This window comes from Syzygium oleosum, unplaced genomic scaffold (genome assembly GCF_021117445.2).
Source record: "Syzygium oleosum isolate NSW1041296 unplaced genomic scaffold, Sole_v2.1 Sole_v2.29, whole genome shotgun sequence".
Classification (NCBI taxonomy): domain Eukaryota; kingdom Viridiplantae; phylum Streptophyta; class Magnoliopsida; order Myrtales; family Myrtaceae; genus Syzygium; species Syzygium oleosum.
In genome coordinates this window covers 1539689-1661584 of record NW_026607513.1, presented here as the reverse complement: position 1 = coordinate 1661584, position 121896 = coordinate 1539689, and the positions used below count along the sequence as shown (strand labels likewise).

Genomic DNA, 121896 nt, shown 5'->3' with positions numbered 1-121896 from the left:
ATTATGGGTGAATGGTTCGTAATTTGGCAAAAGCATAATACGATAAGCATTTTCCATAAAAACACATCAGTTATTTCTACTCCTACTTTGAGCAATTTGAATAAGTAAGGATATCTATTCCTACTTTTATACCTTTATTTAAAGAAAAATCCTTACTTTTAACCATAAATTTCACTTCCTACATTATATATTTTTTTTCTTGGATATGAAATATTGTGAATGAAATAAAAAAAAAAGTACGTCATATGCGAAACGAGGCAGCAAATGGCCGGTTTGAGCGACACCGTACCTGAGTTGGGCAAGCCACCTAGAAGAAGAAGCATTGACTTATGAAAATTCTTCGAGATTAGAGAATTACAAGACATTTGTGGAGGCACAAAGACAACAATCTCCACAATTTGAAATCATGAATCAACTCAAAAAAAAAAAAAGGCCAGACATAATGTGCCCGGCCTCGGCACATGGGCCGGCACGGGCAATTCCCATGCCTGGTGTGGCCTATTCGCCTGATCTAGTCTAACATTATTCCTACGATAATCTTTTCGAATGTTAAGGTTGGAGGAGATGACATGTACATGTATATAGTAATCGACATAGATGCAGAACTGGAAAGTGAATAACAAAAGAGCATTGTAAGCTGGAATTTTCGAATAACGAGAATATATTCGAAAGCTTATTAAACCATTTACCATTGCTGTAAAAAATCCTTTAGACCCTATCTAGCATATCCCTATTATGTGAGAGGAAAGAGGGTGCTCCTATGTGTATCAATGGGTTTTATTTGTTTTGTCATTGTCGTTTAGACAATAACCCACACAACCGCTAAAGCATTAGGTGAACATGGAAGAGTTTCAAGACAATTGGCTAACATGCATTTCTTTGTGGAAAAAATGTCAAACATGCATTATTTCAAGGATACTTTTAATCTTGGGGTAAATGATAACGCAAATATATGATCGTTCACCCATTTTACAAATCGAGCACCTGAACTTTTGAATTGTTCAATTAAGTACCTCAACTTTTCAAATTTGACTCAATGTGAGGATTCCGTTAAACAAATTATCATGTTAGGTGATTTTGCCGTTGTGCTCGCTTACTCGAAAAAAGTTAAGTACCACTGGGTGACGTGGCTTGCTTGCTCAGTAAAAATTATTCCAAATCTATTTAAGTGTTGGGTGATGAGGAGAGACAGAAAGAGTGCCAACTTAGACAATTTTATTAGTCCAATAAGTCTTTGCTGATGTGATATAATATCAAGAGGCCACATCGGATGCCAATATGGACAAGTAATGGCTATTTAATGGCACTAAAGTCCACATTGGCATTTTCCGTCACGATTCTAACAAATGCCTCACATTGACTCATTTTTGAAAAGTTAAAGTATTTTATTGAACAAAAAAAAGTTAGGTACTTGATTGTAAAAATGAACAAAAATTTCAGATATTTGCGATGTCAAACATGGGCTTATTTATTTACATTTAAAGATATGTAAGAAGTATTTACATTTCCTTTAAAATTTGAAATATCATCCAAATTTCAAAGTATCGTGAAAAATTATATGCGAAATTATGTCTCGGCATTTATATGTTAAAAAAGTTTTAGATGTTTCGAGTAAAAATGGAACACGCCCCTGAGGTGGCCTCAAATGAGCGCCAAATTAGCAAAAGACAAACTGAAAAGAAAAACTTAATTTGATAATGTTAGTTACAATGGGTAAATGAAGCATTGGATTGCACAAATCAAGAACGTTAAGAGGACTTGAATGAACAAAATAAAAGTTAGAGGATCAATTCGCACAAATAAAAAACAATGCAGGACTTGATTACATAAAATAAAAGTTAGAAAACCAAATTACACATACACTGAAACTTAGAGGACTAAAACTTGAATTAACCCAAAAATAAATTATCTGACCATTATAGCTTCACCATGAATGTTCTATATTTCAATCAAATTTTGGTAATAAAGTAAAGAGTCATAGTTGAATTGACACAAGCAAATAAAGTTGATCATTCCAACCATTAACCTATATGAACATGGTAATCTATGATTTTTTTTATCCAAAGAAAGATTCCATTCATTTCTCAGAATAATGCTTGAGAGATACATAGAAGGATTTTAAGCCTAGCAAATTCTAGATAACTGCAGAACAAAACAAATGCTATAATGCAAATAACAAAGCATAGTCTGCAGCTAAAAGAATACTCTCATCCATCAAGAACATATTTGCTACCGTAGACGTTCGTTGGCCGATCACCAGATTCAGTGATGAGCATACACCGAGATCTCCCACTTTGTTTGCAACAGCAGTGCTCGTCTAGGTTCAATGTTCTTATCATCATCATCGTGGGGAGACACCAACATCAATATATTGAAAGAATACATATCAAATACCTGTAAGAAACTCCTATATCTATATCTAGATCTAGTTCGTGAGAGTAAAACCCCTAGATCTAGATCTAAATCTAAATCAAGAGAGGAGAGCGGCCTAATCTCGGAGAGGTTATGGAGCCACGTCACGAGCACCCTCCTCGGTAGCTGTCGACTAGACGAATGGATGAATGGCCGAATTGGTCTCCATGTTCACCCAAGATCAGCTGCAGAGATTTATTCACACACACAAACTCCCAAAATAGATCGGGAGAGAAAAGAATGAGCTTACGTGAGAGCTTCAAAAGAGGGAAGAGTTTTTGGGAGATGAGCTTGTCTGTCGACAAAGAGAGAAAAAATGGTATCTGTGATTGAATAATTTAAAACTTAAGACTGTTGAAATATCAACTTCAAGATAGATATGAGGATCTTTTCCTGTTTCAGATTACTAAGTTTCAATGGGATAAGAGACTAACAGGCGAGATTAGCCAAGTGATTTAAGATGTTTGAACCTCCAAATGTCAATAAAGAGCCAAATGGAGATCATGCACTATTTCAAGGACACTTTATCTTTCAATGCTCTTTCCTTTGACCAATGTTTAACATTAAAATTCTTTATGTAAAAGTTGAAGGTGCCTTTAATGTTGATTGACGTATAAACTTTCTGAGTTTGTAAGTGGAGAAACTTCTTGTTTCCGATTACTAAGTTTCAATGGGATAAGAGACTGACAGGCGAGATTAGCCAAGTGATTTAAGATGTTTTTTTTTTTTGGTAAGGTAAGATGTGATTTAAGATGTTTGAACCTCCAAATGTCAATAAAGAGCCAAATGGAGATCATGCACTATTTCAAGGACACTTTGTCTTTCAATGCTCTTTCCTTTGACTAGTGGTTAACATTAAAATTCTTTATGTAAAAGTTGAAGGTGCCTTTAATGTTGATTGACGTATAAACTTTCTGAGTTTGTAAGTGGAGAATCTTCCTGTTTCAGATTACTAAGTTTCAATGGGATAAGAGACTGACAGGCGAGATTAGCCAAGTGATTTAAGATGTTTGAACCTCCAAATGTCAATAAAGAGCCAAATGGAGATCATGCACTATTTCAAGGACACTTTGTCTTTCAATGCTCTTTCCTTTGACCAGTGTTTAACACTAAAATTCTCTATGTAAAAGTTGAAGGTGCCTTTAATATTGATTAACGTATAAACTTTCTGAGTTTGTAAGTGGAAGCAGTGCTAGGTGTACTGATATTAATTTACAAAAGAGATAAAGTTAAGTGATGTGGCTGATTGTATATGAGAATTTAGGCAAGCAAGCAGTATTCAATACCTAATAATAGTCTAGCACATCACTTAGCATACCAATTTTATAAAGTAGTCTTAATGGATTTAGCATCTTTAGATATAACCAGAGGAATGAGCAGTATTGGAGAAAATAGCTCTCGACACCCAAGCAATGCCAAAATTTGTTCTCAATCAAATTAAGAACAGTCAAGCAATTATTGTATTCTTGGCAAGGGAAACAAGAGTTCCAAGTTGAAACTCATATTCATCTTTCTTTTGTACGTGAGACTTTATCTTTCCTTGTGTGGAGGCTGTAACTTAGGAAAGTTATTTTCTGCATTTATCTTACTTTATGTCTTTCAATAAGTCATTAGTTATATTGTACTTTAAATACATGCCACAAATAACAGTAATTAAATCATGACTAGTCCAGCAAGACTAGTCAAGCAATTATAATATTCTGGGCAAGTGCGGCAAAAGTATCCAAAGTTGATAAACTCATTTGATCTTTTCTTGAATATAGGATTTCATCTTTCCTCGTGCGGAGGCTGTAGCTTAGGAGAGTTATTTTATTATATTTATTCTAGTTAATGTTTTTCCATAAATTATTAGCTATCTTGTATTTTAAATACATGTGAGAAATAATACTGTAGTGGTTCATTGTCCAGATCCTTAAGCAGCACAATCATCAAGTTCCCTTTATCAGCATGCAATGAAAATGAAACGTTTGGCCTTGTTATTCATACTTTTCAGTGTTTCCATGTGTGAAATCGCTGTTTGAGAAGAGGATGACAGGGAGTTGGAAAGAAAGCATCGATCAAGACAACTTTGGTAATTATTTCTCAATCACCGTGGGGATCTTTTGATTTATGTTGTCATGTTATTATGCGATTTATCTCGTCAAGTTTCATACAAGCATGTTTATTCAATTGGTCGTGTCATGATATATTTATGAAAAACAAGGAAAGAGATATCAATGATTGATTTGATATCGACAAACAACTGTCAGTCAAACATTTTCTGTTGAAGGGACATAGAGCTCAGTAAAGATTTTTCGATTTTCTTATTGATCAACTTAAAAAACATGTTAGTTAACATAGAATTGCTCTCACATATTGTCCTACTTGATAGTTTTACAATTGATTTTCCTTTTTTCTTTTTTTGTAGAAAGAACTGAACTTACATTTTAAAAGATTTCATAAAGCTCCTGCAATATGAAATCTGTACAATTTGAAGTTGATGCTTAACTTTATATATTTATGACTTTATCGAGGTTCATGAACAATACATGACTTAATTTAAAATTATTTATTTAGATATTTATGATTTTTTTTTCTAATTTCAGATTTTTTTAAACATTCTGTGTCGGTTCGGGCCAATTTGAGCCGAAGCATCTTAGGCTCGCAACTAGGAGCAGCCCAAATGAAAATTTTCAAACCTACTCAAAGACTAGCTCGGTCTTACTCGAGCCAAAATATTCAGCCGGTTCGGCTTTCGGGCCTTCTGGTCATATTTGGCATCCCTACTATTGTAAACTACTTTAAAAGAAGAAGAAGCTAGCAATGCATCAGTTTAGTTTATTACTCGATGTCATTTGCAGGTGGTCTCTTTGGTGGACAACATGATAAAAAAATATTAACTATGGAGTTACGGTAGAACTTCCATATGGAATCTAACTATTGCTCATGATTAGTTTAGTTCACATAATGTATGGATTCAAACTGGTCGTACCGATCATGTTAGCATGATTGTAGCTGGCTGGCAGGTAACTAAATTTTTGGATATCTAGAAGATGATTATGAGTATGACTAAAAATCTAAGAAAAATCTAACATCTCTTATTTTTTCCAAGGTTTTTCCACAACTTTACGGTGATATTTGTTCTCGATTGTTCATATGTTGTATGTTAGTTGAAAAATGGTATATTCTTTCTCCCTTTACTTTTTGAAAATCAAAGACGGGAATCAGAGGTAAGTTTGCTTATTTAATCTTGTGGGGCGATGGGTACTGCTATGGATGCTTCAACATGTTATGTCCCGGTTTGTCCAGGTTGATAGGACAATAACCCTCGGTCATGCGTTCCGTTGTTCTTCTACTTATGGTGGACATCTTTATGACCTTGTAATTCATATAGAACAGGTGGGCCTTACCTTTTTTTTTTCCTGTTCTAAAGGTAGGCTTTACCTTTTAAGGTATTGAATATAAGTAATTTTTTTTTAACATTATGCTGTATTATCTGATGAAAAACAAATCTAACTCTGATAACATTTGATACAGAACGTATACTGCTATGATACCAATTGAGATAGAGTGGCTGTGAAGTATTAGAAGCTATAGAAGAATTTGAAAATTTGATTACTTCATGGGGGAATGGTTTGTAATTTTGAAAGATCAATCACGATAAGCCACACTCATATAAAAACTCAATCAATAGTTTCTTCTGTCTAATAAGGACCAAACAACTCGAAATTGGTGGGAAAAAGCGGAAAAAAAGAGGAAAAAAAGGAAAAAAAAAAAAAAGATTTTTGATTTTGGTTCCAATTTTTGTTAGGTTAGATTACTTTTTTTTTTTTTTTTTTTTTTTTTTTTTTTTTTTTTATTAATTTTTTAAAAATAAAAAAAAAATAAAAAAAAAAAAAAATGTTAGCTGTTAGTGATCCACCAGTAAAAGTGAATTACTGTCCCAAGGAGTTATTCTTAAATATGCGCAATGGTTCGCTACACACAGCTTGGGATGAATTGGTCTAGCAGGAGGCAATGGAGTCCGTCCTCCGATGGGAAGTGGCCACATGCCTGATGACATTATTAGAGATTCCACGTACTTTCGACAGCTCCAGTGGATTGATGCGCATGGTGATTGCTCACCTCCTCCATCGACAGATATGAGAGAGTGGGTGGATAAGTCCAAGGTTAAGGATATGAAGAATCATCATTCTGTCGAAGATCCAGATATGGCCTACCTGATTAGCTATGGAGGTCCGGGAGGTTATTGTGAGAGGATAGCAACTTAAACAAGAAGCTGCTTTGAACAACTTACATGAATAAGGGATGTGTGTTCCTAATTTTTCACTGATAACTCTATAAAAGTAGAGTATTTAGCAAAAAAAAAAAAACTCTATAAAAGTAGAGTTATTTTACCTATTTTAAGCAATAAATAATGCAATATTTGTGAGAAAATATTTGGATTTCCTTCTATTTACTTAAATTTTCTTTCTTTATGCAGCATAATGAGACATTGAGAAATAAGGAAAATATGGCAAAAAGAATGAAAGGAATATCGTACCCAAAGAAGAGTTAGAAGGTGGATATCACATTGGGAATTTTGCGATTTATTCCCTAATTTTATGCGAAAAAGAAGCAATTACCTTATGAGAGGAGTCTTGGATGTTATCCTATAAATAAGATAACTTTGGGGTATAGCTAGTTTTTCTTTTAGATAGTTTTTTTTATTGTTCTGAGAATTTTTCAAGTACTTTAAAGAGGAGACAAAAGTGGTGACATAATTCTTGTCTTTGATTTAAGATGTTGGGTTTAATTTATATTTTCGTTTCTTCTTTTATTATGTTCTAATTTTCTTTTGTTAGAGCTACAATGTAGCCTAATCATGATGATATGAGTTTCATGCTTTTTATGTTTTGCAAATGATTTCATTCATGTGAGTTATATATTATTGTGCTTAATGCCTTTAAGTGACTGGTCACCACTTGAATGATCTGATGTGCATGTTTGAGACTGAGAAGCGATAATATGCAATTGCTCCTTATAATATATAACCGTGAATTAAATGTGGATAGAGATATGCCATGTTATTTGTGTGGCTTTCGGTAATAAGGTGGTCCCAAAGATTCATTGTAAACCGGGAATATTCACAGATTTTAATGCACTTATGTTTATTTAAATTCACATAGACATATATAGTGGATTGATAAACTGAGTAGGTTTGCTATACCTAGAGATAGGATAGTAAATAGACTAGGAAATTACGCTATCACGTGTTTGATATTATTCTATATGCATAGTGATATGAAATTCATATCTAGTGGTGATGGTGAAATCGGATGCTCTAACATATTTTATCTAATTGATTATTTGCCTTTAGTTTCTAAAATTTTGTTTCTAAAATTGTCAACTTTTATTTATTCTCAATTCTATTTTGATCTATTAGATAAATTTTAGAATTAGTCTATTTTTAATATTTAATTGGTTTATTAATCATCAATCTCTGTGGGATGATACTCTTCTTATCATTATATTACTTGTTCATTGACACGTTCAGAATTTTACGAACATTCACCTTTATTTGCAAACAGATCCTTATTTATATTTAGTTCCGTACTGTTGTTCTCTTTTTGTTCTTGAGACTGAGATTGCCATTACTATGAGTAACAGGCCATAGCCCTAAATTTTACTACATGCGTTGTCAAATTGTCTAAAAAATGTCACTCGATGTTAAGGTGGCGCCAAATTAGCGAAAAACAAATTGTGAAAAGCAAGAAAAAAGAAACCCTAATTTGATAATGTTAGTTACGGCGAGTAAAGGAAGTAATGAATTGCACGAGTCAAGAATGTCAAAGGACTTGAACGAACAAAATAAGACTTAGAGAACTAAACTGCACAAATCGAGAATGATAGATGATTTGATTGCATAAAACGAAAGTGAGAGGACCAAATCGTACGTACAATGAAACTTAGAGGACTAAACTGTAGTTCACCCAAAAAGAAACTATCTGACCTTTATGGCTTCATCATAAAAGTCTTCTCCATTTCAACAAAAATTTGGGGAAAAAAAGAGAAATGTAAAGAGTCATAATTAAATTGACACTAGGAAATGAAGTTGATCATCCCAACCTTTAATCTATATATGAACATGGTAACCTGTGATTGAATAATTCAACAATTAAGATGTTTGAACCTCAAAATGTCAAGAAAGAGTCCTTAAATTTCTCTACCGTTAGAAAATAACTGAGGCCCTCCCAATCGTAATGCATGTGGTCAACGTGGAAGAATTTCGAGACAAGTGGAGATCATGCATTTTTTGGTGGTAAAATGGCAGACATGCATTTTTTCAAGGACACTTTTACAATAATTTTACGTTAAAGGCGCCTGTAATATTAATTGGCGTAGATGCAAAATTGGAAAGTGATTACAAATGTATTTTCACAAGAACATATATCTTAGAAATTAATAGCTTTTTTTCTTCAAAATTTTGGAATTAGTCATTCTAGGAGCTGTATTGACAAGTTTCCCAAAACATGTTTTTTTTGGCTATTCTCATGAATATATGTGCAAGGAAAACTTCCTTGGAACCCCCAAATTATTTAGTGAAATTCAAAGAATGAGGGGCAATATTAATACAAATACGAAATAAAGATAAGTGATGGGACATACTGTAGATGGGCATTTAGATAAGTGGGCGATATTCAATACTTAATAATAATGTGGCACATCACTTATTGTACCAATTTTGTCAAGTATTATTAGTAGACTTAATATTTCTCTATAAATAGGCATAGCCAGAGGAATGTGCAGCACAATCTTCAAGTTCCATTTCTCAGCATGAAATTGATGAAAATGAAACTTTTGCCTTTGTTATTCATATTCTTGGGTGCTTCCATTTGTGAAATCGCTGTTTCAGATAATGATGACACAGAGTTGGAAAGACAGATTAAATTTATGGTTAAGGCATCGATCAAGACAATTTCGGTAATCGTTTTGCAATCTATTTGGGAATCTTGTTATTTCTATTATCATGTTTTGCTGCTTTTTATCTTGTTGAGTTTCATACCAGCATTGTTTATTTGATGAAAGATTGATTGTGTCATGATTTTTTTATGAAGACTGCGGAAAGAGATGTCTATGACTGTTTTGATATTGACAAACAACCGGCGCTTGAACATCCTCTATTGAAGGGACATAAAGTTCAGGTAAAGATTTTTTATGATGTTCTCGTTGATCAACTTTAAATCAAGTTTGGTCAACATCATATTGCTCTCATAAATTGTTCTACTTGATAGTTCTATAATTGGTTTTCTTTTCCTTTTTAGAAAGAACCAAACTTACATTTCAAAAGATTTCATAAAGCTCCTGCAAATGTGAACGCTGCACAATTGGGGTTGAAAGAACCTTGTCCAGTTGGAACAGTCCCGATTCTTCGAGCAACGAAGGAAGTTTTGAATAAGGAAAAGTCCTTGCTCAAGATTCCATCCTTAGCTGCTATGAAGCAAAATGCTCCTTCTAGTCAACATGTACACCTCTCTCTCTCTTCTTAGGTCGTGCTTGACATATGTTCTCTTGGATAATGCAGTTAATTTAACCACGAAAGTTTTTGAATCAAGAAAAAACAAGTCAAGTATAGGTTGAAATCATCTTTATGTTTTTGAAGCAAGAGAAGACAAGTCACGTATGGATTGAAATCATCTTTTATAAGCTACATGTAAAAAATTCCAATACAGTCTCTATAAATGGCCAAGAGTTGGTTGCCTTCTAAAATATTGATCACGTATTTTTGGGCATGTTCGATTCAGGCTGGTTTGGGTAGGCGTTCTAAATTTAGTTATATTGTCTTTTCTAATTAGTCAGTATCAAATTTCAAAACTATAACATACCATTCTCAAATAACTAACATGAATTTATTAAAGGTCATAAATACCATTAACAGAACGGAAGTCGCACATGTCAACTTTAACATGGCTAAACTTCTTATGGCTGATTTGAGGTCGAAAGTTAATTTTCATATTTTTAAGATTTTATTGAGGTTCATAAATAATTAATGATGTCAATCAAATTTCCTATATATATTTTTCAAAAATTTCAGATTTTTTTGAACATTCCGTGCCGGTCTAGGCCAATTTATGCCCAAGGATCTTATGCTTGAGACTAGGACTGGCACGAAAGAAAACTTTCAAATCTACTCGAAGGCCAGCCCGGTGTTACTCAAGCCTGAAAATTCTTGGAATTTCGGGCCTTTTGGGCTTTTTTTGGCACCCTTACCATTGTGAACTACTTCCAAGGATACCTGGCGGTGCATGAAGAAAACATGACTAGGTGAACAAAAAAGATATTTCCATTTTGCCCATTCAAGTAATATCATTACTTGATGTCATTTGCAGGTGGTCTCTTTGGTAGACAACAAGATAAGAAATGTTAAATTCGGTATTTACGCCAGTTTGTCCATATATAATCTAACTGTTGCTCATGATCAGTTTAGTTCACATAATGTATGGATTGAAACTGGTCCCGCCGATCATATTAGCATGATAGCAGCTGGCTGGCAGGTAATTATACCTATGAGTATCAAGAAGATGATTATGCGTATGAGTAAAAATCTGAGAACAATCTAATATCTCTTATATTTTACTAGGTTTTTCCGCAACTCTATGGTGATACTAGTTCTCGATTGTTCATATATTGGACGGTTAGTTGAAAAATAATACGTTCTTTCTCCCTTTACTTTTCAAAATCAAGGATGGAAATCGGAGATAGGTTTTCTTATTTATTGACTAAAGCATCAACTTTAGGGCGATGGCTACCGTAATGGATGCTACAACACATTATGTCCAGGTTTTGTCCAAGTTGACAGGAGAATAACCACCGGTCTTCCCTTTAGTCATTCTTCTACATATGGTGGAGATCAATATGAGTTTTCAATCCTTATACAGCAGGTAGGCTTTACTTTTTAAGTTAATGAAGAATGGATCTAACTCCGATAGCATTTGATAAAGAACAGATATTGCAATCATACCAGTTGAGGCAGAAAACTCATCAGCAGTTCTTTCTGTCTAACCAGGACCGAGCAACCGGAAATTGGTGGTTAGTAGTCGTCAGCGATCCACCGGTTAAAGTGGGTTACTGGCCCAACGAGTTGTTCTTGTATCTACGCAATGGTTCACGGCATACAGCTTGGGGAGGAGTTGGCCTTGCCGGAGGCGATGGAGTCTGTCCGCCGATGGGAAGTGGCCACATGCCCGGTCGTGACTTTAAACATGCCGCATACTTTCGACAGCTTTTTTGGATTAATGGGCATGGTGACTATTCATATCTTCCTGGTTCAAAGGACATGAGAGAGTGGGTGGATAAGTCCAAGGTTTATGGTCTGAAGAACCGTCAATATGTCGGACAAGAGATGGACTACATGATCAGCTATGGAGGTCCCGGAGGTTACTGCAGAGGATAGCAACTTCAGAAGAAGCTACTGATAAAATAACGTATTCCTAGTTTTACACCTTTGTTCGCAAACTGATCCTTATTTTTTATTTTGTTCTTGAGACTGAGATTGCCATTACTACGAGTAACAATCCAAAACCCTAATTTTTATTGCGCGCAGAGGCAACTTGGTAGAATGACATTTTTGTTGGGTATGTGATGATTGTGGATGAAATCAGAAGAAAAATATGTAAAATGCGAAAAACAAGCTGATGCATCGTCATTCACGATGTGAACCTAAACAAATATGAAGGATTTTTTTCACTTGCTGAACAAATTTATCTTGTGGCAGATAGTTAAATATTGAATCATTGGGTTAAAAAATCAAGTAAATACCGTACGAGAATTACGATAGTTGTAATGTCCTTATTTTCTTGTTGTGCTATTATTCTTCCCTCTTGTTGTGGAATATGCACCACTTTTTCTTACACAATGAGATGTGCTCGGTACGTCCCTTTATCTTCCGATCAAAATAAAGAAGCGGTTTTCTGGGCATTCAATGACTTTTTCGCTTTATCGAATAATGTGACATGTACTTGTTCAATTGCATCATCAAACCACGAGTTTTGCTTTAAAGCATTTGTTTTGTTTTTGGCTTTTGTTCATGAATGCCTTCGGCAAATTTTTGACGTGTTATCACAATTTCAAATAGAACAACATTTGTTCCTCCATATCGGACATTCTGCCACTTCCTGTGGTATCACGACCCTTTTCTTGCATTTGTTACCTGCTCTATTCCGCGGCCCGCTCTCTTTTTCAATGGTGAGAAGTCTTACCTTAAGATAATAGTGCAAGTTCTGCATATACAAAATGACAACCTATTGTTCATAGAAGAAATTTGTTTCTATAAAATTGCAAAAAATTGAGACAAATTTTGAGATATACCTAAAATCGAAAATCAAATGTTGTTAGACGTCTTCAATTTGCATACGCTTATTGTTGAGAATATGTCTTGAGTTTGAGCCGGTAAAGGAAACCCAATTTAAATAGCTTTTTTAATTTGAGTACGTTTTTTTTTTATTTTTTATTTAAATTTCGGATACAAATATTGTGTATGTATAAGAGATGGAGTTTTACTCTGTTATTAACTTGAGAGCACAAGAGAAGTGCTAAGAGTTTTCCTACTTGAGAAACACTTTTGGGGTGTACTTTGGTTGTACTCTAAGGCTGGAAAACACTCGAGCGAGTAGATATCGATACTTAGATCGAACCACACAAATCTCTCATTTTCCTTATTGTTTCTCGTTAGTTTCTGTAGTAATTTTCTTTTTTTCACGTTTGACTTGAATTGTAAGTTAACTTTTACGTTATTTCCACGACACTCATCATTCGCAAGAGATGTCGGTTTCTTGTCAACTAAAGAAGATTCCATTTTATTGATCATGGGCACCTCCAATCATAGGCTTGTCTCCAACACTCAGAAAAAATTGCTGAAATTTGGATTGCAATGTGCCCTCATATATATTCTATGGCAGAGCAGTATGGGCACCAGGTAAGATAGATGCAGCAACACCAGATGCAGTATAGTAGCTGCAACTGCAATGTCTTCGTTCTCTGATTGTAGACAGAAACACTCGACCCAAGAAAGAGTTGGACATGATAGTTGCATATTGTAAAAGCAAGCGTAACATTCCTGGCACAAATAAATCGAAACCGAAAACATGATTACCTTACATGTTAACAAGGCATTTATAAATTTGATAATAAGAAATTAGGGGCTGAACAATCGACCGGTAATACGCGATAAAGATTTCAATGGTAGACAATGCAAATGCGAGCATGGAAGGGCGAAGAAGGAAAGCGGCGAAAGGGCATTTCTCGAGTGTCAATGGCAAGGAGGAACGGAATTATCGGGAACAGTAACACAGCGATTCCCTGTAGCCAATGGAACAATGATCGTAGGCAAAGAAGAAATCTTTAGAGCTGAGATCGAAAACTGCTCGATAAAAGCCTCCAAATCACGAAGAAGACCATTAGGATCCGTCAAAGGATCAGGACAAGGAAGGTCACGATCAAAGACGACGAAAGTTACATCGACCACCGACTTAAATCTATCATCTCAACCGTTCAAAGATGGATTACCGACTTAGGGACGAGAGGGTTCATAAACATGCACTATCTTGTATAGGTTAAGACCTAGAAAGATCATATATAGAGGAATCGAATCCGAGTTCCGTTTTCTGGGGTTTTACAATCTTAATCGTTCCGGCACGATGCGAACGGAGAGTAGTTATCAATGCAAGTGCTCGGGGAGCTCACTCTCATGATAATTGATCACATGAGAATAAACCCCCTAAAAATATAGTAGGTGCTCTGTACATGAGAATTGATTACGTTTTCCTCACAAGGAACGTATGCTGTGAAAGGTCTCTGTCCACGTAAATGCCTCCGCATGATAATTCTGGTAATGTTTTCGGTCGTGCACAGAGAAATGTAAATGAGACTAACCATGTTTTGATAACTTGGTTGTTCGCAGAAGTTAATGTTACTGTTGGTCACCAATAGAAGGAAATGAAGAAGGAATCGATGTTGCTGCATCTCTCTGTCTTTATTGCCCACCTCAAGTCCTTTTCTTTTTACTGGACAAAAATTCTTTATCTAAAATCATTGGATTATACTAAACCAAAATCACAATGAGACTCGAGACTAATGAAAATAATCACAGTTTTTCTGATTTTTTTTCTTTTATTTTTAAATTTAAAAATATGTGAAAATTGTCTACGTCAGTGCCGGTTGTATCACATAGGTTGGTCGGTGACCACGCCAATGGTTTCTGACCAAAATTGACGGATGACTAAATTAGCAAATCGTCAAAAGGGTTAGGACTAAATTGACCAAATTAAAAGGTTTAGAACTAAATTGATATCCATTATGGCTTTTTTGGTAATTTTTCTTTGAAATAGATTTACTGGACCTATACAGTAATGGCATTTAGGCTGTGCATGGTAACCATTCTGTGCCCGGGAACATATTCTACTCAGAAATGATTTTTTTTGATTCCGTACTCGGGAACAATTTCTAAGCATTTGAAGGCGTTTGGTAACTGCCTAAAATTTCTATTCTTAGAATAGAAAAAGAACAGAAATGCGTTTGGTAATTACACAAAATTTCTTTTTATTAATAATATTTTGAATTTTTAAATATTTCGTTCTCTTTTTTTTCTTTTTTTTTCCTTCCCTTCCTTGGCCATGGCCGGCGAGGGCGTCGCAGCCCTCACCGCCGCCCTCGCCGTCACCAGATCTGGGCGAGGTCGAGCCTCGCCCAGCCATGGTGAGGCCTCGTCGTCGCAGCCGCGAGCCGTGCTTGCCCAGGCGGCGAGGGGGACCCTTGTTGGCCATCGGCGAGGGTCGCGACGCCCTCGCCGACCTTGGCCTGTGGCCGGCAGCAGGCGGCGGCAGGCAGCGGCAAGTGGGCGGCAGGCGGGGGTAGGCCGGGAAGAAGAAGAAGAACAAACCAAGAAAAAAGAAGAATACCAAGAAGAATCAGAAATGAAAAAATTGTTCCAGAATCAAGAAGCTACTTTTTTTTGCTTCTTGATTCTATTTTAAAACTGATTCTGGGGACAATTTTTTGCAAAATTATGCCCGGGCACAAAAAATTTAAGAAACGGATTTCTGTTCCCAAACTGATTCTGGGAACAAAAGAACAAAAAATTTTATTATTTGGCAAGTTGCCAAATGGGCCCTTACTGATTTTTAGTGCTGAACGTGGAAAGTTCTGGTAACCTACGTTTAGCTTGAAACTAGCCATTGATGTGTTACTAATTAGAAAGTGATTTAGGAAAGAGAAGTGTGCATTTATCGTTCAAAGCTTAGGAGGAGATTTGGCGGTGGCGAAGTTGGGACATGGGGTATGAGGTGTTGCAAAAATGTCCTAACAAATAAAAGATCCAAAATCGAATTGCAAATGCAAACAAACAAGTAAGGAATGATGAATTTCTCGTAGGTATTATTCCGAAAGAGACAAAGAAATGTTCGTGTTGGTTAACACTGCTGACATAGTGTGACCGACCAATCACATTGTCTGCGTGCTATAGATTACGACATCACTCTCTCTTCTTTGACTTAATGTACCACATGTCACAATCATGTATTGTATCCATCGTATGATGCCTAACAAGAGAGAAAAATGTTATTTATGTTTAGTATTGATTTGCCTACTCAAGTGAAGAAACAAAAAGTAGATGCAAGGCATTCATGTTTAGCGGGTGCATCAACACGCATAGTATTAGTATGTATATTAAGAGCAATTCATGAATTGATTGATTTACTAAGTGATTGATGTGAAATATGCTAATTGGAAGATAAATTTGTTTTAACATCAGGCTATCATTACTTTCTATACCATGAAAAGATATCATAAAAATTACCAAAAAAATTTCAAACTTATTATGCAGATGCCAATTTAGTCAATTTTTTAATTTGATTAATTTAGTCCTATGCCAGTGTAGTCCTTTCAGCCAAAATCGCTTACAGGGACGTTGGCCGTCCTTGCAGTAAGCTTTTCATTTTGGAGAAATTTGATGAACTGAAACTCAAGAAGCTTGTAGATCTGTGTGGTGAATGTTCAGAGAAAATAATTATAAGTATGCCCAAAAGATAGAATGATTATTAAAACCTTAAAATGTTCTTCAGAAACTGAAGACAGCATATAGTAGTTGCTCGCACTACTTCCAAACATCTATGTCGATGTCTATCATCCTTTAATAGACCCATCACACGAGACCTAGTTCAAGCATAACATAATGAACTACATCAAACTAAACATTAAGAGGGTCCTTAATTACTCAATAGTTCCCCCAAGGCTACTCTTTTCTTGTCTGGGCAACATAATTGCCTTGAGAGGGTTCTTCATCACCACGGTAAAGGCGAAAGTCTCGGTCGGGTCGGGCGGGTCGTTCGGAACGGGGATCCATCGATATGCATGGACCATCCTCGCCAACAACAAATTCACATGCAACATGCCCAAGGTCATCGCCGGGCAAATCCTCCTCCCTGCGCCAAATGGCGCCATCCGGACGCCCTTCGTCCCCGTCACGTCCACGCCGATGCCATCGCCATCCAGGAACCGCTCAGGCCGGAACTTGTCTGGGTCCGCCCACAGGTTTGGGTCCTGGGTCACCCATGCAGTGTAGAACTCCACGGTGGCCTGCGCCGGGATCACATAGCCGCCGAGCTCTGTCTCCTCCGTTGGCGCGTGGGACAGGAGGAAGTGGCTCGGCGGGTGTCGCCGGAGCGTTTCTTTGACCACGGCACCGAGATACGTCATCTTCTCGACGTCGTTCTCGTTGACCAGTGCATCTTTCCCGACATGCTGGACGATTTCATCGTATATCTTTTGTTGTGTGTCTTGGTCTTGCACTAGATGGAGCAACGCCCATTCCACTGCGGTTGCACTAGTATCAGTACCTGAAGAAATAAACAGTTAGGTCACTGTAGGAATTGAACAAGAAAATAACAAATGACACAAAAAAGATCCGGACAAGGTCATAATATTCTTTAAGCTTAGAAGAATTAAGTGTTCCTTTCGTACAGCTCCGTGTCAAAATATATGGTCGGACGGATGACATAGGCGAAATTAAATTGTCGCATAACTAATGAACTTGAACGCAATATATGAAAAATGGACATGCCTCTAGCAAAGAAAAAAAGTAGAAAAATAAAAAAAAAGGACCAAAATTCTTGCAAAGATATCATATGATTCGTATGTAAGGGGAAGATCAGCATGCATCAGCTTCCGGTGCAATATCAATGGTACGGACCAAATCGTTACTGAAGAGAAAGGAATGTTCTTGTACCAGCGCTAATAACTTCGGAGCAAAGCGTGACCAGCTCTTCATCTCCGAGCTCTCTTCCCGCTGGCTCGAGCCCGAGCAGCGAGTCAACATATGCTGCGCCTACTGGACTCAGCATTTCGAAGCGAGACTCGCTTCTCAACCCCCCATTCTCGCTCACTTTGCCTCCGCCCTCGACGAAAGCTTTCCTCTCTCTGATGAGCGGAACCAGGCACTCCATTTGCCTCTTCCTCAGCTCCCTCGCCGCCTTCAGTTGCCGGCGGAAGAGCGGCGTGAGGACCGGCAAGAAGTCCGGCAGCTTTGGCGTTGTCATCATCATCACTTCCTTGAGCACGCCCTCGATGTGCTTGATCTTCTCTTCGGAGATCCTCGCGCCGAAGCATAGGCATATCAAAATGCTACAAATGGTGAGCCTACAGTTGCTCATCACCTCCACGTAGCCCTTCTCTAAGCTCTCGCTCTCGAGCCTCTTGAAATGATCCTTGATCGCCCACTTCCGAATCCAAGAGCATTGCCGGATCCGCGCCGGGTTTATGAGCTCGGAGACGAAGTTCCGCCGGAGGGTCCGCCAGAGTGGGCCGTACTCGGCTGAGTTGATAGCGCACTTGCCGACACTGAAGACCAGGCGGGTCGGCGAGTCAGGCGGGCGGGTGGCAAAGAGCGGGCCGCGCTGGACGAGGGCCTCGTGGATGAGCTGCGAGCTCGTGACGATGACAAGCGTGCGTTGGCCCATCTTCATGGTGAAGATCGGGCCATACTTCACACGTAAATCGCGTATAACATAGATGAAAGGGCGGTTTTGGAGGATGACCTGGAGCAAGTTGCCTACCAAGGGCCAGCCGGGTGGCCCGGGAGGGAGCCGCTGCTTCGACCTATGAGCGACGGTGGAGATGGGGAAGGGAGAGTATCGCCACCACAGGCAGAGGAGGACGGCGGCAAGACCAAATATGAGGATGTCCGAAAGCTCCATTGTTTGTTGAGTGAAGAGAAGCTTGCAAATAATGAGACAGTCCAAGGAAATTTATAAGTCGAAGTTGGGTAGCATGCGAAAACGATATCGAACAAATGATGAGGTGGAAAGAAGCAATTCAATGCGCCGAGTATGTTCGACGATATGTTTTATGGTTCATATTTGAGTTTAATCCCAACCAGCAAAACGAGTATCGATATCAAATTCCAGGAAGAATGTGTATGTTACCGGTCATGAAGGGGGGTGAATAAATGTGGCTCGTACCGGGTAAGTGACGGTATTGATTATCTTTACCAGAGATATTGAAGATGCATGAGTACGAACGACGTAGATAGTAGATCACTACTTATATGCCTGATGATGTCTATCCTTTTTCGTCAATTTTATATTTATTCCCCATGGGTAATGGACTGTCAATCGACGGGAGATGAACTTTTCTTCACTGTTCAAGCTCTTGATGAAGACATGCGAAGGGTGAAGTTAAAGCTAGTGCTTGAACGGCAATTAATTGGAGATGGCCAACAAAGGAAAGTGTGCTGGTAAAGGTAGTTGAGACGGTAGCAACCGCTATTCAATTACGTTTACTGCAGTTAGCGAAAGATATCGAGCTCGGGTGGGCCTAAGTTGATCGAGTCGGGGTCTCTCAAAAGAGAGAGAATACCTCCTGTTAGGTTCCACCCGTGAATTGTGTTAGAAAGTCCCATATCGAAAAATTGATTAAGTATGGAGTTGTTAATATATCATAGTTCACTCATAATTACCTTAAACTTTTAACTAAATGTGGATCCAACTTGATATGTTGATGGGCTAAAATTGGGGCCTCCACTTAGAGACTTCTTCTGATGAAGGTATCGACCTTGATGATTCGGTCTAGTGGAAGAGACCTAGAGTGAAGGTGGGCATTGTGGTGTAGTAACGTGGTTCCAATTATAGCCTCCATAGTTCGAAGATGTTTGGTTCATGGACTACATTATACATTGGGCCAAAGTTCAGGTATCATTTGCGTCATTTTCCCTTAATATTTCTGAAGATGTTGGGTTCTCTACCTGATTGCTTTGGTTCCTCAACACTTCATTCTTTTTAGTTTAGTTCCTTTGATTTAGTTTCAACATATTCTCGTACCTCCACTATTGGTGCTAATATACGTCTCGAGTTTTTTCACCCGATCAAAACCTGACCCGAATTAAAGCATGCGAAAACCCGAAGAGGAAAACACTGGATTTCTTGGACGCCCGGATTTGGCGTCATTTCCTGGTCCAAATTGGACTCTTGTCCATGTGCCAGATATCTTGATGGAGACTGGTTTCAATGTTCATGGCATATGTATACTTCAAGTTCAAGAGGTGAACTTTGTTTTTAGTTGTTCTGTAGCCGCACAAAAAAAGTCTACATCGTTCGAAGATGTTTCGTTCTCCAACCGAATTATTCTATCCATTGATTAGGTTCGTGTGCAGTCCATCCTCCTTAATTTTTTTGTCAAAGAAGATGGCATCCGACCCGCACCTAAACTGACGTGGGTTAAGGGTCAACACTCTCATTTCTGCATATGTGTGTGTATGCTTTAGAATTTATAACTGAATCTTTGGCTCCTTTCGTTTCACGGAAAATAACTTCCGGGAAAACGTTTTCCGGGTTTTCCGGTGTTCGTTTCACAGAAAATAAACTAGTCATGGAAAAAACATTTTCGCCTTCCTTCTTTCATCATGCATTATAATTATTTTTATTTTATTTTTTAAAATTCTAATTCTTTTTATTTTTATTATTTTATTATTTTATTTTTTCCTCCTTCTTCTTCCTTGGCCGGTTGCCGTGGGTGAGCTCGGCCTCGCCGGATCTGGCGAGGCCCGAGCTCGCCTAACCGGCCTTGGGCGAGCTCGGCCTCACCGGCCTGTGGCGAGGCTCGAGCTTGCCCGTGGCCGGTCGCCGGCCGCCGCCTTGGCCGGCGACCGGCCAAGGAAGAAAAAGAAAAAGAAAAAGAAGAAAAAGAAGAAAATAAAAAATATTTTGAAAAAAATAAAAAAAACTATTAAAATTATTGCAAGGAGGAAAATATTTTTCGAGACTTTCTTAGATTTCAGCCGAATACTGGAAAATTGTGCCACCCAAGAAAATGGCTTCTTGGAGAATATTTTCCAGAAACATAATATTTTTCGCGAAACGAATGGAGCCTTTAAAGAAAAGATGATCGATCTTAGATCAAGGATAGAACTTATAGGTGTGCACTGAGTTCTTGATGGTCCATATGTTATTAATTATCTGATGTGAGACTCTATTTGATCTGCGCCTTCACATATGGACTTAAGAAATTTGCTTGGCAGGTGTGAGCCTTCATGTCTGGCGAATTCTCCCTCAGCCTAAAGTCAGGTATGATCAGCCATCTGCACCAGTATATAATCGATTGAGCACCAAAGCAACCTTCAACCATGGCCTCTATTATTGCTAGACCGAATTATGACGGCATTCTTTGGCTGACATCCTCAAGGACTCCGTTACTACATGAGACCCTTCTTCCATCAATAGTAGTAGAGATCTCTTCCGTCATCTGTAATTTTGATACAGTCCTAGCTTCCTACATTACAGCACTTGTTTTTTTGGCTTTCTGCACCCATGGCCTCATTCGCAATATATTGCAATACCTTTCTTTGAAATATTTCTCAAATGCGTTGGGGCACATTATTAGGAGCCACCCAATCACAAGTTTATTCTGATGCCACTTGTTAGAAAACTGCTGCTACTGAAATCCAATACCTTCGACATCGAAGATCACCTAGAGAAGCTTACAAGTGAGCTCAATAGCATACCTAGCTAGTTAGAGCCCATCAACAGCAGTCCTTGCATTGTTACAATCGGATCTTAATTCTACAGAAGAACCACATAAATAAAGAGCAGGTTTCTCTAGTCTTCTGAATTTTAAGTTTCCTTAGGCTTAGTCGAAGATGAGGAGAGGAGGTCCGGAGGTAGCAACTGGCAAGCCTCACTGTTTCTGGCATGCTAATTGTTAGCCATCAAAGAGACTTACTCCGTTGAAAGAACTCACGTTGAGATTCTAGACACTGTGAAAGGGATGTAATTAAGACTAGCGTTGCAAAGAAGACATAACATTGGCAAATTTTTTGATGGGATAGGTCGTCTCATCTCTCCTTCAGACAACGGCATGTACGACCAAACTATGTAAATCTTTGTGCTAATTCATGTCCGTTCTGATTTTATGCTTTCCATAAGGCGATGCTCGAGTTCGCTTACCGATGCCATATTTGGTGATGCAGTCTACCAGAAACGGCTCAAATTGTATGCCTCGAAACTAGGCATAAGACGAGTCATGCACAATATTTTTCCCCTAGGCCAAAGGCAAGAGCGATTTTGGTACTAAACGTGGCTAAGCTTCCTGCGCTTTAACGGTGAACCTATTAAAACCATATCCTTGCTTGATCTTATCGTCATTAGGTACATTTATTCCACCCTATATTACCAAGGAAGACAGTCAGTGATACTGCTCCACAAAAGTTACCTGCATGATGTGCAACTTGTTTGGCGTTTAACGCAGATATTTGATGAAAAAGGGAATGCCATGGGTCGAAGGGAAACGAGAGAGTTAGAACCATAATCAATGTGCACTTTGGTATGCTTTAATCTGACTCCCTGCATCGGAAGAAAGTCATGAGATGCTAATGAAGCCGAAAGAAGCAAATGATTAAGGGTCAATGTTATTTGATTTAGGGTTAAGGAGGGAAAAGACTTCCTGACTCTTGTTTAGCCTACAATGACGTTTCTTAATTCGAGATTCACTGTTCTTGTCGGGAAACTAGATATCCGGAAGTGTATTTCCCTGTTACGCATTCCTTTCACGCCAAAATACACGAGGTCTTTTTTTTACCTAACTTATGTCGAGTCATTGTGATGATATTTTGAGTGATTACCTCAATTATCATGACTAGCATCTGGTGCTTTTTGCATCATATACGATCTGAGTTCAGCGGCAATATCGAAACTAATGACAAACACGGAACTCAATGACAAACTGTCCAAATTTAAAGAGACATGAGTTTCTGAAGGTTAGAATTGCAATGGAGTACAGATAAAGCAATCACAAATATGTCAACACTTAATTCAGAGGATTTTTAGTCCCAAGGTTTGTCTATATATACCACCAAAGAGACTTGCTCTCTAACCCATAAAAATCACAGCATCTCCATCCTCCTTTCCATCACCTTATTGAAGGTCTTCCACCACACTTTCCCAGAAAAAAAAGTCTCCATGGAGGTTATTGTCACACAGCCTAAGCCCAAACAAGATTTGAGAGATAACCAAAATTCTCGAGAGAGGCCATGGGTCGACTACTCTCCAAGAGCGCTGTGGCTGCGCGCCATCGTCTTGGGAGGCCACGAAGGCCTAACAGCGATGGCCCTCGTGCTGATAGGAGTGGGAATGGTGACCCCAAAGGATCATCATCATGATATCAAGCCCTTGCTTCTCACTTGCTTCGCCACCCTCGTCGCTGGCGCACTGAGCTTGGCCAATGCCGAGTACGTGTCGGTGTACATGCAATACGACATCATGAATTAAGTTCCAAGAGAAGAGGGAAATGAGGATGGGGTTTGGGGAGAGGCATTGGTTGGTCCCAAGCCCAAGTGTTGTGGCTGCTTGTGCTGCTGTGACTTATATAATCGGAGGGTCAGTGCCTTTGCTAGCTGCAGTCTTCATACAAGGTCACAAATTGAGAACTGTGGCTGCCTCAGTCATGGCCTCTTTGTCCATGATTGCGGTGGGAATTGCCGGAGCTGCACTTGGGAATAGCCCCATTGCCAGGTCTTGTGCAAGGTGCATCCTTGGTGGGTGGCTTGCCATATGATTGATTTGGGGCAAGAGTGAATTTCTCAAGTACATGGGCATATGAGGGAGAAGTAGCGTCGGTCCTGCGTGTCATCGGGGCGATGTTGAGTTATGGTAGATTCTAAGTAGAAATCAAGGCTCCCGTTTGTTTCATCAGAAATGAATGATTAAGAAAATATTTTTTTGAAATATAATTGCTTGTATTACTTGAAATAATTAGTAAATGAGAATTTTTTTTCTCGTCTACAAAAATGTTTAGGTATAAATTGTTGTCGACAATGAAAAAAATTCCCAAATAATACAAGTGATCATTTTTAGGAATATATTTTATAAATCATTCGTATTTCGCGAAATAAACAGAGCCTTAATCCGATGGATTAGGTACAAACGACTCAGTATGAGACCATCACACCATTTCATGGTAAAGAAAATTGCTTTAATGTGGCATTTCCGCTGATGTAAGGATTTGATGTTCCATGTAGATAGGTACGTTATAAGAGGTTTCATTATTGGACTATCACATGGAGACATACTGATGTATGATTATTGTGTATACCTCTGATATCAAATATACTAGGCTGTAACCTGCGTTTCGCTGCGGAATTAGTTTTTACTTATGTACAAATCGTGTTTATATTCATGTTATACAACAAAAGAATAACTAACTAAAAATGATGAATACATTATTATATATGTTGCAAGAAAACAAATCTAAATACACCATAAGAAGTTTAGCATAAAATTTACGTCAGAATATCGAATGGGATAATATAAAATTGAACTGTATGGAACCTAAACTCTTGGAAACATAAATATAAATGTCCAATTTTTTGTATCTCACGTTTCTAGAAGCTTTCCCAACGTTTTTTAGCTAAGGTTAGATATGATAAGTTTCTAATGATCAAGTATATTTACTATTGCTCTTTGTTATCTTAATAAATTGGAAACTTAATCTTGCATATCGGGAAATTTGTACATATCACCTAAGTTGAAACTTTGTCCTGCATATCAAGGAATTGTAGTAGTTTGACTATACAAATATACCCCAAACTAATTTGTTGATAACCAAAAACCCCTAAACTGATAAAAATTTACCTTATGTTAGTTTCCGTTAAATTGAATTGATACCATGAAAATTAGAAACTACTACACTTGTGATAACCCCAAACCGGTGCACCCGTGAACTGTCACGTGTCATCCAACTTAGTAATTTGACAGTAAAATTTAATGAAAATTAGCGGAGGGTAAATTTGTCATGGTGTATCAATTTGAGATTTTTGATGGTCAAATAATTAGTTTGGGGTAAATTCGTCATATGTGTACCAGTTTGGAGTTTTGGGTATTATTAACCCTATTAACTATGTCCAATGAACTAACATGGTTTTATATTGAAATCATCGATATAAATATAAATAATTAGTCAGAATATTATTTTTTCTTCTATTTCACAAAGATGAACTTCCAGCGAAATAATTCAAATCCATATCACAATTTGATTTGCATCCAATAGCTCCATGTAATTTCAATTTGTGCATAATTAAGATAATTTTAAAATATACAACTTTGACGTTGCATTCGATTCCATGTTTTTCCACACAACGGGTACGCTATATAGGGTATTTATCAACATTAATTTATTCGTAATCACGAATATAAATAAGATAAAAATATATGTAATCACAGATAAGCTATATAGGTTATTTATTAATACTTAAATAAAGAAAAAAGAAAAGAAAAGAAAAGATAAAAATGGGTTAGAGCAGGAATATAAAAGATTGATGCGCACAGAAATTCAAACAAACAATCTGAACAAGGTTCAATTAGTTTTATAAGATATATGTCATATTAAATCTGCTACCTCATTTTTCTTTCCCTTCAATGAAAATACATTAACTTCATACAAGCGCTATAATATTAGACTTTGACTCATGCGCTAAGTCTTGTATAGAAAACACAGAAAATCTCCACTATGAGCAATTGGGATGACTTTTGCATGGTCAATGTCTGATTTATAATGTCTAACTTGCCATTATGTGCAATTTCTTGTGCGTTTGATGCAAACATATGATGAAAAAGGCAATGCCATGGGCCCTAGGGAAACGAGAGAGTTCGCACCATAGATTTTGCACTTTTGGTATGCTTTAATCTTACTTCGGTTCCTATTTGTGTTATTGCATTGGAAGAGAGTCATGAGCTGGTAATGAAGCTGAAAGAAGTAAATGATAAAGGAAAATGTTGCTTGATTTGAGCTTGAGGAGGGAAAAAGGCTTCATGATACTTGTTTAGCCTATAATGATGTTTCCGAATTCGATATTTGTGGTCGTTTCGTGAAACTAAAAATATCCTAAAAATATCCGGAGGTGTTTTTTAGTGTTGCGCATTCTTTTCGCGCCAAAATGTCACTAAGTTCTTCTTTTTACCTAACTTATGACGCGTTATCGTGATGATATTTTGAGCGATAACCTCAATTACGACGACTAGCATATGGTGCTTTTTACATCAAATAGGATCTGAGTTTAGCGGCAACATTGAAACTAATCACAAAAGTAGAACTCAATGACAAACATGTCCAAATTTAACGAGACATGAGTCTCTCAAGGTTAGAATTGCAATAGAGTGCAGACGAAGCAATCACAAATATGTCAACACTTAATTCAGAGGATTTTTAGTCCCAAGGTTTGTCTATATATACCACCAAAGAGACTTGCTCTCTAACCCATAAAAAACATAGCATCTCCCTCCTCCTTTCCATCACCTTATTCAAGGTCTTCCACTATACTTTCCCAAAGAAAAGTCTCCATGGAGATTATTGTTACATTGCCTAAGCCCAAACATCATTTGTGAGATAACCAATACTCTCGAGAGAGACCATGCGTCGACTACTCTGCAAGAGCACTGTGGCTGCCCGCCATCGTCTTGGCCACGGAGGCCTAATGTCGATGGCCATCACGATGATAGGAGTGGGAATGGCGACCCCAAAAGATTATCATGGTGACACCAAATCCGTACTTCTCCCATGCTTCACCATCCTCGTTGCCAGCGCACTGAGCTTAGCTAACGCCGACTACGTGTCGGTGTACATGCGATATGACATCATGAAGTTCCAAGAGAAGAGGGAAATGAGCGTGGGGCTTGGGAAGAGAAATTGGTTGGTCCCAAGCCCTAGTGTTGTGGCTGCTTGTGCTGCTGTGACATATTTGTGATTGCTTTGTCTGCACTCTATTGCAATTCTAACCTTTAGAGACTCATGTCTTGTTAAATTTGGACATGTTTGTCCTTGAGTTCTATTTTTGTGATTAGTTTCAATGTTGCTGCTAAATCGGATCGTATTTGATGTGAAAAGCATCATGCTAGTCGTCATAATTAAGGTTCTCACTCAAAATAGCATCACGATCACGCAGCATAAACTAAGTGAAAGGAAGACTTTGTCCATTTTGGCGCGAAAAGAATATGCAACACGAAAATGCACCTCCGGACATTTTTAGTTTCGCCAAACAACCGCAAATATCGGATTCGGAAACATCATTATGGGCTAAACAAGAGTCATGAAGTCTTTTCCCTCCTCAACCCTAAATCAAATAACATTGCCCTTAAGCCAGCCCATAACCCATCATGAGGGCTATCTCAAGTAACTGCTCCGAGCGGTTACTTGCGAATCGTATAATTACCCTTAGCAGTTCAAAAACAAAAGGGAAAAGGTCGTAATATAGAGAAGAGTGTGGTTTTTAAGAAAAGAGATACGAAAACAACGTTTCGCTCTCTTCCCTAACGTACAATCCAACGATGAACTCTCACTCTTACAATTGACAGCATTTAATCTGTGAAAACAATGTATGTTCGTTGTGTGATATACCTATTCGATTAGCATTTGTAGATTTTCTTGGGCATATTTTTTGATTGTTCGAGTTTCGGTATTTAGAAACTGTTTATCGACTGTTTGAGTTTCTTTTTATTTAGGAATCCGTTTCCTTCCAAAAGTATTGCAAAAGTCATCCAAAAGTATTTTATCTTTAATATCTATAAAATATGATGAATTAAAGGTTTTTTAGACCCTCCTTGGAGAGGGTAGAGTGCAATCTTTACTCTCAATCACTCTCAAACTTTCTTTTCTTCTTTTTTTTTTCTTTCCTTTTTTTTAGAACTTTTTATTTGACGAAATCTCTCTACAATTTATTTTGCACTCCATTCATCTCTCTCCTTTTTACTTTTGATTTTACCCTTTTTCTCTTTTTCTCTATACTTTTTTCTTTCCTTAATGCATATTGCATGTAGTTTTATTTTGATTTTTTTTTTTCTCTTTTTCCTTCTTTTTAAATTTGTTTATTCCTTTTCAATATGTTACTTTTTTCAATACTAATTCCTATGTGCTACGTTTGGTAGACCGGATATAACTTTGGATAGGATAATCAAATTATCTTATCCGACGTTTGGGTGACTTGAGTTCCGGATTTCTCCGGATATAGCCCGGATATAATCCGGATAAAATAATCCTACCTAGGAGGTGGGATAAAGCTGGATAAGATAAGTAGTATAAAAAAGAAAAAAAAAACATAGGAGAAGAAGGCCTTTTCTGCTTTTGCTAAATGAAAACGCCAGAGATCCATAAATGGAGGAGAGATTGAGTGAGAGTGCATCAAGTCCATGGCAGTTTGATCATAACGTCAATTCCACAATCAAAGACCAGCTCGCAAACTCCACCATTGTTCAACGTTGGAGCGCGGCCTAGCCATCGCTCCTCTCTCTCTCTCTCTCTAGACCCGTCGGATATGAGGCTGGCGAACTTGGATCCAAGGTTGCCGGCCTCGGAACCCTAGAGCTGGGGTTGCCTGAGGGTGGGGCTCATGCTTGGCGTTGGCCGCAGCCAAAGGTAGAGGTTGCAACCACGAGCTCGCGTTCGTAGAAACTAGAGTTTGTGGCCAACGCTTGGAGGTCAGCTGAGGCCACCCTCGTCCTCACATTAGTCATGGTCTCTACGTCTCATTCGGTGGCCTTTACGATGTTCACATTGTTGAGAAACGCTAGAAAACGTTGCTCCGGTTAGCATAGAGTAAAGATAACTAAAACAACAAGGTCTGAGAAAGTGATGATTTTGGGAAGAATGCAAACAAGGGAGAGGATTGTGATTGAGCGAAAAGATTGAGATTTGATTCGGGCACGTCTATATCCGTGTTATATCCGGTATCTACGAAACATTGTATAAGATATCATAAATCCCATCATTAATCTATCCGATCTTTATCCTATCCGACAAAAAAATTTGGACAACCAAACGCAGGCATGGAGATTTTCTGTGTTTCCTATGCAAGACTTAGCACATGAGTCAAAGTCTGATATTCTAGCAGTTGTACGAAGTTAATGTATCCTCAATGAAGGGAAACAAAAATGAGGTAGCAGATTTAATATGACATATATCTTATACAATTAATTGAACCTTGTTCATATTATTTTGAATTTCTACTTGCATGCATCAATCTTTTGTATTCCTGCTCTAAGCTATTTCTTCTATCTTTTCTTTTCTTTTTTTAATTAATTATTATCAAATAATCTATATAGCGTATCTGTGATTACATATATTTTTATCTTATTTATATTCGTGACTACGAATAAATTAATGTTGATAAATACCCTATATAGTCTATGTGCGATTTTGTATAAACGATACCCTAAATAGTGTACCCGTTATGTGGAACATACGGAATGGAATGCAATGGCAAATTCGTATATTTTATAATTATCTTAATCAGGAAAAAAATTTAAATTACATGGAGCTGTTGGACGCAAATCAAATTGTGATATGGATTTGAATTATTTCACTGGAAGCTCAATAGAAGAAAAAACAATATTCATACTAGCTATTTATATTTACACCAATGGTTTCGATATAAAAATGCATTAGTTCATTGGACATAGTTAACAAAAATATCATATCCAGAGTACTCAGTTCACTCGTGTTTAATTCGTGTAGCTATCTATATCTAATCAATTGATGATCTTCTATTTGAAAAGATATACTAAAGATGGGTTTTGGGGAGGACATGTGTCACCCCCGCAAGCTTTCATTATAATGTTTTTATTTTGTTTTATATTCACCCAACTAACCTAACCATTTCCTTTTACTTAATTTTCGATTAAAATTAGCAAGGTGGGTCGCGCTTTTTCCACTCCTTCTTATGCTAAAACACTCGTCAATACAGGATTCTGACTATTTTACTCTTCATGGGTCTCTCCTTTGTAATCATGTGTTTGGTCGTCCGGATTTCTAAACAGGATAGGACTAGATAGGATAGGATAAGAAATCCTAGGATTTCTTCATATCCTATCTACTGTTTGGTGGACTACAGATTTAAAGTCGGATAGGATAATTTTTTTTTTGTTGCTATTCACGGGTTCGGAGGAGTCAGTGAAGAAAAAAAAGCCGAGAAATTTTTTTGGTGAAAGCGCACAAGGTGTGGGGATGAAGATGACGGCGAGTGAAGCGTAGGGTTTCTGGAAAAATAGGCATTAGAAATCCTATCCGGGTCTATCCCACCCCCTCCCCCCGGATTTTTTTATCCGGTCTATATCCGACCTTATCCTATCCTGGACCATCACCAAACACAGGATAGGATAAAACATATCTTATCCTGGCTTTTATACGGTCGATCAAACGCAGCCAAATTTGTGGTTTTCTTCTTTTCTTTTCTTATGGGTCCCACTTTCTTTCATCTTCTTCCCCTCTCTTTCTCTCTTTTTAGGCAATTATCTTCCTTCCTAATACCCTTCACAGAGTTGAGGAAGATGTAGAGCGCAAGAGTCAAGATAAAACACCACTTGAAAAACAGAATGGAAACACCACCGCTTGAAGCTCCAATTCAATTTCAAACAAGCTTCTTCTACATATTCAAGTAAGAAACTACAAAACAAGCCAGGCTAGAACATCACCTCGAAAGATAGAACGACATAGAGATACAAAAATTTCTCCTCCTTAGTACAGGAAATTAGCAAAAGGGATCAAAAGAATTTCTTTGAACTCAAGTCGGTCTTCAATAAAGAGAAAATGAAGGTTGTAGCGGGATGCTTTAACTCCTCATCATGGCACTTGCCGGTATCAATTACTTAAGGGCAACAGACAATTAGATCAAGACGTAAATAAATTGTACTCCTTGACTCTCGCCACATCCACATGGACTATGCCTTGACCCTCGCCACTCGCACCATTAGTGGAGGCAAATTCTAAGTGATGTGGAGGTCTTGAGCTTCGATCACCATCACCTGCAGCTACCACATCTTTGGAGACTAATAGACCATAGAGCGCATATGAGCCACGTACAGCGTGTCCAAGCTCCATGCCTTGGGTGCCAATCCAGAAGGATAGTTGGATGTCGCCGGAGATGTGGCTTTTCTCCGCCGTGTTGCCGTTCTCAAGATGGTACCATAGTAGATCCAGCAAACTGTTCGGCATATCACGGACCGGCATGTCGGAAAGGTCGAAGTAGATGCCATCCAAGAAGGTCTCTGATGGCGAGTCCCAGACAGAAATCTCCAACATGGAGCCTTGTCGACTCAAGCTTGTTGCGGCCTCACAATTTTGATGAAATCACCCTCTGCATCCTCCTCAACTTTACCCAATGATACCATTTTTTATAAAAAACGTGAGAGGAGAATTGCTTGCAAAAGTGAAAAAAGGAGAAAGATGAAGGAAATTGGGACATGCAAGAAAACAGGAAAAAATCCAATGCATAGTAACTCTCGAATGCTGAATGATGGGACCATAAAGGGTAAAATCGCCAGGACACTGCATTGATGAGTGTTTTAGCCGATGAATGAGTGAAAAAAACGCGACCCTATTGAATTACCATTCCTCGATGTCTTAAATATTTAGTTTCTATTCAACTTAAGCATAACTTTCTTGGACAATGACATTTAAAGTAATCTCAATTTCTACCATTCATGTAGCTCTTTCATATATTCATACTAGTTTGTATGATTGGCATCACTTAAAATATAATTAAAAAAATCCTTTGCAGTAGAAAAGTAAATTTAATTGTTGATGTATATAAAAATTTCAAAGTGATTTTTGGATCTTAAGATGTCTCAAGTGCATCTTCAATTTAGTCTTAAGCTTTTTTGACAATATGTCAATTTAGTCATTCCAACAAATTTTGGCTGAAAATAACTGATGTGACGGTTTAATTAGCGCTGGCTGTTTTACGTGACACGACTATCGCTAATATAGACAATTTTATAATATTTTTTTAATTGTTATTAATTTTTTATTCTTTTTCTTTTTCTTTTCTTTTTTCCAATTCTTGACCGACAAGGTCGCCAACCGACCCTTGATTGGTTTGGGCGAGGGCCTCCACGTTTTCGTTGCCACTGGCGAGGGAGTTAGCTTCTCACCAGATCCAGGTGAGGGCTGCAACCTTCGCCCGTCGGCTAGCAAGGTCTCCGTGCCCTCATCGGCCACAGGTGAGGGCATCGGGCCCTCACCTAGATCTAGGCAAGGGCCACAACACCCTCACTAGACCAGACAAGGGTCGGCCGATAACTCGCCTGATTAGGGTTGGAAAAAAATATAAAAAAAGAGAAGAATAATAATATAAAATTCACACAAATTAGTATATTACAAAAATTATCCATATCAGCATTGGTCGTGTCACATAGGACTGCATTGAACATGAACCAAAATTCTAACGATCACATCAAATAAATTAAAAGTTCATGAACTACATCCCATATTAAGCTAAACTTCAGGGATCATATCGAACAAATTAAAATTACACGTCGGGCCAAACTTCACAAATCGTTTGTGCCGTTATCCCAAATCGGAAAATCGAAAACAAGACTTCATAGCCCAAAAAGGAAAGGAAAGGAAAAGAAAAGAAAAGGGAATATAAATCCCCCGAAATTCCACGTCACACTCCGTCGCGGCTCCCGCAACGGTTCGCGTTTCGATTCCGCCTTTCCTCTTCCTCCCCTTTCCCTTTTCTGCCTCTCTCTCTCTCTCTCATTACAAAAACGGCAAAGACGGAGGCAAAAACACACGCAGTCGAAACCCAATCCATCACCCTCCCCTCTCTCTCTCTCTCTCTCTCTCTCTCTTCTTTCTCTCTCTAGAAATCCTTCGTTCGATGCGGCGGGCAAGCTCCTCCGATTCGATCCCCGCCGCCCCCCGGCGGGTCGAAACCCTAACCCTAGCCCTCCGGCGACGCTCCCCCGCCCACTGAATTTCCTCCCCCGCCGCCACCCCCGTCGCCGCCGCCGCCGCCCACCGCCGCCCTCCCGGGCATGGATACCGAGCGAATCGCCCCGATCTCCCGAGAAAACCCTAGGAGCTTCCCCTTCAAGCCCGCCCCCAATGACCTCGTCCCGAAGCCCCTGCCCCCGCCGACGGTCCTGGACCGGTTCCGGGCCTTGCTGAAGCAGCGGGACGACGAATTCGGGGCCCCGGCCGGCGCGGGGGAGGTCGTGTCCATCTACGAGGCGGTCTTGTCGGAGTTGGTATTCAATTCGAAGCCCATCATCACCGATCTGACGATTATAGCCGGGGAGCAGCGGGAGCACGCCGAGGGCATTGCTGATGCGATTTGTTCTCGGATTATTGAGGTCCGTGGGCTTCGACAGCGTTTAGGTTTAGGGTTTTCTTTCTTGTTTTTTTTTTTTTTTGGTTTTTGCCCCCATTTTGAGATGGTTGTACAAGGATCTGGGATTTGTGAGTCAGTGTCTTGTATAAACGTGACAAAGTTGGCGCCTTTTCTTATTTTTTTGCCCCCTTCTTTCAGTGATAGTCATGTTTGATGCGATGCAATCGTGGAGGTCTCTGTGCTAAATAAGAAGCTGGTCATTTAATTTTACCTTTACTAGTTAAAACCATGTTCGATTCGATTGCAAGCTAATAATTCGGTATAAGAAGAGAAAATTTTCAACTTAAATTGAGTACTTGGCATTTGAGTGTTCGAAATTCTGCGCTAGCAAGGGGACGCTCTCTCCATTTTGCGATCAGAGTTAGCTGTAGGTGCAAAAAGATTGCGTATGGACGTTGCACCAACTGAAGAGTTTGCATTTTTGCAGGTCCCTGTTGAGCAAAAACTACCATCATTATATCTACTGGATAGCATTGTTAAGAATATTGGGAAAGATTATGTTAGGCACTTTGCGACCCGGCTACCTGAGGTGAGCCATTACACTGTAGAGCACAGTCATGTATATTATACAAAAGTATCGAGAGCTTCGGAGTACTTATTGTAGTGACTGCATTGGTTTTATGTTTTGTGAAGGTTTTCTGCGAAGCTTATAGACAAGTTGACCCTAGCCTACATGGGGCTATGCGCCACCTATTTGGCACATGGTCATCTGTTTTTCCACCACCAGTCCTTTGCAAAATTGAGTCGGAACTGCAATTTTCTTCTTCAGCCGGTAATCAACGGTCTGGCTTGTCTTCCTTGAGGGCTTCAGAATCTCCTCGACCAGCTCAATGCATTCATGTCAATCCGAAGTACGTGCGTCAGTTGGAACATTCATCTGCTGAAAGTGTAAGCCTTGGAACATTCTGCTCTTCCGTTTCTTGATTGTTATATAATAGCATATGTTATAGGCGTACTGTACTCCGCAATGATCTCTTGTACACAAATGCTCTTTTGTGGGAATTATATCTCTGCATGATCACCAATAGTTCTTTGTGTTATACATTAACTATAGTAGGTTACATACATCATTTATCGGTTGCACTTGTTATTAACATTACGATGGATTGTTAGGAGTAAATGTTGCTGAATTGGATCACTTTTACCTAGTCACTCTTCGTGTGGTACTCTAGATCTTATCTCCAGGGTTTTCACCTGCGTGGCCCAGCTTTTTCTTTTTGTATTTTTTAGGTTGGAAATCATATGATTTTGGGCTATGTTGCACCGACACGTGAAAATGGCCAACGTGTCGGTGTCGGACACGTCGACACGCGTGCGTGTCGGTGCAACATAGATTTTGGGAGGTAAAACTTAGCTAGTCTTGATTATCATTGATCAAGTTCTCCATCAAGTAATTATGGAAGTATACTATACGAAGTTGCAGAGGCTGGCTATTTTTATTCACCATGTGTCTGCAGACTTTTGCAGGAGTGATTGTGGACATCTGCGTGGTGTACTGATAGTGGTAAACTGGATGTAGATGTATCTAAAAATATTTAGATGGGTCAATTAGGTGTTAGGTTGTTGTGCTGTGGATTCAGCATCCAGGCAGGAGCTTTCAAAACTATGAACCAACATGGACATTCTCATGATGGTTAAACAGTTAAAATAAAATGAGACAACGACTCATCTTGCTAATGCCTTCGGAAGTAAAGCTCCTCTGATTTAAATGGCTGAAGACATGCTTAAATGCAGTGTGTGTGCACAAGAGTGTGTGAGAATCTGACCATGGTTTTTATTTTCACAGGTTGGAGGTGAAGCTACTAGGTCGAGGTCGACGGAAAACATTATTCGTTCATCCTATCCCCCCAGGGCGAATAAGCTTCATCCATCTTCCAATGCTGCTTTTACAAGGTCTTTGTCCCCTCTGAGAAGAGGGGCTGATATGACTTTCTCTGCAGAAATAGATGAATTTCCAGCTGATAGCACGTTGAGGAATTTTGACAGGGCATCTCCATCTCACCCTGCCTCTGAATATGACCTTGCAAGAGCGGTAGGTAGAGAGGATCAGTCAAATGATTGGCAAAGGAATCAATTTTTCGATGTTGGTCGAAAGCGTTTGGGAAGTTCTGCTGCAATGAACCTCACCAATGGACGCAATCATATGAATCCTAGAGCACTGATTGATGCATATGGAGATGACAAGAGGAAAAGTACCTCCATCCATAAGCCCAACCAAATTGAGCACTCGGACATCAGAGGAAAGGTGGCTCCCATGTCATGGCAAGATACAGAAGAGCAGGAGTTCAATTGGGAAGATATGAACCGCAGCTTGGCAGATCGTGGTAGAAGTAACGATATAGTGCAATCATCCGTTCAAACTTATGGCGGGTCAAGGGCTAGGTTGGGAGGCAGGTTTTCTAGTCGGCCTCCTGCACCTGCACGAGATGATTCCTCTATTATGGTATGCTCTTATGACCTTGATCTCAGCTTTGCCTAGTGCTTTTTCATCTTTAAAATTTTGGAAGTTTGAGATATAATCCTCTTCAGTCTTTATCCTGTGTTAGGTTGCAATACTGCTGTTCTGTTCATTTCCTGTATCACTGCTCATGTTGACAAAGATTTTGTTCTTGAAATATCGCTGGCATGCATCCTGACTAACGTATGAAACAAACTTAAGGCATGTGTTTGGTTTGGTACCACCAACCTACCCACAGAGATCCATACTTGCATGCGCAGTTTTCACCCGGTCTCCATCTCTCACATATGTTTTCAAGAAATTTGCCACGACTATAGCAGCTCCTAAATCAACTGCCAATCTCTTTCTTTGCATATTAGCTGGAATCATCATGTAAAAAATTGGGATAATTTGCTCTTTACCATGTACCGCAGTTACATTGTATGTGATTTATTTTCTGTTGGAACTGTCTGTGAAGAGTTACTATTTTTCATAACATTTGAAAGTTTAAATACTTGTGCAGTCCGGTCCTGGATCAGTTCATAAAATGCCTGGACTTCAAAGCGAGACTAATAAAATTCCTGGTTCCCGCTATTCTCAGAAACCATTGAACTTGTCAACACACACTTCCCAACAATTCCTTAATAGGGGAAGACTTTCCAATTTACATACAGTGTCTTCAGCTGGAGGTGTACCAGTAGGTGACGAGAAATTGATTTACAGAAAGATTCCCGTTGCTGAACAAGTTGACAGGACTATCCCACCCAGGATGGATTCTTCCGCTTTTGAATCCACTTATTCCGCCAATCTTCCCACATCAACTGGCACTTGGCCTGCAATTAATGTGCATAAGTCTAACTCCCTTCCTGTTAGGCCTGTACTTCCCCTGCAGAAGCAGTCTACTGGCTCGGTCATTATTTCAGGTCCTAGTACTGTTGCAAATCAAGGTGCAAATCACCCTTTGCTTATGGTTGAACAGAAACTTGATAAGTTGGATGGCAAGGAGCTACATCCTACTACGAAGTTATCAGTACGCAATCATGGTGGGTTCATGCCACTGAATCAGCAAAAGAACCAAGTGCAAAATACTCCATTTCAACCTCAGTTTCTCCCTATTCAGGAGGCTCAAGAAAAACTTATCCCATCTTCTGCAGCAATTGTGTCATCTCATATGGTAGCACCTGGATTAAATTATGGGCTTACAGGACAAGGCCACCGTCCAATTGTATCCTCAGTGCAAGCAAATCTGTTGCAAATAGCACAATCTTCTTTACCAATCCAAAACATTCCAAACAACATGATGCATTTTCAGGGTGGATCCTTGCCTCCCCTGCCTCCAGGTCCTCCTCCCGTCCCGTTGCATTCATTACCAATGTCACATATTCCCACTGCAGCTCTACCTAATAATTTAGGCGGAAGTGGGTACTCTGGTTTAATCAGTTCTCTCGTGGCTCAAGGGTTGATCTCAGTAACGAATCAGACGCCTGTACAGGTAATAGTTCAAATGTCATTTACTTGTAGCTGGTTCTATCTTTTGTTTGTTGACGTTAAACATGGATTTTGAATATATCCAGGATTCTGTTGGTGTTGATTTTAACATGGACCTTCTGAAAGTTCGTCATGATTCTGCAATAAGAGCTCTATACGACGATCTCCCAAGACAATGTACGACATGTGGCTTGAGGTTTAAGTTTCAAGAAGAGCACAGTAGCCATATGGACTGGCATGTGACCAAGAACCGAATGTCTAAGAATCGCAAGCAGAAACCTTCACGGAAATGGTTTGTAAGTACGAGCATGTGGCTCAGTGGCGCAGAGGCATTGGGAGCTGAGGCAGTTCCTGGGTTTTTGCCTGCTGAGAGCACTGAAGAAAAGAAGAGCGATGAAGAAATGGCAGTTCCTGCTGATGAAGATCAAAATGCATGTGCATTGTGTGGGGAACCTTTTGATGATTTCTATAGTGATGAGACAGAAGAATGGATGTATAAAGGAGCTGTATACATGAATGCACCTGATGGTTCAACTGCTGGAATGGATAGGTCTCAGTTAGGTCCTATTGTACATGCTAAATGCCGGTCGGAATCTAGTGAAGTATCCCCTGGAAATTTTTCCAGAGATGAAGGGGTAAGTTGCCTTCCTGACGAAAATTGGTTTTCCTTTTCGCCTATTTTATGTTGTTGCCATGCTCGAACCATGATCATTCGGCTCATGTTTCAATTGATAGGATGATGCTTGTTCTGCAATTGCTCTTCATATTCTTTTCTTCGAATAACATTTTTTTTGCTTGATGTGGCTAGAGAGTGTGAATATGTTAGCAGCATGCAATTAGTGGAATTCTTCCTATATGCTGTGATAAGATGCATAAATATGTATCTGTTATCTTCCGTGATAACCAGTCGATCTGCTGCATCTTACAATAAGACTTTGGATACATTTCTTTTAAGTTTGATAACCTGTTCATACTATGATTTAAGTGAAGAAATGGAATTTGACATTTTTTTCTCTTTGCTTTCCTCTGTGCAGGGAAATGCCGAAGAGGGTAGTCAAAGAAAACGATTGCGAAGTTAATCAGAGCAGTCTCTCTGTCTTCTGTAATGCCGTCTGTTTGTTCGGTCATTGATCTTATTCTACTGTAGTGTTGAAGCATGGGAGATAGGCTTCATGCTGAGCAATCTTGTACATGTATAGTTCAAGTTGTACCATGGCAATCATAGTAAAAGGTCGCAATCATCTCGCAATGTTTACTTTATGACGATCCTTTCAGATCGTGACAATCAAAACGACGACGAGAAGACTGTGAACAACGGCCCACATCTTTTAATGCTAATTGTATTGGAGGATTTCATGGAAAAGTTCTGTGGGTTAAAGTATTGTTATTCAAAAGAAAATGGGAGGCAATCCCTCCTCTTTGGTGGTTGGAGTCATTTGGTAGTTGCAGGGTAGCTTTTCCTTTCTTTTCTTTTCCTCATGCTTGGAATATCTAGTATTGGCTTGTTCGCCAAACTAGTGAGCTTATTATCTTTTATCAGTAGATCCGTCCCCAGAGGGAAGCGACACCTGATTGAATCATGTGGCTTAGTAATCAACTTCATGATTTTATATTTTGTCGCCGGTATGGTGATGCTTAACTTGATATAGGCAATGACCAGTAACGTTTTCAGATTTGTTTGGAAAGATCTCGCGCGAAGCAGATGATTGCTCCTTCAATGTGATTGTCAATGGTTAGTGTTGATTTCGTTTTATGCCTTTGGAGCACTTAGACCAACGGCAGTGTTCATACAGGATTATAGTTGTACAGTAGAAATTATGAGATAACTGCGGTCGGGTTCTCTCCAAATCCTAAAGGCCATGACATTGACAAGGAGATCACGCAATCTTACATTTACACTTTCTATACGGCTTGCTAGTTTTGTGCGTTGAGGGTGGGTTGGTGTTGAAAGAACAAAGGTGCGTCTTTATCTCCTCGTCCACTGCAATTCACCACAACCTTTGTGGAATCGGGGAGAGTCGGGCAAAGTTTCTCCAAATACGCCAATGCGTGAGCAGCTTCCATTGCTGGGATTATACCTTCCAATCTGGATAGCAATTGGTATGCTGCAACCAAAAAACAACATATCACATGAACTTATGAGGATCGTTTTTCATTTTCGCGGCTTCATAAAGAATGTGGTGTGGGGTCGATTGTTTTACCATTTAGAGCTTCTTTGTCGGTGACGGTATAAATTTCTGCTCTTCCTGTGTCTTTGAGGAAGCTCAGCTCCGGGCCGACTCCTGGATACTGTAGCCTGGTAATTGCAGTCGACGATATGAATGATCATGGGTTTGGTTCTTTCCTATTTTTCTCGTTACTTGTCGGAAATGGAGAGCATGAAAGTCGGAATGGAGAGCAATCTTACCCGACGCCAACCGAGTGGGCACCAAGAACTTGGCCTTCTTGGTCCTGCAACAAGTAGCTCATGGCTCCATGGTAGACCCCAACCTGGCCCATGGCCAGGGTGGCCGCATGCCTCCCCGAGTCCAGGCCAAACCCAGCAGCCTCCACGCCAACCAGCCTCACATCCTCATCCCCAATGAACTCATGGAAGATCCCTAGCGCATTGGAGCCGCTCCCGATACACGCCACCACCACGTCCGGCCTCCCTCCCCACCTCTCCATCGCCTGCCTCCTCGTCTCCCTCCCTATGATGGACTGGAACTCCCTCACCATGCTTGGGCATGGGTGTGGACCCACCACCGTCCCTGTCAGGTAGTAGCTTCCCTCCAAGTCGTTCACCCACTGCCTTATGGCCTCAGAGCTTGCATCCTTGAAGCTCCCCTCCACTTGGGTCACCTGCAAAATCAACCCTAGTTTGAACGTTGTGGGAAGATTGAATTGGGTCTTGTGACTTCCAACTCATTGGTTGGTTGATGTTGGTGGCAAATTGATGGGGTCTAACCAAGGAGCCAATGCTCAGTTGAAATGTTTTTGTATGTTTCATTGGACGGTTCCACTTGCTCGTTTTCAAAGAAAACTTTGCTAGAACAATCCACTCTCTTAAAGTTCCAAATTTATCTGAGAAATCCATCCAGGACAACTTGCGTAAAAGCTAATATCGATTTACGAAACCGGTTCACGCAAGAATATGCTAACCTGAGCACCTAGGAGCTTGATTAAAAACACGTTCGCAGCTTGTTTCTCCATATCCTCGGAACCCATGAAGATGGTGCAATCCAGAGACAGCTTAGCACACGCGGCGGCGGTCGCGACGCCGTGCTGGCCTGCTCCTGTCGCCGCCACCACCTTTTGCCGGCCCATGCGCTTGGCCATCATCGCCTGCGCGATGGCATTGTTCATCTTGTGTGCACCGCAGTGGTTGAGATCCTCTCTTTTAAGGTAAATGTCCGGTCCTTCTCCATTCTCGTTCTTGTAATGGTTGGTGAGCCGCTCCGCGAAGTACAAAGGTGTTTCCCTTCCAACGTAGTCCCTTAGAGCTGTCGCCAGCTCCGCCTACAATTTTGTCAATCGCAGTTCAAATAATATGTGTGACGTTCATACATCTACCTAGATAACCATAATTGCTCTCCCATAGTTGTGGCCACCCATCACAAAAAAAAGGAAAAAATTACCAAAAAAGTCTTAAACCTATTATACTTTTGTCAATTCAGTTTTAAACCTTTAAATCATGCTAATTAAGTCCTAAACCTTTTTCATGTTTGCTAATTGAGTTCATCTGATTAATTTTGGCCGGAAATCGCTAACATTGACGTTGACGCCAGCCATCCTACGTGGCTGAGCTTGGCGAGGGCCACGACCCTCCCTCGTTGTTGACAAGGGCTATGAAAAATTCGAATGGCCGGCTAGGGTTGGCTAGCCCTTGCCTATAATAAAAAATTCGAAAAAATATTAAAAATTTTAAAAATTGTCTATGTTAGTGTCGGCCGTGCCAACGTAGGACGACCGGCGTTCACGTCATCGATTTCCGGCAAAAATTGGCCGGATGAGCACAGCGTGAAAAAGTTCAAGATTCAATTGGCACAATTAAAAGGTTTAGTATTGAATTGACAAAAGTGCAATAACGATAGGAGGAAAACATGGTTGTTCTTTTCTTTGGAAATTCTAATGTTTCTTGACATGCAGAAACATTTTTTTTTTTTTTGGTAAGGACCTCATGCAGAAACATTGTCTTCTTACGAACCTGAAATTTTCTGACCAAAAAAAAAAAAAACAAACCTGAAATTTAGCATCACGGAGAACAAAGTTGAAGTCAGCTTCAAGCTTGCCCAAGCTACTCATCAACGTCTCAGGCACAAACTTCCCTCCGTAAATCCCAAACTTGCCTCTGCTCTCTCTTCTTCTCCCAACCGCGTCGAACTCGATTCCACTCGACGGCCTCTCCACGATCAAAGCTCTCGAACCGCTTTTCGCAGCTGCTTGAGCCGCGAAGTTGTTACTTTCAGCTCGTTTCATGCTCGAGATCGACTGCTTGGGACAGGCAAATGATGTTTCGTTGGTGAGGAGGAGATGAGGTTTGATGGTTGCAGCCATGGAATGGAGAACACGAATTCGAAGAGTGAAAAAGTAAAAGCAGCTTGGGAGTTATTACGTGAACGAATGATGAGGTTCACGAAAGCTGGTGGACGTGTGTATTTTATAAGTGGATGGCGCTGCGGTCTCTTTCCGAGAGTCTCAGTCCGTGGCTAGGACTTGCTTGGTGCATGCATGATGAAGAAGGCGCGTGCATGCTCTCGACGAATTGCGCACGACTGTTTCACCGTCACGAGCCAAAGGTGATTGTGAGGTGGGCGGTGACAACACTCGTAAAGGAACGGAGGAGAAAACGTGAAAACGTGAGAAAACGTGAGCTTTAGAACATGCACTGGCTCACCGATGATCGCTCGGAAAAGAGAGGCCTCTCTCCGTGATCTGGCCTCATCCCTTTAGCTGATCTGACGGGCAGTGGTGTGTACACCGTACATTCGTGGATTGATCGCAAAAAAAAAACGCCCATTAAATTCGAATCTGATGAGCCGTTTACGGAATGCGATTCGCTTGGATAAATTTCCATATTCATCGATGCATGTTATTATCCAGGATTCAAGATTCTAAGGCCCCATGCGATAGGCTCTTTTACTGTTGGAAATATAACGCGGAAACGATAAGGTCTTGCAAATTAAGTCAATGCGAAAATACCAGATAAATAAACGAGGTACGATAAATGACACCAGAGATTTACATGGTTCGGTCCGAATATCGGTACCTACATCTATGGGGAGAGCCAGTAACAAATACTCTACTATAGCGTTTTCCACACTTAAATTTAAGCTTAAACCCAAAGTATTTACGAATAAACAACTAAATTGGACGAAATATAAACTCACTGCACAAATCACTGCGTGCGTGTTGAAGCCCAAAGCAAAACGCTATCGTACGATCGAAACCAAGAACATCCGTACGTTCTTTTCTTTTGTTCTCGTGCGGCGCTTCTTCTCTGATGGCTTCCTGGACGACTCTCGGCTTGGGCGGCTCGCTCAAAAGAGAACCCTTTTTACTGATCAGCAACGTATAAATATACGTATGGCGAGAGTCCACTTTTCGTACGCCACTTCTGCCGGCTTCTGCAGGATGTAGAAACGAAAGCAAATATAACCCTTTTTTGTCTTTTAGTGGCCTTCTTTATTTCTCTATTTGTGCTGCCGGGAGCCCCTCATCCGAAAGCAGCCAAATTAAAAACGCTGGTTCAAAACTCGAGATATAAATTCATCAAATTCTCCATCTTGGCTCGGCGTTTATAGCCAAATTGTAATGCTCGTCATCAATGCTGCTCTCTCAGCGCCTCAACAGGCATTCATTTTTCACATACATCAATTGTGCTCGAGCAAAACTTGAGCTTCGTTCAAAGGAACGGCCTTAAACCAAAGCAATGTGGAAATTGTCGTCATCCTCAGGTGCTGCCTCAAAGCTCCTATTTATGGGGTCACACGGCCGGAAGCAAACATCTCACGTGTTAAAAGTGTTCCTTTTCCAGGTAAGCATTTATCCACTCCTGGCCGAGCTCTGAACGAGTCTTCAAGATGACCAGAATCAAACGTTTAACACGGGAGATGTTTGCTCACGTGTATAACCTGTTCCTGAACGAGTCTTCAGGATAGATGCTTTTGCGTGTATAACCTGTTCCTGGTCATCTTGAAGACCCCGTTTAACAGGCTATACACGTGAAACGTTTAACCTTCAAAGGAAAAGTGTCATAAAAGTCTTAAATTTTTTACATTAGTATCAATTTAATCCTAAATCTTTTTTTTTTGTATTAATTCAGTCTTAAACTTTTTATCTTTATGTCAATTTAGTCCTTCCGGCTAATTTTAGCCGGATTTTACTGACGTGGACGCCGGCTGATCTACGTGGCATCGCCGGCGATGACTTGGATAACTTTTAATAATATTTTAATATTTTTTTTATTGATTTATTTATTTTCTATTTTTTTTTCCTTTCTTCTTCCTCCAGCCGATCTCGGCGGCAGTGACCGACTGGAGGCTAGGGGGCCTCTGGCAAGCCCCGCCAGCCACTGGCGAGGGTCACCCTCGCCAGCGACGGCGACGGTGAGGCTCGTTGGAAACTGGACAAGGCTCGCCCTTGCCGGCTAGCGCGAGGCTTGCCCAGGCCAGCGTGACGCTTGAGCCCTCGCCACGGCTCGCCCTCGCGCAGGAGGGATTCGGCCTCGCCCAGGCCAGATCTGACGAGGCCGGCCCTCGCCGGGGCTTGCCCAGCCTAGCTAGGGCTCGCCCAGGCCACGCCGGGCCTCGCCTGGCTTGGCCGGGTGACGGTGACCCTCGTCCAGGTGAGGGCAGCCCGCCTGGCCATGGCCGGTGGCCGGTCACCGGCAAAGGGAAGAAGGGAGGAGGAAAGAAAAAGAAAAAAAGAAAAAAATAATTAAAAAATCGAAAAAATATGAAAATATTATTAAAAATTATTCACGTCAGCAAAATCCGGCCAAATTTAGCCAGAAGGACTGAATTGGCACTAGTTCAAAATGTTTATGATTAAATTGGCACAAAAAAATTTTTTAAGACTAAATTAGCACAAATACAGAAAGTTTAGGACTTTTTTGACATTTTTCCCCATCTTGAAGACTCATTATCTCACTTGTATAACCTGTTCCCCGTTTGCGTGTACTATATTTCTATGCATCTGCAGTCTGCTTTTGCGAAGGTGTAAGAACTGAAGAAAACATTTGGCCATTCGTCATGGTTGGTCAGCCAACATATCAAAGAATATGCCATGAAATTATCATTGAAATGCATCGGTAAAGAGTGGAGCAAGCACGAGGAAGTTTAAGATATTTTACATTCTTGGTTGAAGAAGAACAGGACATCAGCTTCAAAGACGACAAATTTTTCACGCCATGTGTCTGCATTATCATCCCGTTTTCGCCATACATTATCCGGTGGAAATCCAAGTCAAAGGGTTGGAAAAGAATTTACGTCTGAGTTGAATTGAACATGTGGGAATGTTGTTGGACCGTGTCGCTAATATTTGGGCTGAGACAATCAAGGATGTGTACGCAGCTTGGAAGATAACCCGACCCGATCCTAACTTTTTTTTTGGGGGGGCTTGGGTTCTATGCGGGTGGGGTCACAAAAAAACATACACCCTTCATGTCGGGATCGGGGTAGATATCAGTGGAGATGCGAACCGAACCAGCTCGTTGACACCCTTAATGTTAGATATCTTGCAAAGTTTAAAGTATTAATAAATGCAATTTCAACTTTTTAGTACAACTAAGAAGGAAATGTATCAACCTCACCCTTAATGTTAGATATCTTCCAAAGTTTAAAGTATTAATAATGCAATTTCAACTTTTTAGGACAACTAAGAAGGAAATGTATCAACCTCTTAGGGTTGTTTTAATTGGTTGGAGCGTCACTTCAGGAGATCTCTCATTCAAATTTCACAAACTGCATATAAACTGAGACTTTAGATAGCCGGACCTCCACATATATAATATTATGTACTCCAAAAAAGAATGGCATGCTTATTTGTTAGGTGTGACTTTTATTTTATATATTTTTTCTTCATACGTTGAGCACTTAAAATCTTTCAAAATCTACAAAGAACAGGATATGTAGGGTCATTTAGAAATTTTTGCCTTATCTTTTCAATCTCAAAAATCTTGTCCAAAGTTTTGGAAGAATGATAATATGTACTTTCGTTAATTGAAAAATGATAATTAATGACTCCTTGCTTGAATATTATTAAATCAATCGGAGATTGTTTTTCCTCCTTCCCATTTCCACTCTTCTTCGTTTAATTCGAACAGCTACATTCACTCTCTCCTTCTTTGTCCCACTTTTCACACACATTCAAACTTCAAAGCATCATATGTTTATGCATCTTGATTTTTGGTCATTTCATTTTGGGATATGTTCTCTGGAAATCCTAAAACTTATCAGGAAAGTGTATTTGAGTTATAAAACATGCAAAAAGTGCAATTAAGTCATAAAACTTGTCAAATTGATTCAATCGAGTCTTAAAGTTAACGCCGTTTAACTTACTAACAGAAAACACTACTGTCGCCCCACCATCGTTGGGAGGGCCATTGAGAGTGGGGGACGGCAAGTGGGGGTCGACGGGCCCTGGCCAGGAGCCGGCAACCCTTTCCGATGCCCTCGCCCACAGACTTGGCCGAGGGCTGTGACCCCTCGCCTGCCGTTGCCCACCCTCGTTGACCCCTTCCGATGATAGTGGGGCGGCGGCGGTGGCAGGAGTGCTTGTAGCACTCCCCGCCTGACTTCTCCTCCTCCTCCTTTATATATATAGCTTATTTTTAAAATTTAATTTAAATAAAATTTGTTAAAATAATAATAAAAAATCCACGTCATCACCACATAGGATAAAATATATAAAAAAGCAACATCAACATTTTCTGTAAGCCAAATTGACGGAGTTGACTTTAGGACTCGATTGAACTAATTTGACAGTTTTAAAATTTGATTACACTTTTTGCAAGTTTTAGGACTCAAATGCACTTTCGTGATAAGTTTTAGGACTTTCAGTGAACATATTCCTTTCATTTTCTACTTCTCCAAACATATTACGAGGACGTCGCCATACGATAGAACATTTTCATGAATATAAACGTCAGAACAATGAAGAGATACTTAGCCACATCGGGTGCAATCAGACTAAGCTCATGTGCATCATCGGATCATGTGAAATCCACATGGGGACACTTATTAAGCGGTCGACAAAGACAACTTATACGATTTTCATGTACAGACTTTTCTCGTGATATATACAGTCAATATTTTGGGAATTGAGTTGTAATATTCTTAAGAAAACGTCTAGATAGATGACACAAATGTCCTATATCTTTCTTACAATAAAACTCATCTTATGTGCACCATATCGGGTCCATAAAATACTCCCGTTCTATGAAATGCCTCAATTTAGGTAAATCAATAATGTTTTACATTATCTTTCTATTCAAGGAGAGAGAGAGAGAGAGAGAGAGAGAGAGAGAGAGAGAGAGAGAGAGAGAGAGAGAGAGAGAGAGAGAGAGAGAGAGAGAGAGAGAGAGAGAGAGGAAAAGAATTTGTCAAGATCAATGAGAGGACACCATCTTCCAAAACATTCGAGTACGAGGATCCCATCTTCTTCTTCTCTGTATGCACGTAGACGAAGTTAGGACCGCCCAAAGTGTTTTTCCTGACATGATATTGGAGTGTTCCACGTTTAAAGGAAGAAACTCCGCGGGTCACACTCTAGAAAGAAACTAGGGCATCTGTGGAGCTCATTAGTCATGAATTTGTACCCAGCTTCTGCCAAAAGTACCGAGTACTTACACCGAAATGACGCAAATAAGGTAAGGAAAACTTATCAAAAAAGTTTTTAACCTATTATATAGTAGTCAAATTAGTTTTAAATTTTTAAATTTTGTCAATTTAGTCATAAATCTTTTAAAGATTTGCCATTGTAATCCTTTAGGCCAATTGTGGTAAAAAATCACTGATGTGGCGGTCCATGTCAAGAAAGAGAAGAAAAGGGAAAAAATGAAAACAAGGAAAAAAATTCATGAAATATATAAAAAAAAATTGTAAAATTGTACACATCTGTGCCGGCCGTGCCATGTAGAATTGCCTCTACCGACTCGATCGTCACGTTAGCGATTTCGAGCCAAATTTAGCCGGAAAAATTACATTGCCAAATCATCAAAACGTGATGACTAAATTGATCAAATTAAACTGTATATGACTTAATTGACGTCCGTACAATAGGTTTATAACTTTTTTTGGTAATTATCTCGAATAAGATGGGGTGTCTATACTACAATCGCCACGATTTCAAAATATAGCCTTATCCGAAAATTCGTCGATACGAAAAGTTAACTCTTGCGCGGTCACAAAAGCTTTTCTTTGCTACCTCAAGACCTATCACTAATGGGTGGCTCAGTTTGTATAGGAAATTCATTAGGAGGAACCATCTCAGAATCTCATCACTTTCGAGTATTCCCTCTATGGAAGTTCGACATCATCGTTTCCGAGACCCGACCTTCGAGCTCAACTACAAAACATGGTGGTTTGGCATGGCCCTTGGCTCTTAATGGCAAACTTTCCATTCCATCCCACGTCCTAATCAATTTGACTTTCTAGTTCCGTCCCGACTTGTCAAGCTCGTCCCGGCCTGAACGACATTTCTTTCTACATCACCTTTTTTGTTCTTTTTACACATAATGCGCAACTGTTTTGTTTCTTACTCCAAATGCATGCTTCACCATTGGTATAAGTAGTTACTAACTCGCGTATAAAATGGGCCGATTCCCTAAAAACCCCCCCAACTTTAGGTGCAATCATAGTTCTGCCCCGAGCTTATAGTTTTGTTTAAAAGATAGAAATTCAATTTTCACGGTAGTTCTCCAATCTGCCAACGCGTCCAAAAATCGCCATTTGTTTCTTTGAGATCATCAACATTAGGAAGCTGTTGTTATTCCGTATAAAGATAGGGGTATTGATGATGATGCATGTTCTGATAATGGAACTGTGACTGGCCCTGATACCGATAATTTTGAAGAAACTAATTGTGATCTTGTGACGCGTGAGCAGATTTAGAACTAGAGTGAAAGTTTGGGGGATTATATTTAAAGTTGGGGTATTTTAGGGAATTGGGCCATTATAATAGAACTACCATATCAAGCAGGGATTGATATAGGATGTGAAATATTTTCTCACACGGTCTGTGAAGTTCGAGTCCTAAGCAAGACCTTAAAATGCTTCATCTCGGTCCTCGTCCTGATCTCAAGATCACCAAGATGTAAAACATCTAGAAGGTATTTCTCAGGAGAAAACAAAGGTACATGGAGAATTGAGAGTGCGAGGCGTGTGGGCACAGGCACTTTAAAATAAAGAATGCATCTGTGGAGCCCGCCGTTCCTGTATATCGAACGAACAGGCCTCGGAGGCCCTTGCAGCAGTGAAAATTCCCTTCATTTGATGATGTTACCTCTTAACCGAATACCAAAGATTCAAGGGAAAGTTTAGGACGCATGAGCAGATTTAGGATTAGAGTGAAAATGAAAGTTTGGGAGATTATATCTAAAGTTTGGGTATTTTAGGGAATTAGGCCATCAGGATAGAACTACCGTATCAAGCAGCGATTGATATAGGATGTGAAAAAAAATTTCTCATTAGGATAGAACTACCATATGAACCAGTGATTGACATAGGGTGTGAAAAATATTTCTCACACGGCCAGTGAAGTCGAAATCCTTCATACCCTTTTCGTCATCGAATATAAGGAGATTGAATTTAGTTGGACACAAGTAAAAGTGAAACACGCGTCATCCGTCGTCTGAAAATGAAACCTTCCTGACTTTATCTCCGTGAGTTGGTGCCCCTCCACTGTCGGAATGGCTAACGTGGGACGGCAGCGTCGTGTCGAGAGTTCCTCGCCCAAGACGAATGCTGATTGCGAAACGTGAAACTCGTGAGTTGATTGATCTGTTGCTTTTGTCCCTTTTATGGCCATTCTCGCGTAAAACGTTTGGAAATACCGAATGATGCTTTTTGGGTCAATTTGATCTTGACTTCACCACGATATGCATGCACCAATGTTGGGGAAATCGACAGGCTCATGAACGAATTCTCGATGGTGCCATGTTTTTGATGGACTGCCGTGCTGGTAATAATCACCGTTATATGAGAACGATCATCAATATTTATGGTGCGTTTGTTTCCGGAAAACTTAAGATTTGAAAAGCATTTTCCCGAAAAATAATTACTTGTATCAATTATAAAAATGAATGAATGAAAATAATTAAGCATAAATAGTTGTCGATGATGAAAACATTTTCCGTTGACTAATTTTTTCAAGAGATACAACAAGTCATTTTTAAAAAATAAACAAACGTATCCTTTAAAGGGGCGTGAAATCGAATAGCTTATCTAAATTAGTTGGAGACGTCTCCAACCACACATAATCGAATCAATCAATTCTACATCATCACCATCACAACCAACATGCCACATGCCCACATTGTCACAGAAATTTGAGGTATGGCCAGAATTTTCTCGTACCAAAGTAGGCCATTTTTATGCAACACAACAAAACAGGGCACCTTCAAGAATCATGCCTCTTTTTTTTATGAGCAGTGTAGTGCCTTTTGATGCCACAGAAAAGTCGGGGCTGCAAAATCATATTCCGAGTGAGAATCATGCCTCTTTTTCTACGAAAAACCTCATAAATAAACATCTGTTTAGTGAAAAATAATAAAGTGACAGTTACCATTCTTAAGTTTTGTCCGTGCCATTCATCTTAACCTTTACAAAAAACCCAAAAAAAAAAAAAAAAAGACCCCTCAATCGCCAAAGGCTATCAAAGTAATTTCCATACGAGCGATTATATCACCCATTTTCACCAGGACCGTGTTTTTCTCCATTCGTGTCTAAAGAAAGTTTTCTTCAACCGGTCTTCTGATTGGTAAGCTGCATATATGGGCATGCCCACATTTAATTTTAGTTTAGCTTACTTGTGGGCAATATCCATAACTTGTAACCCACCAATTAGAGATTCGATTTTCTTCAATTAGAGACAGGATGAAAATATTGGCCCTTTTCAAGCACGGATGAAAGGGAAATATTGCCCCTCTCTCTCTCTCTCTCTCTGCGTAAAAAAATTTGACCCACTTAATCGTGAAGGCTATCAAAGTAGGGATGAGAAGACCCTCCCTCCCTCTTTGGGTTAAGTTTGGAGCCAATTGGTGAAGACCCAACTCAACAACTTAAATAGGCATCTGGATTGCTCTGTTCCTCCCTCCCTCTTTTGTTGAGTTTTGGCCCACTTGGTGAACACCCAACTTGAATAGGCACTTGCAATGCTTGAAATACAAAACCACGAAGTAGGGATGAGAAGAGAACGCTTGAAGGGATCGGAAAGACCCCCCGGACAGCATCTAGTAGCCGGGACGAGAAGGCTCAGGGCTCGCCGGTGGCAGCACTAATTGGTTTGGGAGCTCGGCTAGGATGGGCGGGGCGTTTGGCCAGTCGACATAGCGACTGCTTATTAACAATTAGATCGAGTTCCTAATTAAGGGCTTTCTCAATGTTTGAACAAATATATATGGTCATTCTAATCTAATAGAGAGATTAGGGTGGTTAAACGTCTTAGAGGGTCTTTGGAAAAGTTCTTTGCGAGATTAGATCAAAGTTTGTCGAGAATTCTCCAAGCTGATCAGTCGAATACGGTTGCAATCTATACCGCAACTCTTGTTATTGTTCTAGCGGTGGATGTAGATCACATAGATTGAACCGTGTTTGATGTCTATATTATTGACGGCCGTGAGTATTTTGAGATAAATCTCTCTCATATTGTTGGAAACCTATCCTGAATGATCAAAGAATCAGACCCAATTGAAGTTTGAGTCAAAGCCAACAATTTCAACTGCGGAACCTTTCACCAGCGTAAGTGAAGAATCAATCTCTCAACAATGTGGAAAAAACAGAAAGAAAAAAGATTGATATAAATAAACAATAGCAAACTTCCTCAAATCACTGTTATCAGTGAACTCAGTCATGCCCTTGCCCTTGTCCTCCCTCTCCCCCAAACTCCACTCTCACCAATTTTTCGACATCCCTGTAAAACATCCCTGTAAAATCGAAAAGAAAAGTCGAGTTCAAATGTACACAAGCTTGTCTGACTTTCTACATTCTCTTGTTCATCGGAAACATCCTCGGAAAAAAGTGAACAAGCAAGTTCTTCTATGCACATCAGTGGGCATTGTCGTTCTTTCCTAGTCATATTAACCCCCACCAGGTCTAGTGTTGTAGGTTCGGTGTTTTATCCATTTCTAGAATGAAGCCTTCGACTTTGCTGCTCGAGAGGATCTTGTTGAGGATGAAGACTTGGGGGATGAAGACGACTTGCTCTTTTTCCTCTTTTGTTTCTTGGGGATATTCGGAAGATCTGTTGGCAGATTTTCTTTGAACATCTCGGACGTCGATTGCTGTCCCATGATTTGCTCAAAATCTACCAGAAAACGAAGGATGTCAGCAAAAAGGGGGAAAATGTAGAAATCAAGAAACTTAAGTGAAAACTGAAACAAAATAAAGAAAGGCAATTCATTTGCAAATTAGTCATCGCTTTACTTCAGGAGATATGACAGAATGTGCAACACTACAAGTGCTTATGGCATTAAAGAATCTGAGAGATTCAACAATTTCTTTTTCAACATCTGCAGATCTTACAAGTATCTTCATCAACGAGGTTCTTTAAAAGGAACCAGGACATATCTTAGCTGCTATTTTTCCAATCATAACTGGAAATAGATGTCTATCAGTTTGCGAGATGTAGAATGACAAAATTTTAACTGCAATGATTTTTGATAAGCCTTTACAAGAGAAAAGTTCATGCTAACATCAAGACAATGAGCATTAACGTTCACGACAAGAGCTAATGCCTCACCACATCTATTAACCAACTACTGAAGATGAGAAAATTTTAGCGTCTAGCAGTTGGGTGATTACATACACGCAGAATGACTTCTGCTTCCAACGTAATCTTTGAGATACAAAAGTTATACATGAAGTGGGAAGTCAAAAGCAAACGAGTAGTTCGCAGCTGCTAGTCATGTTGATGGTGCTGCTATCCAAGAGGGTGGGTTGTACACAAAAGTGCTACTCATGTAATGTAAAGATCAGCGGATCAGCATCGTAGTTAATTCATTGCCATATTCTACGCAGTCATGAGCAGTTTATTTTAAAGCTGATGCCAATTGACCTTAGTCAAGAAGATCGGTTTCAATGTACTTGCGCTGATGTGTCCTATGGAGAATCTTACTTGAACTACACAAATGTCTATATCATATACTTTGGTTTCACCATGATTTTAGGGCAAACAAAAAATGACTTGACTTCCATGATAAACCCAATGTATCAAAGCTAACTTACTACCATTTACAAGCACATGGTGGAGCCATGTGAACCATCAAAATCAGGAGACATTTCCAAGGCCAAGAGGAAGCAGATTCCCTCAATGAAGGAAGTATGCTCTCGTGACAGAAGAGCCAAACTCTTGCACTCGGAGGCAAAGAATCTTGAGAACTTTTTCCCCATAACATAACTAAATTAGTAACAGGCCCTTGAAAGTCCATCTGGCTGAGCTATTTGACCCGTGAAAGAAAGCAGCCCTACTCATACTTGTCTGTTTATGAACCTCCACATGACTCTATCAACTAGACTTAAACATACGCACAAGAGAAGAGAAAAACTCGGCATGAAGCTCTTGAGATTTCGATTATTTCCCACTTTCCACAGTGTTGCAAATTTTTCTTTTCAGTGAACGAGTCACTTGTAAAGACAAGAAAAAACAGGATTTTCTAGGAACAAACCTTGAGAGGACCATGTGGAACGAGCCACAGAGCTGGAGTCACCAGGATCACCAATGGTACCGAGGGAAGTGGAAAAATCAGGAGCACTCTTGAATTCAGTCATCTGCATCAATACAACAGCATAAACGAGAATCAATCAACATAACCAAGAAATTCTTTTAGAATAAACGATGAGCAAAGCGTTCTCCTCTCTTATTATTTCGAAAAAATTGCTCAACAGAGGAATGGAAAAGGACCCAGAAGCTGGAAAGCGAAACGAATGTTGCTTCACCTATCTATCATCTTACTCACCCAACTGGGTCCACTCCCAGATGGACCATCCCATCCGATGTGTGCCACGTGTTTAACATCTGTTGGGTACCCAATTTCCATATCCCTCTCCTTCACGACTGCAGCAGAACAGAAGCAGATCACCACCACGAAAGCAGTGCCAGAAGAATCCAAACAAAATACAATCTTGCATTATCGACATAATAAGCTAAAAAAACGTCGCTTTTTGAGAGAGGGACCCGGAAAAAAAACAAGACAAGGAAAACCCATGTGAGCGAAAGATGTGATAATTTTTACCAAATATTTGGGAGATGTATTTGAAGCCTTTGTAGATTCCTTTCATCTTGGTGGCCATTGGAGACGCAACAAGCAAAGCAAGCCCCAATGCAGCAGTTGCAAGGAAGAAAATGGAGAGCGAAATTGAGATTAATTTATCTCTGACCAACCTCAGACAGTTACTCTCCCTGTCACCGAATTGGAAAAAGAAAAAAGCAAAGAAAAACAGAGACATTCAGTTAAGATGAAATTAGCATATCTGCAATTATTTTACTCGAATGTTCCAGCGACTTCATTAACTCAGATTATTACTGAATCTCCCACAAGGGACGTAATTTGGGAAAACGTTCAGATGCCATGTTTAGGAGGACAAGAAAAGGAAACTTTACTCATGAAAATGCATAGAACACCAACACAAAGCTTTACCTTAAAATAAGCGGGCCAAGGTTCAGCAACGAGGCGAGTCTGTCTCCAACTCCTTCGACCATGGCCAAAAGGCTTCATTTTCCATCGTTCTTACTCAGTGTCCTTTCATGGAAAACCAAAGGGATAATGCACAGCCTCTCTGTAAAAGTCAACAGCGCATGGCGAGCATGCACCGGAGATTGAACCCAGAAAAGGGCCACCAACAAAACAAGGAAGAAGAATGATGTCAAGCCTATGCAAGATTGAGAAGATAATGAAGAAATTGGATCATGTTTCCTTATCTTCTTGTCTCTCCTTCAAAAGATAAAAAGGGAAAAGAAATTGGACAGAGAGAGAGAGAGAGAGGGTCTAAGAGGAATGGAGGACAAGGTGGGTGAGCATGAAAACCTTCCCAAACGAGGGGCGAAGGAAAGAAGGCTGTGAAGGCGAAGAAGGAAGGAATTGATGAAAAGGTCAGTCAGACATTAAAATACAGATGGAGGTGCCTTGCTTGATGTTTGGTGACAGAGAGACCTTGAGAGAGAGAGAGAGAGAGAGAGAGAGAGAGAGAGTATTTCTACAAAAATTCTTGATTTCTCACTCAACTTGGAGGATTATCGTTGTTACTGTTTTTATTAGTATTATGTCTGGAATTTTTAAGGAAGTCTCAATTTCAAAATAGTTAATCACAAAGTCTTATGAAAAATCAAGTTGGAAAATCTTAGTATGGTGTAAGTGGTTACCTAATCAATGAGAGGGACACTTGTTTTAGAAAACTGTGTTGTCGTTATAAAAATGCTAGCTTGTATGTGCTCGAAATTACAAAAGAGTAATCATCACATCCTAAACTCATCCTTAAATAAAATTTCAAAACAATAACCTAAGTGCTTTTATCGAACTTTGATTATAATTGTGCTCCCATCTTCGAAATTTCTAGGCATTTTTATTTACGGTCAAATCGTTAAAAAGATATATTTGTTGTTTCTATTATTCGTCTTTAATGAGTGACATTTGTCACTTATTGTTAAGATCTTTGTTTTTATGATGGTATATGGAGTTGATGGTTGACGTTATAAACATTATACAATATTCGTGTATTTTCATACGAAGATCAACATATATTCTATAAATGTGAAATTTAGTTAGTAAATGAAGTTGATCTGTTTTGCCATGATGGGAATGTCTTTAGACTCGAGTGATTTTTTGTTTTAGCACAAAAGATAGGATTCATTTGTTTTTCTATTTCTTATTTTTTTCTTATTATTATTATTATCATTATTTTTCTTATTGGTACTTTAAGCTCTTTAATGAACTCCCTCGGAAACCGCGCAAACCGACAACAGATTCATCGATGAATTGTGGAGGCCGATGTTGTTCAGTTGTCTGAATCTTGGAACAGTCAACGACCCATCGTAGTTTGCAATTTTATGTTTTCTTGTCCATTTTTTAATATAAGTGTACGAATTTTATAGTCTATATTTACGGCCAAATTACCAGCAGGACCACCTTTCTTTTTTTCTTAATTTTTTTGGTATAATTATATGCTCTTTTGGTATTCATATGTGCCAATTTTGATCGCACCATGACACCTTGGCTAAGTTTGGAAAAGGGAAAATTTTGAAATCTTTAATTTTTTTGTGAGATGAAAAAACGGGGGAAATTTTGAAAGCTAGAGTTCAAATCAACGAATGACAAAAGGGATTTTTAGTTTGTTTGCCAAAAAGCTTGGTTGTCAAGTTGCGAATAGAAAATAATTTCTTCGATAAGTATATATATCCTTGAATATCCACATATTTAAACTATCCGATTAGAGGCCGCAAGAGCTTAGATGATATAACATTTGTGCTTTAGCAATTTTTTCCATAACTTCGGAATATTTTTTATGTTTTCAATATGATTCTCTCGTTAGAAAAATTCATAATATATATGATCTATGGATAACTGAATGAACTCATGTTCAATATATGTGGACAATAAGGTAAAATTGGTTTAGTGACTAACAAATGAAAGAATAAAAAGAAAAGGGTAATAGTAAGAAACACGGACAACCAATCACGAGACTATTATTTTGAGGGCATACAAATTAAGATAATTCGAAAACTTGAACAAGCTATGATCAACACAATCCAAATTGCGATAAGTGCAATCGACTTAGGATCGATGCAAATTTGATCGATCAATCATGCAAAAGGTAAAGAGAGAATTAAGAGATGATTAGTAGTTGATAAATTTTGATCCTCCATTTGTCATGAATTCCTCAATTTTCTTCCTCTAAAAGAAATCAATGAGAGGGTCAAACGTTTTTATATTTGTTCCTAGGTTGATAGGACATTGTTGTTTGATGAGTCTTCTTGCCAGCTTTTGCTTATCATGAACTTTGCTGTGGATGAATAAGACTTCATTTCTCCTATAGCTTCGAAGTTTCATATGTCAACAGCAAATTCCAGAAAATTCATAGTTGAAAATTCATTTTCAGGGAAAAGAAAAATTAAGAGAGAGCTTACCAAAAGATATTTATATCCAACCATATAAGCCTATTCTATTTTTATAAAGATTTGATGACAGGATATACTCTGTCTCGGCAGCCATTTTTAATTCTTTCGTGCCTGCCACATGATTACAAGAGTGTATTGAATTGTGGCTAATATGAATGCAACTTGGATTTTCCATTCTTTTGGAATATTGGTATGCCTTGTTTATTGCTACGTCTAAAGGTGAGCATGACTTCATGGTAGAACCGAGAACTGAACCGATTTTAAATTCTGATTAGACCCGATCCGGTTCCCGATTCCACATTTTTAGGAATCTCCGGTTCTCGGAACCAGACCGGGAACCAAGAACTAATAATCGGGAATCGGGAACGGACAAAGCCTTAGAATAGGAAAGGGATGAAATGAAAAGTTAAACCAAGAGATGCAGGCTTCTTCAGGCCATTACTCTAGGGTAGCAAGCATCTGCGACCCAATTTGATTTTATATAAAGAATCAGCTCCACTAGACACTCGCTAAGAGTTACATTGAGAAGTAGGCGGCATCAACCCATCCGAGTTACATTGAGAAGTAGGCGGCATCAACCCATCCGAGTTGCGTTAACATATTGATCAAATTTCCAAAAACGTACGCATCTCACCAAGAGTTACCAATGATTTCCTGCTTCAATTCATACAGACCCAACATGAATAAAAGAAAGAATAGTCCAGGCTCTAAAACTTTGAGCATCACATAGTGCCAAGCTCGACCTGGATTACTAAAGAAAAATGCCATCTATATTTGTGGTTTGTACTTTGTAGTGCAGAGTTAGGGGTCTGGGACAGTCCCACATGAGTTTAGTTTTGACCCATGATTTCGTTTGTCATCAATAGTGACCCTCAACTTTGAAGTTGGGAACTTAAATAAAGATGATATCTAGTGATATAATTGAAGTTTTTTCACACAACCCACCCACACAGCTCTAATGAGCCTGCTTACATAGTCCATCTTACCCAGCCTCCTCTATTTGCCATTATCCTTGTTACACCTCCGCTCATTGATGGTTCAAAAGTTGCTACCTGCCATAGTTTCGGACCAACTTATTATAATTTCTTATGTTAGTAGGAGTCGTCATAGCAGAACACAGACGAAGCGCTCTAATGAAGGCAACTGTACATGGCGCTCCAAAAACAGAGGCAGCTTGAAATGAAAATGACTCCAACTCAGTTTCTCAGTGTCATGCCACTGCCTCACCCAACAATACGTGTTTTTGTTGTTGCATTCATTTTTATTTTGTTTAACTAAAAATGAAAAAATAATAATAATTTGGCTGGTTCCCAAATAAACCTTGAAACCAACCCTAGAACCTATAACATGGTAGATTCTAGGTTCCCAAAAATGAGTAGCCTGTTCCGACGGATAGGTTTTAGGTGGAACTTGGATGAAACTTGGAACAACTCACTCTCTATGTCTAAACTCTCATGGCAGAAGGTTACAGGATCCTTAGATCATTTACACTTGTGAGCGCGAGATATATAAAGTGGCAAGATAAATAAAATTGGTGCATTTTCATTTACTTGCATGCTCTGTGGTTGGTGTCTTAGAATGTTCAACTCAAAAGTCTAATTTAACGGGAAAAGGGAGAATAAGTGTATATAAAGAACATATAAACTTCTTAAACAAGCGATATGAGATATTTCAACACTCGATCTCACGTGCAAGCTAGATTAGGAATGACGGATGGAATTTGAGGCGTGGGGGGCTACACTCGCAAAATAAACATGGATAGAACTTGGCCTTGGTACCATGTTAGAATGTTAGACCCCAAAAACTTAAGTTAATAAGTGAAAAGAGACCACATGTAAATAAAAAGCATATGAACCTCTTAAACAAGCGATTGAGATACTTTTACATGGTAAAAAAAAATTCATGCATATCTGTTGATGCATACATTGTTTTTGGATCCTACATCAAATGTATACTTTAAATTAGTTCATTATTTTCTATTTGAATTCTCTGTTATTGGTTAAAAAAAACTACTAGTTAATACGGGTGTGCGTTGTTCGTGCCTTCACTTCGGATCCTACATTGGTTGTTTGATGGTATGCGTAAGAGTAAAGAGGGCTTTGCGATCGAGAAAACTTGCTCACGGCGAATTTCGTAAATTAGTGTACTTTGTCTATTGTAATTATGTACATTTTGTTTAGAATATGCTATTTAAATAGCTTTGTTAGCTCTGTAACGATAGAGCACCAAAGGATGGACGAAGGAGAGACTTTTAGATACTTTAGGAGCACCGGGTGTTCATCCATCTGTGTCGATTGCCATATTGAAATGTAATTAGTAAGGAAATTCGCAACACTCACGTATAATGATCGATCTGTATGGACAGAGATGACATGTTTCGAGAGTACATAAAAATTTACTTGTCATTTCTCTCTTTTGTGCAACGCTTCTGAGCATAGAATTTCAAGATCCAATGCACTGAAGTTCTTGCGACTTCTTCGAGGGATCTTCTACAACTCCTCGATGGTGCGCTTAGTCGTGTAAAGGATAATAATTTTCCTCTTTTTGTAGCTTAGAAATGCTTAGTCGTATCGGATTTTTTCCATTATATATTAGATTATATAGGCATAGATGGTAGCTAGCACGTTGAGGAGGTGTTGCTTCTTTTGGTGAAACATAATCTAAATCTTGCTGACTACCCCCAATGTGGCAATCTCTCGGTCGCCCAACAATCAACCTTGACGTTAATAAGTGGTGGAAAGGATCTTCACATTCTCTCCAACCTCCATTGAAGTATACAAAAAGGAAGAAAAACATTGCTTGCATAATCGATCGGCTAATAATGTAACCAAGAACATATACAATGTGATGCCAGTCAACATGGGGCCGATATTTTCTATTTAATTAATTGCACAAAGTATCAGATCTGTTGATCCTAGAGGATAATTTCAATACACCCACATGCGGGATTTTTCGGGATCTCAATTTGTGATGAAGGGTCGTACCGTAAATTAAAAAACTCACATGGTAAACCCTTTGCAATTATGCTTTTGTGTATGTGATTTTCGAAATGGCCCTGTTCATGATTTGTCATGCGTTATCTATATGAACTCGATTCCAAATAGATCTAGTCTTTGCAAGGTGGTAAGACGGACTAAGGAGATTGACGCCTATTCGTATCGAAAGGTCAAGAAAGTTGATGGCTTTATGACGTAGGATCTGCTGTTGGAGTTTCGATTGACAAATGACCCTGATGGCGATATGATAACCATACTTTCTTGTCTAGGAATTCCACTAGATTGAACATTTATGTGGATATGGACATAGATAGGCAACTACTTAGAGGGGAAAATTATCCAAAAAATCCTAAATCTATTGCACTTTTGCCAATTCAATCCTAAAACTTTATATCTTGCCAATTAAGTCATAAATCTTTTCACGTTTTACCAATTGAGTCCATTTAGCCAATTTTGGACTAAAATCGCTTACGTGGACAATTTTTAATAAAATTTTTTAAATATTTTCTTTTTCTTTTCTATCTTTTTTTTTCTTCCCTTCTTCCTCTAGCCGGTCGCCGGGCCCTGGTGATGGCTAACGACTGGCCAAAGTTGAGGGCTAGAGGTGAGGGCCAGCGAGGTTGACCTTGAGCAAGCCTCATCCGCCCCCGGTGAGTTTGAGCCTTGCCTAGCCATGGCGAGGCCTCAACCATGCTAGGGGCGAGCAAGGATCGCCCTCGTGAGTGGTTGGCGGGGGCGAACCTTGCGGGCCTCTGGCAAAGCTCGCGCCCACCAGCCACTTACGAGGGTGAGCCTCTGGCCGGTTGCTGTGTCTCGACAACCCGCTAGAGAAAGAAGGGAAGAAAGAAAAAAAAAAGGAAAAAAAATAAACAGATAAATAATTCAAACAAATATTAAAATATTATTGAAAATTATTTACATCAGTATTGATCGCGCCACGTAGTGTGAACAATTTTAGGTAAAAATTGGTCTAATGGACTAATTGGCAAAACATGAAAATGTTTAGAATTCAATTTGCAAAATTAAAAGATTTAGCACTATTTAGACGATTTTGCCCTACTTATAACATAAATCCTTCGAATATTGATTACTATTCCCTACAATTGCCTTTTAACTGTAGGGCACAAAAGCCTTCGAATTGAGTAGAACTAAATCATCAATTCTATTTGGCAATGGCATTAGTGTATACTATATCCGTGATACTATTTCTTTCGACGCTTGTGTTAACTTGATGAAATACTCTAGAATTGATTTGCCTACATGGTCTTCATATAACATGTCAATGTCACTTTCCGATCAAGTGTGTCATCGGAGAAGGGGAGGCCCATCGCCATTCCCATGTTTTCATATCGTGTCCATCCAAAACACTGATCGATGTCTGTCTCATGTATCCAAATGTCGTTCGCTACCAACTTGCCTAATCACCAATCCGAACACATCTCTCTCTCTTTTCGACGTCGATGATAGTGATGGCAATAAACCTCAGATTGAGTCTCGATCTGGGTTGGTTCTTGAAACCTTTAACTGGTTTAGTTTTGTTGATCTTAAATCGATATCGATCATCTCTGATCGATCTTGCTTTGAGGTCACAACGACGAGGCATACAAGCGGAGGGTTGAGTGTGCAGGTGGTGAGGAAGAAAGAGATGGAGGAGAGCGTCGGAGAGCGTCGGAGAAGGTGCAGACGTGGTGGTCAAGGGACGCAGGTTGGGAAGGGTGACTCAATAGAGAAGACGGAGGTTGTGCTGGTGGTCATCTCTGAGGATGGCTAGTGCTTGCCCCGTCGAAGTTAGGTGATGGTTATTGTACTTTTTTTTTTTTCCGAGTGAATGTCTAATCAGTCATAAACATATTATACGAATATCAATTCGGTTATAAACTTTTCAAATTTTTCCATTCAATTCAAAACCTTTGCGAAATTCCAAAGTAGCCCATTTGGTCAATTTTTGTCGGAAATTGCCGACATGGCCATGCGCTATGTAGAATAGTCGGCGATGATTAGGCCTCTATGTCAGCAATTTTTGACGAAAATTGACCGGAAGGACTACACTGGAATTCCGCGCAAAGATTTAGTACTAAATTGACAAAATCAAAAAGTTTAGGACTGAATTGGTATATGATTATAGGTGGTAGGCATCAGATGGGGTGGGCATTCCTTTGATCAAGGGGATGATATTACCCCAGTACGTTGCGTGTTACGTACATCATAGTTTAGATTTTGTCTTGGGCAAAGTTTTCATGCATGAAGGGATAGATTAGATTTTTCAAAACTATGATCAATCATGGGTGGAGTACTTTTCCCCAAACTGAGGTTAGTTTAAGTGTCAATTTTCTCGTTAATTGTTTCTTTAGGTGGAAGTTAGACTCAAGAAATTCTGTGTTATACAAGTTCAATCAAGGATTTAATTGCTGGACAAGCAACGAATGTCTAAACCCTAATGATGGAGGCGAATACAACGACCCCATCTCCATTAATCATTGCATTTTTACGAGGGACACATGCTTTCGTGTCCTCAAAATAGATTGATTGGAAATAGCTCTCAAACTGTGGCCACGCATCTGGATTCCCAATTGGTCTATTTTCTATTCTATAACCTGTTGGAAACTCTAATCAATCTACCATTTTCCACAACTTTCATGGCATGGCTAATCTAGTGGCTCTTACTGTAGAAAGACATCTTCGATTTATGGGTTTTAATCAAGGAACAAACTTATGCGACATGGGCGATATTCATATTTGGAACCAGTTCCATGAATTATAAGCCTAGTTGGAGGGAGTAGAGAAAAGAACACAGCCCGAAAACATGCACATTAGAAGATTTATGTGATTCGGTTGTAAGACTATGCCCGTGGAGATAGAGAGGACATTTTCTCTAAGAAATTGAAATAGGATATTACAATCGATGCCTCACTCAAAATCCCAAATCCGATTACACCGGTCTTAATAATTAGTCTCAATTCAGAATTTTGGAGTTCATCACTAATAAACGTGTCAAGTTGTGTCTTCTCGTGTCGAAATTAACAATCCTTATTTAAGAGAATGAACTTAACTAAATTCAAAGCACATCGAACTTTTGGTACATTCAACAAAATTAGAGTTCATATTTTGCAATTACAAAAAAATTGGAATGAACTTATAACCGGAATTCGACACTTGAACACGAATCGACAGCCTTATCGAACTCACACAAAACGTGTCCAATGACTAATAGTCGGTACACCCTAGACAAAAGTGAGGCTTACTGCCTCCTCTCCTCCATGAACATGCACTTCTTTAAGTTTAAGCACCGCAACTTATGGTTCAACTATTCCCTTACTCTTATAAAAAAAAATATAAGGCCCGGGCATATACTTATGATCAAATTCTACTCCTATCTGAATCGACCAAGATTTCATGCTCTTTCCTTACCTTTCTCCGACATTAGAGGCCAACCATGTCAAGTATGTCTTAAGGTTATGGCCCGATGGTTATTTCATATGTCGCAAAACTAAAGCCGACTTTGTGCTCGGGCTCCGAAAGTATGAGTTCCATCACAATGCTAGACATATTAAGAGTCATTTATAAAATTAATTTATTAAGTGACGTGGCGGATTTCAAGAGACATTTACGCAAGCGAGCCACTTTAAACACCCAATAACAGACAACCACATCGCTTAGCAAACCAATTTTGTAAATCAATCTTGTTCCGTGATTTTTGCGGTCCCGAAAAAAGGACCAATGTGGTTTTGAATCAAATAACTAATAAACTCCCACACCAAATAATAACAGGAAAAAGAGGAAGAAAGGAAGAAAAAAAATGTATCAAGAACAAGTGATTGTTGGGTTGGCCCAAACTTTAGGGTACAATAAGCCCGAGACATTATTTCCGCAGCACCTGCAAGGTTTGTACTTAGGTCATCATATATGTTGGGCCAGTCGACCGCATCAAGCCCATTAGTCTGATATGAACTTACCATAAAATTTTTCTTTGTATTTCAGAAAGAAAGATGAATAGATGGACATCCTTTTTATCAGTGTTAGTTTCACAAAAGTTACACTTCCAAATTTGCAGTAATTTCAGCCGTAGTTCAGACGAAACATGTCGTTCTGCGCGAAAAAGCTCCCTGCTGGCGACGGAATCAAATGGAACATCTGCAGAAGCAAGACAGGTCCATCGTCAATTCACGGACTATGTGCACGCGCGTGAGCATAGAGGAGAGCGAGAGAGACGTGACCTGACTAAACCTCAGCGGATGCTCCTCCCCGGGCAATCTCAAGCTGCCGCTGACGAACACCACAATGCCGGCGGTGCCGTTGGTGGAATAGGGCTGCGAGTCGATGCTGCTGATGAGGTGCTGACACTGATCGAAGGGCAGCTGGCTGAGCTTCTCGGTGATGTCGTGCACTCCCACGACCCTCTGCCCCTCGAATGTCAGCATCGAGGTTGGCTGGTAGAGAGAAGAGAGAGAGGCTCTGTCTGTGTCAAAGAGATGGTAGTAGTGATCCACAAACGCTCTCCCTACTATTTCAACCTGTTCTTCCATCTCTCTCTCTCTCTCTCTCTCTCTCTCTCTCTCTCTCTCTCTCTCTCTCTGGTTGTGAGGGTGCAGAAGAACTTATATATGGAATGGGAAGGTCCATAAAGTTACTTATGCTTGGGTGAGGGATCAAAGAGAGGCATGAAAAAGATGAGCAAGGCCTCTTTAATTAGGTGACCAAACATACCCTTTTTGCACACCTCCCATTTTGAAAAGACGATCATAACCTAAGAGTAAACATGACAATATAGCTCCCAATTAGACAGTGGGAAAGACAAAATCTGGTTTGAAATTTTTTATCCCCTCTTTTGCAATATTCGAGAAATAGTTATCCGTTTCTTTTCATGAATCGAAACTTCACAATAAATTGATAAATTCCGGCAATATTAGTTAAAATACATCGAGATTTGTAGTACGTGACATGTCGTCGAATCATAAGTAGTCTCTAGTACTGATAGTTTCTCATAAGATTAGCTTAGCGGCTTCATGCATGGACTTGCGTGTGTAATTTAGAAACACGATATAAGTCTTGTTCTATTAGATAGGAGTCAACTAGATGATTAGGACTTTTCAGCGTCGGAATTTGCTTTTTGCTTTTTATTTTTACTTTTGGTTGGACATTATCGAGTAGCCAGCAAAAAGCATTGTTCGCTATGATCTCCCAAGGCAAGCGAATATCGTAAATGGGCAAAAACTTCATTAGATAAACAAGAGGCCTTTTGCATAGGTGGGTGAAAACTGATTCAGGATATAACCTCGATTCTGATATAAGATGAAATAATAGGTTTGCATGAATGTGACCCCTTTACTTAGGAGTAAATTAGGGACAAACCCTAGCAAGAGGGAGGGATAGGAGTGTAAATGAACAGGTTGCATGGTGGAGAATCCGAACCCCAGCTGCTTTTATACGCAAAGTAGGAGAGGCACAAAAGATGCCCAAATCGTCACCAAAAATAGCCATAGAATGAAGCCACCACCGCCCTCTTTGGCATCTTTCACATATTCTCCCTTTTATTTAAGCCTCGTCTTTACCTTTTCCAATAGCTCTTTTTATGATTTTTTATTCTTATTTTCGATCTAGGGCAGACAAAAAGGATAGGTGAGAGAGAAGAAGATAAGTGTGACACCAAAGTGGAGATCACTTGCTTCCCCTGATCGATTGTTTCATGGGGAAGCAAAGAATATGTCCCTTTTTATTTGCAATAATTCTCTAAAAATCAAGGACCCTTCTTTTTTCCCTTTGTTATGAAATTCGAAGCTGTACTGAGAAGAGCAATGATTTTGGGGATGGAACATAATGGATGGACGATATCGTAACCCTCTTAAAATTGAAATAGGCATTTTTTTTTGGGGGGGGATCGAAGAGACCCTTTTGGCCCAACCCTAAACACTTTAAAATCCTTTTTCAAACCCGCTCTCATTTCAAGTCAAAAGATAGATATATAGACCCATCCCATTAAATTGTTCAGGAGCATTCGTAGTGACTAATGGGTCGAAAACTAAGAAATAAGTTATTTATTAGAGGTGAGCAGTTTCAAAGTTGATTTCAAGTTTCATGGTTGGTAACTCTGGAACCCGGCCCAACTTACTCGCATAGGGTTGGTTCCTAGATTTTGGAATCTAGAATTGACCCTGTAGACTCTAAAACAGACCTTGGACTAACCCTGCTGGTCCGGTCCAGTTTCAAGGATATCTAGGGAAGCAGCCAATCCTTTTTTTTTGGCTTCATTTTTTTGTATTTCCTGGACAAACTTACTTTTTCAAATGGCATATCTATCAACACAATATTTAGAACTACGATACTTACAAATAAAACGGCAAAAAGTCAAATACCATTAAGAATCAAACATAAATCTAAAGCAATAGGGTATTATCTAACTCATCCCTTAGTTTAGCAAAACCAAAGCTAAAGCAATAGCAAAAATCTTTACTTGCCAAAAGCAATAACCCATAAAAAGATAAACAAGTAAAATAAAATAAGCAATACAAAGTTCGAAACAAGTAACATAAAACATGAACTATTGAGCTTCATTCCTTGTTTCATAAAAGATTGCTCTAAATTTTAATCACTTGAAAACAAAACAAATAACAAATATAATTAAAATGGGTTCGGTCCAAGGTTGGCCAGTCCGTTTTAGCATCTTGAACCTGGAACCAAACTGCACAGTGCCGATTCTCAATTTTTGGGACCCAAGGGCTGAATTGTTTCCCGCGTAAATTGGATCGTGTAGTGCTGGTCCGGTCCGATTCCAAGGTCTACCTTAGACTAGTGCTCACCCCTGTTATTTATCAGCCAAGCATCCTTTTTATGACTATATCTAATCTCCTGGTCCCTGCGAAAAGGTAGTAACATGCTAAAGATATTAAGATCAATTTACAACATTTATCAAGCGATGTGTTAATCTTTTATTGAATATTAAAAGAAGCCAATCATTTTATGTAGGGGCTTTTCTCTTGTTTCAAAACTCAATTGAAATTGACCACATCACTTAGCAAGTAAACGTTAGTAAGATTTCTCAGTACATCATAGCATTTTTCGAAGAAAAATTAACACATGTTTTGGCTTTTGCATCTCTCTTTCGAAGCGAGCAAGGAAAATCGATAATTTCATAGAGATTAATCTTTCCACAAAATCTGGCCAAAAAAGAAGAGCTTCCAAACAAAACAAAAAAAGGATAGAGAAGTGAAAATAGAATGGAGAAAAAGTATAATTTACAAAGTTGACAGCTGTGGGATTTGAACCCACGCCCTTTCGGACCAGAGCCTAAATCTGGCGCCTTAGACCACTCGGCCAAACTGTCGTCCTTTGACCGTTGCTTCCTTAATATTTTATAAAACTGTTAGACATAACTGTATCGCCATATTCAAACTGGAAACACGCTTCACCGACACATAATGGAGGGGCACGTGCTCGGTCACGCGCTGCACGTGGTGCTAGTGTCTGGAAGGGGGATACTCCCTGGGGAAAGATGTTCTTTTGCTGCAATAATTTGACTCGGCTCACCTTGTACAACTGGTTCTCTATTATGAGTTGAGCTGTTGTTGCCATAGCTGCAGCCTGCAACATGTGTGGGTTCCATCTTATTTATGGCATATTTTCTAGGCGAAAACAATCGATGCATACACTATTGACCGTGGATTCAATCGGTCGCAATCGTTCGAGGCTCTGACATCAGTACAAAACTGGTCTAGTGATATTTGATTGCGATCGACCCACGAATTCGTTCCACACAAACTGCTCTTGGTGGGGGAGGATATTTCGTCTTCGAGGCTTTTACCTTTCGCTGTTTCATTAAATTCATCGAGTTCGCTAAATGACGCCGGTCCATTTTCCTACTCTCCTACGGGCTGTAATTACGCCGAAAGCCCTGAATAGGATAAGTTTTAGCCGTTGAATAAGTTAGAAACGCGTCGAGCTCTTTACGGATTAAAGCGACGAGCATGTCGGGGTAACTTTCTTAATAACCGCGAAAGCTCTTTGGTCAAGAAGCTCAATCTCTTTGATTAACATAAACAAAAGCCAAAAAAGAAAAAAAAGCACAGTCTTGCCACACTAAAGGGGAACCAACCAATCTCCAGAATCCTCAAAAGAGTAGACAATTAATGTAATTAACCCCCCTTGGGTTTGAATTCCTTCTTTTAGCACCCTGTTTTTAAAAGCCAATTTGCAATTCTCTAATCACTAATTCAATTCAATCAAAAAAAAAATTTTGTTTTTATTTTTTCGCAATTTGGCCCTTCAAGTGGGGCAATTCTATAATCAAAGATCATCCCTGACAGTCAGCATCATCTTCTCCCAGCACATCCAAAAAAAATCCAGTTGTCAAAGTCCCGAGAAGTCTCGGAATTATTGTGCGGCCAATCAGTGGGGATCACGTGAGGAGGACACGTGGGCCCCGCCTCGGACATCCTCCCCATTTTTGATTGGCCCCATGATGAGAAATAATGATGGTCTACTGGATTGGCAGCTGGATTTTAATGCCGTAGATCTGCGAATTTTTGGACATTTCTAATTTATCCACCGCGATACCTAGAATGCCCATGTTGGTTTCATTTGTCCCCGCCTCGAAACTTACCAATTCAGCTGTAAATCAATAATTTAGTCACAAACTTTTCGATTTTGTCAACGTAGTCTTAAATCTTTGCGCAAGATTCCAATACCGTACTTCCGGTCAATTGCCGCCGGAAATCGCCGACGTGGCAATCCACGTTGGACGTTGGTTCGAGTAAAGTGGGTCGTGCCAAGTAAGATGGGCGGGTGATAACCGGACGTTATGTCGGTAATTTCAGGCCAAAGTTGGCCAGAACAAATACGTTGGAGTTTCACAGAAAGGTTTAGGACTGTAGCGGTATAATTGAGAAGTTTAGGACTGAATTGGCAGCCATTCAATAAGTTTAGGATTGATTTAGTTAGAAAATAGAACTGTATTACACGTCATTGACAAGCAGAACTTAGCAGGAATATTATATTTCTTATGTGCTGAATAAATCTATTATGCTTCCTTTTTTTGTTTCCCATTTTTATTTGGTTTCTTTGCATGGTTTTAAAGGTCATACACATGAGGTGATTCAGAATGGTTTTATTTCCAACGAAAGCAGTGAACATTTCGATATACATCTCCTCTTCTCACAAAGATCCAGCACAGAGGAATCGAAAGCTTCCTTCATCTCTGCCTTTTCAGACCTTCTCAGTCAAGATTCTCAAGAGATGGAGAAAATGGCTTCTCCGTTATCGATCCTCGTCTGCGTCTCGCTCGTTCTTCTGGCTGCGCCGTGCTCATCCGATGCGGCGGCGCAGTCCAATGGGTCTTTCGTCGACAACTTCAACATAATGTGGTCGGAAGAGCACTTCAAGACCTCCGAAGATGGCCAGATCTGGTACTTGTCGCTGGACAAAGAAACAGGTACGTACCGCGCGAAACCGACTCGAACCCGAATCTCTTTTCGCATTTATTCATCGGCTACGGTGTACGCTGCAATCTGCAAAACGCGTGTCGTGATGGCAAAGGTGTTGATCTTGAACAGGTTGCGGGTTTCAAACAAAGCAGAGATACCGATTCGGCTGGTTCAGCATGAAGCTCAAGCTTGTGGGAGGTGACTCTGCAGGAGTGGTCACTGCTTACTATGTGAGTCCTTAGAACTCCCAATTCTCAATAAGTGTGTCCACAATTCGGAAACTTGCACTCGCTCTTAGCCAAAAAATTCAAGAAAAAGATTACTGGGTCATGTTCTTTTTCCTCGTCGGATCGATGCCTGAAAACCCGTCTTCCCGACGAGTACCATAAAATGCACCGGCTAAGATCAGAAAGGCTAAATATTTCGAAGAAGTGATTGCGATCATGATCGATTCGATCCGCATACGATGCAGATGTGCTCGGATGACGGGGCAGGGCCGGAGAGGGACGAGCTGGACTTCGAGTTCTTGGGGAATCGGAGCGGACAGCCATATCTGATCCAGACCAATGTGTACAAGAACGGGACGGGCGGGCGCGAGATGAGGCACATGCTCTGGTTCGACCCGACCGAGGACTTCCACACTTACTCCATCCTCTGGAACAACCACCAGATTGTGTAAGTTCTCTCTCTTTCTCGCTAGACATCGATCGAGTTCTTGATATCTCAGTTTCTGTGAAGAAGAGAAACACGCACGCTCCTTTTAAGGTTCTGTCTTCATCATTGGGCTCTACTGCAGGTTCTTCGCGGACAAAGTGCCGATCAGGGTGTACAAGAACAACGGGGAGGCCAACAACTTCTTCCCCAACGAGAAGCCCATGTACCTCTTCTCCAGCATATGGAACGCCGACGACTGGGCCACGCGGGGCGGGCTCGAGAAGACGAACTGGACCAAAGCGCCGTTCGTGTCGACCTACACCGACTTCGGCTTCGACGGGTGCCGGTGGGAGGACCCCTACCCGGCCTGCGTCTCGACCACGACCCAGAACTGGTGGGACCAGTACAGCGCCTGGCACTTGTCCGACGATCAGAAGACGGACTACGCTTGGGTTCAGCGGAACCTCGTCATCTATGACTATTGCCAGGACAACAAGAGGTTCCCTACTTTGCCTTGGGAGTGCTCGCTCAGCCCTTGGGATTGATTGGGCAAGATCTACTACAGCTAGTACGGATTTTGATCCATCCAAAATTTTTCCCCATGTAATATGTGTAATTCGTTTTGTAAGTTGCGTTATTCGTTGATTTCTATTCTATTAATAGATGCGGCGCAATAAAACCTTCTTTCGTAAATGCCGATTCACCAAAGAGTTTTGATTTATAAGGTTCGGGGTATAGTCGAGTGGGGTATGATTCGTGTGACTGGATGGCCTTGTGGCATTAGCCTTGGTCTAGACGTTGGTCTCCGAGGACATGTAACTGTTTGATTTTACAAATAACAAAAGCCAAAGCAAAAAATGTTGGTAAATTGAGCCACGAAATTAGCTGTCCCCCCAAGTAGAAGCTTCTCTGTCTCTCTCTTCTTCCTGCTCTTGTGCAAGTCAAACTTATGCAGCCCTAGTCCTTTGTAGTAGGATAGAAATGGCTCGGCGGTAATGATTATCGCTAATGGGAGCATTGACCCAATTGAAGTACCCACAATTACTACGCTAAAAGAGGAACGTAACAATCCCGTCCAACGAAGATAGCGGAGTGATCGCCAGGACAAGAGGGCCTGGATAAGGAGCGACACTCAACAAGCTTCCAGGATGGCTAAGGGAAAGGAATGACCTGAATTGCGCACTGAACATGGGAAGAGCGTTCTTTGATTATATATGCGAAATTAGAATCAACTCATAAAAAGAGTGCCTTTTGACGTCATGACATCGTCTAGCATTAAAACTCCAATGTTAAACAAGCTTAGGAGAAAAGCATTACCAGGATGATTCACTTCCTGGAAAAATGCTTACTTATACGCCAAATGACAAAATCATGAGGCTCGGTATAGAACGAGCTAAAGTAAACATTACTTCGATTGAGTTAGTCCATGGTTGTCATATTACGGTATCGGAGGGGAACCCCTCTAGTAGATGTATGATTCGGGGATGAACTACGCGAAAATTGGTATGTCTATAATGACTTGATCCGATTAGGGCGGGGAGGGATTGATGGTTGAGGGGGTAAAGACAAGAAGCGGCTCCCTGTGGGCTTCTATAATGGCAAAGGGGTCAACAATAAATCGAATCGCGCCCTAATAGAGAGAAAGTGTCCTGAATTATATAAATAAAATTGGAAAAAGTGTTTAGGTCTGTAAAAGAATCGTGAGACTCGATATGAGACAAGTCAAATGAGACACTATCTCGAGAAATTTGGCCCCTGATTAGTCGAGGGGACTGATTGCGGCACATTTCACTACTCAAGGGTGTTTAGTTTAATTGAGACAAAACCCACTTCAAGGTGTTGTTTTGGAGATCGTCATATGTTCAGGGTATATATCTATGGAACTTTCTCTAGCGATTGCAACATTTCGTCGTATATTTTCGCGCTATAAATCGCACAAAGTCGAAAAATATCTTCCAAACCAACGATACATGATTAAGTTTCATTTGGCTTTGAATTCGGGTAAATATTAGAGACACGGACACTGATTTACAAGGAAAACCACAACGGTGTACAAAAATTGCCACGACATTTTTCCGATTCTTTAAGCAATCGTGATTTGGGAAGAGCGCGTTAAGCAAACACCGAACGCAAAGAATTCTGGAGACAGCAAAAAATCCCCCCAATTCGGCCCCCTTTGACATCTCCTCCGGACTCGAAATTAGGGCTTCGAATTTGGGGAGATTTCTGCCTTGGGAGAGAACGAGAGAGAGAGAGAAAGAAGAAGAAGAAGAAGCAGAGATGGTGTGCGAAAAGTGTAAGCTTCTGATCTTCCTTCCTTCCTTCCTTCCTTCCTTCCCTAGATCGATCGATTCGTTCGCGCTCTCGCGAGGAGAACGCGGGTTGCGGAGCGTGATCTCGATCGCGCGCTGCTGATTTGGCCGGCGATGGGGTTTCGTGCTTGTCGGTTGGTCGTGTCTGATTGGGTGTCTGAATTATTTGGGTTCAGGCGAGAAGAAGCTGTCGAAGGTGATAGTGCCGGACAAATGGAAGGACGGAGCCAGCAACACCACCGAGGGCGGCGGCCGCAAGATCAACGAGAACAAGCTCCTCTCCAAGAAGTCCAGGTTACCCCCTCTTTCTCTCTCTGTCCCTTTCTCTGGAAGACGAATTTCCATGGAGCAGCCGTTTTGCGCTGTCGCGAACTAGCTGTGGTTGTCGAGATTGTAGCTAGGTGGTGGGCTTTTTTTCCAGAGAGATGTTCTGGTTCTAGCGGTATCGATTCCTGTCTTGGGGGGTCGGGGTTTGAAGGTCAATAGGGTCTTGCCGCGAATTGTGATTACTGATTAAGGTAAATTGCGATGATAGGCGTTTTGGAGAATTACATGTCATCTGGAAAGCGGCATTTTTTAGAGAAGGAGCCAAGTTAGTGTCGGCATCGAAGCCGTTTTTGATGTTCATAATTCGGTGAACTGTGTCGTGTTAGTCGGTCAGGAGCCAACTCTTGGAGTAATTGTTTTTGGCCTTTATTGTCTTGTGAACCGGTAGCACTTTTTCCCCGATGTTTAAGTAGAAGAAATCTCTGAATGTACGTTTTAACTTTTGAAGCATTTCTAGATATCACTGTTTTCTCTGTTTTTTCTGTGTAACTCGTCGCCGTTGCTTGACTATCGTTGATGGGAATGGGCATATGTTTGTTGTGGATGCATCAGTTTGTAGAAAGTTTTTTTCTGTTAGGGCAGGATGGATGCTTTATCTAGTTCTGTTTGATACGTCAAGTTCAAGTTGCTAAGGGTCCCGTAAATGATTGCTGGAATGCACTTCTATTTTAGTGGTTTTATTGCCTTGTGAGTCAGATTTTGACGAGACAAATTACCTGGGGGCGAAAGGACTGAGCTGGATTTAGTTATAGTATTGCTAATTTATTCATTTTGGCTAGTCAGTGGATGGTTGATGTGTACTGGGGTGTTTTCTTGAAATTCATGAAATCTGGAAATAGATTCCACACCTATAACAGATATTGTACATCGTTATGTAGTGCCGATGAGTATATATTAGGGCAAAGAGTATCGTACTTCTATAGTTTGATGAAGTTAGTCTTGTTCTTCCATGCATGTAACTGATTCTTTGGATTGGTTAAAACCATTTTATTTTCTGATAACACAGAGAAGTCTCTGTCAGTTCGAGTTAGTTTTCTAGGGTTTTCTTGATTTTAGATTGTACTTGCTTGCAGGTGGACTCCTTATGGAAATACAAAGTGCATTATTTGTAAGCAGCAGGTGCATCAAAATGGCAAGTACTGTCACACCTGTGCATACACAAAAGGTGCTTTGCGTTTGCAATATTGTATTTTTCAAATTTTCATGCTGTTTTGGAGAGTTTAATCTCTTGGACCAAGTATTTTGATGCAAGTCGTAATGTTCACTTTTTACTGCAGGGGTTTGTGCGATGTGCGGCAAGCAAGTACTTGACACCAAGATTTATAAACAAAGCAATGTGTAATAGAACCATGTTGATCTTCTCTTGGGGATGTCATGACCTGTAGCGCGGATTTGTTGCATGACTTCTAACCATTACTTTATTGAGATCTTGCAAGAATTTGTGAATGAGGCTGTAAAGTATGATTTTCGTTGGATCTGCAATATCTGGCTTTCCTGAATGGAATGATCTGCATTTAGCTCTTTACTTTTCTTTTTCCTTTTAAACAAGTAAAGTTTCTTATGGTTGTGAAAATTCAGTATGCAGCATCCAGTTCTGCACTTGCCTTCTGCTTATGACTCTATCGTGCAGCAATCTTCCCTTTCCCAGATAAAGATTCTTAAATAACCTGCACTGAATTCTTTGCCATGCATTGTTGTGGAGGAGGATGGATACAGTTTGTTTGAAGTTGTGTGGAACGGATCATTGTTTATTCATTTCAGATTTTGCGAATGATTCGTTAGGGTTTTGTCTTTGGGGCCGTAAGCTTTTGACTAGCTCAGGTCTTAGCATGTTCGGAAAGTTGAGAAATATACAAAACGAGTGTGAGGACCTCAGGTCCTCATCTGTTACCTTGCTCGTGCACCTGTGAAGCCCTTGTTCTCTGCGGGATCGCCCTTGTTCCCCATGGGGTGGTCGGTGACGATGATGTCAATATGTGCGAGTCAGCATGCTGTTTTAGTTGTATCCGTGAATGGCTTTTTGCATGGTAACACCAGTTGAATTATTTTCTGTGCTGCACCTTAAAAGATAATGATGAGTGCAATTTTCTATTTGACTTTATACTATATAGTACTCTCATTTAGTTTTGCTTTTGAGCTGGGTACGTCTAATCTGAGGTCAAAAATTGGTATCTTCTGAAAGATTGCCCATGTCTTATGTTTCTTTCTCTTTGTACCATTTCAACCATCTTTTAGTGAAAGTCAAGGAGCAAATTTCTCCAATCTTGGGTGATGTCATTTTCTTGGGAAAATGACATGATTGTCATCTTCATACATACAAAAAACAATCTGTATTAGTTAATTATTGCTCAACCAACCAATATGTTATCTTCCAATTATGATAACTACGTTGATGGATGTAATGCTTGTATAGTAGACGGGCATGCGAATAAAAGAGCAATGTTGTGAGCCATCTTGCACAGCTTTACTCGATTTGGACTTTGATTCCCTAACGTTACTTCATCCATATAGTGCATTCTAACTTCTAAACGTTAATGGGTGATACGTTTGTAATTCTTTTTGATAAGCTTATCGTCCGATGAGATCGTAGGTCAGAAAAAAAGGCCATGATAACTACTTTTTTCCGTATAATGTCAATATTTTTTTCCCCATGCTTATATTTTTGGCTTGGTAAATCGTATTTCGAATTCTAACCTTGCACTTATACTCTGAAGCCCCTTTCATTAGGTTAGAATTCGAAATACGATTGAAGGAAACTCACGCATGTATATGCGTTGATCTGGAAGGTTAAACATTCATCGTATCGCTATCACGGGCATACTAGAAAAAGTGATTTGATAAATTCTTACGGTATATTCTCAAACTTTAAGGCACACCTTACTTTAGGCACACATTAGTGGTAAAAAAGGGAGTAACAATGTCATAATCATCAGGGACAACACTAAAGGCAGACGCATTTGTACACCGTAACTAGAGGGAACAATATACATCAAGAATTTTAGGTCCTACACTTGCAAATACATTGAACCTTGAAAAAAAACCAATGGCTTTACCCCAACCATGATCACCAAACAAAGATCAACCGACCAAAAGAGGGGGAGAAACTCCATTCCTAAAGATCATATGAAATGGCCCAGAACTTCAATGGGTCTTAAGTACAGAACCCAGAGTGAGAAAATCTTCATATCTTAGAGAAAATTTTCTGAGCCAAGCATTCATGTCACTCTAAATAAGACAGTCATCTTGATTTAGTACTTTCATTGGCTTGTTGAGTATCTAGAATTCCAGTACTTCTCAATTTCCTCAGCCGTCCTTCCTGGGATTCTGCCAGCAATCAGAGACCACCTGATCATGAATGATACAATTTCGGCTCAGCAATTTTTATCTTTGCTAAAAAAGAGGAAATCATCAACAGTAAAAGACAAGCAGAAAGGAAGCAACAAAACAGAGTCTCACCTTTCTCCAACCAGATTATACATTCTAATTATAAGGGTCTCCTCATCTTCAGAGAACTCTAGCTTTGATTCTTCGCTTGTCTCTTCTGCACAAAATAACCCAAGACCAACAAGATAAACAGGACGATATATACAGGATAAAACAAATTCTTGGAAGCAGAACAAGGCCCTTGCATGATGAAAGATTAAAGGTATGAACTTGTCTCGTTCCTGAATAATTAACTCTGAAAATAAAGTTGAAACCCGCCAAAAATTACGGGATTCATTCCATTCCAATACCTTTACTTGAAATTGTGAAATAGGATCAGAAAGAAGAAAAGTGTTTTGATTTGATTGATGAAAGAAGAAAACAACAGAGGCGGGATCATTAATTACATGCAGGGTCATAGTCAATTAACCATAATCATTCATAGACATACGAACTTATATTGATGGTGGCTTTACAAGAAATCTTGAAAAAGACAGAAAACCCAGAAAGAAGATTAGCCTTTTTAACTGAAAGCTGAAAACTGTCTGCTGCAAGAATCAAGACAATTACATCTAGAGTCAAAAGCTGATGCAAAATAAACAGGAGAAGAAACGAGTGAGACATGGCAAATTAACTTGTCAAAACGGTTTACCTCTAGAGTCCACGTAAGTGTCATCAGAAGAAGAATGTTCAGAATCAGCCATCAGTGAGTAGTGTGAAGTAGACTTTGCAGATCTCAAGGCCTTATCTGTCGCTGTTCTTGGAATTTACATAAAAGAAAGAGAAGCCGAGAGGGAAGTTTCACTTGCTGTTGGGGCAATCTGGGGGCGCTTAAGTACTGGTGCTTATTAATAATGGATGAAACACCCCTTGGAGAAATCATATTCCCACAACAGAAACTGAGACAAGAAAAAAATTGAAAATGGAAATGAAAATGCAGAGCAAAGAATGGATGGTGAAGAAGAAGAAGGAGAGAAGACTGGTAGTTGAAGTTGGGTGTAAGAAGCTGTGTGTGTGGCTCCTGGTACTGCCTGGAGTCTTGTCAGGTCTGATAGGTAGTTGAATTGGTTGGACTTATCTTTCGCTTTTAGGAATTCTGCTTTAATTAATTGTTCCTTTGGCCTTTTGCGGGAATTCATGCATTTAATAAGGCGAACGTGGAAAAAAGAATTCCTGGATCCGGACAAATATGCTCTGTGCAGTGTCCTGTGCTCCAATGTCCATCGAAAGCAGATTCTGTGTGCTCTTCATATCTCCACCCACTTGCAGCAGAAAGATTCACAGAACAACCTTCACCGGATACAATTCGTGAAATCTTTTAAAATTTATTCAAGGACTGGATGAACTAAAAGTGATTATTAACATAGGATAGGCAACAAGGATAGATGGTTCTTGCATTGGATTGGGTCACAGAGGATAGGCAACATCTGGTTTTTGTCTGTGAGTCATGCTCTGATTATTGCTCTTGGCATTTAAATTAGAGTCAATACCATTAAAATTACCAACTCTATATCATATGATATAAGATATAATTGTTTTAAACTAATTTTCGTTTCACAAAAAATTCCAACCTGATATCTCATGACCCATTTACCCCCAACAAATTTTAGACTTACAAAAAATCCCTAATCGGTACTCATGACCTTAATCTACCTCCATTAAAATGCTTATATGTTGACACACAAGGATTTTCCACATCCTATCTATCATTCTCCATGTTAGATTCGTCTTGTAGTCGCTTGCTACTTGTGCTAACACGCATACATTTTAATGGGATAATGGTAATGGAGGTTGAATCTGGGTCAGTGTTGTCTTATGTTTGATGAATTGATTTGAGGGTTAATGTGTCCTGAATTATCAATTTGGATTTTTTTGTGGGAGGAAAATGAGTTTGGGACAAATATGTCATTTATCACTAGTAGGTCCAATTTGTGGGTTATTTCATTCGAGTAAAACAATGTACACTTTCTATTATAAACATCTAACAAGTGCAAAATGGATTAAGAATACATGAACATGGAAGAAAGGGCAAAATGGAGGTGGAAAGAGACATGGGACAAAACAGTACATCTCGATTGAACAAATTTCTCGTACGGTAGTTGTAAAAGTCTGCATCGATCAGAGGTGGTGGTGATGTGGGGACAAGCAAGAAAAAACGTACTTTCAAACTTTTTGTTTAATTAATTAATTAATTTTCGACCCCAAAAAAAAAAAACTTTCTTTAATTGCAGTTACTAAATTCTTCAAGATAAGTACGCGGCCAATTAACTAATGTCCCAGTCACCTTTCAAACGGAAAGTTGTGGGGCCCACATTTCTTATGTATTTTAATTTATTTTCCATTTATTTGAGGATAAATAAATCACTAGAGTCAAACAGCGATAAACATGTTTTTCAATTAATTAAGATTAGATGACGCGGATTGATAGTTACATTCCTTTGTTTATCGACTAATGACGAGGTTGTCAGTGTTTGAACTCTAACGAAGCCACCTGCGACAGATTTATAACGTGGGATTAAAAGGAAAAAGAGCCTGATCGGTTGAATGGATCGCATAGAATTGTATATAATGGCAAATGTTTCTGCAATGCAAATGTTATTATATTCGTCTGAACTTTGTGATCAACAGCTACGGCTTCCTACCAATCTTGACCAGCAATTCAAAAGACCAAATTTGTTTTTGCATTGTTGTATGATCATCGATCCTAAAGCATGCTTTACAGATAAAAATTCCAGCTCGATCCGGTTGACTTTTAGCGGTTTGTGCCTTTTCACTTTACACGGTGTCTCGACAACTTTTCGGCGCTAAACGTTCGACTTAATCTCATCGACCCAAACGCCAGACGCATTCAGTAAGTACGCATTATGATTATCAGTTTAGTTTTCCTCGCTAGGAGATGACTAATAATATGATTTGATCAGCCTCTATATAGATAGACTTAGTGTTAACTATAGCAGGATAATTGAAAAAAAAGGCATAAACATATTGTACGGCGACCAATTCAGTCTTCAGCCTTTAAGCCTTTCCATTGTGCCGAGTTAGTCGTAAACCTTTTGATGATGTGCCAATTTAGTCTTAACTTTTCAATTATGTCAATTTGGTGCTAAACCTTTTGAAGTTTTCCAATTTAGTCCTAAACCTATTATTTGGATATTAGGCTGGAAGGACTACATTGGCAAATCGTCAAAAGGTTTAGGACTAAATTGGTACAATTAAAAGGTGTAGGACTGAATTAGTCTCCCTACAATACGTTTGGACTCTTTCGACAATTTTTCCCAACTATAGTTGTAAGATGCAAAACCTAATAATGGTTTTAATATTGGGTTAATTTGAGGGATTACATTAGCTTCTACTATGTGTTATCTCATTGTGACAATTGGATACTCTCTTCATGGATCCGTTCATTCAGAAGTAGCAACTATCAAGAATGGGAGATTCTCAACTTAATCAAACTCCCCAACTTATAAGAAAATGACGTTTAATTATTTTCACCAACTTTTCTATCTACGTAAAGGAAGCTAGTGCAATTGCAGTAGATACATGAGGAAGCTGTGAGGCTCAGTAAAGAATTAGGTTTTAGAGAAGAAAATTTTATTCCTCTTTTTTCTGTACATTATTGTGCTGCAAATACAATGTATATAAAGAACTCTAAGAGATAAGATACACAAGGTAACGGAATAACAAATATTCCCTAAATATTTTCTTCCCTTAACAGATAAGATACAAAAGGTAATAGAATAACAAATATTCCCTAAATATTTGCTGAGTATTTTCTTCCCTTAACATTACTAACCCCAATAATTAGAATGATTACCAACTTTTCTAATATTGTAAATTAGTTTTGAATCACCAACTATTATTTGAGTTTGTTACGACTGTCTATGTTTTTTTTAACTGCCCATTTCCATGATCTTTGACAAAAGAACTTCTCTTACCACTTATTTACTGATCTTACCATGCCTTTTTTTTTAACACACATTTTCTCTTGTCACTTATTTACTGCGCTTAAATTTTATAAGTATTACATGAATTACCAACTTTCTTTTGTATGACTCACAAACTTTCTCCGATTAAGTTACCGATTAATTTTGAGTTGCTTACCAACATTTATTTATCGATTCTTAAACTTATCAACTTTTCTTTTGAGTTGCCACTGTCGTTTGTCTTGCTTACCAACTTATAAAATTTACCAACTCCTTGTGGAAACTTTTAACTTTAATTAGAGTGATTATCAAGTTTTTTCTGGTTAAATCACTAAGTAGTTGCGTTACCACTACTTATTTGAGATAGTTACCCAATGTTTATATTTTTTTATTACCAACTTCTCTTATCTTTTATCAATTTTTATTAAATTTTCTTATCAATGTCTTAAATTTAATAACTATTTTATGAAATTACCAATCATTCTTGTGTGACTTACTAACTTTTTCTTTGATTAAATTGCCAAAACTTTTGTAGGCTCAACTCTAGTTTTTCTTTTTTGGTCATAACTCTAGTTGAATTGGAGCAGATCTAGAACTCGCTCGACCTCGGATCTAGGTGGTTCTGTGGTCGAGGACCTCCAATCGGCCCTAATGCAAGGCCAATTGGTGTTGGCAATGGTCGAAGGTGCGTTTTTTGACGTTCGAAGCAATCTTTGACCTTGGGTGATGGGTTTGTAGAGTCGACTGACGACGGAGAGGGAGGCTGGCATTCGGCTTCCAAAGCTGGCAGGGATGAGCGGGTGACGACGCCGGAGGCACGTCGATGTAGGCTGAGGTAAGAGAGGGAGGGAGGGATACTAGGGCTTTTTTTTTGTTGATGGTACAGAAGTTGTCATGTGGTGCACATCCAATGGTCAATATAATGAACACAAGAGATGGGGTCGATACATGGGTAAAATTCCCCATCTTCCAATTCGAAGCGATCGACACGAACCCAATTGCCAAAGTAAACCAAACACAAATTAAGCCAAACCAAACACAATCCTTACATATCTTAATATTCGATTCTGGCCGTTGAACTAGCAATTGAAGAAAAAACCAAACCCAAACGATCCAGAATTAAGTTGGTACCATACCATCCAAGTAGAACCTAAACCCTATATATTCAAAATCAAAGGAAGTGAAGCTGAAGATGTCTTGAGAATTGATTGAGTCCAACCCGGATTCCACTCAAATGTATTAAAAAAAGACCTGGGATCACCCAAAGCCAAAAACTATATTCAAATTCAAGATAACCCAATTTCAAACCGATTGATTTTTTTGGTCAGATTTTTCAAACCTGACTTGTCAACCCACCCCTTTACCATTTCTAATTAAAAAGATGTGGACCTCCAAGATTTCCTTTCCAAAGAGTTCATTCCAATGGATACCAAGAGCTGTAATTGAAATTCTAACTTCACCATCTCCTGTCCATCTAATTCAAAGTTCCTTTTATTATTATTATTATTTTGGGAGAAATTTGTCCATATAGTTGAATTATTGTGGACAATTTTGACTTCCACCTCTTCAGCAGTGCAAGTCCAAATCAACGGCTGTGTTTGTCGACGTCTTTCCTGGTGGCAAGAACTACCTCTTGCAAAACCATTCATCTTTCAAGAATTATCTGTTGAAAAACCATTTTTCTTGTTGATTTTCCGCAACATCAAAAAGATTTTCGTGGAAGAGTTTCGTGTTTCTTATTTTCCAAGTGAAGTGAAGAAAAGCCTCCCATGCCAATTTTAAGCATCAGGAACATGAATGGCCTTCCCCTTCGAAGGCTTCATGGTTCGACGGAACTCTGTAATTTGAAATTCTAACTTCACCATCTCCTGTCCATCTAATTCAAAGTTCCTCTTTTTTTTTAATTATTATTTTGGGAGAAATCTAGTTTGAAGTTGTCCATATAGTTGAATTATTGTAGATAAATTTGACTTCCACCTCTTCAACAGTGCAAGTCAAATTCGACGGCTGTGTTTATCGACATCTTTCCTGGTGGCAAGGTCTATCTCTTGCAAAACCATTCATCTTTCAAGAATTATCTCTTGAAAAACCATTTTTCTTGTTGATTTCCACAACATCAAAAGATTTTCGCGCAGGAGTTTTATGTTTCTTATTTTCAAGTGAAGTGACTCCAATTTTAAGCATCAGGAACATGAATGGCCTTTCCCTTCAAAGGCTTCATGGTTCGACGGAACTCTGTAACTCCAACATGTAAGGCCTGCCAACGTGAAAGTCTCGATGCACGTTTGCATAGTGATGCAGTGTCGGTCTTGCATCCAACTCAACGCAAGTTCTAGTTATATTATCGGTACTAAGTAGTGCTAGCATTGCTGACTGTCTGGTAGGGTTTGAGAGTATCGATCTTCCATCAGATCTTGGATTTCATATCCGTATCATCCTCGTCTGCGGTTACATCTAGCAAGAGACAAATGAAAGAATAATTAATACGCAGGTTGAGTCATTTAATCGCACCATGAAAAGAATGCAAAAGGGCAATGCTGTATGTACTGATATTCTCTCCTTCGCTCGTCGGTGAAGGCGTGTATCAATCGCAAAAGAATGATTTAAGCGAGTCCTACTCGACTGGCCTATGACAAAAGTTCAACTGTGGATGTCCCTTTGTTTCTCCGATCCACTAATAGAAAGACAACCTCCACCATGCCGTGTTTAATCAGTCACACCTGCATCGCGACAATCTATTTAAAGCTTAAAGCCCTTGCTCATCCACCAATGAAAATGGGCATGCAAATTAAACATGTAGTTTCGGTTACAGATGATTCAGCCGACAAATTGACCGAACGACAAAAAAGGAAATATAACATCACCCTAGACAATACACTATTCTTCAAACTCATTCATACATTCGCCATGTTTAGGCTCATACAGAGCTCTCAAAATGGGAAAGAAACAGATATGTTACTTCATAAAGTCGAAGAATCCTTACATTGGTCTTAGATTTGGCTTGCTGTGCAGTAGATAGAGTCCACCACATGTGAAAAATAGCGAGGTCGTCCACATCCTCTTCAATTAACGAACTCTCAGGATAAGCATATTTCATGATGTGCAAGCCCAATTGATTCTGTTGACCACATCAATAATAATTCACCAACACGCAATTACATAGACTACCAAATATTCACCTCAGAAGCCGCCGAGCCAAAGCGAGAAAGCGCAACATACCTATTCTCTTGCCCTTTCGGCGGAGATCGAGGTGGAGCACGGACTCGTTGTGAACATCGTACTCGGCGAGCGTCTGGACGCCGTTCTTGAGCTCCTTGCCCCCGAAGATCAGCTTCTGCTGATCCATGGGAATGCCTTCTCGGTCCTGTATTTGGACCTTCACGTTGTGGACCGTCGCAGAGCTCTCGACTTCGATGATCACGGTCTTGCCCTTCAGGGTTTTTACGTGGATCTGTGTCTGCATGGGCAGATGACGGTAACTAAAGTTGAACATCGTGTGGAGTATACGTTTATCAAAGGCCTAAAGAACCCTGCGAAGATCGCGAAACGTTACCCGAAGAACACTGAGGGAAGAACAAGATTGAGGTTCCTCAATCTTGTTCGAGCCAGAAGAGAGCTGATCTTCCTTGCCTCAGGGAGAAGTTTGGGATTGAAGAGCTCTAGAGGAGATGGTGAAGAAGCAGGGGCTGGTGGGCCTTGTCTCTTATAGAGCAGCGGGGGTTGACTGGGTCAACGGGAGAAAATCAATCTGTGAAAGGTGGATATGGGGACACGTGTACGTGGGGTCGGGGGGATGGTGGTGGAAATTTCCACGCAGCTTCGTGTAGATATACAGTCCCACTTTGGACTTTGGCCTTTGTTTTTTCCGTGTGTTCTGAGCGGGGGCCCCACTCTCTTGTTGCCGTCCGATTGTCCTGCACGAGGATTCCAACCGTTGAATCAAGCGACGACCTTGACCGGCACTACATAATTTCCACGGAAGGATTATTCCAATCCTCTTGTTTTGAGAAGCATCCATGACAACTAACCCAAGTAGCCAATAACTTTTTTTGGACAATAATAACTTGCATTAGATTATTCATAATATATAAAAAATTTTCGTTGCTTAGTCGTTCGAATAGCTACATCAAATATCTTCGCCATCGTCATTGCTTCGCCCTACCTCCCTCTCTGCAAGTGGTGATGGCAATTGAAAGATTTGTAAGATCATTGCCGATTATTTTAAAAATTGTTAGATGAAATAATTATTTATTATTTCCCACTTTGGACTTTGGCCTATTTTTTCGTGGGAAAAAGTCACGTAAAACCTTAAACTATGCTTACTGTGACACTTGACATAAAAAACTCTAAATTATGCTTACTGTGATACATTTACCCTAAACTTTTTTCTGTGACATAACAAACGGCAAACTTGTATTTAATGGCGTCAACGATATTTGCTTTTCGGCATCAATATAGGCAAATTTTTAACGGTCTTCATTTATGAAACTTTAACGGAAGGTAAATGTGTCACACATGTATATGTTTAGGATTTTTCTATGCTACAGAAAAAGTTTAAGATAAATGTGTCGACATCGTTTGAGGTTTTACGTTGTATTTGTCATTTTTTTCTTTTTGTGGTTGGTTGTTCTGAGTGGGGCCCCCACTCGCTTGTTGCCGTCCGATTGTCCTGCTCGAGATTCGAACCGTTGAATCAAGTGTCGACCTTGACCGGCTCTACAAAATTTCCATGGAAGGATTATTCCAATTCCCTTGTTTTGATGGTGAATTGAAACCCGTCGGCGCGAGACTTTTAGTGCGCATATGAATGAGAAGCATCTATGACATCTAACCCAAGTAGCCAATGACTTCTTTTTGGACAATAACAAGTTACATTAGATTATTCATAATGTATACAAAATTTTTGTGGCTTCATCGTTCGAGAGTTGCATCAAATATTGGCGGTGGTGGATCTTGAACCTGAGGTTCACGGAAGAGCTTGGCTGTGCGATTGGTGATGGCAACAATGATGAATGGTTGGTGGTACGAAAGGGAGCAGATGGGGAAAGGAGAGAAAGATGGATCGAGATTTGGAATTTTTTGGCGCTGGTGCGGCTTTTGGTGTGTTAAATATACAGATGGGCAATAAGAGTAGGGAGAGCCTAGAGGCGGCAAATGGATGGGTTAGACCCAATGGGATTTGAGTCGGTCGTAAATGGGTTAATAGATTTTTATGATATAACGTATTCGGATCTATTTTTCTTTTATGTAGTCCCATATTCAACCCGAACCCATATCCACCATATAACACATTTAAACTTCGTAATATTATATTATCTAAATAAAGCACCACATTATAAAGGAGCAATTAACTAATGAGGATGGTTTTAGCAAAAAATTAAGATAAAAACAATTTGAATAAGTAGATTTGAAAATTGAACGATTTTAGAAAGAAGAAATGTCATAGTTCCAAATCTACATGTACTCTTGCGACCACGGGAGAGCACGATTGACGTCGAAAATGCCTGCCTCTTGTGATTGTTGCAATGTGGCCGTTCGGATCACCGCCGGAGGTGGCGGCAAGTGTTGCACTCTCCTTTTGTTTTCTTTTTTTAAATTTCGCTTTCTTTTTCTATCGCATCACTATTTTTTTTTTCTGCATTTTGATCAATCTAGATCATAAATAAGGTAGATCCAAACCCATAGAGATCATATTCTAGTTGGGCCTTATTATTAGACCCATTTTAACCTATTTCATTAACAAAATCTAAATGACAAAATTTGATCAAATACAGTAATATATGAGTCAAAACATATGTTCTAACATCATTTTGCCACCTCTAAAAGGAGTGCTAACACTTCCCACCCACTGGTAGTTAAATTCAGTATGCTGAAACTAAATAGGACCGGTCTGGGCACAAGACCATTGTATGGTCCAATCTTGTTAATATCTTGGATGGTAAAACAACCTAGTCAAATCTAGGGGTGATTGGTTTCCGATCCAGTTCAGTCCCATCTAGGAATCGGGAACCGGATTAGAAGGACCGGTTCCTAGTTTTTGGAAACGAGAGCTGATCTTCTTTGCCTCAGGGAGATGTTTGGGACTGAAGGGCTCTAGAGGAGATGGTGAAGAAGCAGGGGCTGGTGGGCCTTGTTTCTTATAGAGCAGCGGGGTTGACTGGGTCAACGGGAGAAAAATCAATCTGTGAAAGGTCGATATGGGGACACGTGTACGTGGGGTTGGGGGGATGGTGGTGGAAATTTCCACGCGGCTTCGTATAGATAGTCCCACTTTGGACTTTGGCCTTTGTTTTTTCCGTGTGTTCTGAGCGTGGGCCCCACTCACTTGTTGCCGTCCGATTGTCTTGCACGAGGATTCCAACCGTTGAATCAAGCGACGACCTTGACCGGCACTACATAATTTCCATGGAAGGATTATTCCAGTCCTCTTGTTTTGAGAAGCATCTATGACATCTAACCCAAGTATCCAATGATTTTTTTGGACAATAATAAAGTTGCATTAGATTATTCATAATATATAAAAAAATTTCGTGGCTTCATCGTTCAAACAGCTACATCAAATATCTTCGCCACCGTCATTGCTTCACCCTCTCTCTCTCTCTCTCTCTGGTGATGGCAATTGAAAGATTTGTAAGACCATTGCAAACTATTCTAAAAGCTGTTAGATGAAATAATTATTTATTATTTAAATATTTTAACACTTCTCTTTACGCTTAGTCTGGTATTTTTGCCCAGTACATAGGAATATTTAACTGGAGAGGCAAACGAGGCGTGAAAAGATTTGAACTCGGTACCTGATATCCTGAAAGATTTTATAGGACAACCGCTAACTGCTATAAAAGTTTAAGTTATTAGATGAATGAATGGTTTATTATTTAAATATTCTAACAACAATGACGATGAATGGTTGGTAGTACGGAAGGGAGCAGATGGGGAGAGGAGAGAAAGATGGATCGAGGTTTGTGAATTTTTTTGGCGGGGTGTGACTTTTGGTGTTAAATATACAAATGGGCGGATAAGAGAGACTGCCCATGCGTGCCAAAGGTTGGGACGGTGGCTAGAGCCTAGAGGTGGTGAATGTGTATGGGTTAGGCCTGGTGGGATTTGAGTCGGTCATAAATGGATCGATTGGTTTTTACGGTAAAACATATTCGGATCTATTTTTCTTTACGTAATTTCATATTCAACCTAAACCCACACTCACCATATAACAAATTTAAACTTCATAATACAATATCTAAATAAAACAGCATTATAAAGGAGCAAGTAAGAATTCAGGATGATTTTAGCAGAAAAAAAATCAGAAGATTTTAAAAAGAAGAATTGTCATAGTTCTAGATCTACATGTACTCTAGCGACCACTGGAGAGCACGATCGGCGTCGAAGATGCCTATCTCCTGTGACTATTGCAATGTGGCCGTTTAGATAGCTGCCGGAGGTGGCGCCAAGCGGAGGTAGCGGCAAGCGTCGCCACTCTCCTTTGTTTTTTTTAATCTTGTTTATTTCTTGTTCTTTTTTCAATCGCAGCACTATTTTTTTTCCTACATTTTGATCGATATATAAATAAGGTAGATCCAAACCCATTGAGATCATATTCTAGTTGGGCCTTATTGTTAGACCCATTTTGACCAATTTCATAAATAAGATATAAATGACAAAATTTGACCAAATACAGTAATATACGAGTCTAAACATATGTTCTAAAATCATTTTGGCACCTCTAAAAGTAGTAGTGCTAACACTTCCACCCACCCATAGTTAAATCTGGTGTTCTCAAACCAAACAGGACCGATCAGTTTAACCTGTTCGATTGGGAACAAGGCCGTCTTGTGGTCCGATCTTGTTAATAGATTGGATGGTAATATAATCCGTCACCAAATTAACCAGATATTTGACTATGGCTCAAACTTGGTGTAAAAACGTTAAGGGGTGAAGACCGGAGGATCAACCCCATGATCTTAAAGGTAGAAGAGAGGCTTAACCTGTTCATTTCGCAGAAAAATATTTTTCGAATTTTTTGGCTTTTGGTGCACGGAAAATAAACTAGTAAAGAAAAGCATTTTCCCTCAATGAAAAATACACTTTTAAAAGTGGGAAATATGATTTCCTCTTTTTGAAGAGTGGAAATCATTTTTCATTCTCTTTCCGCTCTACATTCCTTTACGTTCTTTTTCTTTTTAATTATATTTTTCTTTTTCTTTTCTTTGTTCTTTTCTTTTATTTTTGTTTTTTCTTTCATTTCTTTGTTTCTCTGCCGGTCTCCGGCTACGGCAATGGCCGGTGACCGGCCACAGGCGAGGGATGAGCTCACTTGTGGTTGGCGACCTCAAGCCTCGCTCATGGTCAACATGCTCGAGCCTCGCTGGCGTCGGCTGAGGCTTCCCCTTGCCAGATACAGCGAGGTTGACCTCACCCGAGGCCGACGAGCCTCGCCTTGCCATACCGACCTCGAGTGAGGTGGAGCCTAGCCTTGCCTCGCTGGCTCGGCCTTGACAAATTTGGCAATGCAACGAGGCGAGGCTAGGCTAGACCTCACTCGAGGCTAGTGAGATGAGGCTCGAGCTCGTCAGCCTTAGGCGGGCGAGGTCGAGCCTCGCGTGTGGCCAGTTGCTGTGACCGACAACCGGTAGAGGAAGAAAGAAACGAAAAAAAAAGAGAAAAGAAAAAAAAAAGAATTATAACAAATTATTTAAAAATTAAAATAATTAAAAATTAAAATTTTGATTTTTTCAAAAATAAAAATAAAATAAGAGATTAAAAATTATTGAAAGGAGTGCAAGGAGAAAATCAAATCAGATTTTCCATATCGAACGGCGGAAAATATTTTTCCAGTTTATTTTCAGGTTTAAGCCGGATACTTGAAAATATTGTCATTTTCTTGGAAAATGACTTTCCGAAAAGGATTTTCCAAAAACAACACATTTTTCGTGAAATGAACGGAACCTTAGACTCAAAATGGAAGAAATCCTAAAGAAAGAATTTGATATAGAAAAGAACACTACAACCACCATGACATTTATGTGATTTATCTATACATTAAATGAGACTCTATATCTCAAGATTTAGGCTGCGTTTGTTTCGCGGAAAGCATTTATCAAGAAAACATGTTCATCATTTTCCGGCATTTTGATCGCTTAGGAAAATAATTCAACAGAAAATATTTTCCTACCAAACTTAAATTTAGGAAAATGATTTCCTTTTAAAAAATTAAAAATCATTTTCCAAAATATGACTAGGTATGGGTGCTTGAATCAGAAACTGTGCATATGGACACATGAATCTTAACGCTCGTTCTTGGGCTCGGGTCCATCAAGGTCGGGCTAGGACACTAGTGCCCGTGCTCGGACCACCAAGCCCGATAATATCAAGGTCAGGCTCGGGTCCTCGGCGCTTGTACCTGGGTCCATCAAGGACGGGCTTAGGACTCCCGTGCTCGTGCTCGGTTTAATAGGCTTTAAATTATGCTATTTGACTTCATTGTGAAAAGTCATCCATAGCCTAAATTCGTGTTTGGACGTTGACCAACCTCTTTGAGCTCAAAATCTCGAAATTGGGCTCGAAATCTTGAATTCTTATGGTCCTTGGATCATATGTCCTTTTGGATTTGTCGACGAAAATTCAGATGTCAACAAGTACTTGGAGATAACACAGACCAAAGGGAAAGTGAATCAAAAAGAAATATTCTTTTATTGGCAAATAAAACTTCTTTAATATGCCATCCCTTTATTCTGCGTGTTTTACTTTTTTTCCCTTTTCGCTTTTTTACTCCATTCTGCCGTGTCCTCATTTTATAAGTATCATTCTTTGGGAATCGAACATATCATCTTCATATAACTAATTTGCTAGGTTTAATACGTTGGTATAATTAAACTAATACAATGTTGGTAAGTCACTGAATAGTCGCCTAATTGGAAGACTCAAATAGAAGTTGGTAGTTTAAGAGAAATATTTGTCATTTTAACACACTAATAACATCCTAAAATAAATATTGGTAAATCTTTAAAATTATTTTGGCTAAGGTACGTAAAAATGTCAAAGGAAGAGCTTCGCTTTACCAAAAAATTAGACCTTCCCAGATAAATTTTGTATTGGCTACTATATGGAGACTTCCTACCTCCATCTTTTGAATTATTAGCACTATTTGTAATGTTGAGGGATGCCCCTAAGCTGTTGTACTTGATATGATTTATAATACTTACATTCACACAAAAAAAAAAAATCTTTAAAGTTGTTGGTAATTGTAGAGAACCAAATAATACTAGTACTTTTCTAAAAATGTTTGGGAAATGGGTCAATCCGGGCTACTAAAGCTCGATGTGTGAATGAGAAGACTCTGAGCTGCGAAAGCTCGCCGGATTGATGGTTGCGTAAGCTCACCGTGCAAAGAAAATTCCACGGTTGCATTTGCAAACCGAACGAAAATTGGTCACTCCGGGCTACTAAAGCTCACCATGTAAAGGAGAAGAACCTGGAGTGCGATAGCTCGACAAGTCGATAAAGTGCTCCGGGTTGCATAAGTTCGCCGTGTAGAGAAAATTACGTGGTTGCATTTTCAAACTTGACGGAAATGAGTCACTTCGGGCTACTATTGCTCGTAATGTGAAAATGCTGCAGGCTACAAAAGCTCACCGCACGGGAATGCTTCGGGCTCCAAGGTTACCGATTGCGACCGCTTGCGGAAATGAAGATGTTCCGGATTTCTTTAACTCACCATTTTAAAATAGATTCGGAGGTTACAAGTTGTGATCACTTGCGGAGATGGGGCTCTAACGCTACAATCTGCGATCACTAGCGGAATATATCAAATAAGTGCACAGCAGCGTAAGCATGCAGAGTGATCATTGTCATTTGAATAAATGTCATACGAGACAATATCAAAAGAGTATCATCATAGAAAAAGCATTAATTGCATGAGCAAATCCAGCTAAATTCATTTGTTTGGAAACCATCCATTACCATTCAATATCACGAAATTGACATCCAGCTTGGTAGACATCATCAATCATCAATTCCCCTAAGAAAAAAAGTCATTACCAAAATGATCTTAACTCATGAAAAGGGTTTGTTAAGTATAACAAACGAGAGCTCCTAATTCACAAAGGCTTCTCACATACTCTCAATAAAAAGCTTTTGATCCCGTCTATTAATGTGAGAAATGAATTTGACCACTTATCATACTTTGCACCACTAGCACTGACGGCTTTGAGAATCATTCGCAATAAGTACACATTGATCAATTCAAGAGGTCCTATAAAGGACCATAATGTGGACTTGGTCATGAACGGAGTAATCATTAGTTATCATCTTCACCAAGTTTACAAGTCAAGAAACTTAAAGATGAGATAAGATAATTTTGTTTCCACTTCCTCGAGCGACAGCTTTCAATGTTAAACTGGCACATTAGTCCAAACAATCCCAATGTTGGAAAAGAAATATTGCGAATTCCTGTAAAGTACAAATTAAATATTGCAAATTTGAGATATCCATCAACTCTTGTCAAAACTAAAAGACAGGCGTTGGATGGTTACCTATAAACAAAAGGGAGAATTTCCATAAAAAAAGTATATTGAAATATACGGAATTGGAAGATGAGCTTAAAGGAAATTAATTCGATTTTGAAAGAAATCATTTCTAATTTTCTATATAAAGAGGAGCGAAAATGATTTTACTCTTAAGAAGATTCTAGACAAATTAACTTGCTAGCTTTTTCAACACCAAGACGATTTGTGTATTACCTCTTCTTACTGCCGTGTTTATGTTAATGCATTTTCTAATGATACTTAAGCAAGGTATTTATGGTCCTTTATAGAGAATATAGATCATAGATATTTGTAATCAATCATTTCTCACTTGAGGAGGAACAATAGTATGTCTAGGACTCGATCTTGGTACCAGTCCATAACGATCAAAGTCGAATTGTGAGCCTATTAATGAAGCAAATTCAATGAAGCAACAACTGGTACCATAAAGAAGCAGCCATAAACTAGAGAACCTTGACCAATTTGAAAGATCATTTGATGTAGTCGAAATAATTGAATTTTGGGTTGTTCGAGCAAGTAAAGAAAATTCTATGGAATTCATAACTGTCTCAATGTTATTTTTTTTTTACTTTTTTTATTGTCTGAATATTCATAGACTCTAAAGTTCCTTACCCGATCAATTTCCAATTTGTGGTCATCGAGATTCATGGGCACGAAAAGAAGATTTCAATAAATTGAGGAAAGCTATTATTTATGCTTTCATGTTTCTTAATGATTCATATTATTTTACGTGCTCGAAATATTTCATGTTCTCGTATTATGATTCAATAGAAATTTCAATATTATATCTCATTTATTCTTTTAACTAAATGATAAATCTGCATGACGATTTGGGATTCTCTTCAAATATAAGTTAATGTAAACTTTAATTGAGATTTGATTGATGTGAATGTTTTATAAATTTCTTATTTTATTTCTCTTCCAAAACTCACGTTGATACCACTATTGAGAATGATATAAGAAATATAATCTAGTGTTGCTAGTCTACTTAGAAAGCCAAGTAAAGCAAAAGGCCTGCAAATATTATGTTTCGGCAAGGGAGAAAAAATAAGGAAGTATGTACATCTTTGTTTTCTTTCTTGGGTAAAAGCCACCAAAAATCCTAAATTATGTCAATTATGATACATTTACCCTAAACTTTTTTCTGTGATACTAAAAATCTTAAATTTATACCTGTGTGATACATTTACTCTCCGTCAATGCTCTTTCAATGAGAATTGTTAAAGATTTGCCTACGTGAACGCCATAAAGCAAACAGTGTTGACATGATGTGCATGTCTCTTAAGTGAAATAGAAACGACGTTGTTTGACCGAAGAATCATCTAACTGAACTTTGACAGAGGGTAAATGTGTCGCATATATACAAATTTGGGATTTTTTATGTCACAAGAAAAAGTTAAGGGTAAATGTATCACAATTGGCATAATTTAGGGTTTTTGATGTCACAAAAAATTTAAGGTAAATGTGTCACAGTTGGCATAATTTGGAGAGTTTTGTGACTTTTTCCCTTCTTTCTTTGTAAGCGGCCTTGTGTGTGTGTTTTTTTTTTTTTGGTCGAAAGCCACAAAAAACTCTAAATTATGCCTATTGTGACATTTTTACCCCAAACTTTTTTTTGTGACAACAAAAATTCCAAACTTGTACCTATGTGGTACATTTATCCTCTGTCAAAGTTATGTTAATGAGAATCGTTAAAAATCTGCGTACATGAACGCTAGAAAGCAAATAGTATTTACATGGCACCCACTTGGCTTAAGTGAATTAAAAATGACATTGTTTAATTGAAAAATCATCTAAACTGAATATTGATAAAGGTAAATGTGTCACATAGATACAAGTTTGGGATTTTTTATGTTACAAAAAAAAGTTCAAGGTAAATGCTTCACAATGGGCATAATTTAAGATTTTTAATGTCATAAAAAAAGTTCAGAATAAATGTGTTACAGCAAACATAGTTTGAGGTTTTTTTGTGACTTTTTCCCCTTTTTTTTTTCTTTTTTTTTTTTTCTAATCTCTTGGGAGACGTAGGGAGCAAATCGGAAGGATAATTCTTTTCTTGGCAGAGAAAAGTTCTTGCACTCCCTTGTTTTCATTTGGGTCCTTTGACCGGTAACTTGTTATTGATATTTCTCAGAGTGTGATTTATGCGTAACGTAGAGGTAGAGTTAGCATCTTAATATGTTGTTTTCTTTTCCTTTTTGTGGGTAATGACGTGAGGATCCTAAACTTTTTTTCAATGTTAAATAGGGTTCTTGGATGTTTTCTTGGTTTAGTTTATGAATTTTAAAAAATCCGACTATTGTAGTCTTTCCGTTGAGTACATCGCCACGTCACATGTATTTTATTTTTGGGATATGTTCACTAGAAGTCCTAAAACTGGTCACAAAAGTACAATTGAGTCCTAAAACCTGCAAAAAGTACAATCAAGCCCTAAAACTTGTCAAATTGATCCAAATGAGTCCTAAAGTTAATAACATCAAATTTATAAAAGGAAAATGCCGATATGGCGCTGATGTGGCTTATTTTAATAATTTCTCTTTCCTACATGACAATGACGTGGTTAAAGTGTGAAACATAAAACTAAAACGACATCGTTTTGGTCCAAATTTGATTTTTAATACTAATTTTACTTAAATTAAATTTAAAAATAAGGTTAAAAAAAAGGAGGGGGAGGACAGGCGGGGAGGGAGGCATTGCCCTCCCCACCATCGCCACCCCACCATCGCCGACGGCAAGCGAGAGCCTGCAACTGGCGGGGTCGCGGCCCTCCCCAGATCGAGTGAGGGTCGCGGCCCTCCCTCAGGTCTGGCTAAGGGCCGCCACTGGCTGCCCTTAGCTAGGTCTAGGCAAGGGCTGGTGACCCTCGCCCTATCTAGGGGAGGGTCGCGTTCCCTCGCCCGATCTGGGCGAGGGCAGCAACCCCTCACCTGCCGTCGACGAGGGTCGCTGGCCGGGGCCCGGTGACCCCTGCCTGCCATCCACCCACCCTCGTCGGCCACTCCAGGCGATGGTGGGGCGGCAATGGCAGGGAGGGCAAGCCCTCCCTCCACGCCTGTCCTCTTCCTCCACTTTTTTTTAAATTTAATTTTAGCTTAATTTTTTAATTTAATTTAAATAAAATTAATATTAAAATAATAATAAAAAGCTACGTCATCGCCGTGTAGGATAGAAAAAATAAAAGAAAAGTCACGTTACCATTTTCTGTTAGCAAAATTGGACGGTGTTAACTTTAGGACTCGATTGAACTAATTTAACAAGTTTTAGGATTTGATTGCACTTTTTGCAAGTTTTAGGAGTCAATTGCACTTTTTTAATAAGTTTTAAGACTTCTAGTGAACATATTCACATGACACCCACTTGGCTTAAGTGAATTAAAAATGACGTTATTTTAGTTGAAAAATCATCTAACTGAACATTGACAAAAGTAAATGTGTCACATAGGTACAAGTTTGAGATTATTTATGTCACAAAAAAAGTTTAGGGTAAATGTGTCACAGTGGGCATAATTTGAAATTTTTAATGTCATAAAAAAAAGTTCATAATAAATATACCACAGCAGACATAGCGTGAGGTTTTGTTTGTGACTTTCCCCCCTTTTTTATCTATTCTCTTGGTAGACGAAGGGAGCAAATAGGAAGGATAATTCTTTTCTTGGCAGAGAAAAAAGTTCTTGCACTCCCTTGTTTTCCTTTGGGTCCTTTGACCGGCAACTTGTTATCGATGTTTCTCAGAGTGTGATTTATGCGTAACGTAGAGGTAGAGTTAGCATCTTAATATGTGGTTTTCTTTTTCTTTTTGTGGGTAATGACGTGAGGATCCTAAACTTTTTTTCAATGTTCAATAGGGTTTCTGGATATTTTCTTGGTTTAGTTTAGTGTATGAACTTTAAAAAATCCGACTATTGTAGTCTTTCAGCTGAGTACATCACCACGTCACATGTATTTTATTTTTTATGTGGACTCCCATGTTGGTCTTTATTGGGCTAAAATAATAATGTGTACTGTGGTGCTGTTTTCTCAAGTCAGCATAACTTTTTTTCCTTTCTTTTTGGGCTTATAAGCCTCGTCGACGCTAGCATGAAAAATCCAGTGTTGTCACGTTAGCTAACGGTGTCATAAGTTTTAACGGAAGAATTACATTGATTGGGTTTTTGAAAATTCAAGAACTAAATTGAACAAAAGAAAAAATTAAAGATCACATTTAACAAAAAATTTAGGGATCGCCCGTATTATTAGCCTTTTGTTTGTACGGAAGCACTTTAAATCCTCATAGACTAGCTAATTGTAAAATTCTCACCCCAGTAAATTGAATCCAAGAGCTAAGTCAATAACATTTTAGAAAACTGTGCGATTAGCAATGAGCTCCCAAAATGAACTTGTTCCTACATTGATTCATCATTGACATTATTTCGTTCTAACACATCACAACCCGTTCAATGATTTCTTCATGTCTTAACGGGGATAACACTTCTACTTTTAGCTATTTAATTCCTGCGATCGTGAAGATTGTCCTAGACAAATTCGGATGCCCCATATTATTAAAAGAAAAAAAATTCACATTCTCATTTTAGTCTCTGGCATCCCTGCTCTATAAGAACTAAGATTTAGTCTCCAAACTATCTATCTCTCTCTCTCTCTCAAGAAATTCTATCATCTCTTTCTCCAATTAGAAGTTGGTTGCGAACTAATCAGTACCAAACATGAGGAATTTGACGGAAACGAACCTAAAGACGGCAATGGCGCTGGCGACAATCAGAAACTGCAATATCACGTTGGCCAATATGAAGTCCCTGGAAACTCCCATGGGGATGCTCTTGCAGATTGAGCTTCTGGTCATCTTCGCCGGCTTCCTGCTCCTCTTCCTCGTCGCCTTCGGATCGTGGCGGCGTTTCTACAACAGCAGCATGTTCCGGCTTGTCGTTTTCACGGCCTACACTCTCTCAGCCTACGTACTCACCTACGCTCTAGGCCTCATGAACGATGCCCCGTTCCGCAACGAATTATTCCCCATCTGGGCAATGTTCCTGATGCTCGTCCTCGGGAGTGCTGATTCTATCACTGCATACAGTCTCGAGGACAACGAGCAGTGGAGGAGGTACAATTGGCAGATCCAGATCAAATTGATTTGGCTGATCGTGTTGATAGTCTCGTCCTTCCACAACAAATCCAAGGCGGCGATTACCGCAACCGTGTTCCCCGCGCTCATCTTGCTCCAGAAGTCCGACGAGAGGGCTCGGGCCCTGATGGCTGCGAGCCGGCATTCTTTGGAGAGGAGTGCAAAAGTGGTTGCTGATTATATGAGAAAGGAGCACGAAAGTGGGGGCCTTTCATGTGGTGAAGTTGATCCGGTTCGCATGAAAGGGTATACGTATTTGGTGTGGGGGGAGGAGGGGAGTATTTTGAGTTTGGCGATTAACCGTATCCTGAGGCGTAAAGGGTTTAACCCCCCACCCGCGGAGGCACCGCACTACCCGAAGCCACCCAAGGTATTGGATGAAGACCAATTGATCACCATTGAAAAGGTATACCTACAATCGTCCGATTATTTTTATTTTTCTGAACTTTGATTTAGAAAGGATTTTTTTTCTCACGCTATAAAAATTTAAAAAAATAAGTGCAGAATCATCTTTGATTAGTTGTGAAAAAGTAACACTATACATAGTCAATGGCGTAGACGAGTTGATCACCGTTGAAAGGATACATCTTCAATTATTCAATTATTTTTTAGATTTTTCTTAACTTCGATTAAGTAAGGATATTGTTCTCACCAAACAAAACAAAAAAACACAAAATCATTTCTATTAGTTGTGAAAAAGTACAATAGAAATTATGACACTCTGCATTATTAATGACATGATACCACAAGATAGATTAAGATAAGGCATTCATCCTCTATGAAAGTCCTCGGCCTTGCAGAGTATCTCAACGGATCTCAATTATTGATGCTTTGAGTGATATATTTCAAAAGTAACCTCTTTTACAAGAATCTATGGTTGGGATTACTGAGGCACTGAATTAAGAACACGAACGAGGGTAGAAAATCTCCTTCTGTCAACTCCCGATTACTTTGGACTCATTTACTCTTGGGTTCTTTATATCAGCATGCTTCATTCTAACGCAAAACTTTAAGCTATTAAATAGAGAGTGCTTCATTCTAACGCAAAACTTTAAGCTATTAAATAGAGAGAGACTATATTCATACGAGGAACATTATAATCACATACTTAAGCCACATGGGATTACAATTACTAATCCCCCTTCCGTATAAGCCGACCTCTTACACGTGTATAACCCGACTCGGGTTATTTGTGAAATAGACACAACTGCTATTTTGAAAACTTCACAAGTGATAAGTTTAAGAAGAAAGTGTGAGGGTCTAAACTGTTGACCTGCACTCTGGTGAGACATTTGTACGTCCTGATTGAAACCATTAGGTGGAAGAAAGTGTTGGTAGTTTGTTTGTAAAACAAACAATGAGGTGCCTTGTTTCACATCGAAAGGATGTGAGTGCGCACGTGGACAAGATTTGGCACTAGTCAACGATCATTTTTATTTATTTATTAAATTTCGAATTTATTATTATAAAATAACTATTTAGTCATATTGAACAGTGTGACCGTTCGCAAAAGAGTGGCGGTTATTTTTTAATAATTTAATTTCGAATTTTTATTTTCTGCCTAATGGTAATTAGGCTCTCTTACAACCTTTGGAAGGTTGTGTCTGTTCGGACATAATTTCTTTACATTCGAAAGGTTGTGTTTGTTCAACGTATAAATGTTTCAACGTTTTTGTTCATTACAAACAACAACCATTTTTTCCATTTCTTCCAAGAGATATACAGCCATCTTTCTAATTGTTTTCTTAGAGAGACCCTGGAGATATACCGAAATTGCTATTCGGTATTCTCAATCGAGACTTTGTTGTATCCTGGAGGAAATTTGCCGGTGACCATTAGCAACTTCGTGGGGCAAATAATTCCTTAAAGAAAGTGATATCACGCCTCAAAGTCTGACTTCATTGTTCATCCCATTTGAAGTTGAAGTTTCTTTTCTTCTACAATTCAGAGGAGCATATTTTTCCAACAATTTTAAGGAATTATTTTTGCAACAATGGAGTCAGAGTCAATTAAACACTCTGTGCAATTCGGTGGCTCCTACACATTTTGCTGCTCGAAATAATCTTGATGACATATATTGCGACGGAGAAGAAGACGCGAGCGGCAGGGATGCACAAAAAGAAGAGAACACGTGTGAGACTGAAGATGAGAGAGCTAATAGTCTAGAATGTTGAGTCAGGCAAATTCACAATGGATTTTGTCCTTCCTGTGACGTGGGTATGCATGAAGAAAGGGAAGATTTGTTAGTCGGGAGGCCAGCCAAGTGCAGAAGCAATTGAAAAGGTTAGACTTGATAAACTTTAATGTTGAATTTCATAAATGTGAATTCTGCCAGAGATCGGGAATGCGGCGAAGATGAGTGTGGAGTTGGCCAAAGGGTTGCTGGACATCGTGAGGCAGACTCTCGGCAATGAGAACTCCTTCCTCGTCAAGTACTTCGGAAGGGACTCATACATCGTGGGCAGGCCATAGGGGCCGTGCGCGAGGGCGTCCGTGAGATTGGAGCATTTGAACGAGTACTTGCCCGAGTACAAGGACCCGACACATGTATGATCGGTCATGTTGTTCATCTTCGTTGTCGTTGTCGTAGGTTCGTAGGCAATTCTCTCTCTGGGTTCCTGATTTGAGCAAGGAAATTGTTTGATTGAGAAATTGGAGAATTCCAGTGACTCTCCTCTCAGCGATCTGAATTCGCATATATATAATTTTTATTTTGTTGTTAATGAATTCGGATGCACACAATCGAAAGCTCTTGCTGAGATGGTGAGTTATCGTTATTGAGGGACAAACTTATAGTCGTAGGCAGTGATGTGTTTGCATTTCTTCAACACTGTGGTGCCAAAAGTAGAGAGTGTAGTGTGTTCCAAAGGGCAATACTTCATGCAAGAGCCTTGGCTTTGATCCTTCCATAGTCGATCCTAGGGGTGTTAGCCAAAGGTAGCCACGTGAAGGTGCTCCACTCAGAGTTGTTCCAGTTGCATTTGTAACAAAATGGTACTGACAGTGGGGTCCTGAGAAGGATGATATGAGAGCTTCCTTAAATTTAATATCATGAAGAAACGAGGGCCATGATGATGATGTCTGGCTAATCTTGTGCCTAAGACTGCCCAGCTTGTGCTGTTGGTGGTCATATGGCTATAATTGATGTTAGCCTTACTCATATGAGACTCTTCATCCTGTAAGAGGTAGGTTGCCTGCTTTATGATTTAAACTGGAAAGTTTTGAATGAGAAATTCGAACAATTACTTGGGAGGAGCAGAGTTGAAGATGAAGATGATTGTAGGTACTTATGGTGGCTTACTGTCTCTGGATGTCTCCTGGTGCAGCAAATCATAGTTGTGCTGAGCTTCCAAGACATGTATGCATGACTTTCATCAACAAGACATCTGATTCTATTCTGCTAACCATTTTCAAAATGTTTTTGCACTATTGATTCAAAGGACACTAAGGCCTTGGAACAGAAGGAATGCATGCGCAAGTTGCTTTTCTTCTTTCATGATATTTTAGTGTGCTTATACATTAATGATATGCTTATTTTTTTTAACCAATATGACCGGAGTCATTGAGACTAACAAGTATCTGACTTTCATTTTTAAAGTGAAAGATTTGGGTGAAGTGGATACTGTCTTGGGTATTAAAGTTAAAAACATAGTGGGGGTTATTCTTTGAGCCAAAGTGTTTACATTAAAAAAAAATGTTGAATAAAATTCAACATCTTGGTTTCAAAGAAATGAGTACTCCATTTGCTTTCAGTATTAAATTAAATTATAATACTGGTAAAGCAGTAGCACAACTTGAATATGCGAGTGTTATAAGGTCTTTAATGTATGTGATGCATTGTATTAGACCTGATATTGCTTATTCCGTGTGCAAGTTGAGTACATATATTTGTAATCCAAGTATAGAACATTGGAAAGCTATCACCCGAATTTTTTGTTATTATACAGAACAAAAAATTTGGGATTATTCTATAATAATTATTCGGTTGTATTATGAGGATACGCCGATACTAATTAGATTACAAGCGTGGGTGATAAACAATCCACTATTAGATGGATTTTCACATTTGATGGCTGTGTTGTTTCTTGGACGAGCAAGAAACAAATGTGTATAACTCACTCACCTACAGAATTTGAATCATTACTTTAGTAGCAACTGAGAAAGAGGTTGAATGGATTAGGAATTTGTTGATGGATATCAAATTATGACCTAGTCCTATGCCTCATATTTCTATCCATTGTGATAGTTAGGCTATTTTGGCAAGAGCTTATAATAGCACTTATAATGATAAGTCTAGACATAACAGCCTAAGACATGAGTATGTGAGACAATTGACTAAAGATGGTACCGTAACAATTGTCTACGTGAGGTCAAACAACAATCTAGCTGATTCCTTGACAAAGGCTTTACTAAGAGACATGGTAAATATGACCTCACAAGAAACGGGGCTGAAACCGTTTAATTAAATCACCAGTAATGGTAACTCGACCTTTTTCTAGAACATCACTAGTTACAAGGTTTAATGGGTAAAAACAAGTTACTGAAGTGATTGTTTGATACTGACATGAGCCCTGACATGAGAAGTCAGTATCGTCTGTTACGTTTGTAGGTTGAATTAAGTTCTTAATGAAGTATGGTTCAAATGTGTTATTAGTAACAGAAACACATGAAAGATACTTCACCTATATGAGCTTAGAAGTGGTGCCGCTTCTTACGAAAGTTGGGGTTGCTTTCTAGAGAGCTCATGAAACAGGTACAAGCACAGGGCCATAATAGTGCTAAGTAATATAGAACTTCTCGTTGAAACAAGAGGTTATTATATGTGTGGTATGTTCGATTCTATTATCTAAAAGTACAAGTTTAAAGCTGAGCTATTTGTCACTTTGATAGAGTTTTGAGATACTTGCACTAAGTAAAGGTTTAACTCGAAAGAGACCTTTATGTATGTATATTAATCTCACGAAAATTTTGGCTGTATATTTTTTAATGTTTTATTTCAATTTTGTTTTACAAACAAAGTGGGGGATTGTTGGTAGTTTGTTTGTAAAACAAACAATGAGGTGCCTTGTCCCACATCGAAAGGATGTGAGTGCGCATGTGGACAAGATTTGGCACTAGTCAACGATCATTTTTATTTATTTATTAAATTTCGAATTTATTATTATAAAATAACTATTTAGTCATATTGAAACAGTGTGACCGTTCGCAAAAGAGTGGCGGTTATTTTTTAATAATTTAATTTCGAATTTTTATTTTCTGCCTAATGGTAATTAGGCTCTCTTACAACCTTTGGAAGGTTGTGTCTGTTCGGACATAATTTCTTTACATTCGAAAGGTTGTGTTTGTTCAACGTATAAATAGTTCAACGTTTTTGTTCATTACAAACAACAACCATTTTTTCCATTTCTTCCAAGAGATATACAGCCATCTTTCTAATTGTTTTCTTAGAGAGACCCTAGAGATATACCGAAATTGCTATTCGGTATTCTCAATCGAGACTTTGTTGTATCCTGGAGGAAATTTGCCGGTGACCATTAGCAACTTCGTGGGGCAAATAATTCCTTAAAGAAAGTGATATCACGCCTCAAAGTCTGACTTCATTGTTCATCCCATTTGAAGTTGAAGTTTCTTTTCTTCTACAATTCGGAGGAGCATATTTTTCCAACAGAAAGCTACACATGATAAGACACATTATAACAAGTATTCGGAAAGTTAACTTGGCCATAAAATTATATGCAACCTCAACTCTTTACTCCGGTGTGGACGTGTGAAGGGAGCCTCTTAAGATCAGGAGACCCCCACAACAAGCTCAAGGGCATATGCCTCTCTTTTGCACTCTTCAAGCTCCTCCGTTTGAGATATGCTGGCTACTCATTGCCCCCACAGGCTCACCAGAATACATGGAAGTTGATTCACCAAATGTTGCTCCCGCAAGAAGACGGTTACGAGCGAGTGTTTCGAGTTGTTGAGGTTGAGCTCACCTTCCTTTTCGATTTTTTCTACACCAAGTACGGCATCATATTCCAGTCTGCCTGGTTGCTGAACAAATTGACGGAGTTAATTTACGTCGTCGCGGGCATCTGGGCTATGACATCACTCTTGAAGCATTACAAGAGACCAAACAGTAACTGTCGACTCGCCACTATGCCAAATGGGTTGAGTGTCGACGTACTCGTGACCAGCGTGATGATAATCTCGTTCATCATCATGGAGTTCATGCAGTTCTTCTTCTTGGGTTTCTCGGAATGGGCTAAAGTGAAATGCATCTGCATGTATGTGCAGATGAAGTCATGTCAAGAGAAAGTGTGGATTGTGAGGATGATCAGAGCGATATGTGGGGTCCGGTTGCTGAAGCCTTGGGAGCGAAAGCTGCGTCAGTACACATTCCTCTAGTCTTACTCCCATAAACCTTGCTTCTTATTGTACAACGCGTTTATGGCAGCCTACATTGATCAAACTAGGGATGGCCAAAAACAGAGCAGGCCGATCAAATTGAGTAAAGAAGTGAAGCAAGTGGTGTTTCATGCTCTGAAGTCGATTAAAAGTACTAACTTGAAGAATGGACAGGCCTCACTGAGAGTAAACAATCCATCCGAGGAGCTGTCGTGGGCATGTCAGCTTGAGACACAGACTCAGGTCATAATGGTGTGGCACATCGCCACTAGCTTTTGCGAGAACCAAATGCCAGTAAGATCAGACTCGTCAGTAAGTTCAGACTCGGCTGGACTGAGGAATTTCTTAGTGGCGACTAGCTTGTCCAAGTATCTGGCTTATTTGGTTGCTTTTGCTCCTCGGCTATTGCCGGATCATCCTTACGTTGAGGAGTATGCGTTCGATCAGGCGATCATCGAAGCCAGAATCTTCTTTCAGGGATGCAAGGGAATGGAGGACCGGATTAGAAAGATAAAGGACAGTTCAAAGGATGAAACTGTTATCAAACGGGGTGCTGCGCTCGGGAATCAGCTAGTGGATAAGATAAATGACAAGGACAAGATCTGGAAGATTCTGGCCGACTTCTGGGTGGAACTGATGTTGTATGTGGCACCTTCAGACGATGTGAAAGCACATGCGGAGCATTGACTAGAGGAGGCGAGTTTGTAACTCACTTGTGGGCTTTGCTCTCTCACGCAGGGATCAAGAGAGATTCCAGTGTTTGATAGCATCAGTTGCAAGTTACCGGTGATTGTGATAATAAATGGTTGCTTTTGTCTGATTCATGTGGATCTCGAGCCAGTTGACTGTGCAATGCATTTGGTTGCATCACTTGCGACTCTCGCTATGCAGTAAATGTAATCCTGCTGCTACTGGACAGCTGCATCATTTGTATTTCTCAGAGACATCATGTTTTTGGTTTGGTAATAATAATCCCTGGGATGGATTCACCTAGAGGTTATTCCAAAGTGATTGTGGAATACACACGTTGGAATTTCTTGAAATATCCAAGAAACTTCTTTGCCGAAGATGCTTCTTGTAAATAAGATTATGTGACCAAGTTTCACAGTACTTATAGCATTCTGCTGCGAGTAAGATCGAGAATAAATATGTCAAACGGTTATTCCCTTCGATCTGGATGGATCTCTGTTTAAACTGATTCCCCGGCGACTTGATTTGGTATGGCTTGCTTTCTAGGATAAATGGTCATGGACGAGTATATAGAGTTGTCATAGCCTAGGAAGCACGGACACTCTCCGGGGGCCTCCATGTCGTGTCAGACATGTGTCGGACGCCGACACTCGTCCGGCACTCTTTTTTTATTATTTATTTATTTGTGGATTAGAATCAAATTAATTTAATTGCAATAATCATAAAAATGATAATTTATCATGTATATATAAACATATAAATTTAATATACAACATGTCTCAACGTGTCGGAGTTTTCATTTTTTGAGAAATGACATATCGGTATGTCGTTCGTGTCGTGTGTCGGTATCGGTGTCGGTGCTACTTAGATCATAGCATCGACCATATCGTTTGCAGATGGAAGGAACGGAGTCATTCATCTCTAAGGATCATATCGGTTAAATTGGATCGATCATCTTCTGCAAGAAAGAAGTGCCTTCTGGGACACGAGGGTTCAGTTTTACAGAGAGGATAACATCCGACGAAGCAACTATCTTACTTGCTTCACAGCTTTTCCGCAAGATTGCTAATTTGGTAGATCATCGCAGAGTAGATGTTGCATTTGGGTGATTTTTACAACTGAAGCTTCTGTGGCTGGTGCAAGAATTTGGCGAAAATGATTCAGAAGATGAGGAGAACTAGTGAATGATGGACTGAAAACTTGTCGTCAATCAGGCCACGTACTTAAAGAGGCAACGTGTGTACAAACTAGGCCAACCGAATCCAAAAACTATTTGATTACACCCTTTCTCAACACAAAATCAATGACTCAACCTGCGGAATGTGATTCACCATGCATTTTTCATCACAGACGGAATTGAGATGAGATAAGAATATCAGGCGCCAAGATAAAATTTTATTCCTAACGACACTTATATAAGAAGAGAATAATAATGATGACAAAGAACGAAAAGGGAGAAAGCAAAATGGAACCTAGAAAACCTGAAAACGCCAACATAAAAGTTAAAAGGGATTGCATTTGTCACTAGACCTATAACCTGTGCTCACACTAAAAACTTTATTGTCATTATGCCCTAGATCTCCGAGTGAAACCGCTAATTGAATGCGAAAACCAGGTCTCATCGTGAAATCGTCCCCCTGAAAACCTCAATAGGATCGCCCATCTCGACGCTGTGCCATTTGAACGACTTATCTTCATCCATCCCACTCTGGTTATGTATGAAAAAAGACCCCTCCGATGGAAGATCGAACTTCAGGCTCGGCTGCAGCTTCTCGAGCTCTTTCCTCATAACCTTTACTTGCCGCGACCTAACCTCACGCGTTTTAAAAGCTGTTATATGAAATAATTATTTATTATTTCCCATGTTGGACTTTGGCCTATTTTTTCGTGGGAAAAAAGCCACGTAAAACCTCAAACTATACTCACTGTGATACTTGACATAAAAAAACTCAAAATTATGCTCACTATGACACATTTGTCCTGAATTTTTTCTTGTGACATAAAAAACGGCAAACTTGTATTTAATGGCTTCAACTATGTTTGCTTTCCAGTATCAATATAGGCATATTTTTAGCGGTCCTCATTGATGAAACTTTGACGAAAGATAAATATGTCACATATGTACATATCTAGAATTTTTTTATGTCATAGAAAAAAGTTTAGAATAAATGTATAGATATAATTTGAGGTTTTACGTGATATTTGCCAATTTTTTTATTTTTGTGGTTGGTTGTTCTGAGTGGGTGCCCCACTCGCTTGTTGCCGTCCGATTGTCCTGCTCGAGATTCGAACCGTTGAATCAAGCGTCGACCTTGACCGGCTCTACATAATTTCCGTTGAAGGATTATTCCAATTCCCTTGTTTTGATGGTGAATTGAAACCCGTCGGCGCGAGACTTTTAGTGCGCATATGAATGAGAAGCATCCATGACATTTAACCCAAGTAGCCAATGACTTCTTTTTGGACAATAACAAGTTGCATTAGTTTATGAAATAATGCATACAAAATTTTCGTGGCTTCATCGTTCGAGCAGCTGCATCAAATATCTTCACCATTTTTGTTGTTTCGCCTCTCTCTCTCTCTCTCTCTCTCTCTCTCTCTCCGAGAACCTCAATTGAGATCGAGCGAAATGCTGCCGTAGTAGACTATACATACATATACGGCGGTGGTGGATCTTGAACCTGAGGTTCACGGAGGAGCTTGGCTGTGCAATTGGTGATGGCAATAACAATGAATGGTTGGTAGTACGAAAGGGAGCAGATGGGGAGAGGAGAGAAAGATGGATCGAGGTTTGGAATTTTTTGGCGCGGGTGCGGCTTTTGGTGTTTTAAATATACAGATGGGCGATAAGAGAGACTGCTGATGCGTGCTGAAGGTCGGGACGGTAGCTAGAGCCTAAAGGCGGCAAATGGATGGGTTAGACCCGGTGGGATTTGAGTTGCTTGTAAATGGATTAATAGGTTTTTGCGATATAACGTATTCAGATCTATTTTTCTTTTATGTAGTTCCATGTTCAACCTGAACCCATATTCACCATATACACCATATAACACATTTAAACTTCGTAATATTATATTATCTAAATAAAGCACCACATTATAACGGAGCAATTAACTAATGAGGATGGTTTTAGCTAAAAATTAAGAAAAAAATAATTTGAATAAGTAGATTTGAAAATCGAAAGATTTTAGAAAGAAGAAATGTCATAGTTCCAAATCCACATGTACTCTTGCGACCACTGGAGAGCACGATCGACGTAAAAAATGCCTGCCTCTTGTGATTGTTGTGATGTGGCCGTTCGTATCGGCGGCGGCAAGTGTTGCCACTCTCCTTTTGTTTTCCTTTTTTAAATTTTGCTTTCTTTTTCTATCGCATCACTATTTTTTTTTTCTGCATTTTGATCAATCTAGATCATAAATGAGGTAGATCCAAACCCATTGAGATCATATTCTTGTTGGGCCTCATTGTTAGACCCATTTTAACCTATTTCATTAACAAAATCTAAATGACAAAATTCGATCAAATACAGTAATATACGAGTCAAAACATATGTTCTAACATCATTTTGCCACCTCTAAAAGTAGCGCTAACACTTCCCACCCACCCGTAGTTAAATTCAGTATGCTCAAACTAAATAAGACAGGTCTGGGCACAAGACCGTTGTATGGTCCAATCTTGTTAATATCTTGGATAGTAAAACAACCTAGTCAACTCTATGGGTGATTGGTTCCCGATCCGGTTCAGTCCCATCTAGGAATCAGGAATCGGATCAGAAGGACGGGTTCCCAGTTTTTGGAAACGAGGACTGGACCGGAATGGGTGTTGCCATTTTTTATCAAGTAAAACCTGATTTAATTATGTGTCGGCCACATGAAGATTTTTCGGTGGTGATCGATCCTTTTCAACCAGGGAATCTGCGTTTTGGTTAGCATTCCTAAATACGTGCTTCATCTCTGCTAGGTAAACTTCTTAGGAGAGTTCTGCATTTGACGAAAAGTGGCACTAGATCTCTATGGCAACAAATTTTAGTATGGAACATGTGAATGGGGATTTGATGAAAAATATATATTCAGCACATTTTTCATCAAATCATGGCGTGACTTGAGTTGTGAGAGGCGAATAGGGAAAGAGGAGAGAATGCATGATAACTAAAAATAAATAAATAAATGAATAATCGGTTCAGTTCGGACGATTTACTTCCCCACTGAAATCGGGAGCTCGACCGAAAATCATCAGTTACAATTTTATGGATTTGAGAATTGGACTGGTGCCTTTGGAAACCGCCTAGAAGCGGCCGGTTTGGTTCGGTCCGGGCGGTTTTCGATTCGGTCGGATTCACCTAATCAAATCCTACAAAACTGGTCAACCTGATCGACCCGTCATCGGTTTAACTAGATATATAGCTCAAACTTGATGTAAAAATTTAAGGGGTGAGGACAGGAGGATCGACCCCATGACCTGAAAGGTAGAAGAGAAGCTTATCCAATCAGCTAAGAGGTTATATCTATCTAACTGAGTAGATGGGCCTATTCAATGCATATCATAATTTGTTTGTTAAATGTTTATTTTATTGGCTTCGCGGTCAGACCGGTTGAATTAGTTGACTCTAAAACCGGATGCTAAGCCAGTTCTTTGACGGGTCCAAGCATAAAAAGATTGGTCAAACCGTACTTTTTCACAATGTTAAACGGAAAAGAGTAAAGATTTAGATTTCAAATCACAAAACGGAAGAAATCCCAACGTAAAAAAGTATATGATATAGAAAAGAACTTTATGGCCATCATGACATATATGTGAATTATCTATGCATTAAATGAGATGTTATATCTCTAGGCTCCATTTATTTTGTGGAAAGTATTTCTTAGTAAAATATTTTCCTTATTTTTTGGCATTTGGACCGCTTAGGAAAATGAGTCAACAGAAAAGATTTTTCTACCAAAACTTAAATCTAGGAAAATGATTTTCTCTTTAAAAAATCGAAATCATTTTCTAAAATATGACTAGATGTCGACACTTGAACCATAAACTTTGCATTTGGGCATGGGAACCCTAACGATTGTTCTCGTGCTAGGGACCCCGGCACTCTGGTCTGGGTCTATCTAGGTCGCGCCCAAGGTCCCGACCGCCGTGCCTGGATTCATTAAGGCTGGGCCTAGAACGCCGATGCTTGTGCCCATTCCCGAGACGCTGGGCTTGGTAATATTGAGGCCAAACTTGCTAGGGATCATGCTTGGTTCCATCGAAGTCGCCATAACACCCATGCTCGGATCCCTAACTTCCAAGCCTGGGTCCATCGAGGTTGGGTCCAGGACTCACGCGCCCACGCCCACATTCCCTGCGCTTGCTCCACAGTCCATCGATGTCGGGCACGGGGCCTATCCTCGATGGACTCGGGCATGGTTGCCAAGGTCCCAGGCCTAACCTCAATGGACTTGGGTTTGAGCACAGGGGATCGGGTCTTGAGCGTCGAGTTCGGGGCCTAGCTTCGATGGACCCGGGCATGGGCACAGGCATTAGAGTCTTGAGCCTAGCCTCGATTGACCTAGGCCCGGGCGTTGGGGTCTAGGACTCGGCCTCGATGTACCCAGTCCGGGGTGCCGGGGACATGACCCCAGCCTCTGCAGGGTAGCTGTGCATGAGCACTGAGTTCTCGAGTTCAATTTCAATAGACCCATGACTAGTGCCCGTGTAAGGTTTATTGGTTACCCATGCGCAAGTCCCTAGCACCCGAATAATGTATATTTATTTAGGAAAATCTAATATCTTACCTAATAACCAAAAAAAATTCCAGTTTATTTTCAAGTCTCAGCCAAATATTGAAAAATAGTTTTATTTTCCTAAAAAATGACTTCCTATAAAATATTTTTGGCGAAATAAATGGAGCATTAGAATATATTTCGCGTCATACTTTGATAAACATTAACTAAAGTCTAGCCTAATAGTTCACCGAGCTAAGCTAGCAAACCTAAATCTAGTCACCACCTTGGACCACCACCATGGACCGCCATGTAGAGCTCTCAGCCGCCAGTATTCAATGTTAATCATACCATTCATTTATGCAATCACCTAATCCAGACATTGGCGAGTTCACCCAATCTACCATTTATCAAGAGTATCGAGCTTAATTTGGGGATTTGATGTCAATCATATAATTCGATTACCCATCAACCTCATTATCAACCATGGGTTAATTAATTAATGTTAAGTGATTATTAATCCCCACTTACAATTTCCTCAAGTGGTGGGCTAAGTTATGAAGTGCCTAATTAAAGACTAATCCCAATTCCTAAGCTAAATGCCGAAAGATCATGCATCAGCAATCAATCATCAATTCATTTGCAAACAAGGTCAATTAAGCATGCATTTAGGCTAATTAGCCTTATAAACCACGGAATCAATTAGTTGATCAAAAGATTAATTTTTCTGTTTTACCCCTAATTCTGACCATTTAAGTTTTAATCCAATCGAAAGCCGTATTGAATTCCAAATTTAATAATTATAACTGCCAATTAAAGGTTAAGATGTCTACTTCAACTTTGATTTAGATCATTTTTCCTAACTTTGGCGTGATTAATATAGAAAAATCAATTAAACCCGACTACTCTGGATTATGCCATGTTTCGATCTGACTCTTTCAATATTTTGAAAAATACTAAATGACCACCAAATGAGGCCAAAATTGACAGACAACTAGCTCAAGACGTGCTCAATAACTTTCATTTTTTGTACTTTTGTAAAATAGCCATTTAACAATGTGAAATTATGCAATTTACCTCGAGGGCTCAGTCTGTTTTAGTGTTGTTGGCCAAATTTCGAATTTGACTTTATTCATTCAAAGTGACCAACTTATCATTGATAAAAATTAATGAAATTTTGGGAATTTGCAGTTCAGAACCTCTCCTACAACTTCCATGTTGTGAACTTTTGTAAACTAGTACTCCAACTATTGATTATTTGCAAAACAAAATGAGTCAATGCAGAGACAAAATTTTCAGATCTAACTCTAGTTATCTTCAGTTTCTATGAACGCAAACTTCCAGCCTTAATGTTCTTCAAATTTTATGAACTTTATATAAACAAATGTTCGCTTGGCTTTTAGCAAGGGTGAAAATGAAGTTAGAGGAGTAGAAGGAAAACCTAATATCAAAGGTTAGAAAGGAAGATTTGATTAAAACTGTGGTACAAGCACTTCGTCAGTACGTCATGTGTATATTCAAAATTTTAGTTTTGATCTGTTAGTTTATAGAAGAGAAAATTGCTGGCTTTTGGTAGGAAAACAGTGAATCAAGAACTAGTCTTAAAAGATGGGATGTGCTTAAAACCAGAAAAGATAAATGCTAAATGGGTTCAAGAGACATGCTATCATTTAATAAAGCCATGCTTGGTAAACAAATATGGAGATTATCTCGAAACCAATTATTTTTACGATGCCAGATTCTGAAAGGAATCCATTTTCCTGACAAATCTTTCTAGCAAGTTGACAAGGGGTCTCACCCCTCTTGGGGATGGCAAAGCATCTTGATGGGTAGATTAACAATCTCAGGGTCAGTTAGTGGCCAGTTGGTAGAGGAGGGAGTATTGGTATTCGTGAGGATAGATGGCTCAAGGGAGGTATTATTAAAGGGCAAGCTAACTTTAGTGAACCAACTAAAGTTGCTGACCTGATTTTACAAGAGGAGGGGAGATGGGATGATCGAACACTGAGAAAGCTTTTTGATGAGTAAACGCTAGGTGAAATTTTTGCTGACTTTGAGGACTCGCACCACACAAGATAAATTAGTGTGGCCCCCTTAAAGTTAAATTTTTCTATGGAGCTTGTGTTAAAATGCGCTCCCTACCAGAAAGAACATTTATAGGCGAAAGATTTTACCTTAGCCAAAATGCCCCTTTTGTAAACGAGAAGCAGAAACTACGAAAGAAATCTTTTTGCTCTGCCCTTGGACTAACTCTACCTAGACCGTTCCTCCGGTACATATTAAATCTCATGTCAAAACCTTACATGAATTGAGGAATGGCTACAAAATCTATACATACAGCCAGGTAACACACTTACCTTTCAAATAATTGCAGCCCTTCTCTGGTTCATTTGGAAAGCCAGGAACGACTATATATTTTGACGCAAACTCCCAAACCTAGAATCCCTAATTGCTTCAACGCAAATCATGATTAGCAATTTCAACAAGTGGAACCATCAAAGTTTGAAACTGAAAATACTCACTTTCCTGGAAAGGTTTCCTCCCAAGAGTAACTCCTTCAAAATCAACATTGTGTTTCCTTGTTGGAGCAATCTGTGGGGTTCTTCGAGATGCATTAAAAGCTCTGTTGAATGGATTCGCCAAAAAAATTTCAGCACCTTCGGTGATTCAAGTGGAAACCCTTGCCTTGATTGAACCCTAAAGTACTTTGTGTCATGAAGCGAAGAACATATGATCGAGTCAGATTGTTCAATATTGATTGAAGCTTCGCAGATCGATGCTCATGTGTCGTGGGAAGAAGGAGTGCTTATTGTGGATGTCTGAAGCCGGCTGGCCCAATCTACAAATATCTCTTTGGCCCATTGTGGAAGAGGTGCTAACCAAGGGCTCAACGCAGAAATACTTTATCTCCATCCTGGATAGCCCAGCCCCAACCCTCTCTAGGACTTGCTATGTTTACATGCCACTTCCATGGGCTTTTTGTTTAAGAACGCTTGAATTTCAACAATATTCACCTTTTCGACAAAAAAAAAAAAGCTATGAATTTCAGCTATAATTCATCAAAAGATAATTTTTCCAAATTCTAAACTGATTTCTCCGTAATAATCGTTGAACACTTAAAGGTCAGAAATATGAATTTTCAGAAATCACTCAAACATTCCACTCATGATCCTATGCATCCATCTAAGCCTAGAACTCCTTCAATAAAGACGTATGAACATTCAAGCACATCTTCAAATATCCAAACATTAAATTTTAATATCCATCACACAAATGATATATAAAATTCAAAGGATTATCATGAAACTATCTAAAATTGCTCCCAAATCAATACGCATGCAATGTACATCCACTTTAGACTAATTGACATTCAAATCATAATTTAACCCATACTTACGAATTTCGGCTAACTAGAGGCAACAAGGGAATTGATGCTATTCAAGTTCAATTAGCTTGAATTAGGTGTAATTTCTAAGGATGATTGAATAAAAAACACCTAAACAGGGAAGATCTGACTTGAATCATTAATTAATCAACTAGAATCATGTCAATTTCAACTTGAGGAGGTCACATTAGCAAGGAATTGAAGCTCTAGAGTCATCTAAACATGCAATCGACTTTTGATTTAACTAAATGATCCTAAGTCTATAAACAATTTTCATGCTAATCTTATGAATTCCATCATATCCTAACTTAGGATTGATCATAGATTGAAAATAACACTTCAATTTTACACTATGATCAACTTAAGTATCCTTGGATAATCATTTGGAATTGTTATAAGACTAGATCTCATACATTCAATTAGAATCACTGACGAGTGGTCAAGAGAATTGGCCGAATTGAGATAATTTTGATGCCAATTGGAAACGACAACCATCAAGGCAACGTCAAGGATGAGCTGAGGAAGCTAGTCGTAAGAAGAATTTGGTGTGTCGTCATCGGAATTGAGTCGAAAACCGACCAGAATCTCATCGGAAAGAAGATGCCGCCATGAGAGAGAGAGAGAGAGAGAGAGAGAGAGAGAGAGAGAGAGAGAGAGAGAGAGAGAGTTTTTGAGAGTTTTTTGTGTACTTTTCCAAAGATTTTTCTTAATTTGAAATTTTTTTATAGAAATGGTTGAATTAGAGTCAAAATTCGGACCTAGGGGTTAGGAGGGAAAAAAATCAAATTTGGGACTAAAATGGCCCTAAAACTCACTTTATGATCCTATGTTTGAAGTTCTTTTCTTAATGGGTAAGATATGATATGATTGGATCAAATTAAGTCACATGGATCACGGATAGATGAGATGGCATATCCTAAAGTCTTCACTAGAGGGGAAATGAATGGTTAAGATTAATGTTCTTAAGGATTGATGACATGAAATTTAATTTTGGTAATTGAGAGAATAAACAATTTTTGTAATTAACCCACCCATCGGTGGCCGCGTTGGTTTGCGTTCAGTTCCTTTCACGAGAGGTCCTAGGTTCAAACTCGCCCATCGGTGATTTAAGTGGGGGGTCGTGGCGGTGGGATGCTGCACTAGCCCCTCTCGAGGATTAGTCGGGCATCACCGCTGGTTTGAGCCCTAGCTCGCCGGCCGCGCGGACACCTCAGTTATCAAAAAAAAAAAAACAATTTTTGTAATTAAGGATGGAAGGGGCCGGCTATGTGGTCTAGATGCTATAATTTGTTGACTTTTGGGTTGATTTGGTTGACTTGGTTGACTTGGGTCAACCTTGATCAAACCGTGTTGACCCAAAACTTTCCAATTGTCCTCTTTTTCTTCAAACTACCTTATAAGCTTCGATATTACCGTATGTTCCGCCCATTGGGCCAAACTAGGTTGGGTCAATCAGGTTGACCTGCCCGACCCCGTTGGTCCCAACTTGTCAATTTAAGCTCAATTTCTTCAATTGTTGTAATGGGCTTTTAATTGTGCTCTTTGACTTCATGGTGAAAAGTTATCCATAGCCCTAAATTTGTGTCTGGACGTTGACTGACCCATTTGAGCTCAAAATCTTGAAATTGGGCTTGAAATCTTGAATTGTTATATCAAAGGTCTTTTTAGACTTATCAGAGAAAATTTAGGTGTCCAAAAGTACTTGGAGACAACACAAACCAAAGTGAAAGCGAATTAAAAAAGAAATATTCTTTTCTTGGCAAAGAAAACTTCTTTAATATGCCCTTGCTTTATGCTGCATCTTTTACTGTTTTTTGCTTTTCTCTTTTTTCATCTATTTTGCCGTGTCCTCATTTTGTAAGTATCATTCTTAGTGAATCAAGCATATCATCTTCATAAAACTATTTTTTTTTGGTTTGTTCTACTCTAACTCTCAACTCACTCTCAAATTTTTGACTTGCCTCTTGCAGGGCGTGAGAGTTGAAACCCACATCTGAAACTACACGTCCACACCCCTAACCCCCTGAGAATGTGGGGATTCGAATTCCCCATCTCCCCCTTCCCAAGTAAAAGGGGTGGCTAGTGGGGGCAAACCCCAGTGGTTTCATAAAACAAATTTGATAAGTGTAATATGTTGGTATAATTGAGTCAATACAATATTGGTAAATCACTAAATAGTCGCTAAATCGGAAGACTCAAAAAGAAGTTGGTAGTCTCAGAAAAAAATATTAGTCATTCTAACATGCTAATAACATACCAAAATATTGATAAATCTTTAGAATTGTTGGTTATTGAAAAGAATCAAATAATATTCCTACTTTTCTAAAATGTTAGGGAAATGGGTTACTTCGGGCTACTGAAGCTCGCTGTGAGAATGAGAAGACTCTAGATTGCGAAAGCTTGTCAAGTTGATGAAATAAAAAGTTCAGAGATTTCATTTAACATCAAATAAAAGTTTAGGAATCGCTCATATTATTACTCTTTTGTTTCTATGGAAGCACTTTAAATCCTCATAGACTAGCTAATTGTAATATTCTCAACTCAGTAAATTGAATCCAAGAGCCAACTCAATAACATTTTAGAAAAATGTGTGATTCGGAATGAGCTCCCAAAATAAACTTGTTTCTACTTAAATTCATCATTAACATTTATTTCGTTCGAACACATCACAACCTGTTCAATGATTTCTTCAAGTCTTAACGAGGATAACACTTCTACTTTAGCTATTTAAAGTAAATTTAGACTTTCACAAAAAAGAAAGTACATTTAGACGCGGGACATTATTCATTCAAGTCGTAGCATCTTTCAATGTAGTAACCTCGTGAGAGACGTCTGTCATCAGACTTTACCTGATGCACATGGATCGGCCAGTTTAATTCTTGCAATAGTGAAGATTGTCCGACACAAATTCGGATGCTCCGTTTTATTAAAAGAAAAAAAAATTGACATTCTCATTTTAGTCCCTGGCATTCCTACTCTATAAGAACTAAGATTTAGTCCCAAACTTTATCTTAGTTGCTTGGCTTGGTTGGCATTGCAATCCGTCGCAATATTTTCATTTCTTTGTGTTTTCCTTCTCTCCTTTCCCTTGGACCTCCCAGTTCATGTCCATGAAGATGTTTTCAGTACTCTAGCATAATCAGAACTTTGAATCTCTCTCTCTCTCTCTCTGTCTCGCGCTCTCTCTCTCTCTCTCTCTCTCTCTCTCTCTCTCTCGGAAATTCTACCATTTGTTTCTCCAATTAGAAGCTGAATAACCAGCGAAGCAATCAGTAACTAACATGAGGAATTTGATGGAAACGAACCTAAAGACGGCGATGGCGCCGGCGATGATCGAAAACTGCAATGTCATGAAGGGCAACATGAAGTCCCTGAAAACTCCCATGGGGATGCTCTTGCAGATCGAGCTCCTAGTCATCTTCACTGCGTTCTTGCTCCTGTTCCTAGTCACCTGCGGCTCATGGCGACGTCGCTCCAACAACAAGAACCTCCGGCTCATCATTTTCACGGCCTACACTCTCTCAACCTACGTAATCACCTATGCTCTCGGCCTCATGCAAGATGCTCCGTTGCGCAGCGAATTATTCCCCGTCTGGGCAATGTTCCTGATGCTCGCCCTCGGGAGCGCTGATTCTATCTCTGCATATAGTCTCGAGGACAACGAGCAGTGGAAGAACTACAATTGGCAGCGCGTGATCAAATTGATTTGGTTGGTCTTGTTGATGAGTTTGTACTTCCACAGCAGGTCCGAAGCGGTGGTCACGGCCGAGTGCCTCTTCATCGTCTTGGTCGTGAAGTCCGACGAGAGGGCCCGGGCCCTGATGGCGGCGAGCCTGCATTCATTGCAGAGGAATACAAAAGTGGTTGCTGATTATATGAGCGTGGAGCACGAAAATGGGGGCGTTCCACATGGAGTTCATCCGGTTCGCATGAGAGGGTATACTTATTTGGTGACGTGGGAAGAGGAGAATTGGGTGTATGAAATTGCTCGTGCTATCTACAGGTGGGTATGGAAGCATGAGGCCGCGCAGGCACCGAACTACCGGATGACATTGGATAAAAAAAAATTGATCACCATTGAAAAGGTATACCTACAATCGTCTGATTATTTTTATCTCTGACTTTTGATTTAATAAGGAATTTCTTCTCACGCTAAAAAAATAAAAAAAAATGTGCAAAATCATCTTGATTAGTTGTGAAAAGGTTCACTATACATGGTCAGTGACGTGGGCGAGTTGATCACAGTTGAACAGGTACATCTTCAATTATTCGATCTTTTAGATTTTTCTTAACTTCGATTTAGTAAGGATCTTCTTCTCACCAAAAAAAAAAAAACAAAATCATCTCGATGGGTTGTGAAAAACTACAATAAAAATGATGAAACTATGCACTATTAATGACATGATACCACAGGATAAATCAAGATAAGACACGATACCACGGGATAGATAAAGATAAAGACATTTATCTTCTACGAGGGTCCTCTACCTTGCAAAGTATCTCATCGAGTCTCTATTATCGATGAGTTGAGTGATAGATTTTTTTTTTTTTTGGGTCTAAAGTTGAGTGATAGATTTCCAAAGTAACCTCTTTAACATGAATCTATCGGTTGGGATTACTGAGGCACGAATAAGGACGCAAACGAAGGTAGAGTGTCACATTCTGCCAACTCTCCATTACTTTTGATTCATATTACTTTTGGGTTCTTTATCTCAGCGTCCTTCATTCCTTAAGCTCAACTCTTTTCTCAGGTGTGGGGGTGTGAAGGGAGGCTCTTAAGCTCAGAAGGAGACCCCCAGAACAAGCTCAAAGACATATGCCTCTCTTTTGCACTCTACAAACTCCTCCGTTTGAGATATGCTGGCTACTCATTGCCCCGAGAGGCTCACAAGAAGACATGGAACTTGATTCGCCGTGGATTGCTCTCGAAAGAAGACGGCTACAAGCGAGCATTTCGAGTCGTTGAGGTTGAGCTCATGTTCCTTTACGATTTTTTCTACACCAAGTACAGTATCATATTCCAGCCTGGCTGGTTGCTGATCAAATTAATGGAGTTTATGTACGTTGTCATGGGCATCTGGGCTACGACATCACTCTTGACGCATTACAAGAGACCTAACAGTAACTGTCCACTCGCCACAGTGCCAAATGTGTTGAGTGTTGACGTACTCGTGACCAGCGTGATGATAATCTCGTTCATCGTCGTGGAGCTCACACAGTTCTTCTTCATGGGTTTCTCGGTATGGGCTAAAGTGACGTGGATCTGCAAGTATGTGCAGAAAAGGTCATGGCAAAATAATGCGTGGATCGAGAGGATGATCGGAGCGATATGTCGGGTCCGGTTGCTGAAGCCTTGGGAGCGAAAGCTTCATCAGTACTCAATCCTCGAGTCGTACTTCTATAAATCTTCCAGGTTATTGAACAATGTGATTATGGCGACCTACATTGATCAAGATAGGGATGGCCAGAAACAGAGCAAACCGATCCCGTTGCCTGAAAAAGTGAAGCAAGAGGTGTTTGATGCTCTGAAGTGGAATTACGGTACTAAATTGGAGAATGGACAAACTTCACTGAGAGTGAACAATGAGTCCCGACAGCTGTTGTGGGCGTGTCAGCTTGAGACGCAGACTCAGGTCATAATGGTGTGGCACATCGCCACTAGCTTCTGTGAGTACCAACTGCCGGTAGGAAGATCAGACTCAGATGCAACGAGGAGTAGCTTCCTAGTGGCAACCAGCTTGTCCAAGTATCTGGCTTACTTGGTTGCTTTTGCTCCACGGCTATTGCCTGATCACCCTTACGTTACGGAGTATGTGTTTGATCAGGCAATCATTGAAGCCAGGGACTTCTTTCAAGGATGCAACAGCTTGGATGACAGGGTTACGAAGATGGAGAGGAAGGGCCGTGGAAGTTCTGCACGTGAAAAAACTGTTATCAACCGTGGTGCTCGGCTTGGGAATCAGCTTGTGAATGATATAAAACGCGAGGACATGATTTGGAGGATTCTGGCCGACTTTTGGGTGGAACTGGTGTTGTATGTGGCGCCTTCAAACGATGCGAAAGCGCATGCAGAGCATTTGACTAGAGGAGGCGAGTTTCTAACTCACTTGTGGGCTTTGCTATCTCACGCAGGGATCGAGAGAGATTATCCTACTAAGCCACCTAATGCACTCAAGAGAAGCAAAAGCTTCTGAACTAATCCTGCATTTAATAGCATCAGTTGCAAGTTACCAGTGATTGTGATAATAAATGGCTGCTTATGTATGATTCATGTGGATCTCGCGCTAGTTAATTGGGCAATGTATTTGGTTGCATCACTTGCAACTCTCACTATGCATTAAATGTAATCCTACTGCTACTGAACAGCTGCATCATATGTATTTCTCAGAGAGATCCTGTTTTTGGTTTAGTAATAATAATCCCAGGGATGGATTCACCTAGAGGTTATTCCAAAGTTATTGCAGAATACACGTTGGATTTCCTTGAAATATCCAAGAAACTTCTTTGCCGAAGATGGATCTTGTAAATAAGATTATGTGACAAAGTTTCACAGTACTTACAGCATTTTGCTGCGAGTAAGATTGAGAATAAATGTCTTATTCCCTTCGATCTGGATGGATCTCTGTTTAAACTTATTCCCGGGCCACTTGATTTGGTATGGCTTGCTTTCTAGGATAAATGGTCATGGACGAGTATATAGAGTTGTCGTAGCATCGGTCAGATTGTTTGCGGAAGGAAGGAACGTGGTCATTCATCTCTAAGGATCATATCAATTCAAATTGGATCGATCATCTTCTGCAAGAAAGAAGTGCCTTCTGGGACATGAGGGTTCAATTTTACGGAGGGTATAACTTCCGATATAGCAACTATCTTGCTTGCTTTAGAGCTTTTCCGCTAGATTGCTAGTTTGGTAGATAATCACAGAGTAGATGTTGCATCTTGGTGAATTTTACAACTCAAGCTTCTTTGGCTGGTGCAAGAATTTGAGGTGTTTAGTACTATCACTTAGAGAGGGGATGAATAGGTGATCGTAATTGATCTTGACAAAATAAAGAGGAATTAAAATGATCCAGATAAATATCTTGTAAATATAGAATCTGAAGTAAAACTCGGATATAGTCAGAATCACTTATGTGCAATATGTTATCAAAGATAATGATCAATAGTTAAGGGATAGAAAAAATTACACACTAGAGTTATGGTTCTGCTTATTACGAACCTACGTCCACTCTTCACGCAGACAGCCTACTAGTTGGATTTCACTAGTGAATCAATAAGAGGTTACAAACAAGAGTGATAACACTCAATCTTGATAGGTCTCTCTATCTCGGAGTAACTCGTCTCTCAATCTCATAACAACTCTCTTTTTACTTTACACCTCTACGGATTACACTTTCATAGCAATGAAAGACAAGTGTTTAAAGTTGAAGCTCTCTTAGACTTTGGAATTTCACATGATCACCTGTTCTTTTCAGCACCAGAATCTCCTTATATATACTCCGCCACTTCCAATCGAGCAATTGGACATTCTTCAGAGAATCATTCTCCTATCATCCCGATGGATACGAATGCTTAAGGAGATTGAGTAGCCGTTGAGTGATGATATTAGAATCTCCCTTTGATTTAGTCGCCCCTATAACCAAAGCTGGGTTTCCATAAGTAAAGTTCTTCATTTGGCAATGGCATCTTGTCTAGAGCAATATAATCGATCAATTAAAGATGTTTTGCTATAAAAGAGTTCAAAACAATCTTTTAGATTGTGGATCAATCATCGTACTCCAAGCAAGAAATGCAAGTCAAATCATTAGCCGTTGCAATTATAAAATTTTCGATCAGATAATATTATCCGAGTCTGATATTGTCTTAGTCTAAATAAACTTCGCATAGAGTCTTAAGATGTCAAATTTGACCATATTCCTGTCCAAGCTTTGGTGATGTCTTCATATTAGTCTAATGATATCCATACCATAATTGATTTCCATGAAGTAAAAAAATCGGAACTTCAGACGTAATATTCAGATAACCAGAGTCTGAATAGCGTTTCTTCATCACCTGAAAACATTTTTGCCGGACTCAATTGAAATTATGGAAGGTTTTGTCAATCTTTAAAATATATTGGGAGGTTTTCTCGACAGAATTTGACCAAAAGGATTCAGAAGCCGAGGAGAACTAGTGAAAGATCGACCGAAAAAATTGTCAATCAGGGCACGTACTTAAGGGGGCAACGTGTGTACAAACTAGGCAATCTGATTCTGAATACTATTTGATTACACCATTTCTCAACACAAACTTAATGACTCAACCTGCGGAATGTCATTCACCACGCATTTTTCATCGCAGATGGAATTGAAATGAGATAAGAATATCACGCGCCAAGATTAAATGGTGTTCCTACTGACACTTCTATAAGAAGAGAGTAATAATGACGACAAAGACGGAAAAGGGAGAAAGTAAAATGGAAACTGGAAAACCTGATAACGCCAACATAAAAGGTAAAAGGGGATTGCATTTGTCCCTAGACCTATACCTGCGTACACGCACTGAGTACTTCATTGTCATCATGCCATAGATCTCCGAGTGAAACCGCTAATTGGATGCGAAAACCAGGTCTCATCGTGAAATCGTCCCCCTCAATAGTATCGCCCATCTCGACGCCGTGCCATTTGAACGACCTATCTTCGTCCATCCCACTCTGGTTATGTATGAAAAAATACCCCTCCGATGAAAGATCAAACTTCAGGCTTGGCCGCAGCTTCTCGAGCTCTTTCCTCAGAACCTTTATTTTTTCCCACTGTTCCACTTCCACCGCAACTTTGAGGTTGGCTTTCCACGGTAATACCATCACCGTGAACTTCAGAGGCTTGATGCGCACGTCAACACTGGAATTGTCCTGAAGCTGGTAGTCGCATATCCGGTGATCATCTTCAAGTTCAGTTCCATTTGCATACAGCTTCACTCGCTCAAGAGGGACATCTTCCAGGGACCGGACAACCTCCCTCAAGCGTTTCACAGGGTCATTCACTTTAACTTCTGTGGGGAGCCGCATTCTGGATGGTGGTGTTCCTATGCGTAATTCAATTTTAGTGGATGGCGGTTGCTCCGGTGCGACAACGAGCCTAATGCAGGAGCGGTCGTGGATGTTGTAGCCCTCGACATCAAGCTCGTCGTCAAGGGCCTCATCGTTGAAAACCAAAGTGTGTCTACAGACGGATATTCCTTGATGTTTTTCGATCTTCTCTTTGATCTCCAGGACTGTATCATGGAAACCAATTTGAATGTAGAAAGGACTTCCTTCCTGGGGCTCAAAGAAAACATCCATTTTCGAGAGAAAAGGCAGGAAAATGTTCTATGATGAAGCTCACTCTTAATGCTTATTATGGTCACAAGAATGAGTTAATGAGATAGAAGTGGAATGAATTCATATATGGAAAGAAAATCCGATAACTATGAGGCACCACCATTTGTGCAGTTGAAGATGTTTCCATCGCATGAAGGATCTCTTCCATGTCCAACGGCCCCGTGTGATACATTTCATGAGTAAAACAGAGAATGCTAACGACGGAATTTTTTTTTTTTGCATAAATTATTTCTTTTCTTTTCTTTAAACTTTGCTTTGGCAAATAAAAATAATCGAAATTGAAAATATAGGCTACGTTTGGAGGACCGGGTGTAAGATCGACGTACATGTCGATGCAGCTTCATGTAATGGGTCATTGCTTTCGT

At 39.5% G+C, this 121896-nt stretch overlaps 11 protein-coding genes, 1 long non-coding RNA gene, 1 other non-coding gene and 1 pseudogene across 16 annotated transcripts; 6 read left to right on the top strand and 8 right to left on the bottom strand.

Moving 5' to 3' along the window:
* The first annotated feature begins 6425 nt into the window (after positions 1-6425).
* LOC115677799 (uncharacterized) lies at positions 6426-11824 on the top strand. The gene is made up of 8 exons (XM_030601016.2): positions 6426-6636; positions 9287-9354; positions 9489-9575; positions 9696-9896; positions 10761-10925; positions 11012-11065; positions 11169-11312; positions 11396-11824. Exons 1-8 carry the CDS (start codon positions 6426-6428, stop codon positions 11822-11824), a joined length of 1359 nt encoding a protein of 452 aa, XP_030456876.2.
* A 4615-nt stretch (positions 11825-16439) lies between these two features.
* LOC115677908 (cytochrome P450 77A1) lies at positions 16440-18725 on the bottom strand. Its single transcript, XM_030601155.2, has 2 exons — positions 17651-18725; positions 16440-17261 (listed from the first exon to the last, which is right to left on the bottom strand). Exons 1-2 carry the CDS (start codon positions 18615-18617, stop codon positions 16636-16638), a joined length of 1593 nt encoding a protein of 530 aa, XP_030457015.1. The 5' UTR covers positions 18618-18725; the 3' UTR covers positions 16440-16635.
* Positions 18726-32465: 13740 nt separating this feature from the next.
* Positions 32466-38680, top strand: LOC115677873 (polyadenylation and cleavage factor homolog 4). Of its 3 annotated transcripts, XM_056303789.1 has the most exons (8): positions 32466-33032; positions 33498-33599; positions 33704-33958; positions 34857-34963; positions 35057-35513; positions 36031-36999; positions 37082-37630; positions 38030-38680. In XM_056303789.1, exons 1-8 carry the CDS (start codon positions 32715-32717, stop codon positions 38072-38074), a joined length of 2802 nt encoding a protein of 933 aa, XP_056159764.1. In that variant the 5' UTR covers positions 32466-32714; the 3' UTR covers positions 38075-38680. The 3 variants fall into 3 exon arrangements, with proteins under 3 accessions (XP_056159764.1, XP_030456973.2, XP_030456974.2); XM_030601113.2 differs by having other exon boundaries at positions 34857-35513; XM_030601114.2 differs by having other exon boundaries at positions 32468-33032; positions 34857-35513; positions 36109-36999.
* An 82-nt stretch (positions 38681-38762) lies between these two features.
* Positions 38763-41546, bottom strand: LOC115677777 (tryptophan synthase beta chain 1-like). The gene is made up of 5 exons (XM_030600999.2): positions 41217-41546; positions 40137-40493; positions 39403-39836; positions 39197-39291; positions 38763-39100 (listed from the first exon to the last, which is right to left on the bottom strand). Exons 1-5 carry the CDS (start codon positions 41529-41531, stop codon positions 38910-38912), a joined length of 1392 nt encoding a protein of 463 aa, XP_030456859.2. The 5' UTR covers positions 41532-41546; the 3' UTR covers positions 38763-38909.
* A 9418-nt stretch (positions 41547-50964) lies between these two features.
* On the bottom strand, positions 50965-54345 carry LOC115677938 (CRIB domain-containing protein RIC10-like). Its single transcript, XM_030601179.2, has 5 exons — positions 53833-54345; positions 53428-53594; positions 53152-53249; positions 52861-52963; positions 50965-51500 (listed from the first exon to the last, which is right to left on the bottom strand). The coding sequence occupies exons 1-5, from the start codon at positions 53892-53894 to the stop codon at positions 51322-51324; spliced, it is 609 nt and encodes a 202-aa protein (XP_030457039.1). The 5' UTR covers positions 53895-54345; the 3' UTR covers positions 50965-51321.
* An 8741-nt stretch (positions 54346-63086) lies between these two features.
* LOC115677939 (nuclear transport factor 2B) lies at positions 63087-63877 on the bottom strand. 2 transcript variants are annotated; one of them, XR_008814694.1, is made up of 3 exons: positions 63517-63877; positions 63256-63433; positions 63087-63176 (listed from the first exon to the last, which is right to left on the bottom strand). XR_008814694.1 is itself a non-coding variant. In XM_030601180.2 (2 exons), exons 1-2 carry the CDS (start codon positions 63823-63825, stop codon positions 63359-63361), a joined length of 384 nt encoding a protein of 127 aa, XP_030457040.2. In that variant the 5' UTR covers positions 63826-63877; the 3' UTR covers positions 63252-63358. The 2 variants fall into 2 exon arrangements, 1 of the variants encoding a protein (XP_030457040.2); XM_030601180.2 differs by lacking the exon at positions 63087-63176 and having other exon boundaries at positions 63252-63433.
* Positions 63878-66540: 2663 nt separating this feature from the next.
* On the bottom strand, positions 66541-66620 carry TRNAL-UAG (transfer RNA leucine (anticodon UAG)). The gene has a single exon. It is a non-coding gene; the product is annotated as a tRNA-Leu (tRNA).
* A 1781-nt stretch (positions 66621-68401) lies between these two features.
* Positions 68402-70062, top strand: LOC115677753 (probable xyloglucan endotransglucosylase/hydrolase protein 8). Its single transcript, XM_030600976.2, has 4 exons — positions 68402-68723; positions 68845-68945; positions 69188-69390; positions 69512-70062. Exons 1-4 carry the CDS (start codon positions 68528-68530, stop codon positions 69912-69914), a joined length of 903 nt encoding a protein of 300 aa, XP_030456836.1. The 5' UTR covers positions 68402-68527; the 3' UTR covers positions 69915-70062.
* Positions 70063-71517: 1455 nt separating this feature from the next.
* On the top strand, positions 71518-73533 carry LOC115677755 (uncharacterized). The gene is made up of 4 exons (XM_056303903.1): positions 71518-71665; positions 71858-71975; positions 73082-73173; positions 73286-73533. The coding sequence occupies exons 1-4, from the start codon at positions 71650-71652 to the stop codon at positions 73348-73350; spliced, it is 291 nt and encodes a 96-aa protein (XP_056159878.1). The 5' UTR covers positions 71518-71649; the 3' UTR covers positions 73351-73533.
* Positions 73534-74841: 1308 nt separating this feature from the next.
* LOC115677958 (MYB-like transcription factor ETC1) lies at positions 74842-76400 on the bottom strand. The gene is made up of 3 exons (XM_030601212.2): positions 76084-76400; positions 75465-75549; positions 74842-75353 (listed from the first exon to the last, which is right to left on the bottom strand). Exons 1-3 carry the CDS (start codon positions 76133-76135, stop codon positions 75266-75268), a joined length of 225 nt encoding a protein of 74 aa, XP_030457072.1. The 5' UTR covers positions 76136-76400; the 3' UTR covers positions 74842-75265.
* A 6176-nt stretch (positions 76401-82576) lies between these two features.
* LOC130135237 (uncharacterized) lies at positions 82577-83263 on the bottom strand. The gene is made up of 2 exons (XR_008814693.1): positions 82908-83263; positions 82577-82811 (listed from the first exon to the last, which is right to left on the bottom strand). It is a non-coding gene; the product is annotated as an uncharacterized LOC130135237 (long non-coding RNA).
* A 12276-nt stretch (positions 83264-95539) lies between these two features.
* LOC115677929 (uncharacterized) lies at positions 95540-103313 on the top strand (annotated as a pseudogene).
* Positions 103314-115368: 12055 nt separating this feature from the next.
* On the top strand, positions 115369-118752 carry LOC115677922 (uncharacterized). Its single transcript, XM_030601166.2, has 2 exons — positions 115369-116258; positions 116925-118752. Exons 1-2 carry the CDS (start codon positions 115455-115457, stop codon positions 118365-118367), a joined length of 2247 nt encoding a protein of 748 aa, XP_030457026.2. The 5' UTR covers positions 115369-115454; the 3' UTR covers positions 118368-118752.
* Positions 118753-120694: 1942 nt separating this feature from the next.
* On the bottom strand, positions 120695-121574 carry LOC115677798 (ubiquitin domain-containing protein 7SL RNA1-like). Its single transcript, XM_030601015.2, has one exon. It carries the CDS (start codon positions 121490-121492, stop codon positions 120695-120697), a length of 798 nt encoding a protein of 265 aa, XP_030456875.2. The 5' UTR covers positions 121493-121574.
* Positions 121575-121896: the final 322 nt, after the last annotated feature.

Bases quoted from the DNA above. Each gene is read 5' to 3' on its own strand.
- LOC115677799 (XM_030601016.2), top strand. From the start codon at position 6,426: ATGGGAAGTGGCCACATGCCTGATGACATTATTAGAGATTCCACGTAC. The intron at 9,897-10,760 runs GTACACCTCTCT...TGTCATTTGCAG, and splicing joins ATGCTCCTTCTAGTCAACAT to GTGGTCTCTTTGGTAGACAA. The intron at 11,066-11,168 runs GTTAGTTGAAAA...CATCAACTTTAG, and splicing joins GATTGTTCATATATTGGACG to GGCGATGGCTACCGTAATGG.
- LOC115677908 (XM_030601155.2), bottom strand. From the start codon at position 18,617: ATGGAGCTTTCGGACATCCTCATATTTGGTCTTGCCGCCGTCCTCCTC. The intron at 17,262-17,650 runs GTACAAGAACAT...TTATTTCTTCAG, and splicing joins CTCCGAAGTTATTAGCGCTG to GTACTGATACTAGTGCAACC.
- LOC115677873 (XM_030601113.2), top strand. From the start codon at position 32,715: ATGGATACCGAGCGAATCGCCCCGATCTCCCGAGAAAACCCTAGGAGC. The intron at 37,000-37,081 runs GTAATAGTTCAA...GAATATATCCAG, and splicing joins CGAATCAGACGCCTGTACAG to GATTCTGTTGGTGTTGATTT. The intron at 37,631-38,029 runs GTAAGTTGCCTT...TCCTCTGTGCAG, and splicing joins ATTTTTCCAGAGATGAAGGG to GGAAATGCCGAAGAGGGTAG.
- LOC115677777 (XM_030600999.2), bottom strand. From the start codon at position 41,531: ATGGCTGCAACCATCAAACCTCATCTCCTCCTCACCAACGAAACATCA. The intron at 40,494-41,216 runs GTTTGTTTTTTT...ACAAAATTGTAG, and splicing joins TCCGTGATGCTAAATTTCAG to GCGGAGCTGGCGACAGCTCT. The intron at 39,837-40,136 runs GTTAGCATATTC...TTGATTTTGCAG, and splicing joins TCAAGCTCCTAGGTGCTCAG to GTGACCCAAGTGGAGGGGAG.
- LOC115677938 (XM_030601179.2), bottom strand. From the start codon at position 53,894: ATGGTCGAAGGAGTTGGAGACAGACTCGCCTCGTTGCTGAACCTTGGC. The intron at 52,964-53,151 runs GTGAGTAAGATG...GTATTGATGCAG, and splicing joins CTGGGAGTGGACCCAGTTGG to ATGACTGAATTCAAGAGTGC. The intron at 51,501-52,860 runs GTTTGTTCCTAG...GTTTTCTGGTAG, and splicing joins TTCCACATGGTCCTCTCAAG to ATTTTGAGCAAATCATGGGA.
- LOC115677939 (XM_030601180.2), bottom strand. From the start codon at position 63,825: ATGGAAGAACAGGTTGAAATAGTAGGGAGAGCGTTTGTGGATCACTAC. The intron at 63,434-63,516 runs GTCACGTCTCTC...TTGCTTCTGCAG, and splicing joins ATCCGCTGAGGTTTAGTCAG to ATGTTCCATTTGATTCCGTC.
- LOC115677753 (XM_030600976.2), top strand. From the start codon at position 68,528: ATGGAGAAAATGGCTTCTCCGTTATCGATCCTCGTCTGCGTCTCGCTC. The intron at 68,946-69,187 runs GTGAGTCCTTAG...CATACGATGCAG, and splicing joins GAGTGGTCACTGCTTACTAT to ATGTGCTCGGATGACGGGGC. The intron at 69,391-69,511 runs GTAAGTTCTCTC...GCTCTACTGCAG, and splicing joins TGGAACAACCACCAGATTGT to GTTCTTCGCGGACAAAGTGC.
- LOC115677755 (XM_056303903.1), top strand. The intron at 71,976-73,081 runs GTTACCCCCTCT...ACTTGCTTGCAG, and splicing joins CTCCTCTCCAAGAAGTCCAG to GTGGACTCCTTATGGAAATA. The intron at 73,174-73,285 runs GTGCTTTGCGTT...TTTTTACTGCAG, and splicing joins CACCTGTGCATACACAAAAG to GGGTTTGTGCGATGTGCGGC.
- LOC115677958 (XM_030601212.2), bottom strand. From the start codon at position 76,135: ATGGCTGATTCTGAACATTCTTCTTCTGATGACACTTACGTGGACTCT. The intron at 75,550-76,083 runs GTAAACCGTTTT...TATTTTGTGCAG, and splicing joins CACTTACGTGGACTCTAGAG to AAGAGACAAGCGAAGAATCA. The intron at 75,354-75,464 runs GTGAGACTCTGT...ATTCATGATCAG, and splicing joins TATAATCTGGTTGGAGAAAG to GTGGTCTCTGATTGCTGGCA.
- LOC115677922 (XM_030601166.2), top strand. From the start codon at position 115,455: ATGAGGAATTTGATGGAAACGAACCTAAAGACGGCGATGGCGCCGGCG. The intron at 116,259-116,924 runs GTATACCTACAA...CTCTTTTCTCAG, and splicing joins AATTGATCACCATTGAAAAG to GTGTGGGGGTGTGAAGGGAG.
- LOC115677798 (XM_030601015.2), bottom strand. From the start codon at position 121,492: ATGGATGTTTTCTTTGAGCCCCAGGAAGGAAGTCCTTTCTACATTCAA.